This window comes from Polypterus senegalus, chromosome 9 (genome assembly GCF_016835505.1).
Source record: "Polypterus senegalus isolate Bchr_013 chromosome 9, ASM1683550v1, whole genome shotgun sequence".
Lineage (NCBI taxonomy): Eukaryota > Metazoa > Chordata > Cladistia > Polypteriformes > Polypteridae > Polypterus > Polypterus senegalus.
The window spans coordinates 133,468,019-133,612,197 of NC_053162.1; the positions used below are offsets into that span (position 1 = coordinate 133,468,019).

The 144,179-nt window shown below is 37.2% G+C and overlaps 2 protein-coding genes and 1 long non-coding RNA gene across 9 annotated transcripts; all 3 read left to right on the forward strand.

Moving 5' to 3' along the window:
• The first annotated feature begins 247 nt into the window (after positions 1 to 247).
• usf1 (upstream transcription factor 1) lies at positions 248 to 84,443 on the forward strand. 7 transcript variants are annotated; one of them, XM_039763926.1, is made up of 13 exons: positions 252 to 346; positions 918 to 1,013; positions 14,068 to 14,166; positions 35,014 to 35,063; positions 40,406 to 40,521; positions 41,550 to 41,663; positions 43,332 to 43,482; positions 44,767 to 44,854; positions 56,021 to 56,079; positions 58,745 to 58,839; positions 73,916 to 74,044; positions 77,215 to 77,348; positions 83,153 to 84,443. In XM_039763926.1, the coding sequence occupies exons 3-12, from the start codon at positions 14,159 to 14,161 to the stop codon at positions 77,302 to 77,304; spliced, it is 900 nt and encodes a 299-aa protein (XP_039619860.1). In that variant the 5' UTR covers positions 252 to 346; positions 918 to 1,013; positions 14,068 to 14,158; the 3' UTR covers positions 77,305 to 77,348; positions 83,153 to 84,443. The 7 variants fall into 7 exon arrangements, with proteins under 7 accessions (XP_039619859.1, XP_039619860.1, XP_039619861.1 ...); XM_039763927.1 differs by having other exon boundaries at positions 918 to 1,008; XM_039763925.1 differs by lacking the exon at positions 14,068 to 14,166 and having other exon boundaries at positions 248 to 346; positions 921 to 1,013.
• Positions 84,444 to 85,696: 1,253 nt separating this feature from the next.
• LOC120535827 lies at positions 85,697 to 88,832 on the forward strand. The gene is made up of 3 exons (XR_005634975.1): positions 85,697 to 86,957; positions 87,091 to 87,212; positions 88,800 to 88,832. It is a non-coding gene; the product is annotated as an uncharacterized LOC120535827 (long non-coding RNA).
• A 7,150-nt stretch (positions 88,833 to 95,982) lies between these two features.
• LOC120535826 (junctional adhesion molecule A-like) lies at positions 95,983 to 135,930 on the forward strand. Its single transcript, XM_039763931.1, has 10 exons — positions 95,983 to 96,246; positions 112,706 to 112,756; positions 114,631 to 114,744; positions 120,683 to 120,829; positions 126,412 to 126,614; positions 129,860 to 129,962; positions 130,084 to 130,191; positions 131,800 to 131,821; positions 132,168 to 132,210; positions 135,391 to 135,930. The coding sequence occupies exons 1-10, from the start codon at positions 96,183 to 96,185 to the stop codon at positions 135,424 to 135,426; spliced, it is 891 nt and encodes a 296-aa protein (XP_039619865.1). The 5' UTR covers positions 95,983 to 96,182; the 3' UTR covers positions 135,427 to 135,930.
• Positions 135,931 to 144,179: the final 8,249 nt, after the last annotated feature.

Sequence of the window (144,179 nt, forward strand, 5' to 3'; positions counted from 1 at the left end):
GCAAACCTTGGTATTTCTACTAATAGATTTACAAGGCACAAAAAGGGGTTACAAATCAAATATCTGAAAGTTATATTGCATAAAAAATCAACGGCTTTAAATTCTTTAAAAACAGGGATAAGCATTGCCCAGTCTGGATGCGACTTACTTTATGCTGTATATGAGTGCCCCGCTAGTCTTGCCACACTCAACATGGCGTCTTCCAACTTCGCTTCGCCTTTCTTTATTACCTAGAAAAACAGGCGTTACGTCCGGGTTCGGAAGGTCAGAGCGCATGCGTGTAGGAGAACCTTGTTTTTCTGCTTCTGCGGGGGAAGGAAGAGTTTTAATGTCTCTTTAGAAAGGGGTAAGGTTTTTGCATTGACAGTTTCTTTTGTTGTATTTTTGTATTTCGAAAGAGCTCGGTTTTCGACAACAAGTAAACCTCTTATCGTATTGTTGGAGGCGGGTTATTTATCTATATTTGGAGAAATGCTTGAGTACATTTCTTAATGGGAGGACTCCTACCGGTGTATAGAAGTTGTATCAATGTTTTGTTCAAGTTAAATTAGATGGGTAAATATGTATGCAATAGTAAGACGTAATGTGTGTTTGCAGTAACCGCATGAGCTGCACATAATTTAAGAACTACCGGGCATCCTTGGTAAGAGTGGGTACTGGATGGGTAGTCTAGTTTGGGGTACAATAGTTAGGCCGCCCCAGTGTGTCTAAATTGCACATAAGACCAACATTAAAGAAAAAAGTGAAACCGCTAAGGCGAAGCTACACGGGGCTCAGGAATAAGTGTAATTGGTAAAAACTGCAAGGACTGAGGCGAGTGGTACGTGCCCACTTTATAACGCCTTCCCTACCTTTGCCGGTTCTTGTAACTATTCAGTGTGAATTCTGAATTTCTGAGTAAAATTTTTTTTTCATAGCAGGACAATAGTGAAAGCTTGGTGGGTGCGACTAGCACTTGTGCGATTGTTCCAGTTGTCTGGAGACTGCTGCAAACTGATGGAATCAGAGGTGTGGTGAGTGTTCGTGCTGCTGTTCATGGTTCATTTTATAGATAATTCATTGCCAGGTTTAGAAAAGTATAAATCTCTTTTGATATTCATGCTGGTGTCAATTTTGTAAAAGTTTGTTTTTTCTGCCAGAGTACAGCCTTCTAATAATACAGATGAAAACAACTCTACCTGAAAGTAATTTGATGGCAGTCTTTATACAGTATGTTTATATATAAGCACATTATACTTTTGTATTTATTTAATGAAAGTACATTTGCTACAAAGGCTGAGGCGTTAGACTGTAAAGCATTTGCTGTATTTCACCATAAAGCCCATAGAGACCAGCGTTTTTTTTCGATGCAAGTTATGTTCTTTGGCATTATGCACATTTTTTTTTTAAGTTGTTGTATGAGTGTGTTTCTTTTTTCAGCAGCTCTAGTAATTTTGGTATGGCTCTGTCTACACAACCCAGTATTGAATTTAGTGTGTTTACAAATCATATGATATTTTTAAATTTGTGTTTACTTAGTATGGGTGTGTCAGATTCTGCGAAGTCCAGTGCTGAAAGATTTTAATGGGCATTCTATGTAGTATTAAAAGCTACAGTACCTTCCACAATGTTTGGGGCAAAGAGACATTTTTTCCGGAATTGAATTACCCTCAGCTCCACAGTTTAAAATTACAAATCAAACAATTTAGACATGATTAATGTGGACTTTGCAGACTTTAATTGAAAGATATTTACATCTAGAAATTACAACACTTTTTATACATGATGATCAGGGCATCATATGGGACAATTGGCCTTACGATTGTTTGTGATTACTCAGATGTGTTTCATGGCTTCATTACTGCAAGCATAAGATACCGATATGTCTGGCAAGAGCTGTGCCAGTGAAAGTCAAAGAAGCCATTACGAAGGTGAAAATCAAGAACAAATGCTTTAGAGATATTGGTAAAACATTAGGATCGAATAAACTACCTGGAATATCATTAAGATGAAAGAACACATTTGGGAGCTCATTAATCACAACTAAACTGTTAGGCAAAGGAATCCCTCCACTGCAGATGAGAGAAGAATTCTCACTATGGTAAAGAACAGCCTCAAATGCCTGTAGACTGATCAGAAGCAGCCTTCAGGGGGCAGATGTAGATGTGTCAGAGACTACTATCTGTAGAAGACAACTTGAACAGAAATACAGAGGCCACACTGCAAGATGCAAACCGCTAGTTAGCCACAAAACCAGGATGGCTAGATTAGTTTGTGACTAGTACTTAAAAGAACCTAAAGAATTCTAGGAAGAGGTCTTATGGACAGACAAGACAAAGATTAACCTGTAGAGTGATGGCAAGAGCAAAATGTGAAGGTGAAAAGGAGCTGCCCAATATCCATCACATACCACCTAATCTGTTAAACATGTTGTTGAGGGTGTTATACGTTGGGCATGTATGGCTGTTGCAGGTACTAGCTTGATTATCTTAATTCATGATGTAACTGCTAGCAGCAAATGCACAATTAATTCTGAGCTATGTGGAAATATATGCTCAAGTTCCAGTAAATTCCTCCAAACTCATTGGACAGTGCTTCATCCTGCAACAAGATAATGATCCCAGACCTATTGCGAAGGCAACACAAGTTTTTTTAAACTTAAACAAAATGGAAAATTCTTGAATGGCCAAGCCATTTAATTCCAATTGTGCATGCATTAGAGACTGGGCTGAGCCTCATCAGAGACTATACTGACCACTTAGGGTGTTTGTGAATCGCAGATTTCAAGAAGTCATTGTATGCAAGGGACATGCAAGAAAGTATTAAATATGACTGCTTTAATATGCTGCATAAGCTTAGTAGTGCCGAACGATCAAACACTTTGCCCCCTTAAGAAGATACTGTGTCAGTCAAGTGCACCTTATTGGAAAACAGGCATTACTAGTGCATTTGGGATGGAGAATGATTAGAAAAGGACCAAATCAAATTTTATCTATCCATCAAAAAACTTCTTGAACTAATTTTCTTTTCTAGTTCTTGGTTGTGGGCAGTCTGGGCTTTTCCTGATAATTAGGCGTGCAATGTTCAACTCTGGGTTAGACACTGGCACAAAGCTACATGCTACATCATTTTAGCAAAATACAGATAACCGGTAACTGCAAGGGAGCACACGTCATCATTAATCACTATGAACTGCATTAGAGTGTACCCTGGTTATTGCAGCAATTCACAAAAGCTATGTAGCCTCCTTAGTGTTACGTTTACCACCAGAAAAATTAGTGAAAAACATTGAAGTTTTTTTCAACTTTTAAAAAGTTATTACATGTTAAAGAAACATGTAAGTACCAAAATGTCAACATAATACAGAAGGAAAGGTGTGCCTAGTGTCTGATGTTATACTGATTCTGATTTAGTTCATGTTGTATGTTTGATTGGTTACAAAGCACAGCTTGATGATGCAATTGGGAAGGGGGGGCATGTTTCTTTGTGCACTTATATTTTTGTTCTGCTGTTTGAATTTGAGCATGAGGGAGTTTAATGTCAGTGCTTGCACACCACAAGTTGTGCTGCTTGTGTTATTTTAGGTTACTACAGTGCAAGGTTTAGTGACTTCCACATTCCCCCTGACATGAATGATGGTTGCTGTTTTGTGAACAGCAGGGCTCAGGGGGCTAATATCTTTCTTGTCCTTCCTCTTGATTGCAGTCATTTTGCCTTTTATCCACACACCTACTTGCACCACAGTGATTCTTCTGGTGACCAAATTCACTGGCTATATCATGCTGGTTAGCTAAGCTTGTATGATGCTGTATACATCAGTTTCACTATCATTGGCAATGCCTGATGACCGGTTCACATTGTCATCATTATTGCTTGATTAATTAATGTTTCAGTTTGTTCTAAAACAGGCTTTACAAGTCCTCATTAAATGCCATTGTATTTTGGTTGAAGGCATCACCCCAGTCATAAATATTGATGAGTTAACTTTGAGTGGCAAAATGCTTAGAAATATTCATGTTTTTGCAACATGGTTATATTTCGTACACTGAGTGGCAGAAGGATACTTTCAAGAGTTTTTCAAACTTAATGGATCATTATACTGGAATAACCATATTTACACAGCATCCACTCCTGAGTCACCCTCTGAGTTAATGCCAAGGAGATTAGCATGTAGTATAGACAGCTTGAACTCTTGACTCTTCTGGACCCTGAGCAAACACCTTAATCAAAAGCATTATAGGACAGGAGTTTCAAGGGTTTTATGGATTTGAACTTTATAATGGATTCTGCATTTGTCTGCTACTAATAGACTAACAACACAGGTCTACAAAATTAAGCTCATGAAAATTTTAATTGTAATAATTTTATTTGCATGCAAGAACACACAAACAAATCCATTAGAATGTTTAATTATGTCACACTTAATTATAAAACTGCAAATAACTAATTCAAATTTAATAAATTACAAGTTTATTAATTTGTACAATACAGTTCTAAATAAATTTAACGTGTCAGTATTTAGTCAATGTAATATTTTTTAAACACATATTCCCCTAAATTATCGATACCCAATTTAAGAAAATAATTAAGGTAAGCCGTCTGATATCTTTTAAAGGTATACTATCTATATCAGTATGATACCAGAGACATTATGATGGCATAGAGAGAACATAGCTACCTGTCTAAGGTTTGCTAAAGATCACATGTTTAAGTCAGAAGGTTATCGGAAGAATATTTTTTGGATTCATCTAGCCACAGTAGAACGCTTTGGACTTGAATGAGAACTTTTATGTTTTGTGGAAAGTAGACGTTGCATTCCTGTATAAGAGCTTCATCCCATCTGTGAAACATGGTGGTAGCGCTATAATTGTTTGTGCCTGCTTTGCTTCCTCTGGACAAGGATTGAATTACCATTATTGCAGGGACTATGAATTCTGAATTATACCCTGACATTTTTCTCTAGAATTTGTGGTTTGTCCGTGAACTGAAGCACAAGAGAATGTGGTTAAATAGCAAGACAGTGACCCTGATTATACTAAAGAATTGTTAAAGCAGTAAAACAAAAATCATGTTTTGGAGTGCATGAGTTAAAGTGCTGACCTTAATCCCATAGAAATTTTGTGAAAGGACCTAAAGCATGCAGTTGACGAAGCCCACCAAAATTCTTGAGTTGAAGTAGTTCTGCAAGGAGAGAAGCGCTAAAATTCCATTAAGCCGATATGTAGGGCTGAACAACGGTTACTGGAAATGTTTTGTTGAAGTTATTGCTGCACAAGTGAGTCAAAGAAGTTACTGAAAGTCAGGATTTGCATACTTTTTCACACACAAATGTGTAACACTGGATCATTTTCCTCAGATAAATGAAAAAAATATTATGCTTTTGTATTTGTTTACTTGGGTTCTGTTAATCTAGTTTTAGGACTTACATAAAAATATTATCATGTTTTTGGTCATTTATATGTAGAAACAAAGAAAATTCTAAAAGGGTCGCACTCTTTCTAGCACTACTGCATCTGTCATTAAGCAGACATCTACTGTGCAGTAGGATAATGCATCATACTTCATCCAGGATTGTCTATTGCCTTGTACCCAATGCTACCAAGTTTAGCTCCAGCCTTCTGTCACGATCAGTTCTAATAAATGGTATCAGTGATGTTTGGAAGGGTTGGTCCATCTGTTCATTTTATATGTCTTAGCGTTTTTGGATTATATTGAGCTGGTGCTTATAACGGCATCATCAGGCACAAAGTTGAAGCTAATGGTAGATGGAATTGAATGGGTTTAATGATCACAGATGTTTGGAAGCATACACATTTCGGCAGGCAAGCTCCCTTCAATAGTATGCATTGTGCTCAAAGATCACTTTATTATTTCTCGCTTTTGGAGGAAGATGCATATATACCTATGAAAATGCATATACATGAGCAAAAAATTATTGTGTAAGGTTTTATTAATTTTTGGTGTTTAGTGTTTAATTTGAATTTTAACTGGTATAAAAAAAAATACCAGGTCAAATATGTTTTTAAGATTTAAAGCATTTAATTATTTAAATACAGTTAAGTTCAGCCTGTAGATTTTTTTTCAAGGTAATGAACAAAGACCCACTCTATTTCTGCTTAAGTTTGTAATAGGTAGGAAATGACAAACATTTTTCACATTGTTCTACAGTATATTATCTTCACTTGTATTCAAAACTAGTTGGGAAATTAAATCCTATGGCAAAACCTCTCATTCTTTAATGCACTTAGGTCACTGAGTTTTAAATCTGTCCTTATGCAAGCTTTCAGTTGATTTATTCTTTCCAGATAATGTCCCAAATAGCAGGGTAGTACATTTTTGCGTATTTAGTGAACCTCTCATCAGTTAGCTGCCAGTTTTTATTAAAGACTTGATTGGTGATCAGTAAATTGGCTGATCCCAAAAGATGAGTTTAGCTTTACAGTAGCTTTACATGAGGTATTAAAGTAGCCGATTTTCTCTTTTTTGGCTGTGAACTTCCTATAAAACAAAGCATTAAAGCAGACTTTATATTAAAGAAACTACAAAGGCAAGAAAAACTACTTTAATGAATCAAGGCCTTTATAGTTTGTACTTTAATTAAAACAGGCACTGCTTGTTTAAGTTTTGATGGTGAATGAGCTTGTATTCAGTACAGTGCCTCACATTTTCAATTAGAAAAAGAAAAAATAATGAAGAATTTGACATTGTTGCTTATTATGCAATAGGCATGTTAGACAAATTTTACTTGTAAACATATTCAGCATGTTAGCCTTGTATTTTCTTAATAAACATGTTATGAACGTTTGATAGATTTAAAGGTGTTTTTTTTTTTTTAAGGATTGTACTGTTTAATACTTGTGTGTGTTATACAGTATACATTTTGTAAGAAACAAGTACTACATAATTAAAATTACACTCTGTATTTATAATTACACCTTAAGAACTAGGAATGTCCACTTTGTACACTGGAAAAAAAGAAATAAAAGCTATACGTACATGAATGGTTACATTTAAGCAGTATTTAAGTGCCAATATCAATTCATTGAATTAATATGTGAGAATGTTTTTTTTTTGTTAGACAAATAGTGATTTTTTGTTTATGAAAAAGACATTGCAAAATATGAAAGCTTTAGTTATGAGAATCACTTTATTGTCTTTAATGTTATAGGTATTATGCATGATTATTTTTGTTCATATTTTATTAGTTAGTATGTATTTTCAGGAAATTTTGTATTAGTATTTTAATTGTCACTGATCAATAAACCTACAGAATTTAATTTTGTTAATAAAAATAGTCTGTTAACACCTATGGTTTTAGTTTGGTATTTTTGTAATTAATAGTCAATAATAATAATAATTCTTTACATTTATATAGCGCTTTTCTTACTACTCAAAGCGCTGTCCGCACAGGGCGTGCCCGGGAAGTGAACCCACAATCTCCTTACTGCAAAGCAGCAGCACTACCACCACACCACCTGTGAGGATAGTTAATTCTTTAATACAGAACATAAATCTTCGTCATTTCTGATTATGTAGGAGCCAAGTGTAAAATGTATTTTTTAAATAGAAAAGAAAAAAAAATCTACTGATAGTAACATGATATTGGCGATCAGTATCAGCCCAAAAATAATCTGATCAGAGCATCCCTAATTTATAATTGTACAGTAAAGAATGAATTTAAATGAATTTAATTAAATAATTATAAAGTACACTTCAAGTTTACTATACAGTATGACAAGTGCAGTTTATTTAAATTAAAGCATAATTACACAGAAACATCGCAATACATTCACATCTTGGAGAAGCACAATAACGATAACAATAACACATGAACGTTTTAAAATTCTCATATGTCTGAAAGCATCAAGTAACAATGGTCCAGTGCCGCATTGAACAGGCCACTAATGAAAATTTATGTAATTTAAGATGTCATAATAAGTAAGTAGTCTGTATTTTTGTGACTCAACTCTCTTCATAGCAACATACTGGTAAACTACAGTGGCATTTCTTTAACATGCATCTTCAGTATTTACTCAAATGTACTTTCACGTAACAACCTATATTTCTTATCATTTATCATTGTCATTATAAGTTGTTAATGGCAAGTTTTGTTTAACATAAGCATTATCCACTCTGATTTATTTTTACTTTTTTAAAATTTTACTTCTCAGTACAAGCATGAAAAAAGAAACAATTTATAACATTTTATTTAGATTTTTCCTCAGTGTTTTAATTCTTGCTTAAATTTAGACAACAATGTAGATTTCAGTAATGTTAATAAAACTGACTAATAATAGTATTTGGGTTCAGCTGTATTATTGATCGTAATTTCGATATATTCCATTCATACTTCCATTTTAAACACAAATCTGATTTAAAGTTGCAACACACAGAGCCTGTTCTGACATAATGGACAAAAAGTAAGGAACTTCTCATGGCCAGGGCTCCATCTTGTCACAAGCCATACTCATTCCACACTCACTCACGTAGGCTAACATTGACTTACAAGTTAAGCATAATAACCATATTTTTAGTTTCGGTTACCAAAAACTCATGCCTGGTTGCCAAAGCTGGTAACAACTTTTAAAAATTAGTGTTGAGCCCTTGGTATTGTACAGTAATTTAAGACATATTTAATTATATTTGACTGACAAAAGCATAACAGTATCTGAATTAACTCTCTATAAATCCCCTATGGTTTACCTTTACAGCATAGCTCATTAAGCAAGGTTAGAGAGAGACATTCTGTTACACTCACTTGGTAGTGGTTCTATCTGAAATTGATTTCACAATTTGCACATGAACTTGATATTAGCACGTTGTTCGAACTGCAACTGAAACTGTAATTAAAACAATACTACACGCCAAAACCAATCTGCGGCCTTGTCCTCCAATGGTTTTCACTGATAGGAGGCAATTTGTTCAAATAAAGGGCTTTAAATCTGAGAATGCAGTAGTTACTCAGGGAGCCCCACAGGGTATTGTTTTGGGGCCGCTTCATTTTCTCATTTATATCTTCCCAATAGGTAATATCTTCCGACATCATGGTATTAAATTTCATTGTTACGCTGATGACACATTGCTATATCTATCCACTAAATTCACTTCTGTTTTCCCTCCTGATACTCTTATGGTATGTCTCAAAGACATGGATGACTCACAATTTTCTCCAACTAAAGAGCATTAAAACTGAGGTGCTCCTCATTGGTTCTAAATCCACACTTGCTAAGGTTAACCATTCTTCTATTTTAATTAACAATATTAACACAAACATCTCTACCCAGGTGAAGAGCCTGGGCATCATTCTTGACAGTACTCTCTCTTTTTCTTCCCATATAAGTAATGTTTCTCAGACTGCCTTCTTCCATCTCCAAAACATTTCTAGATTTCGCCCTGCCCTTACGCAACACAGTACTGAAGTATTGGTTAATGCCCTAGTCACCTCACATATAGATTACTGTAATGATATTCTATCTGACATCCCATAAAAACGTATCCATCGCTTACAACTTATTCAAAATTCTGCTGCCAGGATAATAACCTGATGTTCTAAATCCACTGAACATATTATGCCTATTCTCTCTGAACTTCACTGGCTCCCTGTTAACTACAGAATACAATACAAAATACTGCTCTTAACATTTAAAGCTCTCCACAACCTTGCTCCCCCCTACCTCACTGATCTCCTACAGACTTGCACTCCCTCTTTCTCACACAGATCTTCATCTGCAGCATTATATTCTGTACCACACATCAAAGTCAGTTCTATGGGAGCTCAAGCATCTTTCATAGTGCTCCTAAACTCTGGAATTCTCTTCCCTCTCATATTCGTCAGCTTGATTCAATATCACATTTTAAAACTGTCCTCAAAACTTATCTTTTCAAACTGGCATACCAATTGTGAATTTTGCACTGTTACTGTCTGTTATCTTTGTTTGGTAATTATTGCTTTTTAATTCATCATTCTCTTTGTTTTTATTTTATTAATGTTGTTTAATTTCATTGTACTAGCCAACCCGCGGCGTACGATACGCCGTATAATCAGGCCGTTTTTTTAATGATTTTTAAGCACAGGGAAAAAATTTACATTTGAAAAATCGGTAATGTAATAAATCAGCAAGAAAAGCAACATTGTAACAATGCACGGAATGAACCAACACACAATCGTCCCACTGAAAACTGGCGGACCGTCCTCGCGCCTTCTCCTGCCAGATGGAGGGATGGGGGTGCACAGCACGGAGGTTGGAGCGGGAGGAGAGGAGAAGGACGTCCATTCAGCTCCGTCCGTCGTGCTAGTCTGCTGCTTTCTCGTTCAGTATGCACTGCCCACTCATGTGCCCACCTCCAACTCGTCACTTGAGTCGTCGTCTTTATACAGTCCAGATGTACGTGTGACTGACGTAGACTTTTCATTGCTCTGTGCGGATCTGGCTGCTTTTCTGTATATAATCCACTAAGACACCCGGCCACGGTAGTAGCAAGATGGGAGGGGGTGTGCACAAAGGGTTGGGATGTAAGCAGTGGGAGCGTATGAGTCGCACTTAGTGGGAATTCCACGGTTTGCAGCCCGAAAGGGGTTCAACGGCTTACCCACGCCGGGTAGACACACGCTCAATGTCATGCATAATTATTTACTGAATGCTAAACACTTCTGGAAAGACGCGGTTGTCTAAAACGGGTTGGTGAGAGAATACAACAGTAAGCGAATGAAAAGGTGGAACTGTGGAGAGAGCAAAATACAACACAATAGTGAACCCGCGGCATAACAAACGCCGCATAATTATTTATTGATGGTTGAACACTTCTGTAAAGACACAGTTGTCTAAAAAGGGAGGGTTTGAGGATACAACAGAAAGTGAATGAAAAGATGGAACTATAGACTTTTCATTGCTCTGTGCGGTTTTGGCTGCCTTTGTATATATATATATATATAATCCACCAAGACACCCGACCACGGTAGCAGAAGGGGGTGTGAACAAAGTGCAGGAGCATCTAAGAAGACGCATGTTTGTCGCAGATGCGAATTGCTGTATGTAGCGTGTAAAGCAGTTTGCTATGGTGCACGTGGTCATACGTCGTAACGAAAACTCCGTTTTTAAAGACTGCTTACTTCATTGTGTTTTAACCTCAGTTGTAAAGGAATGTTTTAAGGACCCTATGGGATACCCCTCGGTTTTGGATGCTTTTCTATATATAATCCACCAAGATACCCAACCACGATAAGAGGGGCGTGTGCACAAAGGGTAGGGACGTAATGAGTGGGAGCGTATGAATCACACTTAGTGGGAATTCCACGGCTTGCAGCCCAAATGGGGCTCAACGGCTTCCCCACGCCTCTCTGCGCTGGGTAGACACACGGTCAATCTCATGCATAATTATTTATTGAATGCTAAACAGTTCTAGAAAGACACGGATGTCTAAAACGGGTTGGTGTGAGAATACAACAGTAAGTGAACAACAACAACATTTATTTATATAGCACATTTTTATACAAACAGTAGCTCAAAGTGCTTTACATATTAAAGAATAGAAAAATGAAAGACACAATTATAAAACAAAATAAATCAACATTAACATCGAATAAGAGTAAGGTTCAATGGCCAGGGGGGACAGAAAAAACAAAAAAACTCCAGACGGCTGGAGAAAAAATAAAAAAAGTGAATGAAAAGATGGAACTCTGGAGAGAGCAGAATACAACACAATAGTGAACCCGCGGCATAACAAACGCCGCGTGGCTCAGACGTGCATGTGGACTGTTACCACAGACGAAAGGGACTAACTGGGTGGTCGGTGAGTTTTTGCGTCCGGGCAAATGGGCAGGCAGTGTGAATGCCTAGAGAGCGAGGGTAGACGCCGGCCGGTGAAAAAGGAGTATTGGTGGGCAGGAAAACGTCTTCCATGTTCCTGCAGGAGCATCTAAGAAGACTCATGTTTGTCGCGGATGCGAATAGCTGTATGTAGCGTATAAAACAATTTGCTATGGTGCACGCGGTCCTGCGTCGTAACCGAAAAATCATTTTTTAAAGACTGCTTACTTCATTGTGCTTTAACCTCAGTTGTAAAGGATTGTTTTAAGGATATCATGGGGTACCCCTCACAAACCGTTTCACACGCTGCATATGGCGATTCACCTCCGCGAGAAACATGCCTCTATGAACAGTCAACGTAGCTCGGAGGTGCATGACATGCACATGACATTAACCTAACCTGCACTGCATGTGGCCTCTACGACAGACGAATATAAATGACGCCATTTTTTCTGTGTCGTCGCGTCCGAGTTGGTGGGTGTGGCCCTGCAAGTCGTCGTCGTATCCAATGGGCTTGGAGTTGGTGGGGGTGGCTCCGTCCTGCGTGCGTCATAGGTGTCTCACTTGTCGGCGGCTTAGTGAATCCACGCCCCTTCCGGCGTGCTTTCCATGGTTGTCTTGCCTTAGTGAACTTGTCGGCGGCTTAGTGAATCCGCTTTCCATGGTTGTCTTGCGAATGTCTTAGTGAATTATATATATAGATGGTGACCTTGAGTGCTAAGAAAGGCACCTATTAAATAAAATGTATTATTATTATTATTAATCCAGACCTGTTGTAACTGGTCTACAAATGTGCTGCACTCCCCTCCTCAACAATGTGTGCATAATCTAATCTCTCACTCTCCTGCTATTTCATAATTCTGGGCACTTTTTGACTGCCCCTTGTATTCTAATGTAGATTCAGTAATCCCAATGTATCTTGAAATGTTGGTTTGCCTGTCATTGTTATTGTAGTTGCAGTACATATTTCCAGTTTCTTTTTGCTATATATTTGAACTTTTACTTACTGTCATATTGTATGTACCAAACTACAACTAAACTGTTAGGTTAATTGGTTAGTTGTTAGTCTAAATTGTCTACCATGTGAGTGAATGTTGTTAATGAGAGTTAGTCTGCCCTTTAGTTTGAAAATAGATTGATGGTAATTGAATTATCATGTGACTTAATGCAAATTATCAGAAGCAAATAATTTTCAGATATTGTTTGCACTCAAATATGAAAATGTTCAATATTTAATTACCTGAATTAATTGGACAGTCAGTCACTGTTCTTAGTTGTTTTGCTTTAACCTTACCAAATATTTTGATTGCTTGCAGAAACCTTGTTACACATCTTTCCTGCTTGTAATGAGATATGTTTTTACCTATGGTGTGCTCTAAGAAAACATTCATTTCTCTCTTTGTGTGTTCCTATTCCAAAATCTATATCAGAAACTTAATAGTAAGTCATTTTTGTTCTGATGATGGGTAGCATTAATGATTTGAACCAAATGAACCAACTTCGGTCAAATCATTAATGGATTCGGTAGAAATTTTTACATGATAATTCAGTAGCAGGGCCCTACTGTGCCTATATTTTCTTAACCTAAAAAAGAAGTAGGTCCACCCTACTCCATGTTAAATATTGACGGTTGTGGCTGGGATCAGTAGCACACATGCCCCTTTTGCATATCTTCTGTTTATCATATTGGTGAATTGCATTTTAGACTGGTAATATTTTGGTATACTGTATTTAAGAGAATCCTCTAAGAAGGTGTTTGCAAAATATGTATATTATTCCTGGGATATCTCGACGCAGTTCACATTTCTTCATCTCTTCTCACAAACTTCCACGGGAGCACGAACAGCCCATCCCCACCAGTTGTATCAAATCTTCGTATGTCATCTATTTAACTCATGATTGGAAATCAATGCAAAGAGTGGTGAAGGCAGCACACAGGATTATTGGTACCCAGCAGACTTACAAAGACAAACACTATAATTCAAGACCTTAGCCATCTTGCACACCCTTTTTTCTAGCTTTTCCCTTCTGGCAATTAGTACAAGCCATTTGACAGACACACCAGTAGATTCAGGAACAGTGTCTAACAAAAGGTCATAAGGTTGCTGAACAGTCTATTATAAGAACACATTTCCTGTATATAATTGTGGCATGCTACTATATGTATATTTTGTTTTATGTTGTGTTTTTATCATTTGTTCAGAGGAGTCTTGCAAGTAAAAATTTCACTGTACTACGTACACATTGACAATAAATTTATTATGAATTTGTCATTTCCCAGACTCCCACTCTGAACTGAATGAAACACCAACATACTGGAGTGAAACAGACCCAAACACTAATAGCTGGAGTGATAGGAGAGGTTGACTGAGATGAAGAGGTATGTACTGTTCGAATAGACTGGAATGAACAGTGAAATTTGAATTACTGTTGTGTGTTTATACATAATTTTAAAACCTGTTATAGCATATAAACAGAAGTTTGGAGTGTCTCTCCCTCAACCCTTTATTATTTTTTCACAGTATGTTGGAAAGCGTTATAATATAGAAATTTTGATTTCTGGTTTTTGATAAACTAATTTTTTTGGCAGTGGTTAGTGGTGCTGCAATACACATACAGAGTTTATTTGTTTTTGAATACTGCACCAAGATGTCACCTGTGTGGGGTGTGCTTGTTCTCCTTTGGTTTTTCCACCTAGAACTTAAGTGTTCCTCCCAAAAGCATGAAGATTAGGCAAATTGGCAAGTCCAAATTGGGCTGAAGTATGAGTATTGTAGTAATTTGTTGAATTGATTCTGTGATGGGCTGGTGTCTTCCTGCCTTGCACTTATGACCATTTTACACAGAGACATCATGTAGCAGTAGGACCTATGTAACTGGTGAAGAGTGACACTTGGGGGGTCAAATTTGGCACTCATTAAAATCCTGAAATATTAACTCACCTGATTTGGGAAAAGTGGTGCATGGAAAATTCCACTTTGTCAGTATTTTAACTGAGTGTGATTGCAACAATTTTGTTAATGTGTAAAATAAAAGCAGAATTTTTAATTGGTTTCAGTTTTTTTGTAGCTAGGCAAAGGTTTATTTTTTTTTATGAAAATAGCTTGAAGTAGAAAGTAGCTTCAGTATTTGCTTAAAAGTTTGTTTTTTAACTTTAATTAATTTCTGTGATTGCTCAGAATCATATCACTGATAAAACAAAGTTCATGTGGTATTAGAGTGTACCCCATCCATTGTCAGTTTTATGCACCTAACACGTTTATACCTTACTAGCCATATGCGCCCAACTACGTTGCACATGTTAAAGTTGTCTGTGAAGGGCTCCCTGTTTAAACGCGGCTTCCAGTCGTGAACTGGGCCCTTCGTCGCACAGCATTATGATTTTTTATAAGGGAAACAAAATTACAAAAGAAAACCCTTGGATATTGATTGAATAGGAACGGCCTACTTGGAATTACTGTCCGAATAGTAATTATGTGATGGTGTAGGAGCACTTCTGCTTCTGTCCGTTCACAGTCCGTCTCGTTTTCATGATGCTGTCGTTTCCTCTCAGGATTCTTCTCAACCTTTCTCCAATCTCGCAGGTTGCTTTGTTGCAATCCAAAGAGTAAGGCAATATACACGGAGCAATGGTTATAAAAGGGGGACACACAGGTATCCAGGCTCTTTAAAGCATAAATAGGGATCACTTCACTGACATGTGAGCAAGCCACGGTACAACTGTGAGACGTGCAGCACTTGCCGGCTACAACATAACAATAATAATTTCCGGAACATGCTGTTACATTGTCATTCATTTTGCCCACTGACTTTCTTTCATTCATATGTTACGTAGGCATGTACCTTTTATCTTCGGCAATCCCATTCTCTAACCAGGCCTCAGGAGCTAACCAGCATAACACTGTCCACCACCCTTTTCGTTATTCTGGCACATTGTTGACATCCGTGAGTAACAACAACGTACTAAACTGGAAGGTGGTCTACGCATGCATGGAATTCGCAGACAAACAAAGATCAAGATCTAAATGAAGATCTCTTTAGTTAATTTAAAGCACAACAATTTGTTTAGTTTGAATATCTGTGTTTTGAGGTGTGACTGGAGTACTACAGTAGTCTTCAGTAGTATAAGTCTGGAGGAGATTCTTAATGCAATGCCTATGTTTTAGTTGTCTCTCTACTGCCATCTAGTGCTGCTTCTTCTAATTCATTCGCGGACAAACAAAGATCAAGATCCAAATGAAGATTATATATAGAGATTTATGTTTGTCAAGTGGGTGCTGCCTTTGTTATTTATGAGTATGGACATTGGAACCAGCAATCTTTAATGGTAAATTTTGACTTTTTAGAAAACAGTGGTGTAGATTTGTATTGTTTTTACAATTGCATCTCTACATTTTGTGCGTTAAAGATTTTACCTTTGTTGATTTGAAAGATATGTATTATAAGTAATTGCTTATCAGCAAGGTTGCTCTTTATTTACGAAAATAGCAAGTAATGATGAAGTGTTATTTTTTCCATGTGTGTAAAGAACAAACTAAAAACATTGTGTGTTGTGTTGGCACTTTCCTATGCTGCTAATGTAACAAAAATGTGATTTTTTTTTTTTTTTTTTTAAACATCCTAATTCAAAAATAAAGTCCAGAAGGGACATATTTTACTAAACTCCTTGTATCAGATGCAAGTAGATTAACATTTTAATTGTAATCCTTCACAGTACAAATGTGTGTTTTAAATGCAGTTAAAAATTTTACATTTCAAAATATACTTAAGATATACTGTATGATGAAAAATTTACTATCACTTTTAATTCTTTTTATATCCTCTCTTGTGTGAAATTTTATTTTGGTAATTTTTATATTCTGAATTCCCCCTTATTAGAACTAAACCTAGAGAGGCCTTTCCACTTGTATACACTTTTATATACAAAGGTATAAAGTAATCATTTGTAAATTCCAGTTTATATATTCTGTCACATCATAGGTGTTTTAATTATAAGGTTGTTTATTGACTGTTCTTTCTGTGTGAATTTTTTTTTAAAAAAACACACTCTGTGTCATGTTACTATCCTTACAGCTTTCTTTTCTGATGGTAGACTACACCTTAGTGGGGATATTATCTCCAGGCCATCTATCATTTAGGCGAACTAAGCAGTCTACTGGGATGCCATTTTTTAAATAATAAATAAATAATAAGAGGATGGCGGAAAAAGTGCTCAAGTGCTTTTATTAAAAACCAGTCAAAACAAAAGTAAAATCAACAAAGTGTCAATGGTGCAGTGTTCTAAAAATTAGTACATATATAAATCCATAAAAATCATTCTGAAAAGTGAGGATAAAAAAATTAATAAATAAATCTGTTAAAAATCTGAGGTTAAAATGCAGACTAACTCCTCCTGATCTCAGCCCACCTCCTTCTCATTCTCCTGGCTCACCCATTGCTCGCATAGCCGGCGGAGACTCAGCAGCCACGTGCTCCTTTCGGCCGACCTCCATCTTAGCTTTTTTCTTTTCTCCTTTTCTTTGATTCCCCCTTCTTTTTTTGTGCTGACCCGTATATATACACTCCCGTCTCTGTGGGCCTTAATCACATGCCGCAGGAAACTAATGAAGCAATTGAGAACGATTGCACCCACACGTGTAGGTGCAAATCGCTTCAACTACCTCATTAACTCCACGCGGTCATGTGGCTTTATAGATTTACTATTAGTCTTTTTTTTTTTTTTTTTTTGAAGCCGCAGACCCGCTACACCACAAAGTGAATATACAGTATTATACTGTCAGTGTGCAGTATATCTTGTCTCTATAAGTAGTTTGCACCATTCAAACATACATGCCACCTACTGTAGGTATTGGCTTCAAAAGCTTTGTTGTGAAAAACTGAAATCTGGAACTTTGTGTTATTTGTGCATCTTTGTTTTGTTAAGATGTTTATTTTTACTTATTGTTTATTTTATCATTTGGAAATAGCAGAATTTGCACATTATTTTATATTTTTGTCTGCATTGTATTGTATTGCAACATTTCTAAAAAAGAAATCATTTATTATTTTCAAACAGTTACTCAGGACTCGAGTAGTCTTTTTGCCAAATACTTTTTTGCTCTTGCTTGAGTAATTTTTTGGATGACTACTTTTTACATCTACTTAAATAATAATATTATTTTGTAGTAACACTACTGTTACTTGAGTACAATTTTTGGCTACTCTACCCACCTCTGGTCACACGGATGTACAGTATATCCTGCCAAGCAGTTGATTCTTTTCAGACGTAGTGTTACTGGAGATGTACACTTCAGTGTCATTTCAAATAAAAACTCCCCTCAAAGATGTGATATCTAAAACTCATGTGTCCTACTCTGTATCATTTTTGAAGTTGAAGACTCAATGGGTTGACTATAATTTTTACTTAAAGGAAGTCCTCCTACATACTCAAGAACTTTCTGGCTTGCTCACAATAGCTTTCAGTGCTTGAAGTGGGCAATACTGTACTGGCACTTCCCCCATACTGCCCCCATGAGTGCCGTCAGTTAATGTTTGCGCAGGGGTGTGGAAATCAAATTTGTTTCTACTTGTCCACGGACATGTAAACTTAGAAAATCCACTTGTCCGCCAGTTAAATTCACTTGCCCATAAACAAAAGTGAAAAATAGTTTATTTTTTCTGATCTCTTTTATTGATACCAAAACTGCTTTCCATTTTAAAACTGAAAAAAGTTCTTTCAGGGAGTAGTATTTTGCCGCCGTGCTCTAGAATATTATATAAAAGATTCCCTTATTTTAACTGGCTAATAAACAATGCTTTCATTTTAGCTGCACTTGTTCTTTTTTCATATTTTACAGTTACATAACAGAACACTGTCATGATTAATTTTCTGCCATGTTCTTCAGCTTTTGTCTTGCAACATCTTCTCCCCAAGAATATTTACTATCTCAGACAGCATGGGTGGAATGCTGTTCATTTCTGCTTGAGCTGAACTGCATGGTTTCTGGACTGATGGTCCTGCAGAAGTGGATGCTGATGACTTTTCAGGTTTTTTATGAGTGATGTGCCTGTTGCCAGGTGACAGCTAGAATTCCACAGCTGGTCGTGGGTCAAACTCTTCTAAAGAAGCAGTACTGAACAGCCGAGCATAACACTCAACCTCTGAGCGTATAGCTTTTGAAAACACTTTTTCAATTGAACCAACTTTTTCTTTCTTTTAGACTCATGTCTCTATCTGATGTACTAAACCCCCAGTTCCTATCCTTTTTCTTTCTGCACATAACCAATCACCACACGATAAACGTATTTGTGAAATTAAAACTAGTTATAAGCTTGGACCTCTGAATGGATGGCATAATTAAACATGTATAACGAAAATTTTTTTTAAAGTTCTGAAAACTCTGAGATCTAGGTTTATAACTAGTTTTAATTTCACAAATCGTGTGGTGATTGGTTATATGGAGAAAGACAAAGAATAGGAACTGAGGGTTTAGTACATAAGATAGACACAGCAAACATGCAATAAAGAAAGCCTGCTCAGAAAAACATCCATTGAATTCTGCGTTCGTGTCTCCAACCTCCAGATCACAAACCCAACATTTACACAATATTTCAGTTAAACCTGTGCGATACCCATTCAAATATCCAGTTTTTTGGAGCCTCGTCACACCTGCCATAAACTTCTCTACACTGAACGTTGACCTGAGGACCCCTTAATGCAAGGGAGCAGCACTACGGCCACGCCACTGTGCCCCCCGCCACCCATGTCTAATACATGCTTTAATGCATTTCATCATGAAAAAGATATCAAGTATTTAACTTAGTATTCTGAATGTTCATTGAGCAGGAATATCATGAAGTCAATGTGCGGCGATTGCTGCTGGCGCTTCCTCAGTGCATGAGGAAGTCAGTTTAAGAAGCGCGCAGAAATTAACAACTGGGTTGGGGAACACTTAATATAAAGCATTTAATGTGCTACATTAATTTATGACGGGGTTTGAGAAAATTGATTAAATGAAACATTTATTTTAAGATGAAATTTAGTTTGCAACATTCTACTGATAAAATAAACTACGAGAATAAAGTGGAAATGTCGACTTGAATCTCGACATTTACATTTTTTTTGTCTTTACTGTGTCCGTATTGTTTTCACCGTGGCCTTGATATGCTCCCGTAGGTTTTTCAGGGCCTGTTGTGCCAGTTTTAATCAAGCAATGATCCATTTCTCATCCGCGATGCTACTTGTTTCAGTTTTAGCAACACGCATATAGCGAGAACAACGTGCTTAAGGCAGTGCATTATGGGTTTCGCAGGTAATTCCTAATGACGTATTTGAAATTTCACAAGATGGTAGATTTCCAAAGAAGTAAATATTACCGATGTTGTCGGGGGAAAAAATAATCGCGTCAAAGGGAAGATTTTTATTGATATTTCATAACATTTGGAAACCGTTAGAATGTTTTCTTCTTTATTTTTAATAAACTGACAGCGCGAAACCAACTTGTTTTATATGAAAAATTCTCTAATCAAAAACGATCTATAGACACCTCATCAAAATTGATGTCATGCAATAAATTCCTTAACTCATCAATATATCACAGCCTATGCAAAATCGCAAATTTCAGGAAAGATTAACTCCCTAACAAGCTTTATGTGGAGAAAACAATTGCATTGTAGGTGAAATGACCGCATTTTTATGTGGGAAAAATACATTTTATCAATAATATATAAAAGTTATTGATTATAATGAAAAATCATCAAATTACATCGTAATGTCGGCATGAAAAAAATGACCGCATCTCCAAGAGTGTAAATAGTAGGGTAAAATACTTATGTAAGACCACAAGAGTGATTCCCCTTTGAAAATCAGCCGTCATTTTGTAAACAATATTGAATACCAATTTGAGACATGAAGAACATGCCTAAGTAGACTGTTTCCGCATGAAGTACGTACCCAAATGTTTAAAATTTCAAAGTAGTGGTAAAAATGTGCCATGCACAGCACATATCATTTTTTTTTCTCCAGAAAATTGCACTTGTCCGCGGACATCTGAAACCAGAAAAACACACTTGTCCGATGGTCAATTTACCTGTGTTGGGACAAGTCGGGCGTTAGAATCATGGACTTCTCACAATGCATGCCCCACTACCAACCCATGTTTAGGAAAAAAAAAAGTGTTCTTTCGATGAGCTTTCACACTTCTAAGGCAGACCCCACAAATAGCACCTCAGAACCTACCATCTGCAGCCAGCAGTCTGTAACACTGTTTTTGTATATCACTGTACTTTCAGAACCACAGCTTTAGGACACATTCATGTACAGTCATATTGTCACTTTCAGTGGGCCAGTTTGAAGGGCTCTGTCATGTTAAACTACAGTAAATGTAAGTAAAGTAAAAGTTATGTTTTAAGATTATTGCAAAGAAATCTTTTGCATACTTTGTTAAAGTCTGTGCAGATAGTGACTAGGGTGGGGTTTAAATCCATCTCTTAGGAGAAAAGAGATAGCTTGATCTCAAAAAAAGAGAATTAAAAAAAACCAGTGAATATGTGCTATGGTTGACTTGTTTGCCTCAAGTTGTACATTGTGATGAAATTATGGCTGTGCTTTAAAACACCTGAACAGCAAGATGATGAAGTTAGTGAAAAAAATGAGTGTATGTTGTAGTGTAGCACTTTGTGTGAAGCAGAGCAGGCGTTTTTTTAGTCATTTAGTTTGTGGCATCAAAACTGTATAAATGGAAGCTAGGATGGATATAATATGTGTGTCTACTCGTGGCAATTTAAGGGTTTTTTGTTATTCCAGACACAACTATGTTGGAAGACATTTTTTTTTTTATAAAACTACATCCTTACAACTTAATATTTTTGTATATTTTTATAGAAAATGCATGTTGTCTTCTCTCTCTCCCCATCTGTCTGTACAGTATATCTGTCTGCTTTTCACAAACTAAATGGATTTAGATCAGTTTTTTTTTTTAATAATTTATTTGAACATTGTAGTTGATTTTACGACTTCTCTCATCACGTTAAGTATTATAGTTCAGTTGCAGCACTGATTTATTTGCATGAATCCGAGAGCAAGACTGTGGGCTGACTGTGGGACTTCAGGAGTAGGGAGCTGATTGGGGCCATCCTCACTCGCGTGTCAGCCTCCGTACGAGTCGTTGGAGCGTACCTTGCTTCCGCTTAGCTAGCGATACCCGTTTTTTCAGCAGACATTATCGTCTACAGATTGTTAAAGAGTAACGTTTGACATTTTTGAGTGAGAGATCATAGCTATGTATGTTTTTGAGGGTACCTGCTCATTGGCAGAGATATCAATTCCACATGCTCTTCTCGCCCATCAGATCTGAACACAATCAGATACAATGGCAACGTTTGACGTTGGAGCGTACCAGTGGCGGCTGCTAGCTTTTGAAACAGGGGAAGCTCATATTAGGCCTTCATTATAAAGTTCATTATGTTATTTGTATGTAAATTCTGCCCTCCGTTCCTTTTGCAGAAAATGGTCTGTGACCCTGTCGTACCAATTGGCCGTCTTTTCCAGGGACTTAACCAGTTTCCTCTCAATGGCCAGGAGAGCAAGGTTGCTCAAATGATCTTGGCCCATCGTATTGCGGGTGTATGACTTGACCCATTTTAAACAGAAGAAGCTCCTCTCTACACCTGCTGATGTAGCGCCAATTGTTGCCACTAACGACAGTCTTTAAAAAAAACACCAAGAAATCACACAGCTTACCACTGCTCCCCTGTAAGTCATGATCTGAATATAGTACTTGAAGTTCAGATCTCAGTCTCCCTGAGACAAAGAAATGGTCATAACTTTTCAGCACACTTTCAAATGCCTCCTCTGGAAACACTTGTCTCATTTCATCAAATTTCCCTGGATTGACTAATTCTAAGAAGCTCGTGCTTTCCAAATTTGAAAAATGCTGAGAAATCTGTTCCATGAGATTGTCTAGGATGGCCATGTACAAATTTCTGTAGTGGTCCTGGGGATCCTGTAATTGTGACGGCGCTTTCTAATAGGTTCATCTCGAGGATCTGATGTGAGATTTGCTGCTTTTGCATAAACTGCTTGATAAGACTCCTCTGACCTCTTCTCCTTGACAAAAGCAAGGAAAGACCCAATTCTTTTTTTGCAGTAAAGAACATGCATAGCCCTTTCCTGGACAATATCAAAGACATCTGTCTCAGAGAATATTTGTTCATATTTGTACATGAACACAAACTCAAAATCCTCCAGTTTCATCATGAAGCCTTTGGCAGCATCTAATGTGTCATCATCTATGCTCTCATCCTGGTTAATCTTGTCAAAAGTCTGCAGGAGGCCATCATAATTGTTTGCCACAGTGCTCACTATCCGTGATGTGAAATTCCATCGAGTAGGAGCGTTTCTGGGCAATCTTAAAGACCCTGTAGACTCAAAAAAGACATCCTTTTTGTGGACTTTAAAAATAAATGTGGTGAACCCAGAGAGAGATGCAAAAAAAATTCTTGACTCAGGCAAGCATTTAGCACCCTGGGACAACACCAGGTTCAGTCTGTGTGGATAGCAATGCACAAACACTGCACTAGGGGCTATTACTTTAACTTTGGCCTGTAGGCCATTGAGAGATGAAGCAAAGACAGCCGCCCTATAGGTAGGTTTGTGCCACAAGTTTTTCTCTAAAACTGTAGCCCTGCATGTTCTTGTTTAAAACTTCAAACACAGACTGAGCATCTCGACCCCCTGACACATCCAAAAATCCAAAGAAGCACTCTTGAATTTTACCTGCACTATCCACATATCTAACAATCACAGACAGTTGGGCATGGCAAGATATGTCAGTTGCTTCATCCACTGCCATGCAAAAAAAGGAGCAGTCTGAATTCCACATTTTATATGATCAGAAACAGTGGCTGCGAGAGCAGAGAAGTCATTTTGGATTGAGTTGGGACATACCAGAAAACACAGCTGATGACTGGAATTGTGTGACCAAGACAGTCGTATTTAGCTAATGTTTCTGTAAATTCCCTGTAATTACCCTTATTTGCTGATTCACTACTCTCATCATGCCCCTCGAATGCCAGCTCTTGACGGCCAAGCAAGGAAGTCACATCAATTAGACGGTTTGGGAAGGCCCTGTGTTTGTTTTTTTTTTTTACTGTTTTTTTATGTTTTGCCACCTGAATGCAAAGGCCTTCATTGATTGCATGTTCAACCCTGACCCTGCCCAGACAACTTAACCTTGCACATGAACTCACATGTTCTTTGCACTTTTCATGCCTTTTATATGCCCTGTCAAAGTTACCCAGATCCCCAAAACCCACGTTTGACCAAACACATCCCATTCCCTGAGAAGGTTTCGTCAAGAGGCATGGCCAACAGTACATTTTCTTTGTCACAGCACTTCCAGTCAGCCAGTTCACCTTGTCATACCAGGAGAGCTGAAAAGACCTGTTATTTTTTCCTGATTTTAGCAGCAGATCAATCTTGGGAGTTGGTCTGCCCTGCCGTTTAATTCTGAGTCTCTCCTCGTAAGGAATACTACTAAATGGTTTTGCCAAAAGCAGGTCAACAATATTAGAACCGTCTGCCATTATGCACAGCTTGCTAGCTGGCTAGTTCCCCTTCCATGAGCTACTTTAATTATATGAACGAACTAACTTTACAATGCTGAAACAAGGAGCAAAGTCAAGAACGATATAATATGTTTTTTTTTTATTATTTAAAGAGTGATTTGTACAAACAAAAATGGTTTACATCACCAGCAAACAATACAGAGTGCAGCAGTTTGTCATACGACTTCACCTGAAAATCCGCATTGGACTGAACTTGAATCTCTGTAGTGCTGATGTATACTTAAGACATGCTGTCAATCAAAAAGGGGTTCCGCCCTTTAAACAGCTCCTCCAATCATCATGCAGCAGCCCAGCGTCCTGGCCCGCCCACTGCTCCATTCACGAAGTGACGATTTTGGTGCATTTATCCAATTACTGTCCAGCTTTTTTGCACTGAAAAAAGCTCCTCTGTGCTTGCCCATAGAGCTTCAGTGAAGCTGGGCTTCAGGAGGGTTTAACACGCTGTGCTGCACGGAAATGTATGACAAGAAAATCGCATCAAACAATCTACAATAAATACCTGATTCTGAACGAGCTAGTCATGAAGTTGAACGCGTTCGAGCGCACTTTTATTAAAACCAATATAAATACGACAGTGCATATATGAGCATTTATTTTCTGACATGGTAGAGGAAGCGGAGCTTCCCTTGTAGACTTAGAGCAGTCGCCACTGGAGCGTACCTACCTTCCGCTTGGCCAGAGATGCCTTGCCAACTTTTTGCAGTTTTTGGCAAAGAGATCACAGCAACATTCTCGTCCCTGATAGAAGTACCAAGAATATTTATATATCAAGAGATCCTTAGGTACGAAGCAATCAATATAAATTCTTCTCAATACAAATTACTTTTTTTTTTTTTAAATTGATTTTTAGAGTTTGTCCTGTTTCACTACTCTGTGGGCGTAACCCCGGGAGACAGACAGTTTATATATATTCTACTTTTTAAAATCTACAACACCTTGGGTTTTAAGTTGTACTAGCCAACCTGCAGCGTACCATACGCCGCATAATCAGGATAGTTTTTTAATGATTTTAAAGCAAAGGGAGAAAATTAACATTTGAAAAATCAGTAATGTAATAAATCGGCAAGAAAAGCACCATTGTAACAATGCACGGAACAAACCAACACATAATCGTCTGTGACTGAAAACTGGCGCACCGCCATCGCTCATGTGCCCACCTCTAACTCCAGGTCTCCAACCTGTGACTCGCGTAGACTTTCCGTGTTCCTGCAGGAGCATCTAAGAAGACGCATGTTTGTCATGGATGCGAATTGCTGTATGTAACGTGTAAAACAGTTTGCTATGGTGCACGAGGTCGTGCATCTTAACCGAAAACTTGGTTTTTAAAGACTACTTACTTCATTGTATTTTAACCTCAGTTGTAAAGGATTGTTTTAAGGATCCCATGAGATACCCCTCTCAAACCGCTTTACACGCTGCATATGTCGATTCACCTCTGGCGTGGCTCTTTCGTGCGTGCGTCATAGGTGTCTTACTTGTCGGCGGCTTAGTGAATCCACGCCCCTTCCGGCGTGTTTTCCATGGCTGTCTTGCCTTAGTGAATTATATATATAGATTATAAAAAATGGAACAGTACAGAATTCTAAAATTTACAGGTTCATGTGATACAATGGAATGCTTGTGACATAAAATCGGAAATTAGATTCAGGACGGCTGATTTCTCATTTAAAATACCAGTGATCGGTACCGCCCTCAAAAGTCTTGCATCTCTAATAATAATAATTCTCAGACTGTAGCGTAGCCATAAACGCACCCAGCTTTTCTTAATATGTTATTGAACAGTCACCAAAGGGTATAAAATACCTAGTCAGAGGTGGGACAGCATTTGTAAAGAACATCTTATTGCAGCACAACTTCAGTGTAGTGCATAGGTTCTATATAATACATTTTTTTGAGAGATCTCAAATCAGATCTGGAGAACACTTGCAAAGACAACTGCACTACACTTTGAAGAAATACAGTATGGAGAACACTTGCAGCACCTTTAAGTTGCATTCTTCAAACCGGTAGCTGAGTGGTTTCTTAATTAAGGACACCAGTTCTGCATCTTTTTATTGAGATTAATAATTGTTAAATGTATATTGATCTGTATTTTTCTATTTCTTATCTTATGGAATACAAATATTTCCATCCATGGTTTTTTTCTATGGTATTAAGTTAAATACATTTCATTCAGTATCACGCTGTACTTCAGTCCAGATATAAAATAAATAAAAAAAATATTTTATATTTTTTTAATAGCATATTTTTGCGTTTTCATGTCCATAATTGTCTGTGTGAAGAATTTATTTTGTAATATAACCTATCACTCTAAGTTGATTAAACCTGCTCATTAGTATACAACTTTGTTCCCCATCTCTTACTCGAAAAGCATTCTGCAACTCTATCTAATCTTAGTCTTGATCTGCTGTTGGTCCGCAGCTCTGAGGCACACTGCAACAGCGCTAATCTCCAAAGTTAGTCTTGTTACCATAAATGTATACTAAGACCAGACCATTACGGGATCATCCCCAGATCAGAGCACACTGTAACTGACCCATAGTGTGTATAATTGTACTTTAAGTGATAATGTGTGAAAAGCTTTAAATGCTATACATAAATTTTAAAGCCTGCTAATACCCCAGTTCCTACTTGTTTCCGGAAATGCCACCCTTAAAGTGTATATTTTACTGAGCAAGTCTTGTAAACAAATCAAATCACAACCAAATCTAATTTTATTTATCACATACATACAGATTATGCATACAGTACAATATATAGTGAAATGTTCAGTTGCTCAACTCCAATGACTGTGCTTTTAAGAAGAATATGAAAGGACAATAATAGTACATGACTATATACAGTATGTCAAAATCATCAATAGAATTATAAATGTAATAAATAACCACTAAACAAATAATTGAAAAGAGGTAGGGCATCATGTATTTGTAGACATTTTCCTTATTCAAGATGTGGATGGGAAAAAACTTCTTAGTCTCTGTAAACTGAACTTTAGGCAGTGGTAGTGTTTACCTCACCGCACAAAAGAAAGAGGTCATTTTTGGATGGCTGGTGTCTCAGATAATTTCCTTTGCGCTAGTCTGATGTTGCTTGGTAAAGATGTCCCGGATGTTTGAAATTGCACAACCAATTTTGAGTTCAGCTGTCATGCTGTGTGATTTTTACCAAACCAAGCAGTAATGATGCTTCCTGGTAGGATACTTTCAATGGGGGATATCTAGAAGTTCTTTAGTAACTGCAGCATAACCTGAAATCTGTGAGGTGGTAAAGATGATGTTGTGCCTTCTTTACCAATGTGTCAGTGTGTTTGGACCAGGTTAGGTCCTCTAGATATCTGAAACTGTCCACTCTCCCTACCTGAGTGCTGTTAATATTGAGGGGTGGTAGTGCCTGTGCTGTTTTCTACCAAAGTCCACAATCAGCTTCTTTGTATTGTTGACACTTGGGAGTAGGCCATTGTCCTGACGCTAGTGTGACAGACTTCTTCCTGGTAAGCCTGCTCATTATTGTTAGATATCAGGCCTACCACAGCTTTGTCATCAGCAAACTTTACAATGATGTTAGAGTTGTTTACAATTGTGTAATCATTTCTGTAGTGGGAGTACAGCAGAGGGCTCAGAACACAGCCCTGTTGAGCTCTCGTGCTATAAGTGAGAGATGAAGTGTGGCAACCCACTAGATCCAACTGGGGTCTGCCTGTCAGAAAGTTAAAAATCTTAAACACTGGGGCATGTTGATCAGGACAGATCTTAGAAACACATCCTTGAATGCCATTTGGACAGCTACGATCCTGGCATTCTCTTTCCTAAAAGCTATCTTTACATCATGTTCTGATCAAGTGAGTGCTGTTTCCTCTCTGAGCGGTACTTCTACCATAGATGTGTTGGACTGCCAGCTGACGTTGGCGTCATTCACTTCGAAGCATGTGTAGAAATTTTTAAGCTTGTCTGCCAGAGAGGTGTTGGTGATCATTGTGGTGGGAGTACTAATTTTATAGTCTGATATTGTCCATATACTATGCCACATGAGTCTAGGATCAGACTGTTCAGATTTTCCTTTCAGTTTCTTACCTTATTGTCACTAAGTGGTTTTAAGAGATGTTATTATAACTAATCAACCACCACCTGTGACATTCTAAAATTGTACTTTTTTTTTTTTATCCAAATCCTTCATACTTCATTCTCCCCAGTCCTGTCTCCAGGCTTCAATGTACAGGTCTAGCAGTGATGATTCCATTCAGAGAAAAGGAGCTGGTGGGTTGCCTTTTACAACTTTGCCTTGGACAGCAAAAATGCTAGGGCTGGGTCTGTCTTTCTACCATTGCAACATCCTTTTTGTTTCTCTTTTAGTATATTGCTACCCCTCAAGTTTTGAGAAGTCATTCCCTTTTGGTTAGTAACTTTATATTTCTCCACCAAGTTTGTGCATTGCCAGAATACTGTTTAATAACTTTAAGCTATTAAAACCTGTCCGCCTTAACTCTCATCATACTGTTTGTAGTTTAAACTGTCCTACCTAATTTGTGCATATGCCTTCTCAACAAGTCAGTGCATATTTTGTTCCAGCATATGTTGTTCTTTTGGTACAGTTATCAGGTGTCCTAAATGACATCCTGAAGTCTTTTTAAACTTCCATCTTTTATACATTTTGAATTTTCTGATTTATCTCACTCATTTTTGTATTATTGCATAATACAACCTGGTAGACAAAAACATTTTTTTCTGCCTCTGACCTTTTTCTTATTGCTCTGTCAGTTTATGTGCATGAAAAGCTGGTTACATCCCAGCTATGAACAGCTTATGCTGAAGACCTTGTCTTGCCTGGGCACCAAACAAGTACATTGTACAAGACTTTGTGACTTTCTTTTTAATATTTCAGTCCTCTGTGATCAGGAGTTTTTTCTGTCTCTAGGAGTAGGATATGATGCAACCTGGCTAGGTTTCTCAGTGCTGCTGTGTAGACCCCCCAAAGGTGTCAAGATCAACCTTTAGATCTGCAACATGCTTAGTAGTGTTGGATGTTTCTATCCTGGAGTTAAATGACCTTGGATAGTGTTATACAGGGTGAACCAAAAAGAAGTACCACATTTCAAACAGTTATTTTACAAAAACGCTACAAGATAAAATACATTTTGTTATAACACAAGAAAGGGTTTACAAAATTTATATTATTTATTTCACTTTATTTTAAAATGATGTGTTCAAGGTGGTGTCCATCATTAGTGATACACTCTTCGAGTCTTGCAAGCATTCAGAAATTGTCTCATTCAGCCATTTCAAGGGGAATAGTGATGATTTTGTGGTGAATAGTGTCCATGGGGGCTTCAAGGTTTTGAGGTTAGTGTGTGTATACCTTCAACTTGAGATAGCCTCACAAGAAGAGATCAGGCGAACGTGAAGGCCATCCGACATCGCAGCACAGGGAAATCTCCTTCCCTGGAAACATCTGCAAAACTTGCATGGATCCCTGCACTGTATGAATTGTTCCTCCATCCTGTTGAAACCAGGCATCCACCATATCAATTTCTTCCAGTTTGGGCCATAAAATGTCCTCGAGCATTTCAATGTAATGTTCTGAAGTGATGGTGACCGTTGCTCTCATCCCCCTCAAAAAAGTAAGGGCCTACTATGCCAAATTCTGCATTGGTGCACCAAACTGTAAGTCGCTTACTTTGCAGGGGTCTCTGAAGTTCATGAGGGTTGGTTTCAGCCCAATAGCAAAGCTTTGCTTATTTACACAGCCATTCAAAGGGAAATGTGCCTTGTTGCTTCACATGACAGTGGCATCTCAATGAATGGTTTGCAGAATGTTCGTGCACAACTCTCTGCGGCTCTCCCAGTCTCTCTCAGTGAGTTCCTGCAGTACCATCATTTTGTATGGATGGAAATTAAAGCCCTCATGCAAAATCCTCCTTAAAGGTGTATTGGACATGCCTAAGGCAAAAGCATGTTTGCATGCTGAACATCTAGGAGTCTAGAAAATTGATACCCTTACAGCTAGGATGTTTTCAGGTGTTAGTAAAGTCTGAGGACGGCCTGGAGATTTTCTGTTCAATGTTTTACCTGTCTGTCTAAATTGAGCAAATCATTGAACAATTGTTTTCTGATTTGAGACGTCAGCATTAGGAGGAATACTGAAGTGTGTTTGGAAGGCTTGTTGTGTAGTGATGATGGATGGATCCACTGTTTTTGAAGAACGCTTCAACAGTGAAAGCATGGTGCACACTGGACCAAGACACATTGCCGACTGAAAACTACAAGAGGTTGTCTATCAAACGACCCCCCACCCCAACCCACTCTGCTGCCTGTACTTCGTGCAATGACCTTGAGAAATGTGGTACTTCATTTTGGCTCACCCTGTATTTTTACTCCTTGCAGTGTCCTCTACCAGTGGTTCATCTGTGACTTCCCCTCTGGGTTGGAGACTCATCCCGTGTTCACTATATCTTTAAATACTGTAAATTGTCATTATATATCAACATTTCTCTTTTTTTCTATTAAAGTTCAGTAACGCTGATCTCACTGTACTATTTGGTATATCTCCTAAATACATGATACCAGAATACTGTTTTTTTTATGAATCCAAAAATCAAAGGGAATGTTGCAATAGTAGATGTGTGTGTATATACAGTACACCCGCAAAACTCACGGGGGTTACTTTCCTAGAGCACCCCCGAATTGTGAAAAACTGCGAGTTTTAGATGTGGTTAAAAAAGGCTTTTTAAATGCCTATTTTTATAGTTTAAACCCTAAATACAGTATGCCCCCAAAGCACTTTAATTTCGTTGCAAACTCAGCTTAATACATTAATACATTACCTAAAAAATTACCTTAATACATTACCTGAAAACAGAATGTAAAGATAAACCCGTATACTGTAAAGTACTGTTATGTCTCCCGCAGTGCTAGAATGTAAAATACCGATGTTACCACTATATGTACTGTAATTTATGCAAGTGCATTTTCTTTGGTATGCGCTGTCAATTTCTGTTATAAGTAGAGTAAATACATAATAATTTTCATTTAATTAAAATACAGTAAAATGTACAGGTACTCACCAATAATGAATGATATTGATGATGATGATGATGTAGCTGTGCAGTACGATGCAGAGGATTTAAAAATCCTTGGGTGGCACCTCTTTTTTAGGTGCCTCAGGAGGAGTTGTATCTTTGGACGGGTCTTCTTCTGGTGGGGTTTCGTGCTGGCTTTTCTTTATAGGTTTCAGGACCATTGTGATAGGAAGTTGCTACATTGTCTCCTGTAGCGAACTGCTGGTACAATTTCCATGCTTTCTCACGGATTATGTTACCGTCCAAGGGGATGTTCTTCTTCCTGCAGTCGGTGATTTGCAATGCCAAGGCAGATTCTGTCCTGATAATATTTTTATTCCTTATGGTCATTACCTTTTTGGCACTATCACAGAAACTTAAAGATACGGTACTCCAGATTGCTGCTTCATTCTTCTTTATGTAGCGTACGGTGCTTTCATTAATGCCATATTGTTGCGCTACTGCAGCATAACTTTTTAGTTCCCGGATGCAAATCCAGTAGATCAAACTTTTCCTGGAGTGTTTTAAACTTCTTGTGGCGCTTAGGCTCAGTGCCTGAAGCCTTAGAAGGTGCAGGGCGATTCGGCGACATCTTGTGCGTTTTAAGAATAACAAAATGAATACAATAACACAATGGAAAACACGAGGGCACTCGGCTGGAGTCGCGTCACAGGGCAGCAATCAATCAGCAGCAGGGAGAAATGAATAACGCTCTCGGATTGGCTACTTTCACCATCCCAAACTGCGTTTCCCTCAGCGGTTGCTTCCTGTCCTATCCACAGCACAGTATTGCCATAAAATAAAATGACTTCACGGGGGTCTACTGTATCATTTACTGTGTATATATATATATATATATATATATATATATATATGACACAATGTTCCTCCGGATATCAAGAGTGAGCCTGATATGGCCGTGCAATATGTAACACAGAATGTAAAAGACAGGCGGCATCTACAGGCATGGAAACCACTCGGTAAGTGACAGTTCTTTGATCAATGGTGATCACCTCGATAGGCATGTTAATGGGGGTACGGTTGGAACGATAAAGGAAATGGGTATCTGAACAATGTAAAGTAAGTCTAAAATACCTATACAATAACTATAATTGTAATAAACGAACAATAAAACAGCGGAGAAGCTGTGGATTAAATAAAAAGGCTGCAGTTATCAGCAGGGAGACGTGAATACAGTGGCGAAGCAAGGAAGGGAATGTAGAGACCGGAGCAATGGACAGCCTTATATAGGCAGGCAGCCAACAACGTGGGAGGCGTTGGGATGGGGACCCAACGCCGCCTCACACAGCAAACGAGCTGCAGGCTATGGACGTATATGTGTATGTAAGTAGGATTCAGTTAGCGTTGGGAACTCGCGTACCAAATTTCTTGAAAATGGGCCAATAGGTAACAAAGACCGTTGGAAAGTTCAATATGGCGGCCAACAGTCGCCTCATACCACCGAAATAAGTACGTACATCGGTTTGGGTTAGTGCAGGGAAGCCGCCTACCAAATTTCGTGAAGATGGGGCCATAAATAAGAAAGTTTAACATGGCGGACGTTGTCGACTGTTACGAGTAGAATTTCGAAATAAAACCTGCTTAACTTTTGTAAGTAACCTGTAAGGAATGAGCATGCCAAATTTCAGCCTTCTACCAACACGGGAAGTTGGAGAATTAGTAGTGAGTAAGTCGGTCAGTGAGGGCTTTGCCTTTTATGAGTACAGTGGAACCTCAGTTCACGACCATAATTCGTTCCAAAACTCTGGTCATAAACCGATTTGGTCGTGAACCGAAGCAATTTCCCCCATATGATTATATGTAAATACAATTAATCCGTTCCAGACCGTACGAACTGTATGTAAATATATATTTTTTTAGTTTTTAAGCATAAATATACTGTAGGTAATTACACCATAGAATGCATAGCGTAATAGTAAACTAAATGTAAAAACATTGAATAACACTGAGAAAACCTTGAACAACAGAGAAAACTAACACTGCAATAGTTTGCACTATAGTGCTATGAACCGCTCGCTAAAAACACTTTTTTTAATGAGTTTTAAGCACAGGGAAAAAAATGAACATTTGAAAAATCTGTAATTTAATAAACCACCAAGAAAAGTAACATTGCCACAATGCATGCTATAAACCAATCGCTGTTAAACAGAACTGAAAACAAAAACAAGCCTTTTCTACCTTATGCGTCCAGCCCTGTACCCTGTCCTGCATGAACAGTTGCTTGTTATGCTATAAATGCTTATTATGATATAATTTATGTTTTCCACTTTGAAGGCAAAGTAAACTTTTTTACTTGCTCACTTTGTTTTTCTTCATCATTCTTTTTGGTTAAGAGAGTTGTTCATATTGTGTCTTACTTGAGTATTAGTTAATTTATACCTGGTTTCATTTTCTAATTGTATTCTGTTTAGTTTCAGATTTTGCAAGCTTTTGCTATTATACTACTTTAAGAGGGCTACTTTTTTATTTATTATTATATAAAACAAAAACATACTTTTAAAATGTAGCAAACCATCACAAATTACTATCCAAAACTTAATTACTGAAGAATTAATTTCCAGTACTATGTTACAGCTCTGGGTGTTATCTAGGTCTTATCTGTGTATCATTGTATGCAAAGCGGAAAACATCTTCTTTTTTTTTTTTTTTAGGACACCAGTTCACCATCTTATACACCAAAACTCATTTATATAGGGCCAGTTTAAAGGTGCCATTCAATGTAATGAGTATCTTTGAAGAAAACTAGAATATCCAATATATGCAAACTCCATACAGTGTTTAGAATGTTAGCCGAAAACTCTACAGCTTTGGTTTGGCCGTTATCCACAGTGTTTCTACTAAGGAGAAAAGATGAAGCTGTATGACATACAAACAATATCATTATTGACGCCAGATTACTTTATAGCCCTATGAAAAACAAAGTATTTCAGCACTTGTGGGTAAGCTTGGTCTTTTAGGGGGCTTTCACAGTAACATTAAGGACTGTATACAGTTTAACATTTTGGAAGACTCTTTCAAGATATGTGTATAAACATTAGAAATTGTACTGCAATTGTTACATTTTTTTCATAAAACTTTCAAGTGTATGTTTTCTGTTGAACACAAATGAAAACATGATCCTATTAAGAAAAACGTGTAAATGATGTTTAGAAAATACTGACAAATGCATTTTGTTGCATCCCGTAATCTGACAGTTCTACAGCTATTTTTGTAGGAATATTTAGCTATAACCACTTTGTTAAATACAAAATGTTTCACTCAGGTGTTTTCAGCGAAATTTAATAAATTGAGTGAAGTTCTTCTACCAGCTCTCCTTTCTTGAATTTATGATTGGTCAATAACCAAATCAATCCCAAAAACTTGCTGGTTCTATTCATTCCACACTATACATCCTGTTTAATATTTTTTTCTTAGAATAATGTAAGCATAACATAGCTTTGCATTGTAACTTTTTTCTTTTTGTTTTTTCTAAGTACTGTAGAAATTGTGTGAATGAGGCCTACTGTTTATGTATATAGATTGACTAATTTTTTTTTTTTTCTTTCTTAGTCAGCAAAAAAGTCCAGATTCAGATGGAAGTGGACCCGTGGTTGAGGAGGGTAAGAGAGAAAATAGCTTAAAAGATCCCTTTAATTTCAAATAAGTATGCTTTAATATTTCACTGCAAGTAATCCAGTTTCATATCAGATCATCTGCTTAACACCTTGTCAAGTTTTAATTTATTGCCAGAAGTACACATTTTGTGAATAGCACATTATCAGGGTAAAACTACTATAAGTTTGAGGTCCAAGGCTAGCCTAGCCCCCTAGTCTTGCAGGATTATTTTACATCTGCTTATATACTTACTAGATGTTGCTATTACTGCCGAGGGTATCCTGAAAGTCTATAGATGAATAATTTTAGAATTATTAAGTTGGTTTTATTGTCCTTTGCATTCCTTCTTGCTAACATTGTTTGTGGACAGTTTGGCAGTTCATTTCAATGCAGCAAAGGAGTACAACAAGCATATATTTAAATGATCTGGTCTAAATGTAGGGAAAGAGCAAACCACTTGAATTATGATGATATAATTCTATTCAGTTGCATTATTCAGAATAGTACACACCTTATTCACTACGTTATGTGAGGTACACAGGTTTAAATACAGAATTACAAGAGAGTAGCCACTACCCTGCCATGAACACTTGTGAGGGGATCATATTTTTTTAACTTGAACTATGATTTTCACTTCATCGTCTTTCTGGTCTTCAGAGTGAGCCCTTTGTCTCTGTTTCGTTAGGTAAGTTACAGTATATGCAGTATGAGTATTTTCTTATCCTATACTTTTCTAATTAATGTGCTTGTTAGAAAAAATAAGTAAATAAAAACAACTTGGCCATATTTATTTTCTATGTGGTAGAACAAAATTTAATTTAATGAACTCACCAGCTACATCCCAGAAGGTTGCGGGTTAAGTTAATTGGCTATACTAAACTGACCCCAGTATAGGAATGTACACCAGTACTGTATCTCCAGTGATATATTGGCTAGGGCTTTTTCCTGCCTTGTGCTCAATGTTTGTGGGATAGACTTTGGTTCTTTGAAACTCTACACGGGATGGAACACATCTGACTATGCTCTGTTCTGTTGCTTTTCTTTTTCAATTTAGGCAACTGTTTTCCTGTATCAAAAATGGGTTTACATTGTTTTATTCATTGTATTAAAATTTTGTGGTGTGGGTTCTGACATATGGTTAAATAAATAGTTTACTCGGTCATAACGGACTCATCAACAAAGAAGGGAAAAAAATGAGTGATTCACAGCACAGGCGATTAAAAAAAAAAAATACAGAGAACTGGACAATTTCTTAAAAAACAAACAAACCTGAGACTCTTAAATGTTGTTACAATTTATGCTGTTTTTTATTAGTATTTTTGCTTTTATTATGGGTTGTTGGTGAAATAATTTGATTTTGTATGCCATGTTTCACCTGCCATTGTTTCCATTTTGCACTTTTTGTGTTATGAATTATTCAGCCTGCTGCTATGCATGCTTTGAGTATTTCTCCTTACATCCTGTCAACTCACTATAGTCTGACTGTTTACTTGTCTGTTAGGGGCTGCATCTATTATGTTGGTATGTATATTTGTTGTGGTTGATTTTTGCTACGGTATGTGAAGAATGAATGCTGAAGAATCTCAACTTGCATTCAGAATTGTTAATTTTTTCTTTTTCCTTTCAGTTTTGCAAATGTTCTTTGCTCGTTTCCATTCCCAAATAGTAAATGAGAATGAACTCCTCAAAAAAAGGGAGATTCATTTTGTATTTTCTTAGAATTATTGTTTGCCAACCCACTTTGCAAATTACAGCTTCACCACTTGTGCTGTCTGTCTCTTTTGTGACTCAAAGTTAACAGTATGGATGTACTAATACCATTTTTTGACAGCTGACGCAGAGTATTTAATAAGCACTTTAGGCTGATACCTAGTACTGAATAAGTACTTTTATTAGGAAAAAAAAGAATAATGCTATATTTCCAAGAGCAAACGTGAGAAGCATACACTTTTATTTAACAAAAGACAGTAAACAACATTTTTATGATATTTATTAAAATAACTTTTGCAAATGTTTTTAATATATAGCCAGCAAGAGGTACAAACAATCTTAACAAAATTAAATTTCAATTAAAAAAAAAGGCACCCTAATTAAATTTTTTGGTAATTAAAATAAATATCTTTTTAAATTAACTTTTCAAAAGGGGCCCATTCTTTTAGAGGGAAATAAAATCGATACTATCATAAATGGGTCTGTTTTTTCTTTTTATATATATATATATATATATATATATATATATATATATATATATATATATATATAGCTTCAATAAAACCCTTCACTGACTACACTGGTACATAGTGTTGACAGAATCTTTTGTACCAAATTAGCCAAGATAAGAAATAATCCTATATTGTGTGCCCAGTTGTACAGAACATTGTCCAATTTTGGATTATTAAAACTTTTTTTGGTATTATAAGTATTGTGCTTTGTTTTTCTTTGATGTGTCTTTGTGTGATGTACTTATGACTCAAACTGTTGGTTTCAAACATGACAACTGGAGTTTTAACAAAGGTAACACTTGAAAACAAAATCTCTTAAATCACCTTTTGCACAGTATGACTTAAACGAGGAAATATTTTAACATTTACCACTTTATCAGTTTGTCATACTGTCAGAATTTGTTAACTTGTGATCAAAAAACATTATTTATGAATGCTTCAATAGTGTCTTAAATGCACAAAAGTTGAGAGCAGGTCATCCCTCCTATAGTTAATTTCAGTCACTTTGTGGTTTACAAATGAAATAATTGTATATCCTCATTATTACTTGTTAAAAATGTTGATACACCTCCCCTTGAAATGCACCCATCACATCTATACAGTCAACCCTCGTTTATTGCGGTTAATCCGTTCCTGACTCTGCCGCGATAAATGAATTTCCGCGAAGTAGGATTCTTTATTTATAAATTGAATATTTTCGCAATTATAACATGGAAAACCTGTTTACGACCTTCTAAATACATTTTCTAACATTATTAGAGTCTTCTAGACATAAAATAACACCCTTTAGTAAAATGTTTAAACTGTGTTCCGTGACAAAACAGAGATGACAGTTCCGTCTCACAATTCAAAGAATTCAAACATATCTTCCTCTCCAAAGGATTGCGCGTCAGGAGCAGAGAATGTCAGAGAGAGAGAGAGCGAGAAAAGCAAACAATCAAAAATCAATAGGGCTGTTTGAGCTTTTAAGTATGCGAGGCACCGCCGGACACAGCAGCTACAAGGAAGACAGCAATGTGAAGGTAGTCTTTCAGCATTTTTTAGAGGAGTACCCATATGCCCTAGACTAGTGTGCAAACACCCCCTCTGTCAGGAGCAGAGGATGTCAGAGAGAGAGAGAGAGAGAGACAGAGACAAGCAAACAATCAAAAATCAATACGTGGTGTTTGGGCTTTCAAGTATGCAAAGCACTGCACGGGAAGCATATCGTATATCACTGAGGAGTTTCATTTAATATCTAATACGTGCTCTGATTGGGTAGCTTTTCAGCCATCTTGCAGTAGCGTCCCTTGTATGAAATCAACTGGGCAAACTAACTGAGGAAGCATGTACCATAAATTAAAAGACCCATTCTCCGCAGAAATCCGCAAACCAGTAAAAAATCCATAATATATATTTAGATATGCTTACATTTAAAATCCGCAATAGAGTGAAGCCGCGAATGTCGAAGCTCGATATAGTGAGGGATCACTGTATATATAATTCACTGAGGGCACACAAGACAGTGAGCGCAAGCAAGACAGAGCCCCGTCCGCCAACTCTAACCCTCCTACCACGTCATGGGATACGCACGACAGAGCCACACACGCCAACTGTAACCGTCCTCCCGAGTCCAGCGTCGCTCTCGAGGCACACAACAACTCACCAAACACGGCCTCAGTCGCTTTTGTCTGTGCAAAAGTCCACATGCACCTCTGAGCCACGTTGACTTTACACCGCACGCAAGACAGAGAGCCACGATTGCCAACTCACAGAGCCCCGCCCACCAACTCTAACTAAGGGAAAGCAAGACAGAGAGCCACGCCCGCCAACTCACAGAGCCCCACCCACCAACTCTAAGACCATGGGATATGCACGCATTTAGTGTATAAATGGATAGAAGTAATTGCATGTAAACAATTCGCCAAAATCTGTTGTATGTAAATGATACTGTTTAAAACGTTACTGTTTTTTCATCAGAAAACCCGGTTTCAACGTCTACCTGTATTAGTTTAAATGGCACTTTTAGATGGCGGACGCGCTGACTTATCTTGTCAACTGGGCAACATAGTGAGTGCAGCGTCTATCTATATATGTCTGTTTTCCGTAGCCTGCTACAGGAAGGTACTCCCTCGACCATTGGCATTGGTTTCGCTCCTTGCTATTTTCATTATACTGCGACGGTGGTTTCCTAAGCCTTTGTTATACTGAATTCCTTTCTCACCGTTTTCCGTTCCTATTCTTACACCGCCGTGTGGGCTTCGGCTAGTAAATTATATTTTGCTTTGTTGATTGCTGTTACTTTTATCTGAGAAACTTCCTTTCAGCATTGTTGACTTTTTTTGCATTTAAGGTTTATTTTGAGATATGACATGAAGTGCAACCAGCTGAGAACTAATTGTGGTACAAGCAAAATTTGAGTGGTTGGAGCTTCAAGGGATATGTGTAAAGTTAGCAGCAAAACAGTGCATATGTGTATGTAAAATGAAAGAACTCTTGTACATAAAAAAACAAGGGAAGGGATTGACTAGTCTTTTGAAGCATGTTCCGTGTTTTCAGAATTGCCGTTTCTAATGTTAAACCTTTCCAGATCAATCACTACTTGTTTATTTCCAGTTGAAGTTTTCGGTGAAAAGAGAGGTGACTTGATTTGCTGAACATTCTGCACTAAAACAAAGATTGGCTATTTTTAAAATGACAACAAAATGAGTTGTAAGGATATTGCATCATCCCAGATACACCACCACTATGAAATGCCATTTCTGGCAGAACTGACTTTATTTATCTATCTATTTATTTATTTATTTAAAAAAAAAATTAAAATGATGCCAGGGTCAGTGTAACATATCAACTTGATGAACTAAGATATCAAAAGTTGTATCTTTCCCCCCACTGGTACCTACTACTTATAAGAGTGTTCACCAGAAATTTCCTGCATAGCTCTCATATTTAATTTAGCCATGAACACAGCATAACGCATTACTTCAGGCTGTAAATGTGTTCCTGGTTTTTCCTGCTAAATACATAATTCACTCTGTATTGCATGCAATAGGCATTTCAAACCCAGTGTTCTCGTGTGATGCCTTGCGTCATATTTTGTATTTTTTCAAAAATGTGTTAAAATTGTGCCTTTGCATTTTTAACAGGTTCAGTAGCTACAGCCGAAGATCCTTCTGCCATTGCCGCAATTCAGTCAGCAACCACTTTTACCTCAGAACAGCCAATCAAATACCTCTTCAAGACAGAGACCTCTGGGGGGCAGGTAGGGGGAACTGTATCCTCTCAGTGTTTTTGTTAAGAGGGCTTTAGGTAGATCAACACAGCAATTTTGGTGTTTGCTCTACATACATTTCCATAACCCACACAAAACAACACAGTGATGTTTTTTGAGAGCACTGAGGTGTCCTTTTTCCATAGTTGTTGCCATTTGTATGATCTGATGTGTCCCAAAATACATTGTAGGTTCCATGATTGAGCTTTTTAATGATGTCTTTTGATATGGTCCTTCCTTTTATATGGTAAAAGACTTTTATTAGACTAAATAGATTAGTGTAGTTGCAAATCTAAGACCTACTCCTTTGGGTTTTAAGTCCAGGTAAATTAATGCTTTTCATTTGATAATTTGACTCCATTATATTGTGCCATCATATTTTTATTTTTATATATAGCATAAAACATTATGCAAAGTTTTGTAAAGATTTTTTAATGCAACTGTCCTTTAAATAAACCTGTTATTGTACTGTACTGAAGTCCAGGTCAGGTTTGCAATCTGTTACCCAAGGAAACTGACACATGTAATTGTCTTCATTATTGTCAAATGAAGAACAGATCTTTTTAAACATAACAGTGTACAATAGCTAAGTTTTGGACATGGAACTATTGCAACTGTGTCCTATATACAGTACAGTCAAATCCAAGTTTTAGCAATACTACTTTGATGGTGCCTTAATTATGGCTTATCATAGTTTAGTACGTCAATAGACCTTCAAGCGGCTCGTTCATTTTTAATCGTTTAGTTTAATGTATAAAATGAAACAGAAAGAAAGAGCATGAGGAGAAATATTGTTGTGAATTGTGTTGGTATAAATTCTTAAAATATTAAAGGAATTTATTTTGGTATTTATGCAAAGTTCTTTGTGTTTGTAAAAGTTAATTGACCAGTTTTTTTCTTCATGAATAATGATGAAAGTTATTTATAGGATTAAGGATGGCAAATTTACTTCAGTTATCTTTTTTTGTATAACATTTTTGTTTAACATTCTCCTCTTTTTATTCTTTTTCTTCCTTAAGGTCACCTATCGTGTCATTCAGGTAGCTGATGGACAGATAGAAAGTCAATCTGATGGCGCTACTGCTGTTAGCGTAGTCACAGGTTTTCCTACGGCAACACAACCTGTTACACAGGTATCAGACACTTCTCATTTATTTTATATTTGAAGAGAGGGGTTTTCAAACAAGGAAGTTCATTGAGGATTTTATTTCACTGATTTAGCTGATAGAGTATGGTTTTGGCCATGTCTCACTCTATATATTAATGAAAGGATGTGAAAAATATCGCGATAGTTTAGTTTAAGCTACCACTATTGTGATTTACTTCCCTATTTCTTTCACCATTACTTTCTGGCCTTTGCCATGCTAGATGAAACCTTTCAGATTCACATGACAGTGCAGTGTGTTTTCAAATGCATATCAACATCTACAAGGTCAATAACATTTTGATTTAAAAATTGTATTTACTCTTTTTACAATTAATGGATAATCTTTCCGATATCGGCTAGTGTATTTTGCTTAAATTATAAAAAGACAGACACAGGACACAAGTTCAGCACACACGTTTTTCATTTTTTCATATTATCTTTCCGGCAGCACTTCCGGGTGTGGTGGAAGAGCTGCAATAAAGGGCTCTACATTTCGTACAGCACCCCCTGGTGGCACCCACAAATCCCAACCTGGGTGTGCTAAAGTCCAACTTCCATGAAGTCCTGTGGGAGTCTGTGGTGCTGCAGCAACCCGGGGGCTGCCCTCTAGTGTTCCACGGGAGATAATGCCCTAATCTCTCTCTCTCCCTCTCCCCCAAAATGGTGTTTCCATTATAGACGTACCCAGACCGTCTGCCACAACTTATTAGCTTGTTTTGGTAAATCTTTCAGTAGTTTCGTCAGAAGTGTTCATTGGTGGAAGAAAAACACCTGGCACCTACTGTCAAATTTGGTGGAGGTTCCATCATGCTGTGGGGCTGTGTGACTAGTTCAGGGACTAGGGCCCTTGTTAAAGTCGAGGGTCGGATGAATTCAACCCAATGTCAACAAATTCTTCAGGATAATGTTCAAGCATCAGTCACAAAGTCGAAGTTACGCAGGAATTGGATATTCCAACAAGACAATTTCCCAAAACGCAGTTCGAAATCTACAAAGATGTTCATCCAAAGGGAGAAGTACAATGTTCTGGAATGGCCGTCACAGTTCCCTGACTTGAATATCATCGAAAATCTATAGGATGATTTGAAGCAGGCTGTCCATGCTCGGCAGCCATCAAATTTAACTGAACTGGAGAGATTTTGTATGGAAGAATGGTCAAAAATACCTCCATCCAGAATCCAGACGCTCATCAAAGGCTATAGGAGGCGTATAGAGGCTGTTATATTTGCAAAATGAGGCTCAACTAAGTATTGATGTTATAACTCTGTTGGGGTGCCCAAGTGTATGCACCTGTCTAATTTGGTTATGATGCATATTGCATATTTTCTGTTAATCCAATAAACTTAATGAAACTGCTGAAATACTACTGTTTCCATAAGGCATGTCATATATTAAAAAGAAGTTACTACTTTGAAACCTCAGCCAATGATAAACAAAAATCCAAAGAATTAAGAGAGGTTCCCAAACTTTTTCATATCACTATATATATATGTATGTGTCTGTATACATATGTATGTACAGTATGTGTGTGTGTGTGTGTGTGTGTGTATGTATATATATTTTTTGCTTTTTCAATTTGGATTTTATTTTTATTAAAAATAAACTAAGATTAAAAATATATAAGGAATATTCTTATGTGATTATTTTCACTTAGGCTGTTTTCTCACAATCAGAGGGACTAGAAGGAGACAATACTGAAACTCATTACACTTACTACCCAGCTACTATATCAGATGCTACTCCAGCTACCATGGTAACCAGTGTGCAGGCATCTGATTCATTGCTAAATCAGACCACACCAACAGGTAAAGGCTTGAATTTATCAAATGACCTATATAGAATAACCTTTTACAACCCCAATTCAAATGAAGTTTGGACGTTGTGTAAAACGTAAATAAAAACAGAATACAATGATTTACTAATCCTTTTCAACCTATATTCAATTGAATACTCTACAAAGACAAGATATCGAATGTTCAAACTGATAAACTTTATTGTTGTTTTGCAAATCTTCACTCATTTTGAATTTGACAGATGATAAATCTACAGATTTACAGTGTATGATTTATACAAACTTGTCAGGAAAGTTCTTAAGTAAAAAGCAAATAAATAGATCATGTATAGAAAAATTTCCAAATTTAAAAATCGGCTACAGCTCCTTTTATTATGAAACAGATTTGACACAGGGCACAAATTTTCTTTCCAACAACAGACTTTTGAAACTTAACAATCTGCCAAAGCAAATGTGTGATGAATGCTATACAGATGTATTTATTGGCAACAGCATTTAGCCAAAAAAGAATATTGTTAAAACATTACACTACAATGCGCTGTCCATCAATATTGTAGTAAGGAAAAAGAACTAAGTAAATAAAATTGATGACTGACTTGAAGTACCTCCAATAATAGTCTTTTTGGCAATATTAAGCTGTATACCAATAAGCAAGGTCATATCAATATCCCTGTATTTCAGTTACTATAATTTATCAGGAAAAGTCTTAATACAATCCATCCCTCTTGAGGTCTACCTATACAAGAAAATATCTAAGTATGTCATCAATAAGTAGAAAAAGACTATGAATACTGTTATCATACACAACATATGCATTGGTACATCATCTGACCCTAGCTATGAGTAGTTCCTATAACTGATTAGAATGTGTAAAATTTGAATTTTATTTTATTGTGCAATGTACTATAAAGCAAACACTTATTGGTGATTTTGGTGGGATATGAAGGTCTGACACCAACCTGTTGTGGGCCTCCATTCTGTGATTCTATTACAAATCAATATGCAAGTTTAACAGAATTATAAAGAAAATTCTGTAAGCCAAATTTATTTATTACATGCGCTTATTATTTATTACATCCATTTATGCTATATGAATGAACCATTAAAATTTTCATTGTCAATCATAAGACTTCATTGTCTGTTAAGTACATATTTTGTAGTGTTCACATTGGAGGGTCTTTCTAACTATTAATTTTATAGAAATGCTTTAAGATCATTTATCTGAGCTGCACAGCTTTGCATGTGAATGTCTTAAAAACATTCAGACTTTGTTTTGATTGTCATTTGTCCTCCTTAGGTCAGTTGTATGTTATGATGTCACCACAAGAAGTACTAAGTGGTGGAAACCAACGTTCCATTGCTCCAAGAACTCAGCCTTACAGCATGTAATTACTTTCGTTTTATTTATTATTTATCAATACTATCTCAGATGTGAAAAGAGAGTCAATATATCTGTCATTTAGAAACACAAACAAAAGGCTATTAAATCTATGTTGTCTGTTGTCTAATTGGTTAATTAGTTGTTTTTTGATACTTTAGTCTGACCAAACCCTTTTCTCTTCTTCATTTGTTTTTGTTTTGTTTTTACTTATAATGGTTTTTAAGAATTTAAAAAAATTACACAGCTAATAATGAACCCACAAATTACATGCAGCAAGGGCAAATTCTTCCTGCGTGCAGAAAATACAATACTGGATACAGTTAGAATGATGGAAATTGGAAGACATAACATTTTTATAATTGTCATTTTTTTCTATACAGTGGTGTGAAAAACTATTTGCCCCCTTCCTGATTTCTTATTCTTTTGCATGTTTGTCACACAAAATGTTTCTGATCATCAAACATATTTAACCATTAGTCAAATATAACACAAGTAAACACAAAATGCAGTTTTTAAATGATGGTTTTTATTATTTAGGGAGAAAAAAAATCCAAACCTACATGGCCCTGTGTGAAAAAGTAATTGCCCCTTGTTAAAAATAACCTAACTGTGGTGTATCACACCTGAGTTCAATTTCCGTAGCCACCCCCAGGCCTGATTACTGCCACAGGCCTGAGGTTTCAATCAAGAAATCTCTTAAATAGGAGCTGCCTGACACAGAGATGTAGACCAGAAGCACCTCAAAAGCTAGACATCATGCCAAGATCCAAAGAAATTCAGGAACAAATGAGAACAGAAGTAATTGAGATCTATCAGTCTGGTAAAGGTTATAAAGCCATTTCTAAAGATTTGGGACTCCAGCGAACCACAGTGAGAGCCATTATCCACAAATGGCAAAAACATGGAACAGTGGTGAACCTTCCCAGGAGTGGCCGGCCGACCAAAATTACCCCAAGAGCGCAGAGACGACTCATCCGAGAGGTCACAAAAGACCCCAGGACAACGTCTAAAGAACTGCAGGCCTCACTTGCCTCAATTAAGGTCAGTGTTCACGACTCCACCATAAGAAAGAGACTGGGCAAAAACGGCCTGCATGGCAGATTTCCAAGACGCAAACCACTGTTAAGCAAAAAGAACATTAGGGCTTGTCTCAATTTTGCTAAGAAACATCTCAATGATTGCCAAGACTTTTGGGAAAATACCTTGTGGACTGATGAGACAAAAGTTGAACTTTTTGGAAGGCAAATGTCCCGTTACATCTGGCGTAAAAGGAACACAGCATTTCAGAAAAAGAACATCATACCAACAATAAAATATGGTGGTGGTAGTGTGATGGTCTGGGGTTGTTTTGCTGCTTCAGGACCTGGAAGGCTTGCTGTGATAGATGGAACCATGAATTCTACTGTCTACCAAAAAATCCTGAAGGAAAATGTCCTGCCATCTGTTTGTCAACTCAAGCTGAAGCGATCTTGGATGCTGCAACAGGATAATGACCCAAAACACACCAGCAAATCCACCTCTGAATGGCTGAAGAAAAACAAAATGAAGACATTGGAGTGGCCTAGTCAAAGTCCTGACCTGAATCCAATTGAGATGCTATGGCGTGACCTTAAAAAGGCGGTTCATGCTAGAAAACCCTCAAATAAAGCTGAATTCCAACAATTCTGCAAAGATGAGTGGGCCAAAATTCCTCCAGAGTGCTGTAAATGACTCATTACAAGTTATCGCAAACGCTTGATTGCAGTTATTGCTGCTAAGGGTGGCCCAACCAGTTATTAGGTTCAGGGGGCAATTACACAGGGTGTAGGTTTGGATTTTTTTTTCTCCCTAAATAATAAAAATCATCATTTAAAAACTGGATTTTGTGTTTACTTGTGTTATATTTGACTAATGGTTAAATGTGTTTGATGATCAGAAACATTTTGTGTGACAAACATGCAAAAGAATAAGAAATCAGGAAGGGGGCAAATAGTTTTTCACACCACTGTATAGAAAAAAATGACAATTATAAAAATGTTATGTCTTCCAATTTCCATCATTCTAACTGTATCCAGTATTGTATTTTCTGCACGCAGGAAGAATTTGCCCTTGCTGCATGTAATTTGTGGGTTCATTATTAGCTGTGTAAATTTAAAAAGTGGATATTACTTGACTGCTAATGTTATTTGAATTATAATACTGGTACAGTCAACCCTCGTTTATCGCGGTTAATCCGTTCCAGACTCTGCTGCGATAAATGAATTTCCGCGAAGTAGGATTCTTTATTTATAATTTGAATATTTTCACAGTTAGAGCATAGAAAACCTGTTTACAACCTTCTAAATACATTTTGTAGCATTATTAGAGCCCTCTAGACATGAAATAACACCCTTTAGTCAAATGTTTAAACTGTGCTCCATGACAAGACAGAGATAACAGTTCTGTCTCACAATTAAAAGAATGCAAACATATCTTCCTCTTCAAAAGAGTGCGCGTCAGGAGCAGAGAATGTCGGAGAGAGAGAGAGAGCGAGCGAGCGAGAAAGAAAAGCAAGCAATCAAAAATCATTAGGGCTGTTTGGGCTTTTAAGTATGCGATACACTGCCAGACAAAGCAGCTACAAGGAAGGCAGCAATGTGAAGGTAGTCTTTCAGCATTTTTTAGAAGAGCGTCCATATCCTCTAGGCAAACAGCCTCTGTGTAAACAGCCCCTCTGCTCACACCCCCTCCGTCAGGAGCAGAGAATGTTAGAGAGAGAGAAAGACAGGGACAAGCAAACAATCAAAAATCAATACTTGCTGTTTGGGCTTTCAAGTATGCAAAGCACCGCATGAGAAGCATATCGTATATCATTGAGGAGTTTTTTTTTAAATATGTAATACGTGCTCTGATTGGGTAGCTTCTCAGCCATCTTGCAATAGCGTCCCTTGTATGAAATCAACTGGGCAAAGCAACTGAGGAAGCATGTACCATATATATATTTAGATATGCATACATTTAAAATCCGTGATAGAGTGATGCCGCGAAAGTTGAAGCAAGATATAGCGAGGGATCTCTGTACTTATTTATTTATTGAAAGATATGCCCAAAGCCAACAAATATTTCAGTAGATGTTACTACCAGTTTTTAGTGAACTCCCAAAAACACATTACAAAAATTAAAATGTGGGTTCACATGATAACTTTTCTCCCCACCCGCCAAACCACCCCACCCCCACCAAAAGCTGAGTTAATGATTTTTAGGATCGGAAAGCAATCACTGCATGCATAAAAAGAGGAACAATTATATGTGCCTGAGAGTTTAAAGAGAGAGCACTTTGTGTTTCCTGCATAACTAAAACACTAGTGTTGAACTGTACAAACAATTTTTGTACTAATCTATTAAGTGTTAATTTAACACTGTGAATTTGACATTGGCATTGTCCTTCATGCTCTTAGCACTAGTCACCATTACCTTAAGAGCAAGGTGCAACCCAAGGCATACCAAGCAAGTCCTGTGATGTCAGAGTTGTTTTATTTAGGCAGATAGACATGACTTCAACAGAAGGAGCTTTTTGCATTATATCTAAATAAACCTAAAATATTTATTTAATATGTTTTATAATATAGTCTGTAAAACTCAAACAATGCTTTCTAATACAAATCACATACTAAAACAATCTGAAGACAGACAGACATGAATAAACTGCAACTATCAAATGTGCAGCACTTAAAAATATGTTGTTCAGATTGATGTTATCCAGTAATCTATATAAGAAATATATACAAAGTCTTCTATGATTTGTGAAGACATTAAATGCAATAATTGGCCAATTTTTGTTTTCCCCAACTATACTTTTTTTGCTCCTAGAGGCTAGTTGCCTGTTCTATTCCCATCTTTCTTCTATTTAAATTAAAATACTGTGGGTCTTTTCTCACAGTAATTCACAAATAAAAGAAATGAATGTAAATCTTTAGTATATGTAATGATCTTTTTATTATTTTCTCCTCTTGTTCATTATTTGCAATATTTATATTCAAAGCAACTAAAAAATAACCTGTAAAATAAATCAAGTGTTTATCAAGGAAGTAAAATCATGATGCAGTACAAACCTTTAAGTTAAAATAGATGAAGCTTTATAATGTATAATTATTTCCATTACAAGATGGAATGATTAAAAAAAAAAATAAGATGGTGAACAATGGAGTGTGCTGGCCTCAACTTTAATGCAGAAGCCTAGATGAATGCAGTAGGCAAGAACAGTTGGTCATGTATCGACATGCAAGATTATAATATAGTCTGTCAAGGTAAAACTAAACTTTTTGTCCTTTTCACCCCTTTAGAGTTGGAGAAACAAATAATTAGTATTATGTAGTTTAATTTGTGTTAATTCAATAGCCAGCTAAAAAGTATGCTGCATAAAAATCTGCAGGTTATCAAAGGTATCTAATATAGTCATTACGGAAACTAAAAAGACTCTTTAAATAATCTATACTAATAAAAGGCAAAGCCCTCACTCACTCACTCACTGACTCACTCACTCACTCACTGACTCATCACTAATTCTCCAACTTCCCGTGTGGGTGGAAGGCTGAAATTTGGCAGGTTCATTCCTTACAGCTTCCTTACAAAAGTTGGGCAGGTTTTATATCAAAATTCTACGCGTAATGGTCATAACTGGAAGCAGTTTTTCTCCATTTACTGTAATGGAGATGAGCTTCAACGCCGTGGGGGCGGAGTTTCGTGTGACATCATCACGCCTCCCACGTAATCACGCAGTACATAGAAAACCAGGAAGACCTCAAAAAGCGCTGAAGAAAACATGCATTATATAATTGAGAAGGCAGCGAAACAATAAGAAGCGAGCGAAGTGACATATACAACCATATTCATGAGTTCTGCTACTGAAACAAAGCACGATGTAAACCTACACTTTAAATTAAGTTCATAGACAGGCTGCCGCTGGCGTTTGTAATTTAGTGCCTGCCCATATAAGGCCGTCCGTCAGCGGCAATCCAATAGCAAACTCCCACTAAATATTCACGGGTGAAGGACTGTGCTTATGGAGAGGAAGATGAGATGGTCAGTGCACAGATAAAAGGCAACAGTTCCAAAGAGCGCTGAACAAAAACCGAATTACACAATTGAAAAGGCAGCAAAAAATATGAAGCGTCTCATACATACAAGCATATTCATAAATCCAACTACTGCGGAAACAAAGCACACGTTGGAAAAAGTCAATGTCCCGCTACAGGAAGACAGTGTAAAAAAAACCCGTGCATGCAGTGTGTCAGGTCTCAGATAAAGAAGAAGACGAGCTGTTTATTGATGCAGTAAGAAACGAATCGATGAATGAAACCTGTTATCTTTACAACGATTGACAAACACGGAATGTAACTTGAACACAACACACCCTACAAATATGAACCTGATTGAAAGAAATAATGATAATCAAATCCTTGATGACAGCAACACTCAGTAACACTCACAAAACAAATACTGTATATTGACAGTCATGTTACGTTATTTTTAAAATGTTCCCTTTTCTTTTTCTAGCTTTTTTAACACACTACTTCTCCGCTGCGATACGCGGGTACAGTCATGTGAAAACATTAGGACACCCTTTGAAAGCATGTGGTTTTTTGTAACATTTTTAATAAATGGTTATTTCATCTCCGTTTCAACAATACAGAGAGATTAAAGTAATCCAACTAAACAAAGAAAACTGAAGAAAAGTCTTTTCAAGATCTTCTGTAAATGTCATTCTACAAAAATGCCTATTCTAACTGAGGAAAAAGATAGGACACCCTCACATGTATTCCCTCTTAAATTGGCTCAGATCTCACACAGGTATATCACACCAGGTGCACATAATTAGTAGATCGTTACTCTGCATGTTGAATGAGGCTTGCCCTATTTAAACCTCAGACATTTAGTTTGGTGTGCTCCTGACTGTTGAAGTGAGAGTGAGCACCATGGTGAGAACAAAAGAGCTGTCAGAGGACTTCAGAAAAGATTGTAGCAGCCTATGAGTCTGGGAAGGGATTTAAAAAGATCTCAAAAGATTTTGAAATCAGCCATTCCACTGTCCGGAAGATAGTCTACAAGTGGAGGGCTTTCAAAACAACTGCCAACATGCCCAGGACTGGTCGCCCCAGCAAGTTCACCCCAAGAGCAGACCGCAAGATGCTAAAAGAGGTCTCCAAAACCCTAAAGTGTCATCTCGAGAACTACAGCAGGCTCTGGCTACTGTTGATGTAGAAGTACATGCCTCTACAATCAGAAAGAGACTGTACAAGTTTAACTTGCATGGGAGGTGTGCAAGGAGGAAACCTTTGCTTTCCAAGAGAAACATCGAGGCCAGACTGACATTTGCCAGAGATAAAGTTGACAAAGACCAGGACTTCTGGAATAATGTTCTTTGGACAGATGAGTCCAAAATTGAATTATTTGGACACAACAGCAGAGGACATGTTTGGCGTAAACCAAACACAGCATTCCAAGAAAAGAACCTCATACCAACTGTGAAGCATGGAGGTGGAAGTGTCATGGTTTGGGGCTGCTTTGCTGCAGCAGGACCTGGTCAGCTCACCATCATAGAATCCACGATGAATTCTACTGTGTATCAGAAGGTGCTTGAAGAACATGTGAGACCATCAGTTAGAAAATTAAAGCTGAAGCGGAACTGGACCATGCAACATGACAATGACCCAAAACATACTAGTAAATCAACCAAAGATTGGCTGAAAAAGAAGAAATGGAGAGTCCTGGAATGGCCAAGTCAAAGTCCAGATTTGAATCCCATTGAGATGCTGTGGGGTGACTTGAAAAGGGCTGTATGCGTGCAAGAAACCCCTCAAACATCTCACAGCTGAAAAAGTTCTGCATTGAGGAGTGGGGTAAAATTTCCTCAGACCGATGTCGAAGACTGGTAGATGGCTACAAGAACCGTCTCACTGCAGTTATTTCAGCCAAAGGAGGTAACACTCGCTATTAGGGGCAAGGGTGTCCTATCTTTTCCTCAGTTAGAATAGGCATTTTTGTAGAATGACATTTACAGAAGATCTTGAAAAGACTTTTCTTCAGTTTTCTTTGTTTAGTTGGATTACTTTAATCTCTCTGTATTGTTGAAACGGAGATGAAATAACCATTTATTAAAAATGTTACAAAACCACATGCTTTCAAAGGGTGTCCTAATGTTTTCACATGACTGTATATATATATATATGTGTATATATATCCCGATCTACATACTCGAATAATGGATACTTTATTCGCCATCAGTGATTGTTTTGGTAAAGCCATACTCAGTGTATTCATTAGATGAACGGTAAAAAAGTAAGGGCAAGGGGAGGATGACTTATTGAGGCATGCAGGCTGTAGTGCGCCAACTCTATCTGAATTGCGCGATCACATTTGAAAAATATATCTTTTCAAGTTCTATTTAGTCCATATGTGTCAAACTCAAGGGCCGGGCCACATCCGCCCGGCGTAATTATATCCGCCCGAGATCATTTTATATACTGTATTATTGTTATTAAAGCCCCGGTATATGAAGCGCTGGTAACACAATAAACTACAGGTCCCATAATGCAGCGCTTCAGCTGCCTTGCCGAACAGTTACCGCGTTAATCAAGTCTACCTTAAGATGCTGCAAGTTATTGCGAAGCTAGCTCACACGATGCTGAAGAGAAAAGTTGATTCTGAAAATAGAGCCTTTAAAACCGATGGGAGGCTGAGTATATGTTTACTGAACCCGTGTGTCTCATTTGTGGAGCTAATGTGGCTGTAATTACAGAATTTAATCTAAGACGGCACTATGAGACAAAACATCAGGGTAACCTGAATGCAATGCAGAAGATACAGAAAGCAGAATAATTAAATAAGAATCTGACACTTCAGCGGACGTTTTTACCCGTGCACAATCACAAAGTGTTTTCAAGTGAAGCTGCTTTTATGGGAGACACAAATGCACCAGTGCACCTTGCCCCACTTTCCCTGTTGCCAAGTAATGTTAAACCAAGTCGTCACTACGGTGTTCCCAAATCGCACTTTGCTGATAAACTGAGCGCACTGCGCACTGAGTTTGCACGGCGCTTTGGTGACTTTGAAGAACAAAAAGTCCGTCTACATGCGGCTCGAACCTTGTGCATGTTTGGTAGCACATATCTGTGTGAGAAGCTCTTCTCAGTGATAAAGACTAACAAAACAGCACACAGGAGTCCCCTCACTGATGAGCACCTGCAATCCATCCTGAGAATCTCCACAACACAGAACCTCACACCAAACATAAACGAAACTGTTGCCAAAAAGATGCCAGGCGTCCAGCTCTAAAATGACATATGAGCAAAGACAACTGAATGATTTGATTTGTTATTGCTGAAAGGAACACATTTTATTTATATTTCCAGGTTTTGTTATGCAGCATGTTCATATTTGAATTTGTATAATTTTGACAGGATATATTTTTATGGAGAGCAAAATCTTTTGGGATATTTAAAATCTAAGTTTATTTTTTATATAAAATTACATAAGAGTAAAGAAATTTGAATGTTTGTTCTTTTAACGTTTACTTTATTTCTAACTTGTATAATTTAGACAGGATATATTTTTATGGAGAGCAAAATATTATAAGTTGTTTAAGGTTTGAGTTGATTTATTCACGAATAATATTCCTGTCTGTTTTACCATTCCTACCAAAGATATTTCTGTCGACTAAATAAAAATTCCTTCTATTTAAAATTTAAATAGAACTTGAACAAATACGATAGTTCATAATATCCACGCAGACTTGCACGTAAGAGCGGAGTCATCCGTTTTAACAAGCAGCGTATTGCACTGATACTGAAATAGCTGTGTGTGTATATATGTAGATATGTATGTATATGTATATATATGTTTATATATATGTGTGTGTGTATGTATGTATATATATATGTATTTGTGTGTGTATGTATGTGTGTATGCATATGTATGTGTATATATGTAGATATATATATGTATGTATATATGTGTATATGTATAGATATATATATATATATATGTTTATGTGTGTGTGTGTGTAAATATATATATATATATATATATATATATATATATATATATATATATATATATGACAACAACACTCATCACTCACAACAGTGACAAAACAATTACATTGACAATCATGTTATGTTATTTTCAAAATGTTTCCTTTTCTTTTTCATTGCTTCTTTAACACACTACTTCTCCGCTGCGAAGTGCGGGTATTTTACTAGTATATATATATATATTATACACACTCACCTAAAGGATTATTAGGAACACCTGTTCAATTTCTTATTAATGCAATTATCTAATCAACCAATCACATGGCAGTTGCTTCAATGCATTTAGGGTTGTGGTCCTGGTCAAGACAATCTCCTGAACTCCAAACTGAATGTCAGAATGGGAAAGAAAGGTGATTTAAGCAATTTTGAGTGTGGCATGGTTGTTGGTGCCAGACGGGCCGGTCTGAGTATTTCACAATCTGCTCAGTTACTGGGATTTTCACGCACAACCATTTCTAGGGTTTACAAAGAACGGTGTGAAAAGGGAAAAACATCCAGTATGCGGCAGTCCTGTGGGCGAAAATGCCTTGTTGATGCTAGAGATCAGAGGAGAATGGGCCGACTGATTCAAGCTGATTGAAGAGCAACTTTGACTGAAATAACCACTCGTTACAACCGAGGTATGCAGCAAAGCATTTGTAAAGCCACAACACGCACAACCTTGAGGCGAATGGGCTACAACAGCAGAAGACCCCACCGGGTACTACTCATCTCCACTACAAATAGGAAAAAGAGGCTACAATTTGCACGAGTTCAACAAAATTGGACAGTTGAAGACTGGAAAAATGTTGCCTGGTCTGATGAGTCTCGATTTCTGTTGAGACATTCAAATGGTAGAGTCAGAATTTGGCGTAAACAGAATGAGAACATGGATCCATCATGCCTTGTTACCACTGTGCAGGCTGCTGGTGGTGGTGTAAGGGTGTGGGGGATGTTTTCTTGGCACACTTTAGGCCCCTTAGTGCCAATTGGGCATCGTTTATGCCACGGGCTACCTGAGCATTGTTTCTGACCATGTCCATCCCTTTATGACCACCATGTACCCATTCTCTGATGGCTACTTCCAGCAGGATAATGCACCATGTCACAAAGCTCGAATCATTTCAAATTGGTTTCTTGAACATGGCAATGAGTTCACTGTACTAAAATGGCCCCCACAGTCACCAGATCTCAACCCAATAGAGCATCTTTGGGATGTGGTGGAACGGGAGCTTCGTGCCCTGGCAAGATGCTATCCTATCAATATGGGCCAACATTTCTAAAGAATGCTTTCAGCACCTTGTTGAATCAATGCCACGTAGAATTAAGGCAGTTTTGAAGGCAAAAGGGGGTCAAACACCATATTAGTATGGTGTTCCTAATAATCCTTTAGGTGAGTGTGTATGTATGTATGTATGTATGTATGTGTATATATATATATATATATATATATATGTATGTATGTATGTATGTGTATATATATATATATATATATATTACAACATTTGAATTATAATTAAAGAACATGATTTGACCTGCAGCAGCGGGTAGAGAACTCCCAAGTCTAGAAATTTTGCGTTACCAATTTGGCCTAAACTCTGAAAGTCTTGTGCTTCATGTACCTAAAGTTTGAAAACATCATAGTGTCTCCCTTTGGAGGCAGACTATTAATGACTGTGATGTAATTTATGTAGATGATCTATTTGTATAGGTTTTATCTCTTATGAAAAGAGATGTAATGTTTAAATATTACAAAGTTGAACAATATTTTTGAAAATTTCAAGCAAAACAACTTTTTTGTGTTCAGTGCTTTTAGTTGAGGATGTCTCGGATCCTAATCGCTTTGAAAGTTTAACAACTCTGTTTAATAGCGAGTGCTGAAATAGCAGGTGGCATGGAGCAGTACCTAGAGCACTATACTTTAAGCACAAGGTTGCCAGTTCAGTTGCTGTCTCTGCATCAGTTGTTCTAGTTGACACTGAGCAAGTTGCTTAACCTATTGTTCTCCACCTGACAAAAATACCATAAACCATGTGTAACATATCCTTATCTTGTAAGTAATCTTGGATAAAAGTGTCAGCTATGTTTAACCCCCATGCTAGTCCTGCATGAGTTACTGTATGTTCTGCATGTTTTTCTAGTAAATCAGATGTGCCTCGGACTTCAAGAGATGAAAAAAGACGAGCACAACACAATGAAGGTAAAAACAAAAATTACCATTTCAAAGCCAGTATTTAGGTGTCTTAAGTAAATTTTCTGAAATCTTGTGCACATGTACATCGTCATTTAATGGTAACTCAGCTTTTTTGTATGTTAACCCCCTTGTTTAAGGGGAATTATTAAGTGTTTTTGTTTTTAATTGACTTGTTGATTAAGAAGTTAGCATGCTATTTTTTGGTAGGTTGTAATAAATACATACTGTTTAATAAATATAGGGCTGAGAGAGTATTTCAGGTGTAGACTGGATAATGAACAAGAATCTTTCGCTGGTTGCATTAGCAAATTGTCATTTTAAACAGCAAAAAAATAACAGAATAAAGATTGAGCAATTGATTATTCTACCAAGCAGTGGATCTTTAACATATCCAATAAATTTGTTCTGTGTGACTGAGCAACAAAACCCTAGTCTAAAATGAACTGTAAATTGAAATGTAGTGTGGTACTTCCATAAGTCAGTTAAAATGTTTTATCAGTTAAAAATAAAATGCAACATGTATTTGGTAACAATGTCAAATATATTAATTTTATTTGAAACCAGCTATAACCTCATTTTATTTAATTGTTGGCATTTAATGACATTTTCATATGTTTATCATAACACTGAACCAAAATATTATAATTTACTTTATGTAATGAAAAGATTAACCCTTTACTCATTTACCTGTTTAGCTTCATTTTTATGTGAAAGTAAAAGTAGCTTCCTATTCTAAGAGGTGTTTTTAACATCTTGTTAATTGGGAAGAAAAATTAAATGTCTAAAAAGTAAACACAAAAAGAAAATATTACTGGAGTAATACAAATAGGCTTATTGATTTGGGATTTGTTTGGCTCTTGCTTCTTAAAAAAAAAAAAAAAACACTAATAGGTGCTTTCCAAGTTAGAAATGATCATTCCCCAAAGAGTATTGAAGAAACCTGATTTAATGATTTATGATGTGTTGCTGTATACTTAAAACATGAGCAGCATGTCTAAAATCATAATAAAATGAGTTTGTCGTGTACATTATACAATGAAATTCATACTTGCATGTCTCTGTGTGTACTTGACAGAAATACAGTTCAGAAAATAAGATATTCTTGGCATGCAACCTATGTATTCAATATGTATAGTATTTGAAAGTGTATATATTTATACACACTGTTTGTTACAATCTTTGAATTCCTATAATTGGCTGCTTTACAACTTGTGGGTAGAAACTATTCCTGAATAGTTTGTGATATCTTGAGGAGAAGGAAGCTGGGTACAAATAATTTGCTGTGCTCTACAGTGTTAAACTAACAACGAATGATCTCAGATACAGGGAATTGAAAAGGTAATGGCAAAATAAAATGCCTACAGTAGGATTAATAGTTTTTGCTATGCTTGGTGGGTGCAAGAACAAAAACTGTTTAACATATTCAGCACAGCTGATACACTATAATTATATGTCAGAAGTATTTTTTAATTCAAAACAAACTTTTGTATGTTTAGTAATATTTATTTTTTTCTACAAATGTTAATACTGTAATTCATTTACTCAATACTGTACAGTTTAATAATAGCACATCTGTCAGTGTCAAAGCTTTTTTTTTTCTTTTTTTATAATTGTTTTGCTCATGTTTTATTGGTCATGTTAACTTGTTTTTATTAAAAAAAATACAATTGTATGGTTTTCTAATGTGTTGACCATTCTGTCAAGGTTTCCTTAGAGCCATAAATGCACTAATACTTTAAGCATTGAATTAGAGGTTTACTTTTTTGTTTTAAATACTATGGTAAATATAGCATTTTTGTCTATAGTTTACTTAAATGTAAGAATAGGTAGTAAATTAACAAGCTATAAGCAGGTGAAAATATATCATGATTTCAGTAGTGGAAAACCACCATAATACATGACTTGACTTGCCTTTTGCTTTTATATTATGATGTGGTGGTGATTTTTCACCTGTAAACTGAACCAGGTCTGGAGCAGAAACTTAATTTTTTTAATGAAAATTAATAATGTAGTCTAGTTGCATTTAGGTTAATATCTACATTTTACCTGTTTTTGTTACAGAAAATGTCAGAGTTTAAAGTAGGGTCATCAGTCTTAAAAAAAACTCAAACAAATGTCACTAAGTCACTAATCATTTGAACTGTTAATGATCAGACCCTTTGATGGTTGGAAGCATAATTTGCCATATTACATAGCATTCAGTATTTGTACCATTGTTGGTTCCCTTTTATCTGTATTATAAAATCTGTGTTGATTTAATGTTTCTCTTTCATGCACAACATACCATCTGTCACCAATTTAAAATTGGCAACATTTTCTAATTGAACTATGAAAATAATCATGTTTTAGCATTGAAATATTTATTCTAGAAGCTAGCACTTTTTCAAAAACTGCATGTTGGGAAGGAACATGCTCAAAACCTTAAATTAAAATCCTTCATTTTCTCATCTTACTATGCATTGATAGTTTAAAGAAACTGGTTGTCTGCTATGATACACAGTTCTGCAACCTATTATGTATTTGTAGTAGTTCACTAACACTTGGCGTCTGGATAAGCAGATTAACAAAAGTATGAAAGATGTTATACAGATAGTTCATGGTAATTTGAGCCCAGAGTATAACATTCAAAAACGTGAATATACCTGGTTTTAAGTCATGTTCTCCTTTTCAGTTGAGCGTAGGCGAAGAGACAAGATTAATAACTGGATTGTGCAGTTATCAAAAACCATTCCTGATTGCACAATGGACTCAACGAAAACAGGGCAGGTAAATATTTTCTGAGCAATCTTTAAAGTGTAGGCTTAACAGTCATTCTTTGAGCACCTTATTGTTTTTAGTATTAATGTTGATACAGTTAATGAGTTCACACTTTTTAGCAGTACTTAAGGGTTGGGTATCCCTTAGGAGTGTGCGATATGTATGTCTACGATATGTTAATTGTTGTTTTACAATGTGTGAGCTGAAATTATCAAGCACGTTACTCACTTTGCAAAACTCAATCAAAAACATGCCTTGAGCGTCTACGTATTCACTGTCTCATGTAACCTAACAAGATAGACTGCTGCATGTGCGCAAAGCAGCAGCTTAGGTGGAGAAAATCCTCTCTGTGGGTTGCAGGATGGGGCAGACACAAACCTTGGGGGGGAGAGAGGTGCAGAGCTCAGAGGGGCTTGCACATACACAGCAGGGTTAGGATTTCAGACCTGCCCATGTGACATTCTTTTATTTGCTTAGTTGGATGTGGGTGGTTCACCATATCTCATCCTGTTTGCAGCTGTGGGGAGATTTAACTCGATCTGCCAAAGCACTTCTTTGTTTTCCTCTTGTAATTATTGGTTCAAAAAATGATACTTAAGCTTTAAAATATTAAGTTATACTGTATCTTTTAGAATGAGTTTATTTCTGCTGTCTTCTGTTTAACATTTGGGTGTCAACCGCATTCAAAGCCTAACAGCTGTAATAATGTAACAATATGTTAACAATACATTTAAACAAAAACTGCTACAAATATGATAACAGAATTGAAACCATTACAATAGCAACTATAATAGAACTCATGGCAATGGTGAGTTTGGTAGCGGTGTCCAAGTATTTTACTTTTTTTAAACTATCATCCTGAGATATCTTGTGTCTACTCAATCCGAGAGGATTTATACCAAAGTACATGCAATTATATATAAGCATGAGCAGCAAAGGGCTCAGAAAGAAAAGGAAAAGGTGGCTAAAGCTTCATCAAAGTCTAAACTGGCCTCAAGTTCATGGTACAGCCTTCCAGGACCCAACGCTGCAGTATCCACTCCAGCAGAGAGCGAAAGTGTGAGCAAAACTGCAAGTGAGGTAGGTAAGAAGAATTTCTTTATTCCAGGAGGATTATTGGAACTTAGTATGTCGTTCTTATCCCTGCTGTCAACTACAGCAAATAATCCACCGTGAGTCGGCAGCATCAACTCATACTAGACTCACAGCTCTACCTACAGAGCCCAGAGAAGACCAGAACAAATTGTCCGAGCTGAAGATAATGATTATTGCACTCAGTGGGGACATAAATTATATAAAGAGGTATATTAAGGATATAAACAAGAGAAACGAGAAACAGCTTCAGGATATAAAAGACCTAGAGAAACATTTAAGTACTAATTTTACTGCAGTCTTTTTAAAGAAATTCCAGAAAGAATTGATGAAAAAATACATGAAATATGAGTAATGTTGAGAATACAATTAAAGTACTTGGTGCTCATCTTAAAGGTTTTACATTTTTAGTTCTCTGGATGTAGCAAAAAGTGCTAAGAGGACTGATCCCAACAATTTTTTTTAAACATGTTCATGAGTCATATCATGTCCTGGCAAGGCAAAGAAGATTCTGCTTGCAGCTTGGTCCATTTGTAATGTGACTTTTGCCGTGACTATATGTTCTATTTCCTTTTCCGAAACTTTTTTTTATAATACAGTTTTTCCATTGAATATATGTACTGTACATTTTAGTAACCAAAAAGTAACTAGTTACTTACAGTATGTCAGTTTTTTTTCTGAATCATCATACCCTTGGTTTATTGAATTGGCAATGTACTGTCATATGTTATCAGTCTCTAAGGAAACTGTTATCATTCCCTAGGTTTATTGTATTTGGACTGTGTTATTATTGGATCATTTGATATTTCAATTGTAATCTTTCCTGCACCACTGCTGGGGGTTGTTTTGTTTTGGATGTGCTCTGTGTCTTGACATGTCGAAGGACTAGAACATTGAGTGTGTGGTCTAGCCTCACTTCAGGAGGCAAAAAAAGGGGGAGGGGTTGGGGGGTAGAAAAAGAGCAATGTTATTTCTTATTTATCTTTTCTATCCCAATAACTGTTAAGTGCCAACATAACAATAGGCTCCATAGCCATAACACCTGGCAATAGTATAAAATCAAGTAAATGTACTACCTTAACTTAAGACTACAAAATTTACACAAAAGATCAGAAGCAATGTCTCTATGTCCAAACAGTGAACTTTATGAACTGGAATGTCAAAGGTCTCACTTTGTAGAGAAAAAAAGTATTCTCTCACGTTACTCGCTTAATAAGTAAGGAGCAGTTTCAGTTGCGCAGAGATTAGATTGGCTACATTTTTCCCTCTAGCTATACAAAGAAAACTAGAGATGTGGGCTTCTTAATACACAGAACAATTTCATTTTTTAGTATTAGATGTAGTATCTGATCCTGATGGACAATATGTCATAGTGATGGGTAATTTATTTAAAAACAAAGTGATTTTGATAAATATCTATGTACCTAATGTGGATGGTAGGGATTTCATCCAAAATTTATTTGCTTCTGTTCCTAATGTGAACACTCAAAATTATAATGGCTGGAGACTTTGTGTTTTAAATACAGACCTGGATATGCCTTCAGCTATAGTGGCAATAACATATAATACTGCAAAAATAATTACACAGGATGATATTCATCAGACTCATGCAGATTTTTAAATCCAATTTTAAGAGTATATTCCATCTTCTCACAAGTTCGTCATTGTTACTCAGTGATTCATTATTTCTTCATATATAATAATTTTTTGCCCATCATCATATCTTGCAAGTACAACACTATTGTTACGTCTGACCATGGGACTTAAATCACTGTGCCCTACACTTTCCTCTTATAGCTGCCTTTTTAACCATCTGTTATTATCTGAAGAGAACTATGCAAATTTTACATCCAAGCAAATTGATTATTTTTAGAGACAAATGCATCCTCCGAGGTCTCTGCAGTAATAATTTGGGGAAACTCTGAATGTATTTTTAAAAGGACAGATAATTTCACAGCGTTTTCACAAAAATAGATTGGAAACCAAGAAGACGTCACGGTTAAACAGCAAAATTTTCAGAATGGATACAGAATATGCCAGGTCGGTCTCCAGATGAGGCACTTCATAGGAAAAGACAGATTTTACAATCAGAATTTAACCTGTTGATAACTAAAGAAATGGAACACCTTCTATTTAAATCAGGGCATGATTACTATGAACACGGAGAGACGGCTAATAAATTCAGCAAATCCTCAAGGAAGAAATTTGCAATGCAGCAACAGTTGCCGCTAACACAGAGATAAAATCCTTGACCACAAAAACATAACCTACACATTTAGAGACTACAAAAGTCCTTATCTTCTTTAAACTCAGTGTAATAAGACATTTTTTTGATGTATTGCAGATATACAGCTATATACTCTTAGGGCAGAGGAACGGGATAAACCTCTGACATTCAGAATTACTAGACACTAGGATTGGTCTTGTCCATTTCAGGAGATGGACTTCTGAGACAGAACTTCGTTAGCAGCTGTGTTTTTACCTTTTTTTTTTAAACCTTTATTTACTCAAAATGAGGGACTTTGATTACAGCATATGCAAGTATATATAAGCATGACTGGCAGAAAAAAAGAAAGAAATGTTAAAGGTGGCTAAAGCTTCATCCAAGTCTAAACAGGACTCAAGTTCAAGATACGGCCTGGCAGAGACTGACCTGGAACAGATAGGCGAAAGAATGATCTACTGGGACTTGATAATAATAGTGCAAAGTGGTTGGAGACAGACTAACTATGCTGGAAGATGGATATAGACAAAATATCAGAATTGAAGGTCTCCCTGAAAACCTTGAAAGCCCAAACCCAGTGAATTTCACTGCTGAACTATTCTCTCAAATAATTGGAGAGGACTTCAAATCAGACACTGGGATATTGGCAGCTTACCGCATATGTGGATCGAATACCTCAAACCTAGAGGCCTCATTGTACGTTTCATTGAATTACAGTCTAAAATGAATCTAATGTCGCATCTCAGAATGAAACGATTATATTTGAAAATAACCACATTCACATTTTCCCTGATTTTTCGCCTTCAAGGGCTGCTAAACGGTGACGCATTTTACAGCATTAAATAGCGCTTACACAAAGCTGAATTTAAATACAGCCTCTTGTATCCTTCTAAATTAACAGTGGGTATTCAAGGCAAGTTAAACATTTTTAGTTCTCCGGATGAAGTAAAAAGTTGCTAAAAAAATTATTTTTTAAATACAATTGTTAGTTGTGTACTGGCAAGGCAAAGAAGACTGTACCTGCAATTTGGCCTATTTGCAGTGAGACTTTTGCCGTAATTATACATTTTATTTCTTTCCCTGTTGCTTTAATGTTTAAATCACAATTATAATTCTATTTGTATGTTTACTTGTGTGTGTGTGTGTATATATATATATTTGGGATTTGGTGAAGCTACAATGACATTAGTGAATGTGTGTGCTTGTGTTCACCTTGCGATGAGCTGATGCCTTGTCTGAGGATTTTGTTTCTGTCTTGCGCCGATGCTGCTGGAATGGGCGCATCCCCGAATTGATGGATGTAATCATTAAACATCCTTTTCAGAGATATTGTGGCAAGGTGTCCTTAGAATTAAATGGATGTTTCAGGCACACGTGTCGCATCGCGTGTATAAACCTGGTGCCTTACTTTTCAGCTGACAATATTGACTAGGGCTTATTTTTGGGGTAGGGCTTATATTACAGAGCAGCCTGAAAATCATGCTAGGGCTTATTTTCAGAATAGGTCTTATTTTCGGGGAAACACGGTAGGTGAAATAATGGAACAGCAAAATGAGATTGGATATATGGACATAGGTGATATGTCAGAAGTATGTAGGTATTGTAAGGCTTTAAAGTTTATGTCAGAGACTTGTACATCATCTATTTCATGTTGCCATCAAGGAAAAGTACTGCTGCTTCCCAATGAAGAGGCGTTTCCACAAGAATTCAAAGATTTGTTGTTTGGTGACAGTGAAATCCACAAGCGCTACAGGCAAAATATACACATCTACAATAATCTTTTCGCGTTAGCATCATTCAATGCACAAAACATTGATTTACACAATAATGGCCAATACGCCATGAGAATCTGTGTTCCCGCAACAATTACAGCTACAACAAGTTTAATTTCGAAAAAAACAGTTTGGTCAGGTGTATTTTTATGATCACGGAGAAACGATGCAACATAGAATCGAAAGACTTAAACGATCCGACGTAATAGAAATTATACAGACAATAATGGATACATGTCCATACGTCCAAAAGTATTGCACTTTACACAAAATTTATCAGCAAAACACGGACAATAGATCCAAAAGATCACACTCACATTTATAATAAACCCACATGTGACGAATTGTCAGTGATAATAATTTCGAAAGATGGAGATATCAAAGACAGTAGATATTCGTGTATATCCAAGGGCAAAGCATGATTCATCATTTATGTCAAATACATCGCCACATGCCGACCCTTTACTTTTTCCTTTGCTTTTCCCAGACGGTGAAACAGGATGGTCATAAAATATGAAACAAACACATTCAGAAAAGTGAATAACACCCACACAATATTTCGGGTCAAAATTAGCAATACGTTCCCATGTACAGGCAGTCCCCAGGTTACGTACGAGATAGGGACTGTAAGTTTGTACTTAAGTTGAATTTGTATGTAAGTTGGAATATTATTTAAATAAATGCTATTGTTGACCGACTGTAACCCAGTGCTCTGCCAATCAATGATGGAGTTTCACCTCTCTCTGACCTTTTTATTATTTCTGCTTTATTTTCAATGGTGATGGTGTTTCTCTTCTTTACTGTATCACCAGCACTTGCATCAGATTTGTGTTTCAGAGACATTCTTGAAGGGTGAAGACAAAAGGTTAAGATGAGCTCTTCTGCACAGCACTGTACACGCTATTACAGCAGGTAGGCACCCGTCGTCAACACGTCTAATGTACTGACAAGAGAACTTCCTGCTATGTGCGTAACAGTTCAAGCAGGTTTGCTATTGAGAATGAATGGGGGTGGCGAGGATGGGTTCATCACACGCCCACCACACAGTCACCTTCACTACAGTATGCTGCCTGCAGCGTCCGCCCACCTAGAATGAAAACGGTCCAGCCAAAGGCGGGTAGAGAATCTCCCACCGCCCCCATTCAACAGGCAGCCATCCAAGGCACACTACAATGCTACCCCCCGCCACCCTGTTCACCCTCAGTGGCCTCCGTTCAGCCACAACGGGTCACCGCTTGCCTGCGTCCAGTCAGGAGCAGTAGCTGCGGCGGCATAGTGGGCAGGCAGCGATCTGCCCCATCAAGCCTCTGTCCTGCACACGAACGATAGCTGTGGCCATGGTGACTATGGGCCACTGCTTACCATCAGGAGCCACCCGAAGGACACTACACTGTGTAAGCAGCGAAATTGCCCCCCTCCAGCCACCACTTGCAGCGTCCCCAGGCCGAAGATGACAGAGCAGCAGTTACTGAGGCACATGGGTTGCAGCTGCGGCTCCATTCGTAAGTTGTAGGTCGGATGTCCGTAACCTGGGGACTACCTGTATTTAACCCACTTCTGTCATCTCAACGTCTATCGCAACATTACATTATTAATGCGTATGTAAAAGTACCAGCTAATTGTCTCTTCTTTATTAAATCGAATCAAGCTAAACTTAGAATGGGACATGTGCAGGGTCTCATTGATCATGTTCAAAATTCAAATATCAGTAGACAAATTCAAAATAAGTAAAGCAGTAATATTACCATTGTCATATCAGGGTAGTCCAAGAGCATTGCAACAATTATATCGTGATGCAATGGTAATAACCAGAACTACTGGTCGACCAAATTTATTTCTTACAATGACGTGCAATCCACAATGGGCAAAAATCCGCAGCTTCTTGAGAACAGTGCCACTGGCTACATCGACTCTGGATATTCCGACTTCCATAAGTAGATTGTTTTATCAGAAAGTCTTATTTTTTTTGAATAAACTCAAAACGGTGTTTGGGCAACAAGTAGATCTTGACATGCCATTCGTATTAAAGCACTTACAGTTTCCCGTGAGAACAGCTTTTGCAATGACAATTAACAAATAACAAGGACAAGCATTTGAAAAACTCTATTTATAAGAGACAAAGAAAGATCTTCACTCACGGCCAGTTATATGTTGCATGATCAAACAAGGAATCAAAATTCAATACGATCTTGAAGAAAAGTTCATTCCAAATACTGTTTTTACTGAAGCTTTAAAATGAGAAGTGAACATATGCATATGTAACAATTCCCATGAAAAAAAACACTTTAAATTGTATTTCCAAAGGACCAAAACCGGCGGTTGGCGAGCAAAGTGAGCAGGGGCGGAGTCCCCTAGTATATATAAATAAAATTATACCTCAAACTTATCTACAAGCATTAATTACTGTTTTTCCTAAGAAAAATAAGAACTTATTACATTGTGCATCTTACAACCAATCTCACTTCTGAATAATGATGCTAAGTCCTAGCCAGAAGGACTGTGAAAGTGCTCTCTTCAGTAATAACAACACAAGACCAAACCAGATTTATTAAAGGTAGATGTTTGGCTTCCAATCTCCAACACCAATTTAATGTAATAGATTCACTCGTTAAGTCCAACACTCCAGACATCTTATTATCAAATGTTTTTTCTGTGGCCAAAGATATGGTTGAATGGGATTACCTATTCACCACTTTGCATTAAATTTGGGTTTGCTCCTAACATATGTGCATGGATCAAACTACTGTATACCAATCCAGAAGCTTCAGTTTGTATTAACAACACTATCTTGGACTACTTCAAATGAGAATGCGGTACTAGACAAGGATGCCCCTTGTAACTACTGCTATTCGCAATTGCCATTAAGCCTTTGGCTGTTCACTTACAAAATGCACCAGAGATAAATAAAGGGATTTCCAGAGAAGGACTTGAACAGGAAATATCACTATATGCAGATGATATAGTACGCTATATATTAGACCATCAAAATTCAGTGCTTGCAGCCCTAACTGTACTAGCAGAATTTCAAAAGATATCTGGACTCAAAATTAATTTGATCAAAAGTGTGCTTTTCCAGTGAATTCTCTAGCAAACAACATTAGATTGGACACCCTCCTTTTTATCATTGCACATTAGTTTAAATATCTAGGGGTAAACATCAAGTAAATAAACTCTTTTTCAATAACATTTTGCTGTTTTCATGGACTAAATTAAACAAGACGTGCATAGATGGTCTACCCTCCATCTTATTTTAGCAGGGAGAATTAACACTATCAAGATAAATATCCCCCCTAAGCTTCTGCTTCTATTTCAAAACATTCCCCTATACATTAACAAATAATTTCTTGGAATTCAATATATCCACACATCCAAAGGACGACCCTACAATGACCTAAATCAGAAGGCAGCATGGCTGTACCTAATTTTCAGTTTTATTACTAAGCAGCAAACATACAAGCTATAAAAACCTGGACACTGACACAAATAGATGAACACACACTAGCTTTGTTTGTAATTAGAAATGAAATCCTGCAGTACCTCTTTATATTCCTTGCTTTGTACACCAGTAAATACAAGGTATCATCAATATAGTAACCCAATTGTCCTTCATTCACTCAGAATATGGAACCAATGTAGGAAGCACTTCAATTTAGAGAATAGTTTATCTGTGGCACCTCTACATGATAACCACCTTTTTCTACCCTCTCAATCTTATACAGTTTTTAATGTTTGGAAAACGTGTGGGATTAAATCATTTAGAGATTTGTATATAAATAATGTCTTTGCGTCCCATGAACGATTACATTCTAAATTTAGTTTCCCATCAGTGCCATTTTCCTACTATCTCCAAATTAGAAACTTTGCTAAAAAAAATTTGCCTAATTTTCCTCACCTCCTACCTATTTCTATTCCAGAAGAGATATTGATCAGTCTTGAAGACTCGGACAGCATTTCTATAATATATAAAACCATTTTAAAGTCCCTTCCTTTTAAAGACCCCAAAGTACAGTGATGAAAGAATCTCATACTTAACATTTAAGAAAAAGAGTGGAAGGCAACCATGCAAAGAATTCACTCTAGCTCCATATACACAAAGCATTCAATTATTCAACCTAATTTTTTTTTTTATCAAGCACATCTATCTTGTTTAAATTGTCCAAAATGTTTCCAGGGCAAGATCCAACTTGTGAACATTGTAATCAAGCTATAGCTTCACTAGACCATATGTTTTTGGTGTGTATCAAATTAACATCATTTTGGACAAAAATTTTTAAATGTCTATCAGACAACATTGGTGTCACAATCACTCATAATCCATTAATAGCTGTGTTTGGTGTAAACTGTAATTGCTTTTGCTTCACTATTAACAAGCAGACTTAATCTTGCTTAACTGGAAGAATCGTAACGTAGCTCTGTTAAATCATTGGATGACTGATGTTATTTATATACTATGTAAATTGGAAAAAAGATCAAATTCCCTATTAGAGGATCTGTTCAAAACTTTTTTAAAACCTGAAATGATCAAATCATAATATTTTAGAATGAGCACTTTTATTTGGTATCCTTCTATACTACTCTCAGAAGTTTTAATCTGGCTGTTGGCATTCCTCTCATTCTCATTGGTGGGAGTTGAATTGAATTTAGTTTTGCTAAGTTCGACTTGATTGTATGGAATTTAACATGCTGTAAATAAATTGAATAAAAAAAGAATTACTATATTCTGTAAACTTAAATCAAAGTGGGAAAGCAGCAGGCCCCAATGGTAACACAGTGCAATTTTATAAAATAAAAATTCAAATAAGTTAGGTCCTCTATTATTAGCCACCTTAATAAAAACTAGAGATGACAAAAGTCTGCCTCAAACGTTACGCTAAGCATTAAGTGAGACCAGTCTCACTTCTGAATAATAATGTTAAGATACTCTCCAAAGTTCTAGTTTAGAAGGATTGAGAAAGTGCTTCCTTCTGTAATATCACAAGACCAAACTCAATTTATTAAAGGCAGACACATAGCTTCTAAATTTGATGTGAAGTGAGCCAACAGATGATCAACTAAAATGGGGCCTCAAACTCCAGCCTTCATTCAGTTTCTTAAATTGAAGCCAATTCTCGTTGCTAATTAAAATCACCACACAATCAGCTCTGTAATAGACATTAAGCCATCTGTAAGCTTAGAACACAGATTCTTCAAAACTTGTAAGGAAGATTGAAATATCTTCGTAGTATATGTTTAATTATCCCATCCACCTATCCTTCCCTTGTTGTGCCAGCCCCAGCAAGAATATAGCACGACTCAGGAAAAATCTGTGAACGGAGCACCAGCTTCTCGCTAGCGCGGTGGCACCATGTCCTCACATGTTTAATTATTAACAATATAGATTATTTAAGTGAAGTTAAAGTTTTATCTGTATAATAAACATTTTGCTACATTTCATCTTAATGATATCGTCATATGTAAATACAGTGGTGTGAAAAACTATTTGCCCCCTTTCTGATTTCTTATTCTTTTGCATGTTTGTCACACAAAATGTTTCTGATCATCAAACACATTTAACCATTAGTCAAATATAACACAAGTAAACACAAAATGCAGTTTTTAAATGATGGTTTTTATTATTTAGGGAGAAAAAAAAATCCAAACCTACATGGCCCTGTGTGGAAAAAGTAATTGCCCCCTGAACCTAATAACTGGTTGGGCCACCCTTAGCAGCAATAACTACAATCAAGTGTTTGCAATAACTTGCAATGAGTCTTTTACAGCGCTCTGGAGGAATTTTGGCCCACTCATCTTTGCAGAATTGTTGTAATTCAGCTTTATTTGAGGGTTTTCTAGCATGAACCACCTTTTTAAGGTCATGCCATAGCATCTCAATTGGATTCAGGTCAGGACTTTGACTAGGCCACTCCAAAGTCTTCATTTTGTTTTTCTTCAGCCATTCAGAGGTGGATTTGCTGGTGTGTTTTGGGTCATTGTCATGTTGCAGCACCCAAGATCGCTTCAGCTTGAGTTGACAAACAGATGGCAGGACATTCTCCTTCAGGATTTTTTGGTAGACAGTAGAATTCATGGTTCCATCTATCACAGCAAGCCTTCCAGGTCCTGAAGCAGCAAAACAACCCCAGACCATCACACTACTACCACCATTTTTTACGATGGGTATGATGTTCTTTTTCTGAAATGCTGTGTTCCTTTTACGCCAGATGTAACGGGACATTTGCCTTCCAAAAAGTTCAACTTTTGTCTCATCAGTCCACAAGGTATTTTCCCAAAAGTCTTGGCAATCATTGAAATGTTTCTTAGCAAATTTGAGACAAGCCCTAATGTTCTTTTTGCTTAACAGTGGTTTGCGTCTTGGAAATCTGCCATGCAGGCCGTTTTTGCCCAGTCTCTTTCTTATGGTGGAGTCGTGAACACTGACCTTAATTGAGGCAAGTGAGGCCTGCAGTTCTTTAGACGTTGTCATGGGGTCTTTTGTGACCTCTCGGATGAGTCGTCTCTGCGCTCTTGGGGTAATTTTGGTCGGCCAGCCACTCCTGGGAAGGTTCACCACTGTTCCATGTTTTTGCCATTTGTGGATAATGGCTCTCACTATGGTTCGCTGGAGTCCCAAAGCTTTAGAAATGGCTTTATAACCTTTACCAGACTAACTCTCAATTACTTACTTAATTACTTACTGTTCTCATTTGTTCCTGAATTCCGTTGGATCTTGGCATGATGTCTAAATTTTGAGGTGCTTTTGGTCTACTTCTCTGTGTCAGGCAGCTCCTATTTAAGTGATTTCTTGATTGAAACAGGTGTGGCAGTTTATCTCATTTGAAATTGTCTGAAATGTACTCAGGGCAAGATTTAATCTATGGACATTGCAATACAGTATAGCTCCAGCCTCACTGAGCCTCGCGTTTTGGGCATGCACCACATTAACATCATTTTGGACAAATATCTTTGAATGCCTCTCAGACTGCCTTGGTATCACAATCACTTGTAACCCATTAACACCTGTGTTTGATTTACTCTCAAATGGGCTTAAAGTGGAGAACTGACTATGGCAACAGTGGAAGACATCCCAACACTCTCCAAAGCATCAGCTAACTCTATGGCTGTGGAGGTTAGAGAAGGTGATGACAGAACAATAGTCTTTAAGCAGCTATTTTAAAAAAAAGAAAAAAATACAGGAATTCAGAGAAGACGAGTCCCTGCATACTGCCATTGAAAAAAAGATGATGAGCTACTGAATGATACCTGAGATGGAAGGGGGATGTAAATTCATTTGTGTGGAAAAAATGCAAGATGTACATTGTTTGGATGTTTCCCCAATTTGGGGCAATGTACCTGTGTATCCCTGCCTTCTGAGAGGACTTTTCAACTTTGGAGGAAATGTTGTAACATGTAATTGTACTCTTCTGAAGCCAAATGCTATGGACATATTGGTGTTTCTGTCGCACAACTTGGAAGTTTCCTCAGTAGAATTTTACAATTGCATTATTTTTTCTGATATTCTTAGTGCAATATTGGACAGAACTTGAAATTAGTGATTTGCTTAAAAATGTTATAGATTTGGGTTTTTTGTATCTTTGTGCAATGTATGACAAATGTTTACAAATGCTGTTTTTTTTAATCCTGTACAGTATTTGACAGAACTTTGGATTTTTACACTGTAGTATGCTAGATTTTTGTTCTTGCTTATATGCTGCGCAATTCACCTTATAACTGTGCAGTTTGTTTATCCAGACTGTAATGTTCATGCCTTGTAGTTCAATTTTGATTAGTATTTTATTCCTATTTGGATTAATTTCTTGTTTACATTAAGGGTAAGTGTCTGTTCAATATGCTTTCATTATAAATGTTTTGTTGGTCTTAGTGCAATTTTTTGTGTAAATCCTGTAGGCTGCTTTGAAATGGTTTACTCATACTTCCACTGTTTGATCTCAGTAATACTTTGACTGGTGAGTTTAATTTTTTTTGTGTTATTTTGCTTCAGTTTTAACTAAATAAGATCTGTTTTCCTTAACTGTTGTTTACAGTTATCCCATTATTAAGCTACAATTAATGTCGTATAAACAAGACCAAACTAGACCAATAAGGCTTTTAAAACATGTTTGTAAAGGATGCAAAATATTATCTAATTATCATTCAAGTCCCAGAAAATATTGAGATATATTTTTTTTCCAATATCTCACACCCCTCATGACCCTAGTGGTGGCCCTGAGACTAAGAGTCTCCACCCACAATCGAAAGGTTGCCGGTTCGAATCCCATAAACGCCAGAAGTGAATCTACTCTATTTGGCCCTTTGTCCTGGGTATGGTGCTAATCTGCATCCAAGTCATCCCACTTGCAGGGAAAACTTGGCAGGATTGGCACTTCAGCCACTGTTGTTAAAAAAAAAGTAAAAAAAAATTTTAAAAAATCACACTGTTCCAGTTAGTATCCCTATTCCAAAATACATGGGACCAGAAATGTTTCAAATTTTAAAATATTTACATATATATGAGATCTTGGGGGACACCCTTGATCAAGTGGGGAAATGCAGCCAAACCACCTACATGACCATTCAGTGTTTATGTTTAATAATTCATATCACTGAGAAGTTATTATAATTTATGTTGATATATCTAACATATTAAACCTTAAATTTTATTTATATAACGTATAGACTGTGTTTTAGTTCCTTTTTAAGAGGGCCAAACCAGTTTATATTTGTTATCTATTGGCACTTCTCAGTCAACTGGCAGACAGGTCAGGAATATCTCAGCCAACCTTCTTCTCTCCATCATGCCTGCTGTTCTGGAAGTCATTAATTCAACCGAGTTGCTACATTCAGTTATTGTATGGTGTGACTGTACATTAATAAAACCTCTTTTTCTGGTTTAAAAAGGCAATTTGCAGCAGTATCTGGCTTTCCCAATATAATCGGAACAAATCATATTGGAATAAGGCTACCTAGTGAGAATGAAGCAGCCTTTGTTAACTGTAAGCAGTGACATTCCATTAACACACAAGTCATCAGCAATTTTAAAGGTGCCATGCAGAAGTTTTGATTGCAGTTTCTATTGTGTTGCTTTACTGGACACAAAGCTTGTTGACTGTGTTACAGTGCTTAGTAGCGTTTGATGCTTTGCACGGTATCTAACCACCAAATTCCGTCACATTAGCAATAATGCATTGCTTTTTAACTGTGCTCTTTACTCTGCAATAGAAACTGGATCATGAATCGTGTGCAGTTGCTTTGTGGTGCTCGAAGCTTTACAGGAGAACATCCCACTCTGAAAGAAGAAAACTGTTTTGAATCTGAGCATATTTTATTCACAACCAATTTTTGTTGGCATAAGCATATTTTAAGGCTTGAATCCAAGTAAAGTTTTATAAAAGAGACTGTTGGTGTGGAAATTGTTACTTGTGGCTTTATGTTGACTCTTGAAAAGATTGAGATTTTGGAGAATTTCAGATTTGCAATTTCGGATTAGAGATACTCAACCTGTACTGGATTTGGTTTAATTTATTTATGGTATCTTGAAATGCACTTCATCTTTAATGTGCTTGCCCACCTACTTGTTATTAATGGAAATGCAGAATTGTTGAAATTGTGTACAAAATATATCAAAACACATTCTGTAAATTTCAAGGATCTTTTAAAATGTCATTCCAAGAAAAAACACGTGATCAACAAAACTAAAGATTGCCTTTTTTTGGGAACAAAAACCTACATGAAAAGATTTCACCAAATATCATGTGTTTTGAACTGGTGAAAATCTTTAGCCAGGTATGCCACAATTTAACTTTAATAATCTGAAAAATAGTCATGCAGCTGATTCTGGAACAAAATATAATTGGTCTTTTATACCTCTGTTTGTTCTGTGATATATTTTATTCTAAAGCTTCTCAGTTACTGTATGTTATGTTTGCTCCCTTTAGAAGGCTTTGATAGTTGGCATTTTTAATCATGTTACTAATGAACAAGCCATGAGTGATAAGGTTGACTGCTTGTAATTTATTTGCAGAGCAAAGGTGGCATACTTTCAAAGGCATGTGACTACATCCAAGAGTTGAGACAGAGCAACCTTCGACTGGGAGAGGAACTTAATTCTCTAGAGCGTCTAAGATTGGACAATCAGTTGTTAAGGCAACAGGTAATGATGCTGTATCTTACTCTTCGACATCCAGCTGTGTTGTCTTACCACCTCCCTATATATTAAACCAGACAACATACTTGTAGATAATTCAGTCTTCATGCTTGTCTTATTATGGGTTTATTTCTTGTACTCATATTTTAATTCCTCTTTGGTAGTTTAACATTAGTTTAATTTATGTCTTCAAATTAGTAGGAGTTTGCCCCGTGGTGGTCTGACACCTAGACCAGGACTGGTTCCTGTAATGTGGATGAAGCAGCTATAGGCTGCGTGTCATTACAACCATGAACATTAAGCAGATTTACTAAATAGTTATGCTTTCATTAGTTTTTAAAAGATTTTTAAATAAAATAAATTTTTTGAAGATCTAACTTAAGAACCAAATGGCTTTGCTCCCCTTAGATCAGTATATAGAAGAAAGAAGGTGATAAACTGGCTTTAGCTTAGTGAAATATAGAAGAACCCTTGATGAAAAATCATGAAAAAACATTCTAATATATAAGGAGCAACATACAGGGTCTGGCAATAACACCCTTCATGTTTCCACTGTTTTAAGTTTGTGCAACTGTCATGCAGTGCTTTATCGTGAATATGTGCCACACTAGACACCTCCGAACTTTCTGACAGTTAATTGAAACATGTTTTGGAAAGCACTGAGAAGCAGCACAATGTAGCATTTACAGAGTTAGATGTATAATGTATTTTTATGCATTTTGACTCATTGCACATATTTAGGAATCAAGAGCAGCAAGTTAACTGAGAGTTAGCACCTCAAGTGGTGTTTTTTAAGATGCTGTAAGTGATTCCCAGGTTTTTTCTAATTTTAAAAAGTAATGAAGTGTGTACAAGAACGTTGTTTATTTTGGCAGGCTTTACATAAAGTGCATCCGGAAAGTATTCACAGTGCATCACTTTTCCACATTTTGTTATGTTACAGCCTTATTCCAAAATGGATTAAATTCATTTTATTCCTCAGAATTCTACACACAACACCCCATAATGACAACATGAAAAAAGTTTACTTGAGGTTTTTGCAGATTTATTAAAAATAAACTGAGAAAACACATGTACATAAGTATTCACAGCCTTTGCCATGAAGCTCAAAATTGAGCTCGGGTGCCTGTTTCCCCTGATCATCCTTGAGATTTTTCTGCAGCTTAATTGGAGTCCACCTGTGGTAAATTCAGTTGATTGGACATCATTTGGAAAGGCACACACCTGTCTATTTAAGGTCCCACAGTTGACAGTTCATGTCAGAGCACAGACCAAGCATGAAGTCAAAGGAATTGTCTATAGACCTCCGAGACAGGATTGTCTCAAGGCACAAATCTGGGGAAGGTTACAGACAAATTTCTGCTGCTTTGAAGGTCCCAATGAGCACAGTGGCCTCCATCATCCGTAAGTGGAAGAAGTTCGAAGCCACCAAGACTTTTCCTAGAGCTGGCCGGCCATCTAAACTGAGCGATCGGGGGAGAGGGGCCTTAGTCAGGGAGGTGACCAAGAACCCGATGGTCACTCTGTCAGAGCTCCAGAGGTCCTCTGTGGAGAGAGGAGAACCTTCCAGAAGGACAACCATCTCTGCAGCAATCCACCAATCAGGCCTGTATGGTAGAGTGGCTAGACGGAAGCCACTCCTTAGTAAAAGGCACATGGCAGCCCGCCTGGAGTTTCCCAAAAGGCACCTGAAGGACTCTCAGACCATGAGAAACAAAATTCTCTTGTCTGATGAGACAAAGATTGAACTCTTTGTTGTGAATGCCAGGCGTCACATTTGGAGGAAACCAGGCACCGCTCATCACCAGGCCAATACCATCCCTATAGTGAAGCATGGTAGTGGCAGCATCATGCTGTGGGGATGCTTTTCAGCGGCAGGAACTGGCAGAATAGTCAGGATAAAAGGAAAGATGACTGCAGCAATGTACAGAGACATCCTGGATGAAAACCTGCTCCAGAGCGCTCTTGACCTCAGACTGGGGCGATGATTCATCTTTCAGCAGGACAACGACCCTAAGCACACAACCAAGATATCAAAGGAGTGGCTTCAGGAAACTCTGTGAATGTCCTTGAGTGGCCCAGCCAGAGCCCAGACTTGAATCCGATTGAACATCGCTGGAGAGATCTTAAAATGGCTGTGCACTGACTCTTCCCATCCAACCTGATGGAGCTTGAGAGGTGCTGCAAAAAGTAATGGGCGAAACTGGCCAAGGATTGGTGCGCTAAGCTTGTGGCATCATATTCAAAAAGACTTGAGGCTGTAATTGCTGCCAAAGGTGCATCAACAAAGTATTGAGCATAGGCTGTGAATACTTATGTACATGTGATTTCTCAGTGTTTTTATTTTTAATAAATTTACAAAAACCTCAAGTAAACTTTTTTCACATTGTCATTATGGGGCATTGTGTGTAGAATTCTGAGGAAAAAAATGAATTTAATCCATTTTGGAATAAGGCTGTAACATAACAAAATGTGGAAAAAGTGATGCACTGTGAATACTTTCCGGATGCACTGTAGGCACTTTTGCTGAAACCATAGTTATAGTTTCACTTGTAAAATTGAAAAAGTTGTTTCAGGTGATTGAGTGTTGCCTTCTATCAAAAGTACATTTATTTGTGTTTCCCTTACAATTTAAACAATAAAGGAAATGAAAAGGAAAAATGGGGATAAGAGTAGCAAGGATGCAATGCAATATATTGCAATTCACACTTTGGACTACCCTTAAAGAAGGGGTATATTATATACAAATGTTTTCTATTCTTTATTTAGACTACTTTAACTAGACCCTCAGATTATAACATTTTCCACACAAAAACAAACATAAATTCAAATTAGTAATACTACTTATGCATATTTTCTGATTTTATTGGTGTGATTGATGTATAAGAAAATGTGCTTTGGATGGACTTGGCCATAGAAACAGATGTGAAAAAAGAAAGTTGTGTCTAGATTTATTACTTGTAACTGATTATGTGTTGATTCTTTTTTCTTGTAAAGATTTACATGAGAGGTAAGGTCATTTTTTTATTTTGTAAAGGCTTCATTTTTTAAAACCATTTTTTTTTTTTAAAGAATATTGATTAGAAACTGTAAAAGTAAATTCTAACCATGTTTATAGATGCATCATTGTCAATGTGTTAAATTTTTTAATTTCCTTTATTAATTGTGGGCTGTAGGTTGAGGAATGGAAATCAAAGAATCAGATTTTAAGAAGCCTTCTTCGACAACATGGCATTGTAGGAGGGGCTGCTTCAGACACACAGTGAGTGATTTGGCAAGGTTAGAAGGGGCAGCAAGCTTCTGCATGCTGGTAAGTATGAATGATTTTGTTCTATGTTAACTGTTAATTGCAAGAAATGTTGCTCATTCAGGCTCTGAGAGACTGCTTTGGAACTACAGACTGGGATATATTGCTTGGGTCACATAGTGAGAACATTGAAGAGGCTGTTGAATGCACAACTGATTACATCAACTTCTGTATGGGCATTGTAGTTCCAGTAAGAACAGTATGCTGCTATGCTAACAACAAGCCATGGGTTACTAGTGACATCAAGGGCCTTTTGAACCAGAAGAAATGGTCTTTTAAAGGTTGTGATCAGCATGAGCTCAAGTGCGTGCAGAAGGAACTCCGAGTCCAGCTCAGGGCGGCGAAAGAGCAGTACAGGAGAAAGCTGGAGCAGAAGTTGCAGAACAACAGCATGAAGGAAGTGTGGGATGGGATGAAGATTATCACTGGCTGCAGCTCGAGCGGGTGCGCCATCGAGACAGACGTGGAGAGAGCAAACCAAATGAACAACTTCTTTAATAGGTTTGATCACAGTAACCCACTCTCACCTCGGAGTACTGCATCCTCCAACCATCCTTCTGCTGATCACCACCCACAATTACAGCAGCCCATGTGAGCAGAGAGCTGAAAAGACTTTGTGCCAGCAAAGCAGCGGGTCCAGATGGTGTATCGCCACGACTGCTGAAGGCATGTGCGTTGGAACTGGGGAGTCCTCTACAGCGCATCTTCAACCTGAGCCTGGAACAGGGGAGAGTCCCAAGACTTTGGAAAACATCTTGTATCACCCCTGTCCCAAAGGCATCCCATCCTAGTGAGCTGAATGACTTCCGGCCTGTTGCTCTGACGTCACATCTGATGAAGGCCATGGAGCGGCTGCTGCTTCACCACCTGAGGCCACAGGTCCGTCATGCCCTCGACCCTCTGCAGTTCGCATACCAGGAGAAGGTGGGAGCGGAGGATGCCATCATCTATATGCTACACCGATCCCTCTCCCACCTGGACAGAGGCAGTGGTGCTGTAAGAATTATGTTTTTGGACTTCTCTAGCGTCTTCAACACCATCCAACCTCTGCTCCTTAGAGACAAGCTGACTGAGATGGGAGTAGACTCGCACCTGGTGGCATGGATCGTGGACTATCTTACAGACAGACCTCAATATGTGAGTCTTGGGAACTGCAGGTCTGACATTGTGTGCAGCAATACAGGGGCGCTGCAGGGGATTGTACTTTCTCCGGTCCTGTTTAATCTATATACATCAGACTTCCAATATGACTCGGAGTCCTGCCACATGCAAAAGTTCGCTGATGACACTGCTATTGTGGTCTGCATCAGGATTAGGCAGGAGGAGGAGTACAGAAAGTTAGTCAAAGACTTTGTTAAATGGTGCGACTCAAACCACTTACACCTTAACACCAGCAAGACCAAGGAGCTGGTGGTGGATTTTAGGAGGCCCATGCCCCTCATGGACCCTGTGATCATCAGAGGTGACTGTGTGCAGAGGGTGCAGACCTTTAAATATCTGGGAGTGCAGCTGGATGACAAATTGGACTGGACTGCCAATACTGATGCTCTATGTAAGAAAGGTCAGAGCAGACTATACTTTCTGAAAAGGTTGGCATCCTTCAACATCTGCAGTAAAATGCTGCAGATGTTCTACCAGACGGTTGTGGCGAGTGCCCTCTTCTATGCGGTGGTGTGCTGGGGTGGCAGCATAAAGATGAGACGCCTCACGCCTGGACAAACTTGTTAAGAAGGCAGGCTCTATTGTAGGATTAAAGTTGGACAGTTTAACATCTGTGGCAGAGCGACGGGCACTAAGCAAACTCCTGTCAATCATGAATAATCCACTGCATCCACTTAACAGTGTCATCTCCAGGCAGAGGAGTAGCTTCAGTGACAGACTTTTGTCACTGTCCTGCTCCACTGACAGACTGAGGAGATCGTTCCTCCCCCACACTATGCGACTCTTCAATTCCACCCGGGGGAGTAAATGCTAACATTAATTTTAATTTTTTTCTTTTTTTTTTTCATTTTTATTACTATTTAATTTAATATTGTTTCTTTGTATCAGTATACTGCTGCTGGATTATGTGAATTTCCCCTTGGGATTAATAAAGTATCTATCTATCTATCTATTTAAAAAGGCTAATTTAACCTGATGTCAACTACCAGTCTTTTAAATTTGTTTGTTTTTGATTTGCTACTGGCTGTTTGATAATGAGAAAAACATAATCGATTGAACACAAGACACAAATATAATGCAGCGCTGTGGTATAATTGGGTGTTGGAGCATGACAAAATGTGGACATCTAGAATTTTTGCCTGTAAACATTTTTTTTAAACTAGTTTCATCTTGTACGTTTACTCCTGGAGATAAGACGAGAGACTGTGGACTTTACATTCATATAATTAAGAAGTTCATTTTATTTGTACTGATGGCACCTATAATTTGGTTTAACTGTAGCAATTATGCAGGTTTAGCTGTTTAATTGTTATTTTAATAAAATTAAAGACATGCTGTAAGGAACTCTAACTATAATACTAAATTGACGTCCCACACCAATTTAAATTAGAAGTAAGTTTAAAAAAAAATCATTAACCTAATTTAATACTGAAGCCTCTTTGCTTTTAGTTACTAATTGCTGAATGTAAATGTTAATATAGTAACTGGTCATTTTAGGTGGAAGAACATTTCTTGAAGTGACTTAAAATGTACCTTACGGATACTTAATTTTCTAGGCTAAAACAGTAGACTTCTATACAGTAGTGTGATATAGAATAAGGTACAGGCTGAACAGAACTGATATCGTAGTACACTATAGTGCAGGCAGCATAGATTTGATACAGTTGCTTAATATAGAATAAAGTAGGACTGTATAGTTTGTTTGCTTTTGTATTCATGTAAGAATTGCATTAATATATGATTCTTAGTTTAAGAATAACATGTCAAAAGCAGTCAGGCATTGTAAATCTAGAGTTTTTAGAAATGCTGTTGTGTTATTTGGCTTTGTGCTGATAAGAAGCAAGAGTCTGTGTAAATCAAGTGCAGCTGCCACAAAACACCGTTTATATTTTTGCAAGGGCACTTCAACCCACAAACACCAAGGTTGTGTGGGCATATTATTGCTATAGTTTCCTGCTTCTGATGTGGTTTCACAGCTGAGCATCACTACAAGCTCAACTGCAGGTCAGAAGCTTTAAGGTAGTTTTTAGGCAATGCATGAAATGTCTGTGTTACTTGTATACTTTCCCTAGGCATTGTGTATAATACCTAGGCATTATACAGTATGACCTGCCAGTTTGCCTTTTGGTATTGCATAGAATGCCTAGGAAATGATAGAAATTTTAATCTTTTTATACTTTGACGTCTCATTTTTGGCGTTCTGTAGATTTCGTAGGCATTCTATACCATGCTTGATTTCACACATTGATGGTAACATATAAATTCCTGGTGATAGCATGACCATGCTATGCTTCGATTGATTTTACAAAGTCAGTCTATTAACTGATTTGGGTTCTTCCATTACCATTATGACTGAGGTATACATGTAGTGTGGAGTAGCTTAAGACACCAAACAGCAATGCAAGAACAGCATTGCCCAAGAGACCAGGCATTATCGGGTTATATAGTGTGAATTGGCATATCTTGTTTTCCTTTTGATTTGGTGGCATACAGGATTGCTTAATATTTTGAACATTGTAATATTAGATTAACTACCAGATTGTATGGCTAGCATTCTTTATTTACTGTATTGTTGGGAACTAAGGATATAACCTAGGTCAGTAAAAGAGGAAGTGGATGTTTCAGTAGATTTCTATACAGTAGGATGATATATAGAATAAGGTATGGGTTGAACAGAATTAATATCATAGCACACTACAGTATAGTGCAGGCAGAGTAGAATTTATACAGTTGCATAATATAAAATTAAGTAGGATTGTATACCCTAAGTGCTGTTAAAGGTCAGGGTAAAAGAGAATTAGTTATTATACTGCGGTTCCACATTAAAAAGGATTTAAACAGGTAAGGGAAGGTATGTGTTTTGAAGAGGTGTTTCCATGAGCCTCTCCACAATTCAACAACCAGCTAATAAAACTAGAGCAACTGTGACAAAACCTTACTACATCTTTCATATTTGATTCTACTGTTACAATGCTGATAAATTATTATTAATAGTATTTTCTAATTTACTCTTGGACCATCTGTTTTCCTTTATACTGGTACTATTATGCTTGTAATCCCTACAGATAACGCAGAGTTATTTTTTGTGAGCTTTTCAAATTATTTTTTTTATTATACATCCATTATGGAGATCTATTTAATTTTTTCATGCCCTAATGTTTCAAATTAATTTGTTGTAAAATGAATAAAGTATACATGTAAATACTCAGAATGCCGAGAAATCCACCCAGGTTATTTTTGTAGGTTTTTTCACTTGTTTTTAAATGAATATTTGGCAGTCTTGTTCATTGGGACTTCACTCTGTCAAAACACTGCAAAAACTAAATTGTAATTGCACAGTCCCCAGCGGTTGTGTAATTTAAAATGTTTTGAAATCTTTCTTGAATCCTATTAGGACATCCAGTCCAAATTGTAGGTGACAGTTTTACCAGTATTATTCCTTGTACTCCATTATTTGTTGGTTTTTCGTTGTTTGCTTATGAATAAAGTTGCCAATTACAGCAGCACCCCCAGTGTACTATTGAAAAAGAATAATTATAGAATCTTGAGAAGGATTTTACTGGCAAAGGGCAAGTGTGTTTAGAATGCTCCAGGACTGTGATATCCACTTGTTTGTTTGAGTTGTCAGGATATGTGGGGGAGCATTGGTAAAATAGATTTTTTTTTAATCTACGACATATTTTCAGGGTTTGGAATGTTTACTGTTTATACGCAACTAAAGAAGCCTATAAGCCTAATGCGCTTGACTCCACCTGTGCAGGATTTGGGAGGCTGTAATGGCACAAGTTGCATCTTTCTGTTATATAACATATAAACTGTCTTTTTGAAAAGCAATATTAATGCTAATCACCATTAATGGTTGTACCTTTTCTGTTTGATACTTTGCAACACATTTTTCCTGATGCTGTTTTTTTCTCAACATATTTGTATGTACACATGTATAAGCAGGGTACATGCAGTTTTTCTGTTTTGGTTCTAGTTCATAATGTTGTCTAATTTACTCTAGCTGAAAGTCTAAATGGGAAGGTTTTTTATTTGTGAGTGTGTGTTGGGAGGGAGACTAGGGAGACAAGACATGAGCTTCTCAGAAGACAATGTGGTGTCCCGTGAGACAAGGCAGTAAGACAACATTTAAAACAAGTTTGCGGACATCTAACCTAGCAGTTGTTGGAATGCTTTTGGCAGACACGATTCATTTGCTCCCAGCACTTAAAACAATGACAAGCAGAATACGCAGTTCACCAGGAGCAGCAGCAGGAAGCCAGCTGTTTTTTAATAATTGTTTAGCCAGTATTGAAATAACATGATATCTTTGTGCAAAGCATTTTAATTTTGCATTATAGCAGAATTTTAAATTCATTATAGTACGAGTTTTCCACCCATATACAAGTCTAGTGTGTCAGCTTCCCAGTCAGAGAAATTGTTGATACATTACTAAAATATATTATTAGGTAATTGTATTTAAATTGTACTGAATCCAAAAACAAATCTTTCCTACATAAAGGTGATAACTGTTAATTATTGACGACTTGCAGTGCCATCTTTTGAGGCCGTGTTTGTCCTGTTATTTTACCAGTTTTAATATTGACGTTTTTCCTGTATTAATCAAATAAAAATAACGCTATTTTCTTTTCTTTTTTTTTTAGGGAGGGAGATTGACTGATTACGGGTGACACTAAAGATGCAACAGTCCTCTTATTGTTTAGAATAATTATTATAAATATTTTCTGTTTAGTTATTTTTTACTGAAATGGATTACCTTTATTTTTGGCATGATACCGGTTTGTTTACTGTTTCCGAAACTGAAGCAAATTATGTGGTTTTTTTTTTTCTTTTTAATTATTTTTATTATTTAGAAAAGGTTTTTTTTCTGTAATGTTTGAACCAATATAGTCATTGGTACTGTTTAATTTTCTCTGTGTGTATTTTTATATATACACAAATGCTGTTCTTCTTCCAAGTGTATGTGTTTTGTAAGATATTTTCTAAGTCACTGATATTTCAGAAAATGTGCTTAAAATACTGGGTATGAAAACAGTCAGCTTGGTACTTATTTATGTTTATTTTTTTATTTTGTTATAAAGTCCATTGCATAATTAAGAACATGTTCAACCCTTTGAGATAGACCTCCAAGACAGTGGTGGTCTTCCATATAATCCATAGATGTTTTCAGATTGATCACAAATGTGTTCCATAGATCTGGAAAGGTATTCACAGTTTGTGGCTGTGTCATGGGAATGTGTTGGTGAATTTTACATTTTTTCAGAAACTTTTCTCTAATTATTTTTTAATTATATAAATTAGCTGACCATAGGAATAAGAATTTTAAATATTTTAATATTCTGTTGTTAGCAGAAAAAAATGTGGGTTGAGTAGTTTTAATTGACTTCTCATCCTGTTACCCTAATCTAGAGTCTTTCAAACACTAGCACAGAAATAAAGGAAACTGTCTAATTGAACAATCAAATGGTTGTTTGGGTATTTGTGCTCATCCCCACATACCCTTTCACTTCATAACTCTCAACACTGACATGACCCTGGAAGGAAACTGCAGTGCATTAGTTCTATATATTCCTTTTTATTAAAAGGATAGCATCTTAGAAAGCAGATTTATATTAATTTTACATCATTAAATAATCATTAACTTTAAATTTTAACACTGGTTAACATTTTTAAAATAAGCTTGACTATGATAACATTTGTCTGATATCTCAGCCTTTAGGTAACCTACATCAGTATTACTCATTCAGTCATTATTCACCAATATTCATTTCACTGTAATTGATCACTTTATTTATATACTTGTATGTTCTGTAAAATGTTCTTCTGTCTTATCTAAAACACCTTGTCTGCAGCATTGCTCTGCTGCTTTGGGAAAGTGAACTACATTTTAATGATCATTAGGAAAATTAAACTTGGATTGTTATCATTCCATCAGCAAGTTTGTCATTATTTTAATTGATTAGAGGAGTTGATTACAATGATACATTTTAAATCAGTAATATATACAGTTTTAATCATTTTTAGAATAGAAACCATATCCTCTACCCATTTAGAGATGAAAGAAAGGAGAAAAATTGAGCAAGTGAAATTGAATTCTTGCTTTTGATGAAAATAAGACATGATCGCAGGAAAGTGAAAGTTGCCTCAACAGATTATTCATTAAGCAGAGGTGTCCCATTGGGTGGTACCCACAAAGAGGTGTTAGAGAATTACGGGGTATTATGTATCCAAAACTGTCTGTTAAATAAACAAAGGTTTTATTTTAATAATGTCTGAGTTGGGGACATTCCCAAAATGTGACCCAGAAGAAGCTTATATTTGAGGACATCTCTCACATTTATGGTCTTGAATTGTGTACATTTTGGATGGTCTGAGTTAAGAAAATGTATGTGATGTTAAGTTTTGGGTTGAGTTGGGCCAGGTTTTCCACAGACTGGAGAAGACTGTTTTTAATTTTTTTCATATCAGAAATCTTAGTTTCTTTTTCTTTAACCAGCAGCCATACAATAATGAGATGAAAAAGTGTGCCAGAAAGATGACCAGTTAACATTATTTCCAGTGTGTCTGTCATAAAATACCTGTTACAATAAAATTATATGAAAAGAAAAAAGTCTCAAATATTGATCTGCCCTTGTCAAATAATTGATACTGTTCTCGGGTGGGGTGGTGTTTTGGGAGACACACTGGTCTAGACATATTACTTGCATTTTTGTCACAGCTGGAAAGTGTAATTTCTAAAGTGAATATTGAAAGATGTTTAGGAAATGTATCCAGGTTTCTTTCAGGTTTCATGTAGCAAAAAAAAAATATTTTGTCAAAAGACTGCGTTAAACAAACACAGTTCTTCAAAACATACACATTTATTGTTATTATACATATCTCTAAGCATCTCCATACTGAGCATATTCCATTAACTAAATATTATATACGTTAGGGATGTTGGAAAATAATTATTTTGTAAGGGTACCATGGACAGCAGCAACTCGGTCTTAATGTATCTACAACAGTGGTGGCTCTGAGGCCAAGGATCTGTGCTGGTATCCCGAAGGTTGCTGGTTCAAATCCCCATCACTGCCAAAAGAGATCCTACTCTGCTGGGCCCTTGAGCAAGGCCCTTAACCTGCAATTGCTCCAGTGGTCCTGTACAATGGCTGACCTTGCGCTCTGACCCCAAGGGGTATGTGAAAACTAACAAATTCCTAATACGAGAAATTGTATAAGGCGAAATAAAGAACAAAAAAAAAGAAAAACAGTGGTCCCATATTCTAAGACAGTGTTAAACCACTAGATTTGTACTTATTTGATAAGCTTGTTCTCCTAATAGGTTATGGCTAGCTTCATTGTAATTACAGTATATCTTAACCAATTTTCAGATATTAGTCTAGCCATTTCTGTTGGGATATGATTTAGTTTAGCAAATGGTAGGTAATAATCCAAAATTTGTTAACAATACAATGTCATAGATATTATAATAGCAACTTGTAGGTATACATTTTTTTCTAGATGTTTACAGGGAAAGAGCTGGGCGTTAATGTTTGTAAGCACAATGTAAACTGGATGGCAATATGGACATACCAGAATGCAGTCTGTAAATGCACATTGCAACTGTAGTATTGTTAATCTAATGTAATAAATTACCACTGACAGTAAAATGCTTCTGTGAAAAGGTGTGACCAGCAGAAGGGTCTTGGAAATCTTACATAGCTTTGACAGTGGATCATTGCATTTTGAGATAAAAATGTATAGTTGCCATTACAGTAAAACACATGACCTATAAACATGTACAAAAGAAAATAAAGTTTGTATAATTTTTAACCTTGGAACAGTGCCCCATATGTATGATTTGTGCCATACTCATTGGATCTTTTGTGGAGGCGTTACAGAATAAATTATGCAGCAATTAATTGAATATCCTGTACTGTACTAGTATTTCTCTAACATTTTTAATCAATTTCAAATGTTCAGTAAGAATGCCCAAAAGAGGTGCCTTCACACCTCCAGAACCACCTCAAAGTATGAAGTCCAAAGCAGCTTTAATATAATGCATATGAGCACATTGCAAAGTACCAACAGTGCCTTGTAGTATCAGTCTTACTTACTACACACTTTAGTACTTTGCGTGAGGTTGATCCCTGAAAAGAATTTTGGATCTTGGCATACCCTGTTTGCTAGTGCTATTTGGTATACTGTAGCTGCAGCCATTGCAATTAGAGGTGGCAGAACTAGCTATTAAGGGTAAGAGGATCATTTTTCATACAGCACTGTTTGTTTTGGAAAAACTTAGCTTATTTAATTTGTGAAGTAAATTAAAAGCAGATATCGTTTGTTCACTTAGGTGTCCATAGGTTTTGGATGAAGGCAAGAAAACATTCACAATCAACAATATGAAGTAATAAAGAAAATCACATTTTAGTTTAATATCTGCATCTTATAAAAAACTGTTTTTAGGTAGGTACACATTCTCATTGGGAGCATCACATGATGCTAGTAAAATGAACTGGATATGCAAAAGGTGTAAAGAATAATGGAAGAAACTGAAATATGAGTATTAAAACAATCCTGGTTTCATTGTTTGTAACAGCACGAAATACCAGATGAAAGTATTCCAAATATGCGTTGTGCTGAGATGAATAGCACTTGTGTGCAAATCAGCAATCATATTGATAGAAGTGACTTGCATCTACTGCACAACAGATCTACAAAGTAAGTGATTTTAAATTACTTTTACAGTGCCCTGAGCTCACAGTGTACATGAACTCTTGAATAACTACACCTCTCTGAAGTCATGTAAACTATTTATTAAATAAAGAAAAAAAAATCACACCAAATAGTCGGATTGCTTCATTATTTAAGGCAGTATGAAAGGGGTAGAAGTATCCAGTTCTCCACTCAACCTACAATTTAATTCCTGCTAGAAGCAGAATGCTAAATAAAAAAGTTTCACAAACTCTGGCATTCAACCCTCCTGCTCAATTTTGACAGATGTTTCATGTTCACTTAGGCCAATGTGCTTTTCAGTTTTGAATCTCTGCCTTCATGTTAATTCCTAAACACTGTATAAACAAGTTGTTGCCATGAGTTCAGCTGTGTAGCCATTTGTAGAATATCATCTACCAAAAGTGTTGAAACCATAAACTGCCTCCAAAACGTCTCAAGGTTTCCATATATTTTAGAACTCATTTTAGAAGCTACCACATGTTTGATTTTTCTAAAGTGAATATTTACTAATTGTAACTGAGATACTGCATGTGGGCGATGCACAAAAATGTTGAATGTAGAAATGGATCCTACATGTTGGCACAGAACAAGTTGAGGCATTTACCAGGAAAATCGAATCTGTTCTGTTTTAAACTGTGTAATTGTATAATGGAGTTGAAAGAAATGTTTGGTGGAAGGGAATATAACCAAGGGTTAACAAAACCCCATCCTAGAAGGAGGGGTATTCTGCATTGCACTGCATTTCCAGATAGTGGAATATCTCTCCTGCAGAGAATTTGAACTGATGCTTTTACTGCTGTGACTAGAGGGCAATAATGGGTGAAATGGAGGAAAAATGGCAAAAGCAGGCTAAACAAATCCAAATTAACAAAAAATAATGGATGGGGTGTCTGTTTGTCACGGAGCACATTCGTGAACAACCTGTAAGCAAACTATACAGCAAGTCTGCAGGTTGCTTGTAGTCATAAGGGGGTTTTGCTTTGCTTTCTTGCACACTACAAAAGCTGTTCTACCTGTCAGTTTTCTTAGGCTTCCAGATGTTATGTTGACCTCCATGGTTCCCTTTATCTGTCATTTTGTCATGATATTTTAGATTGTGGAAACTGCTAGATAGAAGTGTTTTTATATCTTCTTATAATCTTCCCCTGCTTTGTAGGGATGAACTAGTTAATTCTCAGATCATCAGGTCAGTTACTTAGAAAAGCCCATAGTTGTTGAGTACTGTGCAATGTCTGAAAAACCTTTTATCAGTTTTTTCTTTTAATTTTATTTATTTGTAATATTTATATTTTATTTCTTAGTCACTTATTACAATTTATTAACCTCTGAAACACTTACCTGACAGTTTCTAATGTCAATTCTTGACCAGACTAACACAAAAGAAGTTTAGACATCCAAACAAGTTCTGAGACCTTAAAACAGAAAGGGTGCCTAACATTTTGCAGATGTCACAGTTACATTTTTTTCACCTGAATAATTAAATTGTAACTGCACTTTACCATTTTATGTAAAAATGACATTGTATAAGTCTACTGTTGAAATTGTGTGTTCTTTTTTTTTTTTTGCTTCTAGTGTCAACAAAATATGTAATTTAACCAGGGTGTCCAAACTTTTGCATGGAACTGTAGACAGACAAAAATGTATTTGCACCCAAGGAGAAAGAGAGACTTCAGAGAAGCTCAAGAAAAACAGAAAAGTTAATAACAAACCCAACCCCACACCCCAATGTATAAAATGGGTTGTATTGCATACAGGTAAATTAAGACGTTTTCAAGCTGTTTGACCCACAACCATGTCAAAGGTACCTGGAACTTCCTAGTTAGAGCTCTATAGAAATAGTGCAGGATAGCCAGTTCATCAGCCTGGCCGCCTCTCAGCGATACATTCCAGAATTCAAATCCAGGCCCAATGCCTATATCCCTTGAAGTTTGCATATTCTCCTTCATTTGGTTTCTAGCACATCAACAAACATGTAGATGAGGTTAACAACAAACCCTCAGTTAGACCAGTATGACTGTGTGTCCGTTTGAGTTGTGTTAGAAAATCTGCCCTATGAGGTATGGATACTCTGTGCAGGGGAGTGCTGAGCTTGGCACCCAGCATTGGAATATGTGGGTTGCAAAATAAGTGCATCAATAACCTTCTCAAACTGGATTTTGAATAGCAGGGGGGCCTTATCTTAGCAACACTAAGCACACAAAGCTACAACAGGGTCCACTTTAACACACCACTCTCCTGGTAGGTCACACGGGGCCAATTTGGAGTCACTAGTAAACAACCTGCAATGCTATGGAGTCGTGGGCTGAAAATTCAAACAGACACTAGAACAAGGGTGTCGAACTCCAGGCCTGGTGGGCCGCAGTGGCTGCAGGTTTTTATTCTAACCCTATTCCTAATCAGCGAGCAGTTTTCACAGCTAATCAACTCCTTTTCCCTTCATTTTAATGGCCCTGTTTTTAAGGATTCAGTCCTCTGAATTGATTCTTTTCTTCATTAAATGATAGCCAAACAGAAATAAGACATGAAACAAGCCAACAGATGACCAGCTAAATTGGGGCTTCAAATCCAACCAGTTTCTCAACGAGAAGCCAATTCTTCCTATTAACTAAACCCGTTATTTAATTCCATTGTTTGTTGCTGCTCTCATCCAGCCACAGCAGACATTTCCAAATGTTGAGTTTCTGTTTCTTCTAACAACACAGGCAAAATGGTTTGGTGACCTGAGAGATCAGCCTTGCTGAGACCTTCTCCTTTCTTTATTTTCAGATATTGTGTGAGGTGAGCTGGTCATATGTCAGCTCATTATTGTTTGTCTGCTAATTAAGGAAAAAGAAACAAGTAAGGCGACTGAGTCGCGTTAATTAAAACTAAGGCAAAATAAGTTAAGTTGCAGCAAAGACTGGTCACTAATGAAGAAGATGGTTAGAATGAAAACCTGCAGCCACTGCGGCCCTCGATGACCGGAGTTCAACACCCTTGCACTAGAAGAACAATACTGCAGTGGGGCTGACGAGCTGCTTCAGCCTGGGGATGAGTCACAATCACTATGATCTTGCATTCCATCGTGCAAATGAGCAGCGTCTGAGCCAGCTGAAGGGGATCCAATAAAAGCAGTAAGCCAGCTAAATCACAAATCAATTTCAACTTGTGCCTCAGCAGCAAGTAGTCTGTTTAAGGCAGGGGTCCTCAATACATTTTTGGGCTTAATTTTAGTGACCTTGCCTGTTACCATTTAGAACTCTTAATTGCCTATTTTAGATTTTAGCAGCTGTGTTTAAGTTTTAATTGTTGCCCGTTTTCTTAATCAGACATTAGTTAATGATGAGATGCAGATAACCTATAAACCAGCAGCTCTCCAGCTAATGTGTTTACCATGATGTATCTGTGATAACAAATGTTCAGAAATGAATGAGAGGGGAATTGGAAGGACCATTAAGTTTAAATCTATTCTGGTCCACAACACACATGGATAATGTTCTCACAGAAGGAAACTCTAAAGTGCAATTAAAATTGCTCCTGGATGAATGCAAGCAATAACAAGCTAAATAGTTCAATACCAAGTTTCATTATCAGCATGGACTGCTTTCTGATTAGAAAACTAGTTGGAATAAAAACCTGCTGCCACTGCGTCTCTCCAGGACTGTGATTGAGGACCCCTGGTTTAAGGAAAGCAGTCTAGTCAAAAGAGTGATGTACAGACCAAAGAATCCATTTGACACTCAATGGCACCGCTGCCTTAGTGCCAGGAGTGCTATAAAGGTAAGACCTACAGTCCGATTTAGCAAAGTGCAGAGTGCTGCAGAGACCTAAAATGGACTTGCTTGGCACTTCTAATGAGGTGCTATAAAGTCTCAAGACTGAGATTGGTGATCTAAAATGCCATTAGCAGCATTGGTACAGGAAGGAAGATGGCTAACAAAGCACCTTTTCATTCTAGGATGGGTTCTTTGCATATGAAGTTAGTTCTTTGTGCTCTGAAAAATATCCTAATATGTGGATACAACATAAATCTTTAACATCTAGTAGTTGACCTAGCAGAACACTAACAGATTAAGAAAACCCAGACTTAACCCGTGTTATTGTAAGTAGTGAGAGCCCTTTTAAAATCAGAAACCCAAATCTGTTACCATCTGTTCGTGTCTCTTTACGGATCTCAATAATCAAAGGTTCTTTCTGGAATGTTCATGTGGACGGGTCTTTTGGCAACGAAACATTGTTCACCTTTGGCATCACTTTGAAGAACCACTCTGATGCCTTTGTTTTTAAGAGTGTACTCACTGTGCTGCCCTTTCTGTGAAAAAAATAAGTATTTCGCAGCACATTTTGTAATTCAAGTTTGTGCCTGTTTCAATGCAGAATCATTTTAAATCGCTTTAAGTTGTGAGACAATCTACAAAGTGATTTGGTACTAATTCTACTTAATTTGTAATCAGCTGTTTGCTGCCATTTTTACTTAAAAACTGGAAATTGATTTCAAAACCACTAGACAGTACTGTATAAACATCAGCTTGCTTAATATGCAAAACTGAAAACTACCATCATGTGGGCTTTATGATCCAATTACAATGAACAATTATACTGTCTATCATTAACAAGGCAACTTAGCTTCATGTGTTGACCAAGCTTTGGTAAAAAATCGAACCCACGAAACACATGTAACCGCACTGGACCGGGCAACACTGCAGTTTAACAAAGGCATCCATCTTGTCACAAAACAACATGATGTGACTCATTTGTATCTGTGAAGGTCCAACACATGGAATGTTGATGTTTTTCAAATAATGAATCAAATTTAATAATGCAATCGAATATATATTGTACATTGCAGAATATTCTATTGTTATTGTTAACCTTGAAAAAGTAATTGGCTTACAAAAGCAGCACGGGCAAGTAGCTGTGAAAAAGTAGCCAACTTCGGCCTTGTTACTACAATGCAGTCGGTTTTAATTGACCATTTAAAACATTGTTTGTATTAAGGATTTTGAAATTGGCACTAGATGCTTATAGAAGTGATGGTAAAAGAACAAGATGTTTTTGAATTAACAGGAGGCTACAAATATAGGGTGGTCCAGATCTAATTATATCATTTTAATTATGCTGTAACTTATTAAGCTTATTACATAGAAAATGACCCGAAAAATCCCGGACCATCGAGAAGTGTGCGAACTGTGAACATGAAGAATCGTCTTTGCACTGAACTAGAATCATCCCCACATAAATCAAAGTCATCCAGACCATCTGGATCTGCATAATTAGATCTGGACCACCCTGTAGAATGTTTTAAACAGCCTCAATACTGCAAGACATAACTGCATTAATTAATTAATCTTTATCCTCCTAACCTGAAATAATCTTAGTTATTCTGTATTTTAAGATGGAAAAAATCTGATTAGCTGTGATATATTTGGCAAAACAAAATGACTGATGTCAAAGATAAGGTCTAAATTGCTTTAAATTGCTTACTGATTCATTAAACCTAATGTTTAGGCCCACTGAATTAAAATGTGACAGGATATTGTTGAAGTTTGTATCCCCACCAGTTAATTCTATTTCTGTTTCCATCCAGCCATTATCCAAACCTGCTGTATCCTAACTACAGGGTCACAGGGGTCTGCTGGAACCAATCCCAGCCAACACAGGGCGCAAGGCAGGAAACAAACCTTGGGCAGGGCGCCAGCCCACCGCACCATTTCAGTTTATTCTTCAGAATTAATAGTTATCACTCATCCAATACTTTAAAATCAACACTTTCAATTAGGGATAAACTGTAATAGGTGAAATATAATTTGTTCTAATGGAAAAATATAGCTGAGTGCCATCCATATTTGACTAAAAGCACAACTTATATTTTTTATTGTTCTGTTCTTTTCTATTGGTTTCTTCCAGCTTATAAAATAAAAACAGTAATAGTCCAAATATTGAGCCCTGGGGGACACCAGATCAAACTTCAGAATATAATGATGGAGCACCTCCATCATATGCTGAGCTCCAGGGCGTAAGGAAACATTGTGTCTTGAAAGCCTGATCATATAGATTAGGTTCATAAACTCACTGGGCTAATTATTAGGATCACTGGGCAGAGCCTTGCTTTGCTCTCAAAACAGCCTCAGTTCTTCATGGCTTGAATTCCACAAGATGCTGGAAACATTCCTCTGAGATTCCGGTCTGTTGACATTATGGCATTATGCAGTTTCTGCAGATTTATCAGCTACACATTCAAGCTGTGAATTTCACTTTCTACCACATCCCAAAGGTGTTACATTGGATTCAGATCTGGAGACTTAGAAAGCCACTGAAGAACAAAGATTTCATTTTCATGATCACGGAACCAGTTTAGGACTTTTGCTTTGTGACATGTTGCATTATTATACTGCAAGTAGCCATTAGAAGATGGGTAATTTGTGACCATGAAGGCAGGAAACTAGACTGTGACTTTCAAGAGATGAATGATTGATGTGTGTCAAGAAACACCATTACACTACCACCACCAGCATGGACTGTTGACATATGGCAGGTTGGATGCATGGATTCATGCTGTGGACACCAAATTCTGACCCTAACATCAGTGTGCCTCAACAGAAATTGAGATTCATCAGACCAGGCTTTCTGGTTTTGGCTGGCTGGAATGGAACCCAATTTGATTTTCTGGTGTTGTTGCTCATCTGCCTCAAGGTTCAACATATTGTGCATTCAGAGAAGCTTTTCTGCTCACAGTTGTACAGAGTGGTTCTCTAAGTTACTACACCCTTTCTGTCAGCTTGAACGAGTGTGGCCATTCTCCTCAGACCTCTCTCTTCAACAAGGCGCTTCCGTTCACAGAACTGTGACTCACTGGCTGTTTTTTGCACCTTTCTGAGTGAACATGAGAGACCTGAAAATTAACTGAAGCTCCGAACCTGTCCCTGCATGATTTTATACATAGTGCTGTAGCCACACAATTGGCTGATTAGATAATGGCATGGGTAGGCAAGTGTACATGTGCTCCTAATAATTTGCTCAGTGAGTGTATAGACAGGTGGACAGCTCCAATCCTGGAGCACTGTAGTAGCTGCAGGTTTTTGTTCCAACCCAGTTGTTGAATTAGAAGCCAATCCTCACCAATAACAGAACTTACTTAATGTCATGGCTTGTTAGTGTTTTAACTCTACCATGTCAGTTCAATTTTAAATCATAGATTTTTTATCCTTTCTAGTGATACATGTATCATCCAAGTGATTTAAAGCCTAATACGGAGGAGTAATTTTCACTTCTTCACTTTCTCTTCAGTTTTCTTCTGAGTACTTAATTAGACCAAACAGTGAATGAAGAATACACACTGGTGGAAATGGAGACAAGCAAGATGGAGAATTGCTGGTTCCTTTGTCATTTGCATCTTATTGCTAATAAGGAACAGCTAAAGGTTCAAAATCTTATCAAGGGAGAGAACTAAAATGAAGCAGAAAAATGACACTTGAGTAATAAGTGCCTCATCAGCAATGAATAGTTTCTCAGAAAGGAATTGGGTTGGAACAAAAACTTGAAGCCACTGTGACCTTCCAGGACACATGTTGCTCAGCCTTGATTTATTGGGTCTGAGTCTTAAACAGCAAATAAATTAAATTAATTAGAAAAAACTAATTAAGAAAATATAATGAAAGGGTCAGAGTTGAGTCAGTTGACCACTCTTGGTAGAGGCAATGCTTTAGCTGTTAACTGCTCAAAACATTCCCCTTTGATTAAGCTTTTATAATAACACATTCATACTTATGGCATGACTTGATATGAATGGTTGCATATAAAAAAATCTCTCCTTGAACACGTCCGCGAAAAGATCACGCATTTGAGATTAAGGTCGGAAGCAAAAAGGTGAATTTCTAATACCTAGTCATACGTGTAAATATGTTAAAGTCCCTTGAGCCTTCTCTGTTCTCATACAAACAGCAGGTGTTTCTTTTCGTATAAATACAAGGAAATAAGATACGCTACCCTTACACAGAGTTATTAAAAATAAATGAACTTTTCAATACTGCTTTGGTGCTAGTGGATTTGAATCTAATATGCACAAGGCTTAAGACTGCACTAATTGTTGGTACGGTTTACTTTTTTCGCGGAGTAGTAGCATCAGATCACACGCTTTTTGCCATAAAACAAAAACACGCACGTCCCAGTTAAAACCTACACGGGTTGCGTGAACTTTTGGAGGTCATCCCATTACACGGGCAACAGAAGGAGCAAAATTTCTTGTAAAGGAGAAAACAAATCATAACTGCCATTACAATAAGCACAATTATTACACTCAAAACCAAATGTTGTCTTGGCGTTCTTTAGAAGTATATATTGTATTTTGATTTTTAAAATGGGTTTTTGAACTGACGGAGAACTGGAAATTTAAGGTATTTGGTCTATTAACACAGCGAAATCGGGTAACATTTTTGTCGGATTATTTTACTACTAGATACCCCTCAGTGTGACGTACAGCAGGTTTCCCCTTTTCGACGGCAACGGGAATTCATATGTTAGTTGAAGTCTAACTTCGGTGTAAGCAATCAGAAAAATAAAAAATAAATCTTCGTCATCATCCACAGAAGGTCTCGTGGAAATCTGCGACGCCCTCTCTTTTCTCCACCTTTTAATTTAAAGCCTTTTCCTGCTCCACCTCAAAGTCAATTTATTGCAATGCTCTATTTCTCCACCTCGCTACAGGTGAGAGAACCAGCCAATCAGAACGAAGGGGCGTGTTTTACTGCATGACGTATTCACTTATTATCAACCTGATTATTACCTGACTCGCGGAGAAGGGTGTTGGCTACAGAGCTGGTGAAACTGGTGTGACGTGTGCTGGTATCGGTTCACCAGGTTGAAGACCCCCTGGGGGAATAGTAGAGAACAGAAAAAAATAAAAGCGCAGATTTCGACTGAAGTACGTTGTACGAGAGCAGAGTAACAAAGCTTAATAAGAAATCGAATTTAAGAATAATGGATAGAAACCAAGTATGGGTGTTCTTCGTATCGACTTACGTTTGTAGCTTCCTTTTGTTTGGTGAGTAAGCAGTATGCTTAAACTTAAGATTATAACTTTTGCGGTTCACTTTCACTCTTTTTGTTGTAAATAAATGCTCCTTGGATGGTGAACATTTATGGAGACAAGAACTTTTAATAGACGGGCAGCAGTTCCGCTATTGTCCTTCAAAAATGTTAGGTTTCGTAACGTTTGAATTTTGTTCTAAACTCTTCCCATGTGACCATCCGTTATTGTAGCCTCTCCAGGAACACTTGTTCCAAAACAGTCCCCAAGACTGCTGTTTACTCGATTATGTTGACCTCTTTTGCAATTAGCTTTGGACGAAAGCGTCTTCTAAGCAAATGAATATAAAACAAGCACTTTGAAATGCAAATTAACGTTTCGTTGGACTTAATAGTGCATCACAATAATCTAATTAATTGAGATTCGATTGAGCAGGAGAAATAAGTATAATGTCGACGATCCTCGAGATGGTGTACTAGTGATAAGCTTATTTGTCAGGAAACTGCTGTACTGTAGTTGCGTTCAGAGGTGGTGTTCGCGTGTTAGGCCAGAGCGATTCCCGTGAGATTCTTGATGGACGAAAGACAGTTAAGTAGCTTCCAGAAATTAATCCTCGGTGCTCTCCGGGAAGTCTTTAGAGTGGTGTTTGTTATGGTCAGTTTTCAGATTTGTTATTGCAGGTCGAGTGCCTTTTGCACCACAATACTGTATCGTTTCCTTTGTTGTCTCAACAAATCTGTAGTTGCCCTACACAACACAGACTCCATAGGATTGTACTTGACTTAGAACACCCGCTTAATGATGTATCAAACATAGAATGGAACCCCTTTCATGTTGCTTAATCTGCTTTTACTTTTTGTCGATTTCAAGGTTCAGTTGCTCCTTTACATGTTTTATGTGGGAAGAGTATAACCCACCTATTTCCTACTTGATGTGATTATTTAATTAAAACATCTGCAGCTAGATCTTGTAGCTCAGTTGGCTGCTTCACAACAGTGTTCTGAATAGGAAATCCAGAATTGTAAGGGTAACTTTTACATGAGTCCTAATGCCGCATGATTTTAGTTTTACGCAGAACTGCTTAAAGTAAAAAATATTAGCAATCTCAATTCTAAAAGCAGAGTAGAATCTCTTTGTGATGTCCTTTTTAGGTTAGTTGGTGGTTTCCAGTCTGGATCCCTTGTTGCTAGAGCCTTGTGTGTTTCTCACTATGAAAATTAAGCACTCTGCTTGTGTTCCATGGTGGTCTCACTAACCTGTAAATTAGTAATCTGTATTATAAGTGCTTGACATTATTCAAAACAATCTGAAACTTACTGAGTTGGGATAGCCAAGAGGAGTATTTGCTTCATAAAATTTCATAACCTGCTTCCCCTACAAGTTTGCACTGAGGTTAGGGCCTAACGCTACAGCAATGTACAGAATTTGCAGTTGCCCTTGCACAACACGTACTGCAATTGAATATGTGAAACTTTGTCATTTGGGAAATGTTCCCATTGTCGTGGATGTTTTTCTAATTTCTGAATGTAAAAATCTTTTGTTACTCATTAACATATTATGCATGGTTAGGAAAGTTGTCAACTGTTAAACATTAACTAACTATTGAAAAGTAAGGAACCAGCTTTTACATGTGAAGTGGAAACTTGAAAGCATGCAGAAAAATAACAATTAATCCGAATTACCTTGACACGCTATAATTGTCAGAACAAGAATTCTAAAATCGGCTGTATAAATAAGCCTATTTGTAAATTCTCAAAACTTTGCATGAGTTAATACTTGTGGAACGATTTAATATCATAGGTTTTAAAGATACATGGACGTGTGTGTATATATATTTTTTTAAGGTATGTATATATGTAATTCAGGGCACATTCGACCAACAAAGGGCTTCATATGACTACCGGCCTATTTGTCCTGTTAGGTGGTAAGCTATGAATGAACTGGAAAGTAACAGTGGAATTTTTTTTTTTCTTCTAAATACTTTTTTGTATTACATGCTTCATGATTGAAAGAATGTCTGTGAAGTGGCCTGTTACAACATGAAAGCAAATCAAAGACAAAGTTTATCATTATGTAAAGACACATAACATGCTTCTAGTGCATATGTACCCATACATAAAGCTTTTCTTATGCTTTTTTTTTTTTTTTAAATTGTTTCACATCCTTGGCAGAAGCCATTAAATAGAATAAGTTAGCTTACTGTTTCTTTATTGCTATCTTTACAGTCTTGTTAGCTTATTAGCTTTATGCTTTTTCAGTATTGTGCTTTATAACCAGTACCAAACTCTGGTTTTCCCCCACAACAGCCTGTAATCTTTGAAACATGGATTCAACAAAGTCCTTGAAATGTTCCTAAGGTATTTTGATCCATGCTATCACAAATCTGTAACATAGATCCTGCACAAGTTTTTATTTCCTTATTATTTGTTACATTTTTAGCTACACATTTCTGTAACAAACATTCCATTGGGAGTTTTTGAGGAACAGGTCACTTGCATTAATAAGCATCATACCTAATAAAGTGGCCAGTAAGGTGTATGAATTGAATGTGTTAATCCAAGGTCTGAGAGATGTTTATAAAGTTTGGAAAAATTAAATGAGCATACCTTTTTAGAGCCTCGTTGCATATGTTGTTTGTTTGTGGTGTTCTTGTAGCATTTGAATTTTTATTCTGGTTTATTATCTCTTATCCTAACTCAAAGCTTTGTGATTCCTGAATTTGTCTCTGGTTAGTGTTTTAGTGTTCCAATCGCTTTCTTTTTCAATTACTATATGACCTGAGAATGGGGAAATAAGCACTGATGCCACAGAACCTGCTGTAATTTATAATCTGTGAACGGAGAGATGCCTTATGTCTGGGAATTACCAGATTTAGTTTACATCTTAGCAAAGGAAGGAACAGGACTATTGAGATTCTTGGAAGATCAAATACTGAAAAGTTATTTTGCTTCAGAGCAAGATTGCACACATTTGATTTGCTATGTTGCATGTTCCAAAGCCCCACGTGTGCATTTTAACATAACTATGGCTCGTATGATGGATCAAAGGAGAAGGTGTTAAAAAAACGGAAGGTTGATGTCGGAGATCAAGAGACCTGAGATCATCCGGTTTGGACATCAGAAACTAACCTATGAATAACAATAATCACTAGATCAAAAATGGCCCAGGGCTTTAACACTAGAATTACCAGAGCCTACGAAAAAACTCGTAATTCCGTCCCACCTTAAATTGCTTCTTAAATCCCTTTACACCTCTCCGCCAGCGTCCTTTGTCCTCTAAATGTGCTGATAAAGAGAAGCTAGGAGCAGCTGACTATTCCATCAACCCCACCAATTTAGAACGTGCACGAACTTCTCCCAGCTCATGCCTTGATTGAGTATCTGGGAGTGAAGTGGAGTTTTAGAGTGGAAATAATAGATCGTTATTTGGAACACACGCATTTCATGTCTGTTCCGTTTCTACAGGTCAAAAACTGAATAAAACGAAAATCAAGTGACTGTGAGATACGAAGAAGGCAGCTTCGCCAGCGTTTGTGTGTCAGAACCCGGATTGGTGGGGGTGGTTGGCTGGGGGAGCGTTAGTATGCATCGTGGTACACTGCAGAGCTATAGCGCGTCTTTAGTGAAAACAGCCGTGTCAGATGGGGTTGTATTGATTGATTCTGAACGCGACTGAGCGAATGAAAAGTGAATTTAAAAAAAAAAAAAAAAGCTAACCTTCCCAAGGATCATAAATTGCACCGGCTGTTACAGACTGAAATCAAATGTATGCTTTTATTCTAAAATAGTAAGACTAAAAGCAGTTTACTTCTCAAAACGGAGTGGTGCAGGATTGAACTCGCGACCTTTTGATTCCAAGGCGAGAACTGATTCTATTACACCACGGAGGCAGTTATGGATGGGGGGTGGAATAGCCGGCTGCTCCTAGCTTCTCTTTATCAGTACATTTAGAGGACAAAGGACGCTGGCGGAGAGGTGTGAAGGGATTTAAGAAGCAATTTAAGGTGGGACGGAATTACGAGTTTTTTCGTATGCTCTGGTAATTCTAGTGTTAACCCCTTGACACTTCTGATTTTTCTAAGACTGTTTATATTCAGATTTTGCTACAGTGCCTGTCATATTTTGGACAAAGGCACATTTTTCCTTGTTTATGCCTCTGCTGCATAGTTTAATTACAAATAAAACCCCATAGTGTTTGGTATATAGCAATGGTAGGTATTGTAAAGCCTTCATATTTAGTACTTTGTTTCATATCTCTTGCATGCAATGACTGTTTGAAGTCTGTGATTCATAGACATCACCAGCTGCTGAGTATCTTCTGTGGTGATGCTCTGCCAAGCCTCTAGTGGAGCCATCTTCAGCTCCTGTATGTTTCTGGGGCTTGTCCCCTTAAGTTCACTCTTCAGCATATGGAAAACTTGCTCAAATGGTTTAAATGGCTTGTCCATTCAAGAATTTTTCCATTTTTTAGCAATGGAAAAACTCCTGTGCTGCCTTGACATGTTTGGGATCATTATCTATCTTGTTGAATGGTGAAATGCCATTCGGTGTGCTTGGAGGTATATGCTGGAATTTTAGCAGATCCCATGTTTCTGTACACTTCAGAATTCATTGTGTACGTCTACCATCCGCAGTTGCATTATTAGTGAGGTGTGGCAGCCATTCGTGCCCAAGCCATAATGCCACCAACACCATATTTAACAGATGAGGTTGTATGCTTTGGATCTTGGTCAGTTCCTTTTTATCTCCACACTTTGCTCTTTCCATCACTATGCAGGTTCATCCTTGTCTTATCTGTCCAAGAGACCTCTTGCAAGATTCTGCTGGCTCTTAAGTACTTTTTTTCCACAAACTGTAATCTGGCCATCCTGATTTTGTAACTAACAAGTGGTTTGTTTCTTGTCCTTGTATTTCTGTTCATGAACTCTTCTGCCGATAGTAGTCTCTGATACATGCACATCTGTATCTTGAAGACTGTTTTTGATCTTTCATAGGCCTTTGGGGCTTTTACTTAGTACATAGTAAGGATTCTTCTGTCATCCGCAATGGAGATCTTCTTTGGTCCACCAGTCCATTTGCAATGAGTGAGCTCAGGAATGTGTGGTTTTTTTTTCTTTCTTAATGATATTCCAGGCAGTTGATTCATGTTATCCTAACGTTTTCCTGATGTCTCTAATGACTTTATTTTTCCTTTTCAGCCTCATAATTGCTTCTTTGACTTTCATTTTCACAGCTCTTGTCCTCATGTTGAACAATTGCAGCAACAGACTCCAAAGGTAGTCTGTAGGTAGAAGCAAGCCTAGGTATCTTTTTATGCCTGCATTAATAATTCGGCAATAATTCAAATGTTATGATGCCCAGAAACCGGGGACAATGCATACAAAGTGGTGTCATTTCTACATGGTGTGACCAAAATGTATGCAAATAGGCTTAAATGAAAGCCTGCAGTATGCACTTTAATCATGTCTTAATTGTTTGATTTGTAATTTTAGACAGTGGAGCAGAGAAGTAGGATGAGGAAAAATGTCTGTTTCAGACATTACGGAGTGCACTGTATCTTTTATTTTGTTTTCTTGTATTTGGTATTGTTTTGTTAATAAATACCACATTGTTTTATATTGTCTATACTTTCTTTTATCTTTATCTAGGGTGATTCAAAATAAAATGTTACCAAGGGTGAGTTAGATGGATGTGTTTCACAAGGTTTATCAAGGCTATTGAGGTTGTTCCTCAATAATTGGAACAACTGCAGTAAAAGCAAAACTGAGGTAGGTTAGTAAGAGGCACACCACCAAAAGAGTTGTACTTGTATCTGTGTCACACCGACCCCTCCATGTTTGTTAGAGCTGGTGATAGGAAATCTCATTAGAGAGTCGTAAGTAGAATATTTGTGTTACTGGCAATTGGCAACACCCAAGACTTTGTCTGGACATGGATGTATTTGTGTGAGTGACTCTTCAAGTTTTTCCAGTTTTTCAAAAGAAAGCAGGTGTAGCAAGTTGGTATTGCTGGCTGCTATATCTTGATTTTTATGAAGACTGCTATTAAATGAAGACCGTGACCCTGATTTATTAAATGTTCTTGGAAGGCTTCAGTGACAGTCTAGTTTTGTGGAAAGCTACTGTATACCAATTTTGCACTCCATCTGTGCTTTTGTCCTCCCTACTTTCTCAGTCAAACAGTATGTGGAAAGAGTTGCTTGTGCGTCACTTGGTTAAGTGAGTAACATGCTGAATAGTCAAAGTACTATCTTCAGTTTAGCTTGAAACATTTAACTTTTTTTTTTTTTATAAACTGGTTTAAGCTGGATAGGGTTTTTTTTTTATTTTAGGATAAAGGACAAACCAGCTTAAGGTGTTCATTTGCTGCAAACAGATTACAATACCAGTATTTTGTTAAGTGTGCACCTTTTATTTTATCTGGCTGGCCTCCAGCAGACTTCAGAAATAATGTGTACTAAGTGTCTTTTGAAAACAAATCAATAGAGACTGGCTTATCTTTTATTATAGTTAATAGTAGAAATTAAGTATCTGTTTAAAAAAAAAAAAAAATCACTAGTTGTATTTATTCATATCACAACTATAACCAAGACTAAATATAAAATCCTGTATTTGACCCCTTGAATGAATTCTCATATTATTAATAACTTTGCTTTTCTAGATGTGTGTGTACCTTAGAAGCTGCTCCTTTTATTGCATTTATAATTTTAATTTCTGTTACCTATGAGTACCTTTTTACTGTGCCATTGATTTAGGGCTTGGTTTTTAACTGGATACTTTTTTAGCTGTATACAGTATGCTGAGCACCTATTTGCTTTATATTCCCTGCATAACTATTCACTGATGCCATACCACCTATGAGTTAAGTGCCTGTTTTATTTCTCTCCTTTTAAATAAACTAGTGCTATGCGTTCTCTGCTCAACATATTATTTGGTAAGACTACTTAAAAACTGATTTTTGTTTATAGCCAATTTCTGCCTGCTTAATAAAAGATGACACTTTAAAGAGAAGCAGATGTTAAATTTCCCATACATTCTTTACTTGAGCTGTGTGGCGTGTTTTTATGTATTTATTTTTGCAAAAAAAAAAAAACCTTCTGGATTGCAGCCGTGATGACGGAGCCCAGGGATGGCCATTGTTTGTGGATTTGTGTTTTGTAATGCATCCATGTTTCAAATGAAAGATTACTTTTCAAATACATTTAACAGTCAGAGCAGTTTGAATTGGGGTTAATACCAGCAAATGTTTTATTACCACGTTTACATTTGGAAAATTAATGGAGAAACTGAAAAGTTGGTATTAATTAAAACAAAAGAAAACATTCTTCAGTAAAATTTACACCAAATAGACACAGAAATGAGCAATTAAGGTTTGTTTTAATTGATATTACACTAAGATACTATCTCTTCTTTAAAATATACTTAGAAACTGTCACTTCTAGTGTTGCATTCAAAGGAATGACCATTGAATTTGTTTTTGGGCTTTTCTAACTTTTTCTTTTGTTGGTGCTGTAATGAAGATAAAGACATGTGAGCAACACATGTGGCACACTAACTCGGAGAGTAGTTACACAAACTCTGCATCATGATCAGAGACTGCTGCAGACAACTGTGTGAAAAATCAAGAAGTAATGAACAGAATTTTGTTATCACCCATGACTATTACGGCATGGCTCTTATAGTCTGCTTCCAAATTTCATCACAGAGGAAGTTTAGCTAGGACTTGTGTGCTTTGCTGGTATTTGGCACAGTGGATTTAATTTAACTATGCATGGCTAGCAAACCATTTATTTCAAATATACTGTAAAATTACTTGTGGAAATTGTTCTACAGATGTTAAGGGGAAGCTTTATCACAGACCAATTTCATTTTATGAGCACATATTGAAAAAGCAGTATAGAGTTTCAGATGTCCTACAAAAACATTTTTAAAGTATTATTACAGGTTGTACTTCTTGGGTTTATTGAGAAGACTGCATCTTTGAGCATCCGTGAGTGCATTGAAGTCCAGTATAATTCTTGATGTTGTTATTCGCTGTACAGCAGACTGTCAGAGTGCAACACTGTAAGTTCAGTTTGTATCTCACTTGGGGTGCTGTCCACATCATATGTAAAAGGAGAGGAGATGGTGAACATTTTCAGTTTCTACTGCTTTTAGGTCTTCAAATCACCTGGAAAACTCCCCATGCAGTGCCCAGAACATGGCTGCATATTGGCTGATAGATTCCTCCCTCTCAGTGGGGGAAGATGTGTCATTGTGTTCCTCTGTACTTATTGAGAGAGAGAAGCAGCAGCTTCTCCATGAAAGCCTTGTCAAAGGCTGTGCATATCATGTGCAAAAAAGACCTTTGCCTTGCAATTTTGTATTCAGTTCATTAAGTACATTCACATCAACAGCAAATCCTAAATCTGTTAGACCCTCAGTGTTGCTTAGTTCAAGGATGAGTCTTCCACCATTTTACAAATCTCCTGGATCTCTGATTTCAGATCCCAGACCTGTTTGAGCATTTTGCTGACAGCCATGTGGTAGCCCACACCAGTGTGATCAGTCTCCTGCTCCTTAAAGTATAGCAGACTGTCTGATTTAACGCCTTGATGAAATTGACATCATTTGTTACAATATTAACCACATGATTAATTTTCAGCACTAATTGACTGACCTAGCACATCTTGAATAATATAATGTAAATATTTTTTTGGGCTGGGTTAATCTCTGCCTCTTTGCCCTGAATACTTTAAAAAATTAAAGTCTAACATTTTAACTGTCAGATTAGATTTACCACTGTATCCTGACCTTTGCACCTTTTTTAATATGGTGAGATATTTGAACAACTTAAGTTAGCTAGTTACACAGCCATGATGTACTGAAATGCCTTGTCTTGTCACCAGGAAAACAGATGCACTAGTTCATAAGAAGAGGTTTCACTGACAAGTATTGGAGAAAATCTTTTAATGACACTTTAGCATCTTGGGCTTGTGTCTTTCTAATTGTTTTAAGAGAAAAGCCAAGCAAAATGACACCTTTTATTGGCTAACTAAAAAGATTACAATATGCAAGCTTTCGAGGCAACTCAGGCCCCTTCTTCAGGCAAGATGTAATTGTTTTAAATAAGCAAGCATTGTTTTCAAGAGAAGCAGCTGTGCTCAGCCTGCCCTTAAAAGGGTGCCCATAGATAAGCAATATAACAAAGGAGCTTTATACTGTCCTTTTGTTTTTAAAAGAATACAGACACTTCTGTCGGAAGCAGCCCCTGGCCTTGAGTCTCAACTACTAGAATATATTAATTATTCATGTTTAACCTGTTTTACCTGATTTAAATAAATGTACATGCCTGTAATGTGTCTGCTGTCAGCTATATGCTAAATATGCTCTTTTATGCTCATATCAATAAGCGCTTTGTCTGAATAAAGAATTATTGGCACATGTGTAATTACAGTGCAAGTAAACACATTTTGATTACTGTGTTCTTGAGACTATTTTTTTTTTTTTTTAACACTTAATCCACTCAATCCAAGAATAGCTGTGCTAGGTAATACTTTGAGGTGGCCACCTCCAAAACTTATGGTGATTCAATATCCAAGTCAGGAAAAAATCCTCTCTCTGGTCTTAGTTTGCTCCTGTTACATTCATTATACAGTTTAGTGTTTTTGTTTTGCTCCTTCTCTCTTTCCTTTTCATGCTCCCCATTTTAACTGTAGGTTGGCATTGATCACCATGACAATCTCCAGAAATCTTCACAACCAGACTTCCCACTTACTGGACCTCACTATTGTAGTCTGCAAAAAGTGCATGGTGGTTTTTATACATGCGTGACCTAAGACAGCCTTTACATTTAGGACTACACCAGAGAGACGGAAGACAAACCAGTAAAATGCATTATTTGCCAGCACTACAAGTTTAATAGTCAGCCTCTTTGTGTTTCCTACACAACCATTAATTTTTGGATATGTTGTTTTTATACTTGTATAACAAATCGTCTTAACTCGGTGTTATTGGTAAGAGCGTCAATATGGATGCAGTTTTAACACTTTTTCCTTGAGACTATGCAATGTCCATTTGTGTTTAAATAAATTTACAAATTCAAAACTAGGCAAATTGGTTATGTATGTGCTGTGTGTGTGGTGTTTTTTTTTTTATTTATTAATTTTATTACAATCAATACATAGCAATCAAGTTTTACAAAAAAAAAAGAATTATGCTAAGAACAGATCGATCCCCACCCTTGAGAGAGAGAGCAAGCCAAACGGTGTAAAATTTAAGGCTTTTAAAAATACCTAAATCAACAAATTCTCTGTGCTTTATAAAATCATTTCAAAATATTACTGATTAGATCCTGCCATGTTTTGAAAAAAGTCTGCACAGATCCTCTAACTGAGTATTTGATTTTTTCCAATTTTAAATAATATAACACATCAGTTTCCCACTGACTTAAAAGAGGAGAGTTTGGGTTCTTCCAGTTTATCAGAATAAGTCTGCGTGCCAACAGTGTAGTGAATGCAATCACAGTTTGTTTGTCTTTCTCCACTTTAAGACCCTCTGGAAGACCCCCAAACACAGCTGTTAATGGGTTAGGAGGGATTGTGAGTCCAAGACTGTCTGAGAGGTAATTAAAATTTTTGTCCAGAATAATGTTAATTTGGAGCAGGCCCAGAACATGTGACCTAGTGAGGCTGGGGCCCGGCTGCAACGCTCGCAGGCCGGATCATGCCCTGGAAACATTTTGAGAGTTTTAGTCGAGACAGATGTGCTCGATATATAATTTTGAGTTGTATAATTGTATGCTTTGCATATGGAGCTTGAGTGAATTCTCTGCATTGCTACTTTCCATTCCCTGATATATTAATTGAGAGGTCATTTTCCCAGTGTCCTCTTGGATCTTTGAAAGGAAGGGATTGTAAAAGGATTTTATATATTGTAGAGATGGAGTCTAACTCCTTGAAATTGAGCAATAATTTTTCCAGCGTGGATGAGGGTGCAAGATGAGGAAAATCTGGAAGGTTCTGTTTAACAAAGTTCCTGATTTGAAGATAGTGAAAGAAATTTGTAGCTGGAATGTTAAATTTGGAATGTAATTGTTCATAGGATGCAAAGACGTTGTCTATATAAAGGTCTCTAAGCAAGTTAATTCCAAATTTTTTCCAGATATTAAAACTGCATATGTTTGTGAGGGTTGAAAGAGGTGGTTCTTTTGCAGGTGCCACAGAAAGAAGCTTCTCCGTCTTAAAATGCTTTCTACATTGGTTCCAGATTCTAAGTGAGTGGAGCACAATTGGGTTATTAGTGTATTGCCGATAACGTGTGTTTATTGGAGCACAAAGCAAGGAATACAAAGAAGTACTGCAGGATTTTACTTCTATTGCGGTCCATGCCTGTGTATGTTCTTCTATTTGTGTCCAGGTTCTTATCGACTGTATATTTGCCCCAGTAATAAAACTGGAAGTTAGGTAGAGCCATGCCGCCTTCTGCCTTTTGTCTTTGTAGGGTCGCTCTTTGATGCGTGGATGTTTAGAATTCCAAATAAATGAGGTTATTGTTGAATCTAATTGCTTAAAGAACGATTTATTAATGTATATTGGTATGTTTTGAAATAAAAAGGAGCTTAGGAAGAATATTCATCTTAACAGTGTTAATTCTTCCAGCTAGTGTGAGATGAAGGGTTGACCATCTATGCAAGTCTTGTTTAATTTTTTCCATACAGACGACGAAATTTTGTTGATAAAGAGCTTTATGTTTACTTGTGATGTTTACCCCGAGGTATTTAAACTGTTCTGCAATGATAAAAGGAAGGGTGTCTAATCTAATATTATATGCTTGCGAATTCACGGAAAGAGTACACTTTTATTCAGATTAATTCTGAGACCAGAGAGCTTTTGAAATTCTGTGAGTGCTGCTAAGACTGCAGGCACAGAATTTTCTGGGTCCGATATATACAGTACCATGTCATCTGCATATAATGAGATTTTCTGTTCCAGTCCTTCTCTGCTAATCCCCTTTATCTGATCAGTATTTCGACAATGTATTGCCAGTGGTTCAATGGCAATTGCAAACAGCAGTGGTGACAAAGGGCATCCTTGTCTTGTGCCACGGTCTAGTTTAAAGTAGTCTGAGCAAATGTTATTGATGCAAACTGAAGCTTCTGGGTTAGTATACAGTAATTTAATCCATGCACAAATGTTCGGGCCAAACCCAAACTTCTCCAAAATAGTAAAAGGTATTTCCATTCAATCATGTCGAATGCTTTTTCTGCATCCAATGATAATAATATTTCTGGGGTGTTTGATTTAGTTGGTGAGTATATTACATTAAACAGGCGTCAAGATTTGAAGATAAGTGTCGGCCCCTAATAAATCCAGTTTGGTCTTGTGATATTATTGAGGGAGCACTTTCTCCATCCTTCTAGCTATGATTTTAGAGAGTATTTTAACGTCGTTATTCAGAAGTGAAATTGGTCTGTATGATGCACATTGTAATAAGTCCTTATTTTGTTTTGGAAAGACAGTGATTAGTGCTTGGCGAAAGGTTTGTGGAAGAGATTGGTTATCTCTGGCTTCTGTAAATGTTGCTAATAGGAGGGAGCTAGCTGAGCGGAGAATTTCTTGTAAAACTCTGCAGGGTAGCCATCAGGGCCTGCTGCTTTTCCACCTTGGAGTGACTTTATAGCATCCAGTAATTCTGATAATGACAGAGGTTTATCGAGCTCCTCCACACTAATAGCGTCAATTTGTGGTATCTGTAATTTATCCAGAAATGCATTAGATTGTATATTGTCTTCTTTAAACTCAGTAGTATATAGGGATTTATAGTAGTCTCTAAAAGTGTACATTATATTTTTGTGTTCGATGATTTTATCTCCATTCGTGTTAGTAATTACCGAGATTGCGTTGCGCACTTCTTGCTTGTGAATTTGTTGCGCTAAAAGCTTATTAGCTTTCTCCATGTTCATAATAATGATGTCTGGATTTGTAAATTAGTTGTTCGGTTTCTTTAGTTGTCAAGAGGTTTAATTCTGAATGTAGAGCCTGCCTCCTCTTATGTAGAGTCTCGCTTGGTAGTCTGGCATGTTCTTCATCTATTTTAGTAATTTCGCTTTTTATCTCTGCTACTTTCTTCGCTCGGATTTATTTCTGTGGGAAAGATATGAGATAATCTGTCCTCTTAAGAAGGCCTTAAGAGTTTCCCAGAGTATTCCTGCAGAGATCTCAGGGGATGTATTTGTCTCTAGAAAGAATTCAATTTGTTTGGATATAAATTCAGTACAATTCTCGTCAGCTAATAGAAGCGGATTGAGACGCCATCTGCGGGTGAGTGTATGGGGCTTAGTAATTTCAGCTCCAAGATCATCGGAGCATGGTCTGAAATAACAATAGCATCGTATTTACAAGATTTAATCTTAGGCAAGAAGTTATTATCTATAAAGAAGTAATCAATCCTTGAGTAGCAATGATGTACTGGTGAGTAGAAAGAATATGTTCTTGAATTTGGGTTTAAAAAACCTCCAGGGATCTGATAAGTTGTGATCAGTTATAAACTTTGTAATTATCTTTGCGGTGTTAGTTGCGTTCCCCTGTGGAGGAAGTCTTATCTAAAAGTGGATTTAGAACACAATTAAAGTCCCCAGCCATTATAAGTTTATGAGTGTTCAGATTGGGAATGGATGCAAATAAATTTTGTATAAATTCCTTATCATCAACATTAGGTGCATAAACATTTATCAAAATCATTTTACAGTTAGATAAGTCTCCCATGACCATCACATATCTCCCTTCAGGATCCAATACTACATCTGATGCTACAAATGGTACTGTTCTATGTATGAGAATTCCCACCCCTCTAGTTTTCTTTGTAAAACTAGAATGGAACATTTGGCCAGTCCAGTCTTTTTGCAGCCGGAACTGATCCTTACTTAGTAAGTGGGTTTCCTGTAAAAATACTATTTTAGCATTTAGACCTGTTAGGTGAGAAAGTACTTTCTTTCTCTTTAATTCGTGATTCAGGCCTTTAACATTCCAGCTTACGAAGTTAACTGTCCCATCATGGAGACACTGATTCTGAGTTTTTGGTGTCATATTATAGTCTTAACTGGAAGTGAAATAGTTTAGGTCTTAATTTCCTATTCCCCCAAGAGTTGTTGCCATGCAGCTTATTATTACGTTGATAGTTATAATTATAAAGATTGAGATGATAGATTAGATATAGATCAAGCCTGCTCTCTTTCTCTTCCCCCCTTAACCCCCCACCCTCCCTTTTTGGTGTGGTGTGTTTTTTTTATATAAACATGCTGAAGTCTGGAGCAGCTGCCTTAACTGTCTTCTTCCTGTTTTGATGTACACACATACCTGGGAGACCGTAAATGACCTGGTGAAGGAAGAAACCTTTTTTTTTTTTTAAATTTATAAATCTGTGGGGAAAATGCTTCAATGTCCTTAAACATTGGATGCCAGATTGTTTATGACTCCAAGCCTTAATAGGAGGTAAAGTTTTTAGATACAGGGTCCAAAGCTGAGGAATGGCCTGCTACTGTAAGAGACAACCCTTCAGTCTCGGCTTTTAAATCCCAGCTGACTCACTTCAGTTTATCATACCCTGAGTAGAGCTGCTGATTAGCTGTGCATACTGCATTTCTTTGGTTTGTCATTAGTTTTAAAATAGGAGTAATATGCTATGTATAAACTGTTACTAACGCTTGCATACTCTCTTTCCTTGATACTCGCATGTGGCTCTTGGTGCCAATTCTCTTCTGCCTATGGAAAGGTCCTCTCTGATAAAGGAGCACTGGGCAGTTTTCAGTATACACAGCATAATGGATGCTGTTCACAGCACTCCACCTCCACAGTTTCCCGTTTAAACACACTGGAATGGTGTGTGTTTTTAACTAAGCCTCTTTGTCCATATTTCTCTTTTCTGCGTCCTTTATATAACCGGCTGTAAGAGGTCATTTAACAGTAGTGTCATAAGAAATGACTTTGGCAGATAACACACACACACTCTACAAGTCCGTGATTGCTAAATTATTAAGGAAGAATCTAGATCATTTGCTTCCTTGTTTGTATTTCTGTTTGTATTGTGCAGTTTTAATGTGCTTTTTCTTTCTCTCTTAACAACCCCCCAGTGAAACTAAATCTCTTATCTCTTTAACTGTAACACAATGCCTTGTGAAAGATGAATGATGCATGCGTCATTTGCAGTGCTTCCTTATCCTTAACTGCTGAATGCGAGTAGGTTTTGGTGATACTGATGGTAATGATAAACCAAATGCTTAGGTGTTCATCAGTAGTTTTTAACTGTTAGTTTTTTAAACTCTTCAAAACTTCCTAAATTTCTTCATAAAAAATCTAATAAAACCTGATCTTCACTTAAGTCCTAATAATGGATACAGTCTGAGTAAGCAGGTAGCACAAGAAAAGGTTCCCATTTTTAATAGAATGATGTGGCTTTGTAGTGGTTAGTGTGGCTGCCTCGGGGATCCAGAATCCTGGATTCGATTCCCATGCCCTGTTATGTTCTCCCTAAGTCTGTGTGAGGTTTTCCTTCTCGTATTCCAAATGGTGTACAGGTTAGGTTGCTGGGCAACTCCGAATTGGCAAGTGTTAGTGAGTGGACCGTCCAATAAACTTGGCACGGGTTGATTCCTGCCTTGTACACTGTGCAGCCAGAATAGACTGTGCTTTATCTGACCTTTTAATTGGGTTAAGCATGTTTCATAATGTTCTTTTCAAGGTCATGAATGGAAGAAGTATGTTTAAACTCTTAAACAAGGTAATTGGAAGGAATCTAAATCAAATTACCTTTTTTCTTCCATGAAATAGAATTAAAGTTTGGGTTTAAGGCATCTTGCTTTAAATGGCCAAAATTTTTTTTAATTCTCAAGTTGAAGCACAATGGAAAGAGTAGAGTGGCTGCTGGGAGAATGTAATATGTACAGTATGGGGGGAAAAGACTCTGGGGAAGTCTCACTCATTCTGGGGCCCTGTTTCTTCCATAGTGAGCAATGAGGATTCAGTCTTCCTTACTGTTTAATGGACTAACATGTATTGTGTTTCTTGCAGTAACTCTTAACAGTGGTTTTGTGCATACAAAAATCTCAGCACTGGGAAGCATGACTATTAAAGGATATGTGTATCGGAACTTAAAAGAAAAAATTCAGTTCTACATAATGTGCTTACATTGCCTTAACATAGATGAAGTATGCCTTGAAGCAGTTCCCTCCTCTGTTTTTAATTATTTAAATAGGTTTACATTTTAAAACAGATTTGTCATTCTCAAACTGGACAATAGTTTAATTTTAGCAGTCACATTTTTTTAATCCACATAATACCATTTGTCAGTAGACTGATCTGCATTTATGATGTTTGTTGCCAGAGAATGTGTATGGTTGCCCATACAAAAATACTATCCTTATTAAAAATATGAAATACTCTGTTCTGTTACAGTTTTATACTTGACAATGACTAATATATATATATTTTTTTTAAATAGAGCCTGCTTTATCACAAGATATTTCCACAGTAACGTGTAAAGAAAATATTGGTAAGTTAACTTTTGGAATTCATATTGTCTGGATTGTGACTGAGGATTTTTTTTTTTTATTTATTTAATGCTTAATTATCCATCACCCTACATATTGTTTATTCCAGTAGATGCTTTCCGTGACAATGCTGCTACAGCATTAAACAAAAGCTTTTTAAAGTGGGCTTATCAAGGCTTTGCAACTGCAGCCCACAAAACCCACTAGCCCATTATACCTATACCTGAAACATGGATATGTATGGTGCAGGGCTGTGGGTGAGGGCCTTTGACCACATTCATCTGCTATATCTGTGTCAGTTCAGGATTTGGATGGTGTCAAAATTTAATGAATTGTGTTTTAAAGTTCACTTTCACTGGTGTGTGGAAGAATAGAGAGAACAATTTGAAACAGTCTGAAACACTTGATCTTCAGTATGACCTCTTTGGTGTGTTTAATGTCTGCATGAAGAATAAGTAAAAACTGGCAACAAATTCCCCATATGAGATTGCAAGTACAAGCGGCAGCTTCTTTGTAGGTTGTCTGGGCCAATTCTCCATAATTGGATGAGAAGCTCTGTGATTTGGGAGAGCCTCAGAGTATACTCGCTGCTTCTCCGGATTGAGAAGAGCAAGTTCAGGTGGTTTGGGTGTATTGTAAGAATGCCACCCAATCTGCTCCCCCTAGAGAGCTGCTTTGGGCACATCTCACTGGGTGAATTCTCTGTGGCAGAACCAGGACACGCTAGACAGATTATCTCTCTCAGATGGCTTGGGAACACTTTGGAATTCCCTAAAAAAAGCTGGAATCTGTAGCTGTGGACAGGGAAGGCTGGCCTGACCTGTTTGGTTTGCTGACATTGTGACCCTGACCAGGAAAAGTGGATGGGAAGATTAGACACATACACCCAAAACACTATGGAAAGGTTTAAAAAATGTCATCATTCCCATCCTTTCATCCAACACAATGTACATTTATCTCCAGAATGACAGAAACGCAAGCAGGATGTAAGCTGGTCATTTCCATATTATATTGACTGCATTTAATAAGCACCACTACTTTTTGATAGCTGTTTATTTCAGTTTCACTCAAACCTTTTTGCACCATTTTTCCAAAACTTCATTATGGTTTTCACATGAAACGCTGAGTGGATGAAATGGGTTCAGAAAACAAAGGGCTAACTATACAGAAAGCCAAAAGCCTACTTTGTCCTGGCAATGGCTACAACCTGAACTCTTTGGGCATATATCTAAATATATCCAGTGAGGCAGAATTGTCCTCCTTTCAGGCATTTGTGATAAATTGTCTACAAATGCAGACACAATTGTGTCAGAGGAGACTATGCTGAAAATGAGTCTGTACTTAATTTTTAAAATATACTTTCTAAGTAGATTGCAATATCGCCAGTGCAAGTGTTGACGTTTTAATATGTGAGTTGTGATGGATGTTTTTGTTTATCAAACATGATACAAATGCTCCTCCTTCACTACTTGTGAATGTGTGGCTAATGTGCAGTAGTCTACCATGGTAAACTTTATCCAGCATATGACTTTAAACTCCTGCACCTGGTCTACATAACAACAGATTACACCTAATAATCAAGAGCTGAGAAGCATTCCTTTGCTGTTCTTGTTTTTCCTGTTTTTTTTTTTATTTTTTATTTTTTTTTTTTTAATTGTTATATAACATGTTTGTTTACTTCTGGTAAAATATGCAATTCGTGAAACATGGATTTATTTTACTGCTTTATTTTTACTGATATTTATATTTAAAAAAAAAAACTTGATTTCAAAACTTGAAACTATTTATAGTTGCATTAAAGTACAGAGTTTTTTGATAAAACATTTGACAATTTTTTATTTATTTATTTTTTTATATATATATATAAATCTTTCAGAGGTCAATCTACCATGTGGCTATTCAGCTAATTTTGGAAATTCACCAAGGATCGAATGGAAATTTAAATCAAATAATAATGAACAGCTGATCTTCTATAATGGACAACCAACTGGTATGTTTCAACCAACATCATCATGAAGGGGGGAAGGTCCTTTATGTGTGTTTTTTTTTATTTTTTTTATTTTATTTAGTTTTTTTTATGATAAACTTAATGTATGAGTAACCTTGATTATTAATATGACAGGATTTAAACATGTATTACGTAATTTAACTGTAGAGTAAGGTATATTGTGGCTGTTGGAGTTGAACCTGAAATTAACTGTTAACTTACTCTGGAATAGGAATGGCTTCTGTGTTTCTAGAATGACTAAATTGCTTTTACATAAACTATAGCAGATACTATATACTGTTTAAAATGTACTGTTCCCTATGCTTAGTGTTTGTGAAATTTCAGTTAAATATTTTTTCTCAGGTTAACAGTTTGAATTGCGTGGAAATCTAAGTTAGTGTAGTGAATGTACTATATTTTGATTTTGTGTGTGTGGCCACACTTTGATGCTTAGCTTTGTATTTATTAAATCAAATGTAAGACTGCTATTTGTGCACTTAACTCCTAGACAAAATAAAACAAATGTAAACCATTATAGGGAATATTTGAAAGTGGACCTTGGAGAAATATGATTTTTGGGTACAGAAATGTCTACTTCATTACAGTTGCAGACTGTGACATCCTGGCCTCAATGAAGTGTTACTAAACCAGCACAGGTTTCTAAGAGCAGGGTGTGAGGCTCATGTAACAGACGGAAAACCCAAATTGGGCTTTGCATGGTTGCTGGTGAATAAAAAGCATAAACTGCATGAGGCTTTTTTTTTTTTATTTCATTGATTTTTTATAGTAATACAATGCATTATTTTGCTTCCATTTGTGTAAATTGTATACTATATTTACATTCACAAAAATGTAAATGTTCTACTGCATTTGCCCTTCCCCTCTGAACATAATGCATGACTGGTAGTAGACTTGAATACAAATTCTTGCGTGAACACAGTAAAAACTCTCATCAGATGCTGACCCGAGTTCAGTTTGTTTGTTACTGATACAATACGTTTGTAGTGCTCATTGCATTGTTAGGATTTTTGGTTGGCTCTACTTTTTTTTTTTTTATTTCACTTTCAATAGTTTTCCATTTTGGATTTTTATTTGGGGTTTCCCATACACTAGGCGTATTTCAGTTTGTGTATTGCTTTTGATCGAACCCCTTAAACTTAGTCTCAATACAAGATTATAAATTAAAGCCTTACATTATAATCTGATTGAAGCTACCACTTTTGTAGGATGTGCTACAGGGTGAAATTATATTTTTACCCATTATTCCCCATTCAATTTATTACCTTTTTGAATTCAAAAGAATACGGTTTTCTGTAAAAAGTGTTTTATAGTAACCGTCAACAAAATCTGTCATCGGGGAAAGCAGGGATTGATCTGCGGCAGGAATGCAAGCCCTGCATTGCATTTTGATATTTATGAATGCCAATAGTTTGTTTAAATAATATTTATGTACAGTATCTCACAAGTGAGTACACCCCTCACATTTTTGTAAATATTTTATTATTACATGGGACAAAACTGAAGCTATGACACTTTGATACAATGTAAAGTAGTCGGTGTACGGCTTGTATAACAGTGTAAATTTGTTGTCCCCTCAAAATAACTCGACATACAGCCATTAATGTCTAAATTGCTGGCAACAGAAGTGAATACACCCCCTAAGTGACAAATTGTGCCCAAAGTATCAATATTTTGTTTGGCCGGCCACCATTATTTTCCAGCACTGCCTTAACTCTCTTGGGCATGGAGGTCACTAGAGCTTCACAGGTTGCTCCTGGAATCCTCTTCCACTCCTCCATGCTGACATCACGGTCCTGGTGTACTCATTGTTGTGAGATACTGTAACTACTTGATGACCATACCATTATTTTAATGCTGTTGTTGCTTATCAGTATTATAAATGGAGAAACCTTTTAAATGGGTTTTTTTTTTTTTAAAAGCCATTTAGTGGGATTTCTGGTTTTACCTTGGTATCAAAAGGTATTGAGAGTTCTGCATTTACACTGGTATTATTATTAAATGCAAAATATTGTGACATCCCTTTTTGGTACTATTTAGGGGTAAACAAATTCCCCAACCCCCCTGTAGAATAAAACCTCTAAATACCCCAAATCTCAAAAACTGCAAGACTGATTTGATTGAATTTTGGTGAAGTTACAGAAAAAACAGTTAGTTAACCATGTTTATTTCTATGTTTGCCAGTAATAAAGCAAGTGGGATATTCTTAGACGGCACGTCTGCTTTTTTTTTTTCTCTCCCAGTTGCAGGGAATGTCATATCCCTAGAACCTGTGTCTGACCAACGAGATATTGACGAAGGTGAAATATTAGATGAAGACACTGTCTGATTATTCACCAGGAGGAGAGATCAATTTTCCAAATAATGTTTGATCAAACTCCACTCTGATCAGTCCCATGTGCCCCAATCACATTTGGAAATCCTGGGTAATGAGAATGTTAGGCTGATCATGACATTCTTTAGGGACTGTGGGTGTTTTTGCCTGTGTACCTGCAATGGCATGAAACGCTTCTTTTATTGTCTGCTCCCGCAGGTGTCCAGGAAACACTATGAAAATCCGAAGAAAATATTTCAGAGCCAAACAGAATTTACGAATTGCCTAGCAAACTGCACTTTTAAATAGTTTTTCCGCATCTGCAAAAAATCTCAAAACAATGCATACTGTCTGTGTGGTTGTGACAGCCCGACTTCACAGAGTCTGACTTTGAATATAAGGTGCTAATAAATCTTTTGAGGTACAATATTCCCCCTAGGCTAAAGCAGTATCTTTCGAAAAGAATTTCCTCCGGGAGTAATAAAGGATCTTGCCGATCGCGCAAAACCCTCTCTATATGAAATTCTCTTCTTATAATTTGCACACTGATATTAATTGGTTGCTCGTTCATGAACGACAAAGCCATGACTGAATGAATTCCATGCACGGACAATGATTAAGTGTGTAAGTTAATCCTTGTTTACATAGAACAAACCTACTCCAAGCAGGTTTGAGGATTTGGATGTGCTGCTATGACCACACATCCAGCAAGAGTTTTGAAAAACCGACAGATCCAGGATCATGCCAAATCATCAATAATTACATCCAGCTAAATGTGTAATCCACGTATGAGAAATAACCCCCTGTTCTTCAGTAAGGTTTCTAAGACTGTTTATATCCAGAGTTTGCTAAAATATCCATTTTAGTTTCTATTTTATTTCTATTTGGTATTGTTATATTAACGAATATCATGTTGCTTTTCTGTTTTCTCTACTGTCTTTTATCAGGAGTGACTGAAATAAAAGTGTACCAAGTGTGAGTTAGATGGGTGTGCTTCGCAGGGTTTAACAAGGCTATTGAGATTGCTCCTGTATAATTAGAACTGCAGTAAACACAAGACAGATTTTGGTTAGTAAGTGTCATATAAGCAAAAGAGTTCTGCTTTTATTTGAGTCATGATGACACCTTCATGTTTGTTAGAGCTTGTGATACCGAATATCTATATGGAGAATTTTATGCCGAATATTATGGAGTGACTGGCAGTTGGCACTGTTTGACTTTGCCTGGTTAGGATCTCTATATGAATGTACAGTATGTGTAATGGTGTCCTGTTTGAAATATTGTGGAGTAACTGGTAATTGGCACCACTCAAGACGACTTTAATTGCTGTTTGTGTGTGAATCTTAAGAGTGAGAGTAGATGAACCCAATAAACATTATTGGGAAGTCTCACAAACTTCACCATAATACATACAGCAAGATGTTTTTTAATGTGTACGATTTGGGACAGAATATCGGGTAAAACCACAGCAGGTGATGTTTTATGGGATACAAATGTGTAATGCATGGATGTTAATACTTGGAAGGGTAAATAAGTAGTGCATGATCATTAAATAATGCATATCAGGTAAACAACCAAGAGATTTTTATTTCCCCGATATTCCTCTATAATCCAACATTGTCCTTCTCAGTATTGGTGGATGATATGGGGAAGAAATATATATAAGGTAAAGCTGGCATTCCATTCAGTCTGCATGAAATTTTGGGCATGTTTTCAAAACCCATAGAGACCAATTAGGAGAGGGTTTTTAAAGGCATGTTTAATATCTCACTTTAAGAATCTGACACTGAATTACTTCAAAAGATAATTATCCCAGTACCAAAGAAAACAAAATTAGATTGTGTAAATGACTATAGACTCCCATTTGGGAAAAAAATGGTTTGTAAGACTTGTGCTGTGATGCATTAATTGAAATATTCCAGATAGTATGGACCTCCTTTAGTTTGTTTGGACCACAACCAGCCTACAGGAAATGCCATTATCATTTTTACTGCCTATCACCCAGGCACATCTGGATTAAAAATGGCTATGCCAAAGCATTATTTATAGAAAATAATTCTGAATTTAACACTGTAGTAACAAAGAAGCTGACCACCAAGCTCCTAGACCTGGGACTTTGTGCCACTCTATGCACCTGGATTTTGGACTTAACTGCATCACATACTCTGTTGATCCTTGACACAGGCAACTTACAGGGTAATGTGCTGAGCCCCATGTTGTCATACTTGTAACTACATCTGGCGACACGATCGCATGCAAACAACTCCATTGTTACATTTACTGATGACACTATACTTCTAGTCTTGATCACCAGCGATAACATCACAACCTACAGAGAAAATGTCTTTTGATACAGTGGTGCCAGGACAACAGCCTCTTCCTTAATGTTGGCAAAATCATAGAATTGGTTATAGACTTTAAGAAGTACAAAGCAGACCACACTTGCCCCTCCGTTGGAAGGGATGCTGCTGAGAAGGGCTCAGCAGCTTTAAATTTCTTGATGACCATTACTAATGACCTGACCTGGACTCTTTGCATCTCTGCTATAATCAAAATGGCTCGCCAGTTGCCAGAGGAAAGACCAGATGTCTCAAACTATGCACAGCAATGTCTTAAAGTTCTTGCTAGAGTCTAGCCTCCCTGTCAGCAAAGAATATTTCTAGATTACAGCCTCCCTCTGTCCCGAATGCCTAAAAAGGCATTCAGTATTATTACATACCTCCATCATCCTGCACAATTTATTTTTCTTTGTTCTCCATTGTAAAAAAAAAAGTAGAGAAATACTGGCACAATGACCACAAGAATTGTTAGATTGTACTGTGTAAATATGACAAACTATAAACTTCAGCATGAAAGCTCGGTGCATCCCTATCCACACAGACCATGATGTGAGTACTGTTAACACAAAGCACATCAGTTGTAAAGGTTAAGTAAGAGCAACTACAATGTTTTGCAAAGGCAGTCTTTGTGTCTAGTTGCTCACAACCTGAGGATTACTTCCGTGTACTGCTCCAATGCTGCATACTTCATTCCAGACTAAAGACCTGTGGCCCTGCCAACCAATATGAATATGTATAAAGCTGTCCTCACAATTCAATCTTCCCTTCCCCCTGAGTAAAATGAGGGAATCCTATGCAGAGAGCACTAGCCCCAAAGAATTAGGATGCATTAACCCAAAATAAAAATGTAGACATGTGCTTGTGCTCCAGATCTCCTGTCAGTAGTGTCAAAACCCAGAAGTGCATCTGTGGCAAGGTCCATTCTAGGAAGAAAAAACTATGTATAAGAGATGTTGCAGGAATTGTACTATGGCACAAAATCTACTGCATGTTACATTGGTCCTTATAAACTGTTCTGCTTGTAAGCAAATACATTTTCTACAAACCATTCCTTCAGTCCACTTTTATCAATTCATGTTAAATTCACATTCATTTCACAATTTATGTTTTACATTAATTTCACAACATAGGTTCAGTATGAATTACAGAGGCGCAGTACATTCCGTTATCAACAATCATATGTTGTGTTAGTATGGCAGTGTTCTTTAAACTAGCACCTAACTCTGTCCTTTTTTACTTTTTTTTTTTTTTAATTTCTCCATTTCTGCAGATGCCTATGTTGGTCGTATTTCATGGATTCCTGGATACTTGCGCTTTAATAAAGTAACAAGAAAAGACACAGGAGTATATTCATGTGAAGTTGTGGGTGATTTACCAGGCCAATATAAGGAAGTTCAAGTCAATCTTGTGGTTGAAGGTAAGAGGTGTGTTTTTTTTTCTCTCTCCTAAAAATGCAGCTAACAAAGTTTATTTTGAAATATGGAAACTGAGAAATGTGACGTGGCCAATATAATTAATACAAAATCGGGAATATTCCAAGACGGCCTGGTTGTGCCCTTTCTCCTGAGTTCACATAAGTTTTGTGCCAGTTGGGGGGGACATTAATGAAGGTAAAAAGAACTGAATGCTTCAGATGCTATAACTGAAGCAAAAAATGTTGAGGTTGATACAAATTAGAAGCCTTTATTTAACAGAAGCTTTAATCTCAAACCGCTAAAGCCCGCGTCATGTTAGATAACTTTTCTATGGATTTCAACTTTGAGCTTCATTTATATGGTCTAGTCTACGACTGGCTAGGATAAAATCAAACCAGGTTGATTTTTCCATTAGTTGGAGAGACTGGCTGTGTACACCGGAGAGCTTAAAACCAATGAATGCTCATCTGGAAGATCAATACATAAATGTATAGATGAGAAATAAGGAAACTAATTTGTCTGATGCCTCACATTTTATATATTATGATAATATGCATTTTATTTATTTATTTGTAGGCACCTTTCTAAATACTCAAGGACACCGAACAATAGATAAAACACACTGCATGTTAGTCCCTTAACATTTTGGTCATGCAGTCTGGATGCCTAACATTTTACCTGTTTGTCACAATCTTTCCTTCTTTGTTTCCAGTGATGGACAGGTAACCATCTATAGGTTATGTAAAAAATGTAAATGGTTCAAAAGGTGACACGATGGTGTGCCAACATAAGCTTATCAAGCCCAGCAAACATTCTCGGCTTTTTGCACATGACTATATCATTATCTGTGTTTGGAAAAGGCAGCCTTTTGGACACCATCAAAGAAAACATCTTGCCAGTGGTAGTTCTTTGCTTTGAAATAAGACCATTAAAGGTTACATAGGGAGTAACCACTACGTGACTAACAGTAGCCTTTCAGTTATTCACTCGCATTGAAATGCTTGAATGCTGGTGACCCCATTCAGTTCCCCATTGTCTGTAAGAGATTAAGTGTGCATTTAGTAGTATAAACATAAACAGTGAGAAAAGCATTATCAGTCTGGATCCTGATTTCTGCTGATCCACAATTACTGCAATATCAGAATATGATGAAAACACAAGTCTGTCTATCCACTAATGGTCCATGTTAGCAGTGATGCAGTGTTGCTATTAGTATTTCAAATGTAATACCTTGAAAAGTTTGTCAGTCAGTAGTTTCCCTTATTGGCAGTAGCATTCAGACATGTAAACTGGCTTTTTGGCAGTATGATGCTCTAGGGCTGGGTGATTTGGCCTAAAATAAAAATCTCGGTTAATTGAACATTAACTCGATTACGATTAATGAACGATTATTTTATTTTTTTGCCCTCATAGTTCACTGACAAGTTTTGTACAGTAAATATGCTCACATATTACAAGTGAGAGATTTTTGAATGAAGGGTGCATTACTTGATTTTAAAATAATTGAAGGAAACACACTACTATCTGTGATTATTTATTGAACATCAATGTTGAACAACTGAAATTAAAGCACACATTGCCTAAAACAAACACTTTGTTCTTATAAAAGATACGAAATAAATTATTTTCAATGTTTTTCTTAAAAGTAGAAAATAAGCAGTATCTCTTCTAAATATAACTTTTCTATATCCTGTAAATATTTTAAACAGTGCATTTTTTTGCATCTTCTGTAAACAAATATTTTAATGTGCAAGGTATCAATATAAACAACAGATTGTTGTAATAAAAATAGAACTCTCTAAACTCTCTAAACACTGTTGCATGAGGTGATCTTGGCGATCTTGTCATGTCACTATATGAACATGAATTTACTCAAAGTTCTTACTAAGAAACACGAGCATGTTAACATTTTCAGGTTTCAGGCAGGACCTGGGGCATGTAACAATGTTTCCGCCCAAACTGAAAACCCGCTCTGATGGGGAGCTAGTAGCTGGTATGCATAGATACTTTTTTGCCACCTTACTTCGAGTGGGAAAGTGTACATGATGCTTCCTCCACCAGTACAGTGGATTTGCCTTACTATCCAGCATGGGGGACACAAAATAGCCGCTCATCTCTGCTTCTAGCGATTGCTGAAGTGACAGAGTGGGTGTAGCTGAAGGTGTTGCCTCACTTCCTTTAAAGAAGTTTCCTAATGACCTCTTTTGCTTTTTTGCTACTGCTGATGAAGTTGTTGGTTCTGCAGTCTCTGTAATCTGACTTTCTCTGCAGACTTCAGCTTCTGACATCTTCTCCATCTCTGTTTTCACTTTCTTCTGAATGGTGGGGACATTGTGAGCAGAAATGTAGGTAGCTTTAAATCTGGGATCAACAAAACTGGCTGTGTCCAGTAGCTCTTCTGTGATAATATCTGAGTACTTCTCCTTAAGGTACGTGAGGATGCTAGTTTTGATAGTTTTAGCCAGCTCCACATCATCTTCCTCCTCAGCAAGCACTCGTGAATTGAGGATGTGCAGTACAGGCTTTACAAATGAAATGGTCACATACTCTTCCCCTGATAGGGCGTCTGTGAACTCCATCAAGGGGGAAAGAGCCTTGCTGACAGCCTCAAAGACATCCAGGTCAGCCCACGATGGAACAAGGTGCCTAGATTTTTTTGTCTTCAGACTCTTGCAATCATCATTTGCATCGATCCCCATCTGACAACGCATGCTGTTTTTAGGTTGTGTTGTGGTAGATTTAGTTCTTGTTGCACCTTCATTAATGCCTTTTTTTTTCCAGCTATAGGAAAAAGCACTGACTATGTTTTTGCACACCCTCACTGCACGTGTCACACATTGATCTTTCAATCCATTTTCTGAAACACACAATTATTTTTTATTATTGGCTGTTTTATTTATACCTGAAGCTTTAACAGTACCAAAATTAATGAGCCTCTTATATTTCTTAGATTAACAACACATTTTTACAACACATTGATTTTTACTTTAATGATATAGTGTTATGTTACATTGTAATGTGAACTTAACATTGTAACACTGTAATATCAAGCATATTGTAACATTTATACAGGTGATTTATGAACAACTTTAGCGTAGCCAGAATATAGTAAACGCCAGATATGCCCAATTTGATAACATGCTATTATGTTTAATTAAGCTGACGTGTACTTACCAATTGCAAGGTGTAGTCGGTGTCCAAAACACTGCTGCCGTAACCATCCATTAAGTGCAGCAGCTTTGACAACATTAGCACCGTTGTCTGTCGTAATGGCTGAAAGTTTTTCTTCCGCGAGGTCCCATTCAGAAAGCATATCTTTCAGACCTTGCGCAATCATATCTGCTGTGTGATCGGCTGGAAAATATACCGTCTCAAGCCATCTCTGGCGCAACTTCCATTCGTCGTCAATGTAGTGCAAAGTAAGGCTCAAGAATGGGTCCATCGTCCTACTTGACCAGAGATCAGATGTGGCTGCAAAGTGTTGAACATTTTTCAGTTCAGCAGCTACATTTTTACAACATGTCTTGTACATGTCTGGTAGCGCAGTTTTAGAAAAATGTGATTGCGATGGCACAGTGTATCTTCTGTCGAGAGTTTTAACGAGGTGTTTAAACCAGCTTCGCTCCACTGTAGCCAAGGGAGTCATATCCTTTGCGATGTAATAACAAATAGCATCAGTTATTTCTTTCCATCTTCTTGAACTCTTCTCATATTGTGTGGCATTTGTGAACGCTTGTGTTATCGACATCTGCTTTGCGGAGGCACTTGTTGCTGTGCGCTTGTCAGTCTCTTTTTGGTTTTTTTTTTGAGCCATGCACTGTTCATATTCAGTAACATGATTGTGCTTCAAGTGTTGAAACAAATTGGTGGTGTTGCCTTTGGGCGTAGAAACTGTTTTACTACAGTGTCTACATCAGACTTCATTTTGTTCGATGTCATCCTTACTGAAGCCAAAATGTGTCCAAATGACGGAGACTGCGTTTTTCTTTGGTACAAGCTGCTCTTGTTGCTCGGTTGTGTCAGTGTTTAAGCTCTCCATGCTCAACATGTCAGCGGAATAACGTAACGGAGCGGGGTCACACGATAGTGTTTTTAAAGAGAAAGTAATCGAAATAATCGACCTGGAAAAATTGGATCGATTATAGGTTCTGAATGCCGATTTCGATTACTTTTCGATTAAACGCCCAGCCCTATGATGTTCCATGGCAAACTAGAACATTCCTTAACACTGGGTACAAAGAGTAGTTCTTAGCAGGCACCTCCCACGGCACCAACTGTGGTCATTGCTGCTGTTGTGAAAAGAATGAAGATAAACGCCATCAACTCGGAGAGGTAGAAGCAAGTTCGTTGTACCACATGAACGTCGCTGAGAGAATAAAACTAAATGATAAAAAAATAAATAAATAAAATGCTCATTTTTACAAGTAGCCAAAATTTACACTGGGTGTTTGGCTCAAATCTGATGTGTGTTTTTATTATATTCTAGTACTAATAATAGCAGCTCACTAGTCAAAATGAGGAGCACCTGGACTCCAACCCGCAACTATTTGGTTATAAGGCAGCAGTTCTTACCTCCGCTCCATCCAAGAAGACATTAACTTTCTGTCAATTCATATTTGAATTTAGGTTTTCAAGTCATTGACAGCAGCATGTAAATTGAATGATTAATGTTTCTTTGGTTATCCTTAAATAAAAGCACAATTATTTATTTGATATGTGGACTAAAGTCTTCACACATTATACACTTCATGTCTTTATTACTATAACATGGAACAAGTTTCTGCTTTAGATATGTGTTCAGCATTTCTTGCCTCACATTTACCCGGATTGTTGTAGATACGGAACACAAATGAAACGTATGTATTCCAAATAACAAGATATTATTTACCCTATACAACTCAAAGCACCTCGCACCCACATATACTTGAGCTGGGAGAACTTCAGCTACGTCGATGGGGGGAAAAGGATAGCAGGCTGCTAGCTGCCTGTGCTGATTGATACATTTACAAAACAGATGCTGATGGAGAGGTCCGAAGGAATTTAAGGTGGCCCGGGATTATGACTTTTTTCGTAGGATTCATGGATTCTAGTGTTAAATGGTTCCAGGAATGTGAATCGGATCTAATACAGGTAGCCCTAGTTAGCAGACTTCAGTTCATCCACACTGTACCATGAGACAGAAGAATGAGATCAAGCATGGAGTCCCCAGCTTATTTGCAGCAACTTCCACAAGCTTTGATACTGGTCAGTTACCTGAATGTTTTTCTTATAACACACTGAGCACATGATTCAACTAGATTAAGCTATGAGACAAATTCGGAAACCAACAGGCTAGAAGGGGGTACTTAAAGTACATATTGCATGCATTAGTATATTTCTAGCATTTCTTCCTCAAAGTAGCAGTGTTTTTTTTTTTTTTTTGGTGAAAAATATCAAAATATGACTTCTTGAAACTGGACTTGTTAATTTTTGATTACAAATCCTTACAGAAATTTACTTCCTTGCTTATAAAAGGATGTTGTGTAAAGATGTGTTTTGATTGGCTCTTTATAATCTTCTTCTTTTTTTTTTCCCTCCCCACCAGTACCTCCATCAACACCTGTGTGCTCTATACCCACCTCAGCAACCACAGGAAGTAGAGTTACACTGACCTGTTTTGATAAGGATGGTTCTCCCCCATGTACATATAAGTGGTATAGAAACAACGTTCTGGTTCCAGATTCACCCAGTCAAATTCCTGCCTTTCAAAACTCCTCTTACATTCTGGACTCGAAGGCAGGCACCCTGGTGAGTTTCTTTTTCTTCTTGAATGAAATTTACTAAAGTGGTGAATATGTAGTATGCATTAGTTTTACATGCAGTGAATACTGTGTCTGTGGTAATGGGGGGGAAAAAATGGCACTTATATTAGAATTTTTTGTAACATCAGAACATAGTTGGGGTAATATAGTACAAGTGACAGATTATTGTAATCTAATTACATCTCCAAGTATTGGAATATTATGCATTATAGACATAGAGTACATTTTAATTTTATAACACTTAAATCTGTACTGGACTTAAGACATTACAAGATGGCTTATTTTACTTCAGTATTGTATTTTTAGCTTTGTTTTTATTAACATAGGTTTATGAGCTGTAACTTCTAAAACACATTGACAGAATATTCTATCTAGTTCAGAGCAACTTGGAGTGAAGTAAATTGCATCATGTCTGGGGAAACTGCTCTTGTCTACTGGTTGCCACACTAGGAATTTTACAGTTTGCTGACTCCATGTTTGCAAGTAGTCGAGTGATAGTCAGCTTTTTTTTAATTTTTTTTTTAATTTTATTTAAAAAGAGTTTTCTGTGAGCTAACATTGTTTGCTTGCTTAAAAAAAAAATCCCAAAATACCAATAAACAAAAATAAATTTTAAACATACACCGTCACTGCACAAAGATTATTCATGGGGTATCTTATCCTCCTTTATCAATTTATCTGCCCTTTTTCCTAACTGCCCAATTCATTTAAGTGCTTAGGTTGATGTTTAAGTACAGGGCAAGAGCCCACCCTGGGCAGAGTGCCACTCTATTATAGTGCAGTATTTAATAACTGTCATACTGTATTAATACGTTATGGAGAATTGGTGTTTATCAACAATTTGGAAATTTAATTCTGCGTGAATGTATTAGATGGAGGTCCTAAAGTATTTGAGGTGAAATAAAGTCAAACTCCAAGTCAGAAACTAAAGCATTTCTTGTTCTTTGTATGTTTGTTTCATAAATGAAGGTCGAAATAGTAATCTGCTTAATGAAATCTAAAACCTTTTTTTGGCTTTATCTTCTGGAAATATTCTTTTCTATACAAACCAGCTCACAGAACAAGAACTAATACAGAGTAAAAATGACTTGCTATTGCAGTTTGTGGCAAATTACTGAGGGAGTAGGCCTTTTGCCGTGTGTTTAGTTGATATGCTTTGATCTCCCTGCTGTGAACTGTGGGTTGTTGTAGATATACCGCTGCAAAACTAATTTTTTTTTTAATTCAGTTTGGCTTCCTTGAATTCCATTGTTTTTCAAAATTTCAGGGTTTTAATTGTGTTTTAGCCATGCCAGCCATGCACAGTTCTCAAAGTGATTATAGACTGGTGTGCTTAGTGGGCTCTATAGAAGTTACTTGTGGCCAAAAGCAATTCTGGGGGAAAATGTATGGTGTTTTGATATTTAAACACCATTGGTCATGCAGAGACAAATCCAGTGAAATTCGTAGCCGAACTGTTCTCTAAAATAATTGGAGAAGACTTCAAATTGGACACTGAGATAGCAGCAGCTTACCGCATATAGGGATCAGATACCTCTAAACCTAGGACTCTCATCATGCGTTTTGAAAAAATTACAAATTTAAATCTGTACTAATAAAAGGCAAAACCCTCACTGACTGACTCATCACTAATTCTCCAACATCCCGTGTAGGTAGAAGGCTGAAATTTGGCAGGCTCATTCCCTACAGCTTACTTACAAAAGTTGGGCAGGTTTCATTTCGAAATTCTACGCGTAATGGTCATAACTGTAACCTGTTTTTATCCATATACTGTAATAGAGTGCAGCTCGATGGCTGTGGGAGGTGGAGTTGCGTGTCGCATCATCACCCCTTCCACGTAATCGCGTGAACTGACTGTGAACGCAGTACGTAGAAAACAAGGAAGAGCTCCAAAGAGCGCTGAAGAAAAAACACATACAAGCATATTCATAAGCGCAGCTACTGCGGAAACAAAGCACGATGTAAACCGTAAGTTTAAATTAAGTTTATAGACATGCTCCTGCTGCCGTTCGTCATGCCTATGACGAATACCACATTCGCGAGATATAAGTTTAATTAGAAGACACGAGGTATAAATGATACTTTGGATCACTCTGTAACGGAGTTAAAATTGCTGCAGCGAGAAACTTTTAAGTGCCGGGTCTTAGCTAACATTAAATAAAGCCGTGGACATCGCAACATCACACAAGAGAGCAGCTCACGTGAACGGACTGATCGCAGTACAAGTGATCACTTCCATGAATCAAACCTGTTCAAAAAACGCATTACACAATTGACAAGGTGGGAAAAGAATATGCTCCGAGCTGAGCTCCACGGCTAATGCGGTCTTGCGGAAGCAACTTCGTCACGCTGCCACCAAATACAGAAAAATCCACAAGTTAATACACACACTGTCTCCAGAGTTTCTCCACACTCTGAATGTATTCCTCGCATCCCTGTTATACCCTCTGATCTCCCATTTCAATTCAAATGCCTCCAGTTTCCAGTAAGGCTCTGCTTCGTGATAACAAGTAATAAGTCTCGGGGACAGACCCTACAAAAGGTTTCCATTGATTTGAGGCAAGATTGCTTTTCTCCTGGACAACTATACGTTGCATTCTCAAGAGTAAGCTCGCACAGCTTGGTCATATTACAACCAGAGTGCTGAACTGACAACGTGGTATACAAAGAGATCCTTAACAAATAGTTATTGGTATATTTTCCCTCAGTTTAAAAAGGTTTAATTTTCTTCTTAATAAAACTTGAGATATATATATATATATATATATATATATATATATATATATATATATATATATATATATATATATATATATATATATATATATATATATATATATATATATATATATATATATATATATAAAATACATATACACACACACAGGGGTAGTATGGAGAAAAGGTGAAAACCAAGGGGTGGGTGTGTGTGTGAAAATTGTAGTAGTTTGGACTCCGCCTAGGCTCAGTGTTCAGCCTCCCTTCCATTAGTTACATTTTTATTTTTGGAGCTTTTCTCTACTTGCATTGCTCACCAAACCATAACACAAGTTTAAGCCTATGTGTAATGGATTTAACAAAAATGTAGGTGTTCACAACTGTGCCTGAAATTAATGTTTTGTCAGGCAGACCACATCTTTATTTACTAAAGTCAAAGCAGCCCATTAAATTTCTGTACATAATGCAAGTCTTTGTTGGCCCTACCTGACAATTGTTCATTTTTGTTTGCAGACTTTTAACCCTGTATCAAAAGCTGATACTGCCGACTATTATTGCCAAGCAAGTAATGGCATTGGAAATCCTACTCAATGTGGAGCCGTGAGGATGGAAGTTCGTAAGTTGAACCATCATGAGGGCTTTGGGCTGATATGGGTATCAATGAGAAAATAATCGAACAAGGGAACACATTGATTTGAAGATGTCATTGAATGATCAATTGATTTGTTTGTTTTTAGGTGATGTTAATGTTGGTGGGATTGTTGCGGCTGTAATAATAATTTTATTAACAATTGCATTAATTGGACTGGCAGTTTGGTATGCCCAGCGTAAAGGCTATCTTCCAGGTGAGTTCTGTTATTGTACTACCCGTGTACGACAGGTTAAAATATAAGTAATCAATGTAGGCCCCAGCGTTCACATTGGCAGTGTACCATGCAACATGTATGTCTCCTTTATATGCCTCTTGATGAGGGGTTGGTAAAAGCCTTGTTAATGTCAAGTGCAATACATTTATTACTGAAAGTTTTTGTGATGCACCATCGGTGGAATGTTAGAGATCTAGCAACTGGACAGACATACACTTTTTTTTTTTTTTTTGTTATAAGGGTGGGTGTAGTAAACATGGTGTAATTATTGTCAATTTAAACTTTCCATATTTTCAGTGGGGAACATTTCCTGGAAGAGAAAAAGTAAAAACTAAAACAATACTTTCATCAAATTACTACTTTCTTACCCAACCCTTTGTCCAAGAACAATCCTAAGCCTGGTGGAATTTTACCAGTAAGGCTGAAGTAATCGAACGATCTTAATTATAACCTATTGGCAAATATTTCCGCAATGGCTCCATAGGATAGCTTCACAGTAATTATAGGAAGTAAATACAGGGGAGAATGCCCAACCAAGTGTCACTGCTTAGTAATGTAATTTCTAATTTGTATATCTTTCAGAAATATAAAAATACTTTTTACACAACACACTTTAGCTTGATTAATCAAATTTGGAGCCATAGTCAGAGCTTATCCTGAAATCATTGAATGGTAACCTAGCAAGGAACCGCTCCTAGACATGGTTGCCAGCCCATCACCAGGGCCAGTCATACATACTATCATGTCTTTCATAATGTGTGAGAAAACTGGGGTATCCAGAAGGAAATTCACATAGACAGGAAGAATTCCACACTGCATTATCATGCTGCAGTCCAAAACAAAAAAAAAATTCTGTAGGAAAATAGTTTACTATGGACAAAATGGGTGAGACGGATCTTTCACAAGTGAACTCTGCAAAAGTTTTAGGGTTTATGTTGAGACAACATTCTAAGTGTAGTGGCATTATGCAGAAGTAACCAAAACAAACAAGTTTGGTTTATGCCATAACATAAAGCTCCAACTCTAATGTGCTTGTGAGTCTTGCCACTGTATTCAGTTCCTATCATCACATTGCAAATTAGACTTAAGACAATAGAAACTGGGCAGAGAAACCGAGAAGGCATACATCTCTGAATTAAAGCAAAGTGCATTCTAAAATAAACAAAAATGATCTTCTTCCTTTACATTCAGGGTCCTGGACGTTTTCAGCAAAGGAAAAAACTGAGTTGCATACATAGCCAGACACTGTACATTTAAAACTACATGCTGCATTTAACTTTTTTATGAAAGTTTTTAAGACAACTTGACTAAACTTTAATGCACACAATGGCCTTTCATATGGAAAGTTTATTTTTGGGAGTGCAGGGGATAAACACTAGCAATTAGACTACCAGTGTATTTCCTAGGGATAGGTGATCTTACTTCCCAGATGGTTTAGAAACTTTGGTACCAAAACGGGATTTCTTTTATGGAAGCCATATTATTCTGCATTTTATTTTTTTGGACGTTTTCTGTACTGTTGCTTGCCTTGCATACAGTATTATTTCAAAATTGTTGAAGGCATTTTTTTCAATTTTTTCCTCCTAGATTTGAAAGCGAAAAGTCAAAGGTAAGTTTTGCTGGTTTTTCTAATTGCCCCTGAAGTACTTCTAAATGTTTTGATTACAGGTGGTTGTGTTGATTTTGGTTGTCCAGTGATGTGGACCAACACCAAAAAAAATGTATATGGGGTAGGGTATGTAATTGTTGGCATAGTGATTCTGTTACTATCTATAAAATATGCAAAAGACTGTTGATTTGATTTTATGCCTTTTATAACCTGTAAACAAAAATGGAGGATGCCCCAAATACCCTTTGTGTGTCACTCAATTAGTTTCACCGAGTTAGACCCTACTTGTAATTTTTTTGAAGAAGTGTGCTGACCATTTTCTCTTTTCTCATCCTTCTTCTTTAAGCAAACCAAAGGGAGTTTACAGCCAGCCTCCTGAGGCAGATGATGTGAGTATTTTACCACTTTTGTTGATGTTTAATAACTATGAAATTGCTTTTTGTTTGACCTTTGGAAGTAGTGAAAAAGGCAAGTGCCAGGTTTAAATTATGATTTAAGACATGTAACATAGATTGGTATGTGCAAATGTTGCAACAAATGATCTATGACAGGAAATTCACTGGTGTGTACAATAGTCCATGACATGATGCACAGAAGCACAACTCTCCACATTTATAACTGGACAAATTAGATTTAATAGCCTAGCTAGCAGCATGCTTTTCACTAGTAGATGAAAAACACCTCGCAAACCTAGGGAGAACATTTAAATTCTCCATTATAATGTACCTTAACCTAAGGCTAAAACTCTGTAACTACAACAGCTCTTATCACTCTCCAACTGATCACATGCAAAAAGAAATGGGTGGGGAGAGAAAGGGATAAAAGCAGCCAGCGTCAAGACACTGTTAGCGAGACAAAGCTGGTAACAAGACCAGAAATGGAACAAGCACACCCCCAGAACATGTGCAGAAATGTACCAGAGCTAAGAGAAAAAAATGAATAAATCTGCCAGTTATGGTTATAAAGAACTAACATTCTTGGAAAAAGCATACTTTAGACAAAGGAAAGCTGAGGGCTTATACTAGAACACTGCTGTTTGTGACGATGCCTGGTCTGTATCACTGGACAGAAATTCACACTTGACGACAGTATCTGGTGGCCACATTTCTTCCTAATCATGGAACATCATTCAAGTTTTCATTCTGGAAAATCGACAACTTTTTCCTGAAATAACTAGCTGCTTTGCAGACATGCAGAAACATTGCTGTATGTTGCTTATAGATTTATTTTTATAGAAGGTTATTGCTGTTGTGTGGAGTGAATTTGATGATCAACATGCAACAGCACCCTCCAGCACCATGATTAGTCCTTATAATAAGCTCAAAACTTTGAGGAAAATAATGCTCAGGAGGAAAAGAACAGCAAAAAAAGTAGGTTTATGGATGTGGTGAGGGAGGACATAAAGGCAGTCGGAGTGGCAGAAAATGACATAAGACAGGGATAAATGGATGATCAGTGTGGCAACTCCTAAACGGGAGCAGCCGAATGAAGAAGCTCATGTTCTGTCTTCCTTTCCTGAAAATCGCTGTACAAATTTGCCATTACCAATGATAGTTAAACTCAACAAGACATCTGCTGTATTTATAACTAAGAACAGACATAATGTATTAGCTGAAAATTTTAAATTATCATTCTCGTTCTTAAGTAACATGGTGGCTATGGACAGCACTTCAAGAAGTGGAGTCGTAACGAAAGGTAGACATGAAATCACTTGCCTTTACTAGGACAGAGTTCTATAAAATTTTATAAATTTACTAACGACCTGATGTGGTAGTAAATTCATTCCTAAACAGATTCAAATATAAAGATCCTCCATCTCATGCAAAACAATTTAGCCATTATTACTGTAGTTTGTTTTTACGGTGATACAGTTGGATAACACGAACATGCACAAGGTTGAATCAAAGTTAAAGCAAGTAGAAAATTATGCTGTAACAGCAACCGATAGAATCTGATGCAGTACAACAAGTTTGCAATGGCTTATGGGTAGTTCGAACAAGCACAGCAGTCTCCCGTTTAGTCTAGTTGAAGCCAAGGTCAACTGAACATTAACACCTCACTGCGAGATTGCACCATTGTTGAACAATGTGACATCATGAAATTTTTTTGGGCAGAGGGATTGAATCCTGCTGAAATTCAGGATGTTAGCCTGTGCAGGTCGGTAAGCTGTTTGGGTACCCATCTTGCGCAAACTTTATGGTACCGTAAGCCATCATGCACTACAACATGTGGAGATACTGTATAGCTGATAGTGAAATGTGCAGAAACGGCAGACAACGCAATCGGTCTGTCTTCTCTGGTGAAGACATTTGCCATGCTGATGTGGGCTTGTGTGTGTGATGTTGATCAACCACATCGAGCTTCATCGGTTACACTTGTTGTTGTTGTTCCCACCTTTCTACCCGTTCATAAACCTTTTGAGTCATGCTGTTTTTGACTTGAGTATGTAGCCAACCACTTTCTGTGAATGTCAGCAGGTTTCACTCCCTCTGCCCAAATTTTTCCCTATGGTACCTTGTTCAACAATGGTGTAATCCCTTAGTGGAGTATCCATGTTCATTTGACTTTGGCTTCAACTAGACTAATGGGCAGAGTGCTGGGCTGTGCTCATTTGAATTACCCGTAATCCGTTGCAAATGTAGTGCGTCAGCTTCGATTGTTTGTGGTTACAATGTAATTCATTTACTTTTTAATTGTACATTTTGAGTTTGGAACAATATCTACAAATGATCTGTAAAAGGACCTCCCACTAAAGCATGTGAATTATTGGGGTATAGCAGTATCATCCATAACTTTTAAGACGTTTGCCTGCAAAAATCTAAACCCCATCTTCTGCGTTTAAGAAATCAAGTAAATGTAACATCTGGTAGCATACAGAGCTCTCACTACATATTTTTGGGGGATATATTACAGCCACATAGTCTGCTTTTTCCAGACATTCATAACCCACTACAGCCTAGAAATATGGCTTTGAACTTGGCCTATTGAGTCCTCCATCATTTTGAGTGCGTAGTCTGATGTGATTCGGTCCACTGCACAGTCAGTGTGATGTTCAAGCCTAGTTCCTCCTGAAAGACATTGATTTGCTCTTTGGCTGTTAGCTTACATGCAAGTAATTTACATTGCAGTAGTAGATCTGCAAACCAGCCATCGTGTAAATTGTAGAGCAGGTGAAGAAAATGCAGATTATACAAGCTGACTGGATTAACTTTGTTCAAAAAAGACTAAACGGATAAAGTGCTGCTCTTGGAATTATCAGATGGTGACTGATCTTGCTTTCCAGTGTGTGTGGTGAACCATGTCTCAGAAACTGAGTGATAATTTTAACTTTGTAGAAGCACTGCATGTCTAGGCATATTGTAATGTACTAACACCCTTTTTATAGGCCGCACCCAGCACTCCATCTCTCCTCTCTGCTATTTTAGACTTTGAGTGCATTAAGAATTGGTGCTGATTTTTCAGGAAAACGGAGGGCAGCCAAATATTGAGTCAAGTAGCACTGCCTGAAAAAGTTTGGGTACATGGAAGCACTTGCTGATTGTGACTCTCTTGTTTCATCTTTTTTCCAGCCGGATTTCAAACAGAAGTCATCTTTTGTTGTGTGATTTCCCCTACAAAACAGCATGGAGATATTTATGTACATCTGTTGTAAGAATGGACATTTTTTTTAAAAACTTTTTTTAAAGAACTATTTTTGAAGAAATCTTCATGAAATTCAATTTTTGATTTGATGGTTTGTTTTATATTTTGGTAATTCAATTTGGTTTTCTGTTTGTGTATGTTTTGTCTTTCTTTCCAGATATGGATTTCCCGCTCTTAGTCTAGTGATGACTAATTTTTAGGACATGCTTGTAACCAGCTTTGTTTAGCTTAATGGTAGAAACATATGGTTTTTAAGATATGATTGTTATTGGCTGGCAACAGTTTACTTGCTAGATTTTATTGGCACACACTTGTGCCAAAGTAAAGTGTTGGTGAAGATAAGTGTAGTCATGCCATTTTTATTTTTTAAAATGGAAGAATTTGGGAAAGTGCAATTGTTTTTATTTCTGTAAACTGGAAGATTTAATTGTATGGAACAACTAAAAATAAAACTTTTGTGAACTGTGTTTTTTTTTTTTTTTTTTTTTTTTTAAACTCTTTTATTTAGGTAAAACTAGATTCAAACATTAGGGGCTGACAAAACACTATTGTTTGTACTTTCTCTGTTCACCTCCATGTCTGCATCCATACTGTGATCCCATTTCTTTATCCTTGTTTTAAAATGATTCAAACAGACTCACTTTGCACTGACTACAATTCTCTACTACAACAACAACATGTATTTATATAGCACATTTTCATCCAAATTATGCAGCTCAAAGTGCTTTACACGAAGAAACAGAGAAAATACAAAATAAGGGAACACTAATTAACATAGAATAAAAGTAAGGTCAGATGGCCAGGAAGGACAGGGAAAAAAAAAAAAAAAACTTCCAACTGCTGGAGAAAAAAATAAAATCTGTAGGGTTTCCGAGGCCACCAGACCACCCAGCCCCTTCTAGGCATTCTGCCTAACATAAATGACCTCAATCAGTCCTCATGGTATTCAGGGTTCTCATGGAAGAACTTGATGATGGACGTCTGGCCTTTAATCCATCAATGTAGAGACATAATGCTGCTTTGATCAGGTGGTGGTGGCGCAGGTCGCCACCCCAGAAAACCAGAAAAAGAACAGAAGAGAAAGTAGGGGTTAGTACGGATTTTGAATATGAATACCATGTATAATAGTTATAAATAATTGAATGTTAATGTGTTTTTAGCAGTTTTTTAAAAAGTGCTCCACTGTATTAGCCTGACGAATTTCTATTGGTAAGCTATTCCAGATTTTAGGTGCATAACAGCAGAAGGCCACCTCACCACTTCTTTTAAGTTTAGCTCTTGAAATTCTAAGCAAACACTCGTTTGAAGATCTAATGTTACGATTTGGAGTGTAAGGTATAAGACATTCCGATATACAAGATGGAGCGAGAGTATTTAAGGCTTTGTAAACCATAAGCATTATTTTAAAGTCAATTCTAAATTACACAGGTAACCAATGTAGTGACCTCAAAACTGAAGAAATGTGCTCGGATTTTCTTTTCCTAGTTAGGATTCTAGCAGCTGCATTCTGCACTCGTTAAAGTAATCTAGTCAACTGAAAACAAAAATGTGAACTAATTTCATCTTGGAATGTTATAAGAGGTCTCCCTTTTGCTATATTAAGTGAAAAAATGCTGTCCTAGTAATCTGATTTAATATGTGATTTAAAATTCAGGTCAGAGTCAATAGTTACCCCTAAATTCTTTACCTCCATCTTGACTTTTAATCCTAATGCATCAAGTTTATTTCTGATAACCTCATTATATCCCTTATTGCCAATCACTAAAATTTCTGTTTTCTCTTTATCTACTGTCACCCCATCCTGGTGCTGCCCTTTATTTATAAGTTGTCTCTCTTTCTGCCCATTTTGGCTTCTGTGAAGACCATCTTGTTTCGAGGTTATTCTTTTGTCAGTTGGTGAATGAATTCTACACTTCTATCAACTTGGTCTAATCATGAACAAATTGTAAGCCTGCACGGTTTGCTCTAAAAATACTATTCGTATGTTTACCTTAAAATGTGGCATTCTAGTGGTGCACATAGATAACTTTGTGCTGCTGCATTATAACTCTTGGACTTGTATTGAATACCTAGCCTGTATGGTTTTACTGTAGATTCCTGGACTGCCGTAAATTAGAGTAGCTGAAGTAGAAAAAGGAGTTTGGGGCTGAGGTTGAGAAGTCTGAATTTGTAAAGATTATTGGGGTCAGATAAAGCATTTTAATCGTATTTATAAACTTGGCACTGGAATTGGTAAGAGGAAAATGCAGCTGATATGGACGAATGCCTTCTCATTGACTTTTATCCTCACAAGCTGTTAATCTTTGAAAGTCTTTATCAATTGAATAAAGAAAAGAAAACAAATTGGCTGCATAACTTTGCTTGAATGTATGACAATTTGTAAGCAATAAGCAAGACCCATGCTATCAGAATTCATCAAAGAAATTGAGCAGTAACCCAGTTTTGGGGTCTTTGTCCTGTTTAGGCAGGAAGATTATCGATGTCCTATTCATTGATGAAAATGTTTGGGTTGAAGGGGATGGCAAGTGACCTAAACAATTGATCCCAGGGAGTAGACAGAACTATGATACCAATTCCAGCTGGCCTGGCAAATTTTCAGTTTGTTTCCTTGAGCTCTGACACTAACAAAGGAGAATCCAAAATTGAAGCAATAGGCTTTTTAAAAATGCATTAATGTTCCCACAAAAAACAGAATAATGTTTTTTAAAAAAAAAAACAAAAAACAATTCTTAGTGTCACTGGGCTTATTAGTAGAAAGCCCGTGGTTATTTTTATTGGTAGATACGGGTGAAAATGAGTCGCACTTTTAGAGCCGAAGTGCTAATAATCTACTGGGCTTGGCTCCAGATCATACCATCTAGCCCTTGTGCGTTGCATTTTAATCCACTTATTAACTCATGTTGAGAATTAATCACAAGTGGGTATGTGTAGTCTAAAGTAGACCAAGCTGGTTCATGGATTTTTTTTTTTTTCTTGTTTTTTTTTTTTCCCCACCTTCCCCATTACAGTCAGCAGGAATTAGAAATGACAAAATTGTGATTTGCACCTTTTACTACTAGCCAGTGATGTTTTGGTCCTGCTGGAGTCTTAAGGCCATGTTCACACTGTTGCTAAACTCGACTTTATTCCTTTTTTTTTGCTGTACAAATTAATTTTGAGTCATTCAAATCTGATATAAATATGTACAGATACCCACCTTGAATGTGCTATCATGCACAAAATTAATAAAAATACATTGGACCACCGTGAATTTCAACAGCATGCTCACTGCATTGTTTTAAGTGCAGAACATCTCCAAACTTTTCTGCTTGTGATGGAAAGGAGGTGTAATAAAAATGAAAAATAGTAGCTGCTGCTGTCGGTGCACACAAGACTGCGGACACGAGAGGTGCCAGGGCTGGTGAAAGCAAAAAGCAGACGCCTAGGATGCAAAAACAGTGGTTTGAAAACTTCAGACGTTGAGGAGGAGGATCATTTGGTTACCTATGACAATGTCTGTCTGCAAAGTACTCTCAAAAATACACGCTTCACTGTTTTCAACAGAAGATATGGAGAAATTAAGTTGTACTGGCTGAAAACCATCACCCTAAGTTAAGTCCGTGAAGGCGGAAATAGAGCACAACTTTTCTCGGAGTGACTTAAAATGTAACTTCAGGACTTTTACATAAGACGCTATTACTTTTCTGTGTTGTAACTACTTTCTATTTTATAAGTATTTTGTTCCTTTGTTATATTTGCTTTGTATGCAGATAAGAATTTCTTGGAATGCTGCTGTGTAACTTGGCAGTGCTCTGATAAAGAGATAAGAACCGGTTTAAATCAAATGCAGCGGCGAAAAAGAAGAGTTTTGGGTTTTACAAAGGTATTTGGCTATAGGGTGTGAGGTTTTGGAAGCTCATTTTGCTATTGAACTGCAAAACTTTTTTTTTTAAAATTAGCCCTGAATGGTGAAGTCTTAAAGACAAGTTTTAGATTTATAAGCCCAGCCAAAAGGGACAGGATGATAACTATATAATGCCAATACAATACAATTTATTGTTGTATAGCTTAAAATCACACAGGAAGTGCCGCAATGGGCATTAACAGGCCCTGCCCTCTTGACAGCCCCCCAGCCTTGACTCTCTAAGAAGACAAGGAAAAACTCCCAAAAAACCCTTGTAGGGAAAAAATGAAAGAAACCTCGGGAAAGGCAGTTCAAAGAGACACCCCTTTCCAGGTAGGTTGGGCGTGCAGTGGGTGTCAAAAAGAAGGGGGTCAATACAATACAATACACAGAACAGAAGTTAGAAGTACGGAGCAGAATTTAGCAATAGATGATATCACATAATATGATTAGAATTTGTTTAGAGTCCTGGAGAACTCCTCCATGAAGCTGCCTGCCCCATTTGGCCATTCCACAGCTGAAATAGCGCAGGGCCAGCCAATCCGATGAAAGGACCCCTCTTTCCCATGATTCCTGTGATCCTCCATCAGGGATGACTTTACCTTAGGCAGGCAAAACAACTTGGCAGGTGGGCCGTGGCACCAAGTGCCACATTTGAGTACCGAGAAGAGAAACAGAACAGGTGAGGGTTAGTATCCAATTATAACTATCATGTTACTTATGTTTTAGTGCTAATGACTAACAACAGAGATGCAGTCTGTACAGTTAATCAGCAGCTCTAGTCAGGATATGCTAAACTGAAGTAGTGAGTCTTCAGCCGGGATTTAAAAGCTGAGACCAAAGGGGCATCTCTTATAGTAGCAGGCAGACCATTCCACAGTTTATGGGCCCTGTAGCTAAAAGCCCAACCTCCCACTGTTATTTTATTAATCCTTGGAATCCTAAGCAGACCGGCATCTTGAGATCTTGATGTGCGCTCAGGTTTGTAAGTCATGATAAGTTCAGTCTGACACCCAGCATGTTTTACAGCTGGCCGGAGATGCCTACAGCTTGGTCCTTCTTTCTGCCTCTCACTCTGACTGCCTTCTTTGACCTGCTGGACTGCTCAGAGCTGGACTTGCACATCCTGTTACCTCTGCTGGCATCTGCCAATACGCCCTCCTAAGCATCTACTGGAACCTCAGAATTATTGACCCCACTCTTCAAGACTGTTCAGCAGGAATATCATTCGTCCTGGAATGCCACTTACTTCACGAGTCACTGACTGCTCTGCCTCCTCTCCACTCCTGATTCTACTCTATGCTTCCACTTTGAGGTGTGAGTCTTCTCACTCCCACTATCCTGCTCAGCCACTTTCAATACTTTAATCGGGCACATGTGCTGCTATCACAGAGCCCAGAGCACCAACGAGGAAACTGGCTGCTGCACACATCCGCACGTACCTAGCCAGCCAATTCACCATCAACACCCTGGAGCCTCTTAAGCACAGTACCATGTGCACCAGACCCGTCCCCATCCTGAGTACTCCGTTTTATTAATTTAAAACTGTGCACAGCCCTCTATCACACAATATACCACACCAGAATATCGATTTGACTCACAATGTATTAAGAAATTAACACAATATTAAGAACAAACAAATACAAAGAAAGGACAATAACAAAATATTCAAAAGATATCCATCCATTATCCAACCCGCTATATGCTAACTACAGGGTCACGGGGGTCTGCCAGAGCCAATCCTAGCCAACACAGGGTGCAATGCAGGGCACACACCCACTAGGGACAATTTAGGATCACCAATGCACCTAACCTGCATGTCTTTGGACTGTGGTAGGAAACCAGAGCACCCGGAGGAAACCCTGTAAGAAGCAGGTGTGTTTCCCAGAGACTTCATGATAAATTTATTTATAAATTGTGTATTGTAAAAATGTATGAATATACATGAAAGTTTTTGTGTAATGTAAAAAGGTTGACAGAAAGGAGCTGTGATGTAAAGAACACTTCAAAAGTGATGTTAGAAGCGTGGGAGAAGTAAAATTGAGCAACTGAAAATGGCTTAACTCCATTGGTGGTCCATGAGTTTTAAAAGAGGGCTCTGCGCTTTCACTACGTAGTATGTCTGTCAGTTAGGAACGATATTGTATGAGGGGCACACTTGTTATGATGCTGTTTCCTTCTTGTTTTTTTTAAATGTTGTATCAAAGTAAAAAAAAAAATTGTGCTTTTTACAGTATGTTAAATAAAACTTAATTTGTGGATTTGGATTATTTTAGGATTATGTAAATATGCTGTTTTTAAATTAATAAAATGTTTAAAATCACAGTAAGAAGAAAAAGAAACTAAAAAAAAATTTGCAGTCATTTAGATATTGTTAATTGTACTTACGTACTTTTTTTTCATAATTACAGTTTTAAATAAGTGAGAATTAGTATATATTGTAACTTTATATTAAAAAATAATTTGACTTGGATTATGAAGCAAATTTGTAGCAGCAGGGCTGTGCAGTCATTTTTTATGGTTCGTCTTGCTCTGCCAGTCTTCAAACTCTGCCTCTACCTGAAGTAATTTTAAGGCACCTGCATGCCATCCTGCAAGTAATGGCTTGTCTGAAGGGTTGGAACTTTGAAAGATCAGAAAATAGAGCCATAGGTGTCCGAATACTTGATCACTGTGTGCTGGTAATTTTTTTTTTTTTAAAGAAAACATAAAAGAGAAGGCAGCTGAACTTTTTATGAAGCAAGAAATTCATGAGTGTCATGAACTCAATAGTTCCAAGGTGAGAAACTCTAAAAAAAATACTTGAAATGCCCACAAGAAGGGAAAATACTGTCACAAACCCTGAGTAACCACAGAAAGGGAGGGCAATGTAGAATCTTTATAAATAAGTTATTTTCAGGAAAAAGTTCTTATGACAGTGTGGGTCGGCTCCACATTCCCTGTTGCTCTAGGGAGCCTCTTGAACTCGCCACTGTTGATAACGTACACTGTGTGCAGAATTATTAGGCAAGTTGTATTTTTGAGGATTAATTTTAATATGGAACAAACACAGTGCTATCAGTCAATCCAAAATGTTAATAAACCTGAAACCTGAATGTTTCACAACGGAAATGTGAGTGTGAACATCATCAGGGGAATACATATGTGCGCACAATTATTAGGCAACTATTAGTGTGCAGATTTATTATGCAACTAAAGGAAAAATGAAAATTTTCCCATCTCACTTGTTTATTTTCATCTGTTATAGTGAGAATAATAAACAAACACCTCAAAATTTACAAATAAACATCTCTGACATTTCCAAAAAAATAAATCAATCAATGAATGACCAATATAGCCACCCTTCTTTCCAATAACAGTCATAAGCCTTTCCATTCATGGAGTCTGTCAGTTTCTTGATCTGTTGACGTTCAGCTTTTTGTGGAGCCGTGACTACAGCCTCCCAGACACTCTTCAGAGAGGTGTATTGTTTTTCTCCCCCGTAAATCTAGCGTTTAAGAAGTGCCCACAAGTTCTCGATAGGGTTTAGGTCAGATGAGGAAGGGGGGCCATGTCATTATTCCTTCATCTTTAAGGCATTTACTAGCTGGCCACGCAGTGGAGAACTTCGATGCAAGTGATGGAGCATTGGCCTGCATAAAAATCATGGTCTTCTTCCTGTATCACTGTTTGAAGAAAGTGTCTTGAAAAACTGGCAGTAGGTTTGGGAGTTGATTTTGAGTTCATCTTCAATGCAAAAGGTCCAACTAGCTCATCTTTAAAAATACCAGCTCATACCAGTACCCCACCTCCACGTTGGAGTGGAGCTCTGTGCCATTACTGATCCACAGGTCCATCCATCTGGTCCATCAAGAGTCACTCTCATCTCATCGGTCCATAAAACCTTTGAAAAAAATCTGTCTTCAGATATTTCTTGGCCCAGTTTTGATGTTTCAACTTATGTTTCTTGTTCAGTGGTGGTTGGGTTTCAGCCCTCCTTACCTTGGCCATGTCTTTGAGCACTGAACACCTTGTACTTCTGGGCACTCCAGGTAGGTTGCAGCTCTGGAATATGAAAGTACTGGAGGATAATGGGTTCCTGGTAGCTTCACGTTTGATTCTTCTCAAATCTTTGGCAGCTAATTTGCGTCTTTTGTTCTCAACACGTTTCTTGCGACCCTGTTGACTATTTGCAACAAAATGTTTGATGGTTCTGTGATCACACACCAGTATCTTAGCAATTCCAAAAGTGCTGCATCCCTCTAAAAGACTTTTTACAATTTTTGACTTTTCAGAGTCAGTTAAATCTCTTTTTTGGCCCATTTTGCCTGAGGAAAACTAGCTGCCTAATAATTCTGCACACCTTGATATAGGGTGTTGATCTCCTTAGGCCACACCCTCCCTCATTACACAAATACACATCACCTGACGTGCTTAAATCCAATAAGCATTCAAGTTAATACAGCTTGGAGTTGGAATATACGCATTAAAAATGATGATATGGTCAAAATACTCACTTGCCTAATAATTGTGCACACAGTGTAAATGGATGGGCCGCGACAAGTGAAGATACAATATACAATCAACAAGGGATGCGTGAACAAGTGCAGCTGCTTTTATTAAAAACATTCCAAAGCAAAGCAGTGTCAAAAGAAATAGTCCAGTGCTCAGTTCCATGCATGTAAATAATTTGCTTTAAAAGAGAGCTTCTGTGGAGGTTAAAAACAATCAATTGAATAAATCCAAAATGGAATGTATAAAAACAAGGTTAAAACGAGATGAATATTCTCTTGTTAAAACCCACCGCCCCGATGCCGCTTTAAAAATGACTTGCCCTTTTCAGACCTTGCAGAT

Coding starts and splice junctions, on each gene's coding strand:
- usf1 (XM_039763925.1), top strand. Junction 40,522..41,549: donor CAGAGACCTCTGGGGGGCAG/GTAGGGGGAACT, acceptor TTCTTCCTTAAG/GTCACCTATCGTGTCATTCA. Junction 56,080..58,744: donor ACGAGCACAACACAATGAAG/GTAAAAACAAAA, acceptor TCTCCTTTTCAG/TTGAGCGTAGGCGAAGAGAC.
- LOC120535826 (XM_039763931.1), top strand. CDS start 96,183: ATGGATAGAAACCAAGTATGGGTGTTCTTCGTATCGACTTACGTTTGT. Junction 114,745..120,682: donor CTATAATGGACAACCAACTG/GTATGTTTCAAC, acceptor CCATTTCTGCAG/ATGCCTATGTTGGTCGTATT. Junction 120,830..126,411: donor AGTCAATCTTGTGGTTGAAG/GTAAGAGGTGTG, acceptor CCTCCCCACCAG/TACCTCCATCAACACCTGTG.